At 35.8% G+C, this 144,179-nt stretch overlaps 2 protein-coding genes and 1 pseudogene across 2 annotated transcripts; all 3 read left to right on the top strand.

Moving 5' to 3' along the window:
• The first annotated feature begins 29,924 nt into the window (after positions 1 to 29,924).
• On the top strand, positions 29,925 to 31,010 carry LOC145676485 (uncharacterized). The gene has a single exon (XM_081747290.1). The coding sequence runs from the start codon at positions 29,925 to 29,927 to the stop codon at positions 31,008 to 31,010; it is 1,086 nt and encodes a 361-aa protein (XP_081603416.1).
• Positions 31,011 to 34,261: 3,251 nt separating this feature from the next.
• On the top strand, positions 34,262 to 67,199 carry LOC145676487 (uncharacterized). The gene is made up of 2 exons (XM_081747293.1): positions 34,262 to 34,859; positions 63,905 to 67,199. The coding sequence occupies exons 1-2, from the start codon at positions 34,507 to 34,509 to the stop codon at positions 65,241 to 65,243; spliced, it is 1,692 nt and encodes a 563-aa protein (XP_081603419.1). The 5' UTR covers positions 34,262 to 34,506; the 3' UTR covers positions 65,244 to 67,199.
• Positions 67,200 to 83,660: 16,461 nt separating this feature from the next.
• On the top strand, positions 83,661 to 84,634 carry LOC145676488 (uncharacterized; annotated as a pseudogene).
• Positions 84,635 to 144,179: the final 59,545 nt, after the last annotated feature.

Consider the following 144,179-nt stretch of genomic DNA (forward strand, 5'->3'; position numbering starts at 1 on the left):
TGAAGTTTATAGAATAAATTTCATTTTATGAATCAACTATTGTTACATAAAGATTAATATCCAGTATTATTCATCTGTTTCGATAATTTTAAACAAGTGACAATTGCTGGTAAATACAATAACGATCAATACAGTCTTCAGTTTCTCATTTGTACAGAGAATTTTGAGGGTGTGCCGGTAATTTTGTTTTCCTGAGTTGGCAACCTATTTAAGAGGTTTTGTTTCAACTCTGCTACGTAGTGGCTCCGTACTGACACTCCGCATGCAAATAAGTATGTAAGGCTACCATACGCCCCGGTTTCTTAAAATTTGTCCCTGTGTGCAGAAATTTTCCTTCTTGTCCTGTTTTTTTCTTTATTATTATTATTAATTACATATCAAAATTTCTGAAAAGATAATAAAATCGACTTATTCCTTTTGCTTTCAATTCCGACAATACTATAGGAACAATTTCATTCTAATCTTTATTATTATTGCAATCGCTGCTTTCCCGGATATAACATGCAATGTTTAAATCCTCCTAAGTATAACTCTTATCAGTAAAAGTAAGAATGTATACCCCGAGGTGGCAACAAATTCTTGTGACGTTGCAGACCAGCCCCGAAAACACATTGTTTTTCTGCTTCAGAAAAACAATTATGCAAATTGCTTTCTTTTAGTTCGCATTTTAGGTTAACAAAAATAAATCAGCCTATTGAAATTTTGAAACAACTTCATAAATCTGGATATTTTTCTTTATAGACATATAGAGCATGTAAAGGTGGTATGCGTAATAATATTGAAAATATAATTTTTGCCTAAATATTGTATGTTCACTGATTGCGTTTATATTGTATAACAGCTTCTAGCTTCTATAATAATTTTTAGCACTGTTGATTAAGTATGGTCAGTGGCGTATTTACGATTTTGTTTCGGGAGGGGCTTTGCTAACTTCCGGGGGTGCTTTGCCTGAAAATATGAAAATTCTGCAAGATATTTCATATACTTTACTATAGTAAGTAAGATTTCGGTGGGGGGCTTGAGCCCGGAAGCCCTCCCCCTAAATACGCCACTGAGTATGGACTATATTAATACATTATTTTAAGTTGTATAACTAGTGCGATACTGTAGTAAAATTCGAAAGATAAAATTAATACAAAATGCAATATTTACTACTAATTTGTAAGATGTCCCGTTTTTTCTGTTTTCAAAAAGTATGGTAGCCTTAAAGTATGCTAAACCATACAAAATAAATTGTACTGTAAATAGTACCCCTCTGATAGTGCTCTCAAACGGGTCGGGTTGTCGGGTCGGGTCAGTCGGGTTAGCTCGTGTCGAGTCACTCGGGTCGGGTCGTCACATTCTTCACTTATTTTCTATACGGGATACTATAAAGAGCTTTGTTGTGGAATTCAATTCGAAGTTGGTGAATGAATGATAAGTGTGACTAATTGAAGGTGAAATAGTAATAAAATTTTAATTTTACCCTATATTAACTAATTGGTATTGTAATTGTAATTAATATTACTACTGACTTTTTTCCTTTCTGCGTTTCTATGTCAAGTTAAATGTCACATTAAGTGAAATTGCAAGGAAATATCTAGTTAACGTCCCACGTTATGCACCAACGCTAAGAGAGACAGTGATGATGAGAAATAATTGAAGTGGTTGAATGAAGAAAGTGGGAGGAAATGGGAGAACACCGAGAAAACCCATGCACATGCGGTTTGTCCACCAGAAAACTTACTTGGTACGAGCTGGAATCAATACCCATGGACCTTCGGGTCAAACATCTGCCTTTGGGCAGGACACATTATTATTATTATTATTATTATTATTATTATTATTATTATTATTATTATTATTATTATTATTATTATTATTATTATAACTTTAAGAGTGCCCAAGAAAGTTCCGCCGCCTTTTCACCAACACCTTCGAACATTGGTATGTAACCTAAGACGTACCTGGAATATCAAAAATCGTCTCCATCAGCCTCGACGACCTTCTGAAAACGTTCTGGAAGGCCATGGATTCCATCGCAGTCGAACTTGGTGGGACGTGAAGTGAAGAAGGTATCAAGTGCATATTGAACCTCTTCTAGCTGTTTGAATTGGCGTTCTCTAAGGTGATTGTCCAAGGAATGGAACAGGTGATAATCGGACGGTACAATGTCCGTGGAGTATGGCGGATCCAATAGTGTTTTCCATCCAAGGCGTAGAATGATGTACTGGGTCATTTTAGCCACGTGGGGCTTAGCGTTGCCTTGTAACAAGAGGACCCCTTTGCGATTCAGAACTGCTGGATCCAGACAGTACACAGTGACAGTACACAGTTGCATTGATGATCTGACCAGCTGGTAGCAGTTCCCGATGGACGATGCCTCGAGCAGTCCACAAAATGCACAGGAGAACCTTATTCTGGCGTAGTGCTGGCTTGGGCTGTTTTTGAACCGGTTCATGGGATGCTAACCAACAATGACGGCGCCGTGGAGCTTCGTACAGGACCCACTTCCCATCACATGTCAACACCCTGTCCAGAAATTGCTCCTTCCTCAGACGAGACACCAAAGAAACACAGGTGTCTGCTCGCGTTGCTTTCTGGCTCCAAGTCAAATCATGTAGGACCTATCAACCCAACTTGCAGTGCTTCCCAAGTTGATGGTGGTGGTGCCGAATGGTTTCCCCACTTACACTGAAAGGTAGTACCAGTTCCTCACATGTCTGTCTTCGCCTCAATTGCTGCCTGAAGATCTTTATTTTGAACATCTGTTTGTCTTCCGGCACGTGGTGCGTCTTCGAGTGTTTCGTCACCGTCCTTAAACCGTCATACCACTGCACTCTCCGCGTAGTCACGACACCCTCACCAAAGGCCTGTCATATCTTCCGCCCCGCGGTGCAGCAATTTGAACTCGTACAGCAAACAAGCCCTTATGACGCTCTGTGAAGGCCCCATGTTCACTCAGTCCTTACGCACGTTCACGGTGTATCTGAACAGCCACAACCAAGTAGTATGTTGGATATACTTACTAGTGTTGCTCACGAGACCTGGTTTGGGGCATTCTCGTTTCGAAAATGTGTCGTGAAGGTAGTCTCGTCTGGAAAAGTGCATATGTTTCTATTGAAAGAGCTCTGTCTCATCTCGTACCCTTTCATGAAAATTCTGTCTCGTCTCGTCTCGTCCAACAACTGACCTTCACCTTATATCCATTCGCATTCAACTCACGGTGTGAGGGCCAATTGAACACAGACCTCCACAAAGAGACAGAACTTTCTTGGTCACCTTCAGATTATTATTATTATTATTATTATTATTATTATTATTATTATTATTGCTGGGGTAGTGATTTGACTTTCTCCGCAATAAAATACTTGCTAATTTTATATAACGTTGCAAATATCTTCTAGATAATTTAATCAAGAAAAAATAAAAGGTAATTCCCTACAGAATGATATTTCAGTGCAATTAGTTCCTTATGATTCTATCAGACAGCAACGCTGTTTTTAAATAGAAAAATCGGAATGTTAACGTGATGAAATTGTTGTTTGTTACACAGCAAAAAATATTAAAAGAAGTTCTATATACATTTCTTACTAGAAAATAATGTTGTCTTCAGAACTTTTATTCTTTTAGCCTTCAGAACTTGTCTTCAGAACTCAGTCAAATTTTATTTTGACTTTCGAACTTGATTGCCTAAATTTTAACCTTGGAAATTTGGATGTGGAGTAAAATAATGAAGGTTAGCAGGGTAGAGAGGAAAACGAATTAGGAAATGCTGAAAAAATGCAAGAGACGAGAGCAATATTAGACGATATAAGGAAGCGAAAAATGGACGGATCACAAGTTTTGATCTTGCTAAGGGATTGCATTCTGAGGGATGTAGTAAAGGGGGTGATATCAGGAGAGCGAGAGTGTTTAAGAAGGTTGGAATTGATAGATTGTAATAAGGAGGGTGGTACTTTATGTTGGGTTGCGAGGCGGATATTAGCGGGAAATCGCAAAAATGGAAGTTTCTTACCTAGTTCACGGAAACTGGCCTGTTTATTAATGGGAGAACACTGAGGAGGAGGAGAAGGATAATTATACTACAAGTAAAAAAAGCCGAAACAATGGTTTATGCATAAGAATTGGTCAGCATTTTTTTTTCTGGTGGCAGTTTTGTAAAGTTCTAGCTCTCTCAAACTGGTTAGATTGTAAGGTCAAGTCACTCGGGTCGGTTGTCGGGTTAAGTCACCTCGGGTTGGTTCACTCGGGTCACTTTGGGTCGGGCCAATCGGGTCAGCTCGGGTCGGGTTGTCGGGTCGGGTCAGTCAATTTGGGTCACGGGTGGTTTCGGGTCGGTCTTCAACACATATAATTTCCACGAAAATTACAATATACCACGGTTTATACCTCATTGGACTTCCAATAAAACGTTTTCAATGATGTGTACACCATGTCACCATTTTTGTATGAGGGAATGTCTAGAGGGATTTTGTGGGAATTTGATGGAGTGTAGATTCCTGTGTGTGTTTGTGTGTGTGTGTGTGTGTGTGTGTGTGTGTGTATGTATGTATATGTGTGATACCTTACAGGATACAAGATGTCGAGGAAGTGTGTAAATAAACCGGACAATTTCTGTTATGTATGTGGGGAGGTGATATTTAAATCACAACGTCGATGTTTTACTCCACTTGTGAGGAAGTGTTATCAGTTATATTTTGGTTGCTGTGTAGGAGACCAGGATAAGAACTGGGTTCCTCACTACATTTGTTGTACTTGCGTGAAACGTCTGACTGGGTGGGCAAATGGTGGACGAAACATGAACTTCGCAGTACCGATGATCTGGAGGGAACCAAAAGATCATTCTTCAGACTGCTACTTTTGTATGACACAGATAAAAGAAATAAGCAGTAAATCTAACCACACAGTACAGTACCCTAATTTGCATCAGCAATTAGGCCAGTTCCACACAGTGCAGAATTACCTGTACCGGTACCTCCTTCTCATCTTACGGTAAATGAGGATTACGTACTTGAGGCAACTATTGAAGTTCCAAATGAAGATGATGATCCTACTTATGTAGGAAGCACATCTACATTGGATTCCCATCTGATAACTCCGGGTGAACTAAATGACCTCATACGGGATTTAAAACTCTCCAATACACAGACAGAACTTCTTGATTCTAAACTTAAGGCTGGAATCTGCTCCATCGTGACACTAAAGTGTGTATTTTTCGAAACCTTCATACAGAGTTTCAAAACTACTATTCTCAAGAAAATGATTTAGTGTATTGTAATAATGTCTGTGCTGTGATGGATAGACTTGGACATGCACATATAAGTACAGAGTGGAGATTGCTTATTGACTCTTTGAAAACTAGTTTTAAGGCTGTCCTTTTGCACAATAGCAACAAATTTCCTTCAGTGCCTTTGGCTTATGCAACTAATATGAAGGAAACCTATGAAAACATCGAAATAGTGTTAGAAAAAATTCAGTATGAGAAATACAAGTGGACCGTTTGCTGTGATTTACAAGTCATTTCTTTGTTAATGGGTTTGCAGCTTAGTTATACGAAATAATGTTGTTTCCTCTGCGAATGGGACACCAGGAACAAAGCGGAACATTACATCAAGAAGGAATGGCCAACGCATGTATTAACTCCTGGACAGAAGAATGCTGTTTATTCCTCACTGGTGAGCCCTGATTAGATAATTCTACCTCCTCTTCACATAAAGTTGGGGCTCTTCAAAAACTTTGTTAGGACAATAGACAAAAGTAATGCAGGATCTTGTTACCTCAAGGAAAAAATTCCTCGGGTTAGTGACACTAGGGATTTTTGTAGACCCCCAAATAAGATGTTTGATTCGTGACCAAAAATTTGAGGATCTCTTAACTCTGGTTGAGAAAGCAGCTTGGTGTCCATTTAAATGTTTAACAGAGAATTTTTTAGGAAACAAGAAAGCCCCAAATTACCGTGAAATTGTGAGTGATTTCTGGCAATCATTCAATGAAATGTGTTGCAACATGTCCCTTAAAGTTCACTTTCTAGAATCCCACCTGCATTTCTTTCCTGAAAAGCTTGGTGTTGTTAGTGATGAGTATGGGGAACATTTTCATCAGGACATTTCCTCCATGGAGAAGAGGTACCAGTGACAGTGTAGTTCAAAAATGCTACCTGATTACTGTTGGACACTTAAAAGAGATGTTCCAGAAACCAAACACAGAAGAAAGTCGACAACTAAAACATATTAGTTGAGGTAAGTAAGTGCACATTTATTAAGAAGATACCACTCACTTCTTTTGTATTATTTATTAAGTAGATATAAAATGGTGACACGGTGTATACATCATTGAAAATATGTTTTATTTCAAATCCAATAAGATATAAACCGTGCTTATATTGTAATTTTCGTGGAAGTTATATGTGATTTTATCTGCACTAATGAATATTGTAAAATGAACAGTACACATAGCATATTTTTTATATAAATATGTTTATTTCTCTAGATAGAATAATGCTATTCTTATGAAACTTAGAGGGCTTACTAAGTATAAACCAGGCTAACATACAATATAATTTGTGCGTTTATATACCTAAGGTACCCAAGCTACAAGTATGAAAATGGTTTTAAAAAAAGAAAAAAAGAAAAAGAACAGAAATTTGAGGGGAAATTTTCCGAAAACATCTCTGTCACGGGAAAACTGAGGGTGATGGAGAAAAACTGATTGCAGATTCGAATTCTACGCGAAAAGTTCTATTAGAATCAGGCATTTTCTTCCGTGTGCCAGAGAAAAAGAATTTTTTTTTCAACTAGTGCAATAGGAACCATTTTCAAACTCGTCAACCGTTATTCAAACCGGTTAATGTTGATCGCAGATACTAAAAATACTCACATCCGTATATTATTTAATACAAACGAAAATTTTGCCTGTATATTTCTGTACAAACGATGTACAAACGATTGCGACAATTTGTGATTGAATTGAACATGGTGATTGGGCTATCACTTAGAAAGCCCCCACTTTGTTTTCGCCCTGGCGGCGCCCGTAATTATGTACAAACGAAAATTTTGCATGTACATTTCTGTACAAACGATGTACAAACGATTGCGACAATTTGTGATTGAATTGGACATGGTGGGGGGCTATCACTTAAACAGCCCCCCACTTTGTTTTCGTTCTGGTGGCGCCCTTAATTATGTACAAACAATAATTTAGCCTGCACATTTCTGTACAAACGATATAGAAACGATTGTGACAATTTGTGATTGAATTGGAAATGGGAGGGGCTACCATTGAGACAGCCCTCACATTGTTTTCGTTCTGGCGGCGCCCCTAATAGTGTACAAACGAAAATTTGGCCTGCACATTTCTGTACAAACAATGTACAAACGATTGCGATACTTTGTGATTCAATTGGACATCGTGGGGGGAGCTACCACTCAGACAGCTCCCCACTTTGTTTTCGTTCTGGCGGCGCCCCTAAGTTTGTTCAAACAAACATTTCGCCTGCACATTTCTGTACAAACGATGCACAAACGAATGCGACAACTTGTGATCGAATTGGACATGGTGGGGGCTACCACTTAGACAGCCCCCATTTTTTTTCTGTTCTGGCGGCGAGCTTAATTATGTACAAACGAAAATTTCGCGTGCACATTTCTGTACAAACGAAGTACAAACGATTGCGACAATTTGTGATTGAATAGGACATGGTCGGGGGCTACCACTTAGACAGCCCCCAATTTTTTTCTGTTCTGGCGGCGCCCCTAATTGTGTACAAACGAAAATTTCGCCTGCACATTTCTGTACAAACGAAGTACACACGATTGCGACAATTTGTGATTCAACTGGACATGGTGGGAGGGGCTACCACTTAGGCATCCCCGACTTTGTTTTCGTTCTGGCGGCGCCCCTAATTGTGTAAAACAAAAATTTCGCCTGCACATTTCTGTACAAACGATGTATAAAACGATTGCGACAATTTGTGATTGAAGTGGACATGGTGGGGGGGGGGCTACCATTTGAACAGCCCCCACTTTGGTTTCGTTCTGACGGCGCCCCTAATTGTGTACAAACGAAAATTTCGCCTTCACATTTCTGTAGAAACGATGTACAAATGATTGCGACAATTTGTGCTTGAATAGGACTTGTTGGTGGGGGGCTACCATTTAGACAGCCCCCACTTTGTTTTCGTTCTGACGGCGCCCTTAATTGTGTACAAACGAAAATTTCGCCTTCACATTTCTGTAGAAACGATGTACAAATGATTGCGACAATTTGTGCTTGAATAGGACATGTTGTTGGGGGGCTACCATTTAGACAGCCCCCACTTTGTTTTCGTTCTGGCGGCGCCCCTAATTGTGTACAAACGAAAATTTAGCCTGCACATTTGTGTACAAACGATTGAGACCATTTCCGATTAAGTCTGATAAGGGGGAGGGCTGTCTAAATGGACGTCTCCTTTTCACCTCTACTGTAATTAAATTCTTCCTCGAGAAAATCTGTAATCAACACTGTCAGTAGCTACGTCCTCGACTAATATACCTTAACAAGTACAGCTTTATTTTCGTATATTTTTCAACAGTTTACCAATTTAAAACTATCGCAAACAAGAATATGTAGTCAACTTCTTAAATACTTCGCTCGCCGAAACACGTTCAGCGCGTGCAACAAGCAAAAACAACATGTTTGGCGTCTCACAAATGGAAAAGGGGAAAAAAAGAGAAGGAAAAGCAGCACGGCAGTGCCTTATCGCAGTCAGAGCTGACAACATAGTTTCGGTCGTCACTAACGCGAATAGACCTACTAGCGGTGTACAAGAGTTATACAGTTACAATATACGTCGTGCCACAGTAGCGCTACAGGCGGAATGTGCACGAACTACAAATGAATATGTCCCCTTACAAGCATCAGTCACTGTTGCACCCTCTTTACATTCTACACATCCTTTTTTCTCCCACTTTTTGACCTTGACAAGCAGAAGTACCAGGCTTTCCGAGTTCACAACCATAAACTGTTTGTGTACAGAGTACGTTTTCAGTTCTTCGAATGACTGTGCGCGCGAAGAACAAGGGTGATGATCGGGCTACCGTATACGGAAGTCAGTAACACCCGGTTGCAATAATAAATGTAAAATACAAATATAGAGCCTTGACAATGCCGTGAGGATGAATATATATATATATATATATATATATATATATATATATATATATATATATATATATATATGTATATATATATGTATATATATATATATATATATATATATATATATATATATATGTGTGTGTGTGTGTGTGTGTGTGTACGGGTTAAAAAAATTCGGAGTGCCAAGTCTCCATGGTGTCCTTGCTGTTGAAAGTTGTGCTGTTGCCCATTCTGCAAATGGCGCCTGACGGCATGGATCATTCTCTGTGAGGAGCTGGTGAAACTGGATTTTTATATCTGTGCCACTTGTTAGTGGAAAGTACCCACCAAATGGATGTTCAACAAACTCCACATTCCTGGGATAAACGCCAGGCTCGTATTTAGGTAAGTGCTATTCTGTGCTCGAGCACAGAGCGGCAGAATTTAAGGGGCGGCAAAATTTTGAAATTCATTTTTAAGATTCACTAAAAAGTAATATTTAAAACTAGTTACCCGCAGAGACCGGAGCAAGTGCGAGAAAATATGTTAATGTATTTAATTCGCTCTAGTTACAGCAGTTACTTGATCATTTTCAAAAAGTCATCTTCTCTCATCCCAGGCTCGTACCCAGCCCAAAAATCTAGGGGCCACGCTAGAAGTTGGAGGGACGATCCAATCACATGTTAGTTCATCACCATATTATAGTTCATTTGGAAGCCTACCGTGAAAATTTTAGGGGGACCCGGCCCCTACTCCCCACGTGGATACAGGCATGCTTCCATCCCCACTCCTTGGGATGAGGATGAACTGAACATCATAAAAACTGTTACCGTTAAATCCAGGGACCTCAAAACTACGAATTCAACTGTAATATCTGTCGTTTTCGATTAGAAAAAATAATTTTTAAATCTTGTCCCTCCCCCACTGGCGAGTGGAGTATGAGATTGAAGTTGAATTGGATTTAAACTTCACTCTTCATCTCATCGTCCCCAAAAGCATGAATTCAACTCACATTTTAGTCATTTTCGGGGCGAAATTTTGTGAGAAAGCGGCAAATTATTTAGAGCACAGGGGCACACAATATATAAATACGGGCCTGATAAACGCCGTGTACTACGTTGGGGTATTTCTTACTGAAGGATCCGAGTACAGATACTGTGGTTTCCTGTCTCCCGAAATCTGTGAGTAAGTTTTGTCACACCATTGTGGGAATATGGGCTCCCTTTCGAGGTGTAGCGCATTAAACTCCGAGGCCACCGCTCGCGTTCAGCAATTTCCACACATCAGGATGATCTCAATACTTTCCTGGATCGTTAGCTGCATTCTCCAGTCACTGGAATCTGCAACGATAAAACAGACCATAATTCATCAACGTTTAGTGATATACAAAAATGGGCAGTAGCATTGCATTTCTGATCGAAAAACGGTCTTAAAACATGTGTCGCCTGCCTACCTTCCGATTTTAAAAAGTAGTGGTATTTAAAGTGACGAACTTTAAAATGGTGGTCACGTTGCTTTTTAGGCTCCCCCGTCCCTTGCTTGTCATCTATGACCAACATGGATCTCTAGCCCAACAGACTTTTCTGTTACAAGACGGTCACCTGACTTTTTGACCACTGTGTACATTACAAGTAATCACAGTTTTGTTTATACACATCGTCAATTGTCGCCTTCATTATTTTTATTTATTTACTTTTTATCCATTTACTTGTGAACACACACCAGGTAGCCTACATTCAGACGCCATTTTAAATTAGATAAGAAAGGGAACAAACAAAAACAAAGGGAAGGCATTTCGGACGGTATAGGCCAGGGCCTGTATGCTAAGTAGCATCCCGGTATTTGCCTAGTATACCTATGACTGACGGAAACCCTGAAAAACACTTAGGGTAGTCGGCCGCGAGACACGAACCCACGACGACCTCCCAAATACCAACCGAATGCGTTCCCAAGTCCACCACGAAGACAGTGCTTACCTTACTGTTCGAGATTTAAATCAGTTAGTTACGTTTCATATAACTCCCACATACCTTGCAGTAGGAAGATTTAATTTATCTGACATTTACAATATGATAGGGTCATCATGCATGCAAGTACGGAAGTTCGTACGAGCATCAGAATTGTGCTACAGTGTTGACAACTTCCGCATGTTTTTTGTTCTTTTTGCTTTTTTCACATTTTCATTGTTACATTACAACAAAAGTTATAGGTTTACTGTTTTGTTATTACCATGTTTTAAAGTCAGCATGGTGGTGTATCCAAGAACTGGTAGAGGTTCTGCCCGCCCACATTTTTTTCCCATTGAAACATGCAGAATTTTGTAACATTTTACCATTTCGTTATTTGTTCTGGTTTGAAATAAATGTCAGCTAGAATTGTTGCTGGAAATTCATCCTTCTGCTGTTAGTACAAACATCGTGTTTAATGCTGTAAATCCGGTAAATTTCACTTTGATGTCATTCATAATGAGGAAGTTGTTAGAATCTGAAAACGTCCCGCAGGAAACATTGCTCATTTCGGTTAATATTGGGCCTATGCATTGTGGTACATATTTTATAACTTTGGTTTTATTTACACGAATGCTTTTGAACTTGGTATTTTATCTCTTGATACTACCCAGCTTATGTGTACAACTTTTCATAAAAATCCATGTTGCTCACGGGGAGGGGGTGGTTGAACTGAGATGGAATGACTCCATGGCAGCTGGAAATACGAATCTGGCGCCTAACTAATTTGACTCCAAATCATGTATGCCTATGTACCAAATTTGCCACCAGGTTGGAATTTTCGATCGCCAGGTCGCCATTGCAGATAGACATTTTTGTAAATTATATCTTCCAATAAAACTCTATGACCTTGTTACTGGATTCAGACTTTAGGTTTCGTAGCGTGCCTATAATTAGCAAAGCAATATATAGAAGTCGTTACATATACCGGACTGAAAAGGTCAGAATTTTTGCGTTTGAAGCAGTATTTGAAACGGAAAATAAGAAGAGGCGATATGGTTCATTACGATTTTGACTCGACATACCGGCTATCTAAATGTTGAAATATAGTGATGGTATGTTGCCTAAAGCATGTATTCTATTTACATAATGACTCAAAACCATGGAAGAACTATTCGTAGTTACGGGTGGGGTGTGGAGACGCTTTGCCCCCGTCCCAACTATCTGTGAATAATAAAAAAAATATACATTATGTTGTATTATAGACAATTATACACGGAAATGGAATAAAATCAACTTGTTCATAATACAATTTTTAAACAATTTCCCGTAGGTAAACTCCGGAACTCCCCACCCGACTGAGAGGTATTCCGTACCCCCAGAAGGTTGTTACCTTATTATTGCAAAGAGGCAAAAATACGTCTTAATGGAGGCAAAAATACGTCTTATGTAATCTCTGGCAATTTAATCTTAACATCCCGCACAATAACTGAAGACTTAAGTAAAATATCAATTTTTTTCGATTGCGTTAACTATATTTTTCTCATAAATACCGGACTCAGTTATGTATTTTTATCATTGTTGACAACTAAAACAAAAGATAAGAATAATATAACCAAATCTTGGTGTTGTAAAATTAGAAATTATTTTTACATAAGTAATAAAATCTTTGACGTGTAGAGCAATTCGTCAATTACCGTGCATGAAAGTGGATTTATTAAACGTATATTAGAATCCACTTTCTAATGTCTTGATAACTGAAAATTCAGAGGCGGTATGTCTTCTTCACTGAAAAATCGGAGGTGGTATGGCATACCACCTCATACCGTCTCACTTCGATCACTGGTTTGAAAAGAATAACTGACCATGTACAGGGTCAAATCAAAACATTCTCGCACCAAGACTATACTTCAATCCCTCCCCCGTCCGTCAAAGAAAATATATTCATAGTCCTTTGTTGCAAATTGCAGTGATCAAATTGTCGGTGCAACGAATTATGCATTTAGTCGCTACTACAGAAAATTTCACCTTGAATGCACGTTTATAGGCCGGATCACTCTATAAGATAACAGTGAATTATAACGTAATACAGAAACGTCTACACAGGAAATTTCTAGTAAAATATATCAATGTATTTCGTAATGCAAAAGGCGAAGGGGAAGAAGTGATATATGGGGCTATAGGTTGGAGCCTAGGGCACAGATTAAGCCTGACCACTATCACACGTACTTATATGCACCATATGACTGGCTAGAGTAATATTATTTTTAGTTTTCTTTAGTTGCATGGCATTGAGAAACTCATGAAACGAGCAGGTAGAGCAAAGTTGTGAACTTCGTTTCGCTAGAGCCCGTAAAAATCTTTGGCCATCCTAATGGCGCTCTTTCTACTCAGTGATGCGTAATTAGCCAATCACCGCATAGACGCTATTATGTTTGTCTTCCTGGACTGGAGTTTTTAGTTCTTTATTCAAATAGCATCTCAATTCCCTCATTATACTGAATTAACACTGAATAATGTTAGTGCTAACACTAGAAGTAATGGACCTTTCACACCAAAGTAGCGCACACGAACAATTCGGCTAAACTCGAGCACAGCAATGTAACAAAAAAGTATACATTTAATTTTAACATGCTTTTTTTTGTTTAATGTTCTCTATTTGCCATCGAAGTTAATGAATTTAGATACATATGTCACAGAAAAAGAAATCGAAAAGATTGAAGGATACTGAATATAATAATTTGTAGAAATCTTATGAAGGGCTAAATACAGTGGTGTACTCAGCCGGTTCGCTAGATATTTCGAGTTCTCATAACCGTTTGTTATACCCGGAGAAAAAAGCACACAAACACACACATGCATGACCTAGCCATGAGTGAAAGAAAGAAGCCATCAAATTTGTGAAAACACCTCTGTGCTTTTCCCTCTCCCTCGCATTGTTATGGAAACAAGCAACTTCGAATTGTTTCAATTGAACGGGCAGTTAGAAAATTGAATATTAATTCCAGGATTTTGTCAAAACTCCTGTTTCACTCCATTTATGACATTATACGATATTTAATATCTTATTAGAACATTTCCGGCAGCTCCCCCTTCCCAGTGGGTGGGGGAGTGATCCCTGCACATCCTCGATAGAACTCCAATTTTTTTTTTAAGTCAAAATTCGATACAAACCGTGAAAAGCACTTACAACTTCCCAATTTTGACTTTATAAACCAAATTAAAATTCCTGGCGGAATCCCTGCTTAATTCTGTTAGAACTCACTGTAAAACCATTAAAGTAACACATGTATGACAAATTAGCGCAATCAAAATAAGGTTTGAGGTATACATTTAGAATAAAAAGATGGGAACTTCTGGAATTTGTTCGTGATCTCTTCGTCATTAACCTCCAGAATATCCCAAAAAATCCAGTTCCGGGGTTAACGCCATTTTGATTAGTCTGCCATCTTGGATTTCTCACATGCACTTAGTTTATGAAACATATCTTCTAAACTAATTAACGTAGAAGGATCATACTCTCTTTATTACACTTCTGATACTATAGGCAATGTAACAAGTGATTATCACTTTTCTCGAGTAACCATTTTTGTATAACTTTAGGATAAAGTGAAACATTGGGATCTGTATTAGGGGACATATTCTTTTTATTGCCTGAGGGGGCGGGGTGGCTCAGTGGTAAAGCGTTCACCTCCGGATCACTCGCCCACCCACTGGCTAGGGGAAGCTCTCGGAAACCTACTAATAAGATATTAAATATCGTAAAATGTCACAAATGGAGTGAAACGGGAGTTTGGACAAAATCCCGGAATTCATATTCAATTTTCTGACTGCCAGTTGAATTGAAACAATTCGAAGTTGCTTGTTTCCATAACAATGCGAGGGAGAGGGAAAAGCACAGAGGTGTTTTCACAAATTTGATGGCTTCTTTCTTTCTCTCCCGGCTAGGTCATGCGTGTGTGTGTGCCTTTATGTCCGGGTATAACAAATGGTTATGAGAACTTTAAATATCTAGCGAACCGACTGAGTACAACACTGTATTTAGCCCTTCATAAGATTTCAACACATTATTATATTTCGTGTCGTTCAATCTTTTCGATTCCTTTTTCTGTGACATATGTATTTAAATTCATTAACTTCGATGGCAAATAGATAGCATTAAACAAAAAAAAAAAAAAAAGTATGTTAAAATTAAATGTATACTTTTTCTTACATTGCTGAGTTCGAGCTTAGCCGAATTGTTTGTATGCGCTACTATTTCCTATTTACTATTCCTTCTTATTCATTATTCCATAAGGACATTATGATCTTTGCGATCCTAATCATTCTGTAAGGTGGGATGAAGGTACAACATATAACATATTAATCAGACATTAAATAATAATATGAATTAAAACAAATCAGCAATGCCAGAAAATGTGGAGAAAGAGAAAATTACAAAAAGTCTTAGAGATGGGAAAGACAAGTTCTTAGTTAATAAAGTATAATGAGAAATATAAAATAAAGACTGAATTATAATAGGCATGAGTAATGAGGTGAGGTGCAAAGCACGGCACAACACTTGGGAGAATTAAGTAAAACAAATGCAGTTATCTTCTGCCTAGGTGCGACGCTAGGCTGAAAAGGACATGGGGAGCCCTGTTAGTTACAAAGTTAGTCACTGTGCGCTATATGTTGGGAAAAGATGCGGAAGATTATCATGCAAATGATAGTCCTCGAGCAGGGTCAGATCAGGATGATCAGGGGGAAGTGTGTAACAGTATAGTGTAAAAAGGAGGTATAACGGTGTGTGATAATAACGTGAGCGACATGGATGGAGTGCGATGTAGCGCATAGTTTCAAAAAGAAGAGGCTGATGATTAGCGTAACGTCCAGCAATAAACTTGAGGCGGAGGGTTTCAAGGTGAAATTTGAGAATCGGGAAGGAGATGCGAGTGTACAGAGTAGGGCTAGGAAGATATATGCGGAAGGCAATACGGAATACATGTCATTACAGTAGTTTATATTAGGAGAGTGGAGCGGAGATCTACGCAGGAAAGCCATAAGTGAGTACTGGGCGAAGCAACGCTTTGTAAGTATTCAGTACAAGATGTGCAGATAGTCTCCGGGTACTACCGGTGAGGCGTTTCAACAGATTTAGTCTATTTGTGACTTTGGTCTTGAGAGATTTTACATGAGGTGTTCAAGTGAAATGATGATCGAAAACTATTCCAAGATATGTTACTGTTTTAGAAGGGTAAATGGGGGTATCGTTAACTGTTAATGAAAGCAAAGATGGATTTCGATTAAATTTAGATCGTTGTCGGGGCGGTATGAAAATTATACTTTGAGTTTTGCCTGCATTGATTGTCAGATTCCACTTGCGACACCAGCGTGTGAAGCGATTAATGGCTTCCTGAAGAGAGATATTAATATGTTGGATGGTTCGGCAGAGAGCAAGATAAGCTGTATTGTCTGCATACTGAAACAGGTGAATATTCTGAGGCAAGTCTGGAAAATCGGCTACGAAAGGAATATACAGCAGAGGCGATAAAGCTGACCCTTGTGGTACACTATACATTAGAAAATTAGGGTGAGAGAGTGCATCATTTATAGATACGTACGACAGAAGGAACGTGAGAAAATGGTAGATATGACGGATATATGTAACAGGGAGTTTCAGCTGGGTAAGTTTGTAGATTAGAGCTATATGCCAGATTTTATCAAAGGCTTTCTCTAGATCAAAGAGAATGAAACAAATGGGTAAACAGAGTTATAGTGGTTGGTAATGAGTGTAGTAAGACGAAGGAATTGGTCGTTTATGGAGTACGAAGGTCGGAATCCAGATTGATGTGTGGGGATTATGGTTTGAGAAGCTAAGTACGGGTGTAGGCATTTAACAATAATAACAAAGATCTTGCTGAAGGTGGATGTTAACTCTATTGGTCTTGTGGATGAAATATCAGACGGTGGTTTATTCGACTTAGGAGACATAAGAGTTTTGGAGACTTTGCAGTCTAACGGATAACAGCCAGTGCGGAGTATGAAGATGTAGATTAATGAAAGAAGAGTGAGTAATGAATGGGGACTTTCTTTTTCATGGCGATAAGTGATACCATCAAAACCTGGAGCGGTATTTCGTTTTCGCCGAACGACAGAAGTAATCTTCTCTACTGTAATGGGAGTGGTGAAAAAAATGAAATGAAATCTTTGAGTTTTACGTCCCACGGTTATGCCGGTTAGACTAAAGGAGACGGTGATAATGAGAGATGAGTGAAATGGTGGAATGAAGAAAGTGGGAGGAAACGGGAGTACCCCGAGAAAACCCACGAGCACGGTGTTTGTCCACCACAAAGTTCACTTGGCGGGGGATGGGATCGAACCCGGGACCCCAAGCACCAGAGGTGAACGCTCTACCACTGAGCCACCGCGCCCCCCAATGGGAGTGGTGAGTGCGTGGGTAGGTAGTGTATGAGTATCAGCTGGTTGGAGATGTGGAGTCTGAGTATTAACTTTATCGGCAGGATGAGTGCGAGTAGTAGGATCTGTTGCTGGTGGAGTAAAGATAGATTGAAAGTGAGCAGCGGGAGCGTTGACTTTGTCTTCATCAGAATGGGCATGCATATTATTGATAAGAATTGGATAAGGTGTCTTAGTGAATTTGCCACATAGAGCATTAAAACGTTTCCAGTATAATGTGGGATGTGCTGTGTCTGCAAGGTGATTCCATGTCTTTATCCATTCACGTTGCTTCTAGGCGGTAATGTAATTGTGAACGGTTCGTTGGAGTTGGTGATGAAGACGTGAGGTAGCTGGATTTCTAATGTGCAGATATTCCCTATAGCATTGACGCGAACGACGTACCATAGCAAGGTACTGAGGTGGTAATTTAGGCCGAAAGGGTATGGACTCAGGTTGTGGAATGTAGAGTGTGGAAGCCTGTTCAATAGGGGTGGTTATATCATCAACCTGGGTATTAAATTCGTCGGAATTGGTGGGAGAATGATATGATTCGATGGCGGAAGACAGGTAAGTGCGATAATTATCCCAGTTTGCTTTATCATAGCGTGGAGAAAAACTAGGTGATCGTGCGTATGTCGAGTGACCAAGACCAGCATGGTAAGTTAAATTGGAGCGTGATCACTTCAAAGCAAATCCAGGACTGTAATTGTGCAATGCGTAAGTATTGTATTTGAAGTATTTGCTACATTAGGTGTGGTAGTAGAAGCTGAGCAAGTTGGTGGAGCTAAGTCAAGTAGAACACCAGTAGTGTTAGTCAGTATGAAATTTTGGAAGTGTGTTTGTTGCTGATCAGTGCGACTGTGCATATTAATATTTGGGAGAATATTGAAATGCTTATAGGTGTTGGAGATATGAGAGAAGAAATCATATGGTATGGGTACGCCGGGCCGGATATAAAGAGTAGCAAGAGTGACAGCAACGGATTTAAACTAGAGAGTAGTAATAATATATTCTGGTATGTTTAATACAGGGCTAGTATGCTGTCTGAAAGGAAGATGATGCTGGAAACCTATGGCAGCTTCGTCGTTTGCCCGTAACGTAGGTAAAAGGTTATCATGTCGAAGTAAAGTGAAATTTGGAATTCTGCACTCTGTGGACGGAGTGAGGAAAGTTTCGTTCAAGAGAAATGCGGTTATATGTTCTTCCAGTAAAAGTGCTTGGAAAAGTACTTTGTTTTATGGAAGAGAACGGATATTCAAAAACAGAAAACCTAAATCTATGATTAGCAAACTGTTACACTGATAATACAAGTGGAGGAGTATGAATGCGAACACAATTGTTAGAATATGTGGCATAAAGAGCTACATTAAAAGTCGATTTGACGGCTAGAGTGAGCTGTTGAAGGATGTGCGGACGATGAAAAGGATAAATGTTTTGCAGTGCAAGAATGATAAATTCTAGCAATTTACCAATGATAACTGGATCATTGATAGTAGTCTCCATGTTTGTGGAAGTTGATTGGGTTCTTAACGGAACCACTAGTTCTGGATGCGCTTCGTCTGGTGAAGGTTTGCGTTTACATTTATAAGTGTAGGCAGGATGGCGCTCTGTGCAGGTGGAGCATTGAGGTGGAGCATTGAGGTGGAGCATTGAGGTATGTTTGGACAAACTCTAGTGAGACGTGATCCAAAGCAGTACCTACAAACTGTAGGGTTTTTGCAATTTACAGTTGCATGTCTGTTATAGGTCTGGCACTTTTCACAACGTAGTTGTAGAGGCGGAGAAGAGCGAGAAGGCTCAATTCTATATTTTCTCTTGTAAATGAATGCACCATTAGTGAGCAGGAAATCTATCGTATCTTGTTGAAGGGCTATAACAGTTTGACTTACCACCACAGAATCCGATGCCAAAATACGCAAGCAACCTCTTCATTACCCATAATCCCCAATTAAAATTGTATAAATCAAAGCAAGGAACTTGGTGTTGAGAAAATAAACCGAATAAATATTTACTAAAATTCTAAATATAACTGAATTTTAACATAATTAAAGTATATCAAACTAAGTGGAAGGGGATTTAAAATATTCTTTTAAATTCAGATTAGTGTTTAAAGCCAAAAATTTTACCCAATGGCGGATATATAATTTCAACTAGGAGTGAAACGGTACTACCCATAATTCTTTGTAATAAATGCGTTTTCTTCTAAAACTATCATATACTAATGTAAAATAAAAGTAATTTTCCCTCAAAATATAACTTCTACCGATTTGTAGTTTAAATAGATACTAATTTGGAGAATAATAATAATCAAATAACTAAAATATACCGACCGAAAAGTATAAAAAAAATTAGAGGTAAAAAGTGCGTTCCCTCCCAACAAAAATTCTGTACTATCAATGCTGTGACAGTAGGTCTTAACTATTTGCTTATAAACACGGCGTCCGGATGTATACTACAGTGCAAAAAATCAAACCAACCTATGCTAGGTAGCTGCTAAAATGTAGGAATCCTATCTCACTGAGTCAGGGCAAGGCGAAGGTATTGAGCCCGTGCGGGGTGCATCCGATGGAAGCAGGCGTATCAGTGATGATGGGTATGCGAGTGAGTAATGAAAACAGGTGGTTACTAGTTTCAATAGCACCACTTCATATTAGTAATCACTTAATTTCAATAGCTCCACTTAAAAAAACATTATACCGTACCTTTCATACAATTTCAACAACTGACGTTCGTTATTTTCGCATAATTCTATAAAACGCAAACACGATATGTTACAACCTTGACATACACACGTTATTTTCACACTGCCTTTTCCGACACTAAACCAGAAGTGTGTTTCTCTGCGAAATGGTCCCTTTCGCCTTCACATACAGTGTCCCTTACATCAAACACAGCCTACAGCAATCACTTTCTTAACTTCAACTATTCCCCTCGCCTCACATTCACTCACTCTTCTTCACAAATCAAAATAAATGATTCAATTTACCCGGTAAATTAAAAAAAAACGGTCCGGCGATACAACACTTACTCCTCTCACACCTTCACTTATTTGCTCTTCAATCTACCTCCTATTGAATTTTCGAAGTCCTTGCACAAGTACAAGGTACAGGGATTTAGTAAAATCAGAACAATTCTTTCTTTCACTTGTCTCCTATATTTTTAATGAATTCGATTGGTATGTTATCTATTCCGGTTGCCTTTCCATTTCTAATCTCGAATATAGCCTTTTCAAACTCATCACTAAGAATACTAAATCCTTTATCATCCTCGCCTACTTCATTTTCTACTTCAACATTTAGGCTACACGGTCTATCCCTACTCTCATATAAGTCTTCAACGTATTCTTTCCACCTTCCTATGACCTCATTTCTCTCGCTGACTACCTTCCCATTCTTATTTTCTACTGCCATCATAATACCCTCTTGATAAATGTAAGAATTCTTTATATTGGAGACGTGAAATTTCAAAATTAAACTCAATTAGAAACGAACCAATACATGTTTAGGTTTTCCGAAAATTCTGTCCTAAGATGAGAATGGAGAATAGTGTCTAACTATTAAAATTTCTGCATTTGCTTACGTTTGAGGTGTGAAATTTGGCTTTGATTTCTTAACTATAAATAATTGAACGTATTTTCCCGGAAATTTCCGTCTTAAAGATAGAGAAAAAACACGATTTCTATAATATAAAACTTACCGCTATTTATTCAGAAAATGTCATGAAATGTGAAATTCGCTTAAATTCGTAATGTGAAATTTCGTAAACCAACTCTGAACTAAAAAGAATGGAATAAGTATTTCAGAGTTTTCGAAATTCTCCTTTTAAGCAGAAGGAGGGAGGAATTAATTTACTTACTCTCGACATTCAAATCGGCGTTCGCTGTCTCATCATTATAGAATGTTCGAGGAGAATTACTGAACATATTTAGAACTACTCTAGGGCATGGTTTCATCATTTCACTTTCACTGAAATGCGTATCCTAAGGGGAGGGGTCAAGGTCTAAAATATTTGCTAAAAATACAGTATCTTTCAAATCTCTCATGTATGAAGATGAGATTTAATATAAAAACCAAGTAGACACGCAACCCAGCGTTCTAGGAAATTCCACTTCCGTCTCATCTCATGAAAAATGATTGAGAATTTTAGAACATAGTTAGCACTTGGCAGAAGCCATTTCTTAATCATGTCAGTTTTATTAAAATTTGTATCCTAAGAGGTGGAGGAGTTAATATATACGGCGAAAATTAAATATCTTCCAAGCCAAGGAGATGAAACTAGTTATATAACTTTTTGCTTAACGAGGTCATCATGTGGACATGCCCCAGCGTTTTCGAAAATTCTGCTTCCAAAAGAGGTTACAGTGTGGCAAAGTGTTTGAAACGTCTGAAATGAATTTTTAAACATATTTAGCATGTGGGACATTTCTATTTTATCAACTCACTTCGAAATAAAAGAATCGTAAAAGCTGAAGAGAATTTAGATTTCTTGCAAAGAATAAATACTGCATCGTATGAAACACATTTTTGAACATGGTCGAGTTAGGGGTTTTATTTCACTTTTGTTCAAATAAGTTACGTAATGGGGAAAGAGTGATCATATATAACTTTCAAATATTTCTCATAAACCTATTCTACCCGTACCAGTAGCGTAGTGTGGTATTCCGAAATGGGGATGCCAAAGTTAGTCACTTGTGCGATACAATACTACTAAAATCAGCAATACATAGCTATACCGATGGGAAATATAGGGTTATTAAAGAAATTAGGGGGGAGGCCCCCTAATTGGTGGCCTAGTGGGATATACAGAAGCAAATGCGTCGATTACGTTAGAAGCCAATAAGCAATTGTCTCAGCTCCTTCTTACCACTACCATGTGACAAGAAAACTCGGCCCAGCTGTTGTATGAACATTGTTTCCAGTATAGTTCCCTTTATTTCTTTCTCGTGGGCAGCTTCTTTCTCTGCATACCATACTTCAATCTCGTTCTTTGAAAAGTCGCCTCTAGAAATTTGTCTTCTTGAGTCCGGAACTCAGACGCCCATTCGTGAATATGCAGCTGAGTGTATACGTATATCATTTGAAGATGCAAATAGAAAGCACTTAAACAACTCAGGGGGCCTGTTTCTGTGTATGTATTTCGTTGTCAGATATCCAGATACTGAAGGCAGGGGCGCAAATCTGTCTTCAACATTCGGGGAACGGGTAAGACCGTTCCTATTTTTTTTAAAGCAATGTTCAAAATATTTATGAAGATGAAAAACAATGTTGTGAAGGATCAGAGGACCAGACCAGTAGTCTTCAACATTGGGAGGAGGGCAGATTTGAGGCTTATTCCGGGGGGAGGGGAGATGAGATTCATATTACGGTAGATGAATCTGATTTCTGAGGTGAATCTGTTGTATTTTATATACCAGGGGATGTAGATGAAATTGTGATACGTATCAGTACCGTGAACACATTCTGAAATCTGAATACATGCATATTTATAATTGATATGTTTCTATTTACGCATCCACAATGATCCACATTAAAATTTTAGGACACTTGTTTTGTAATAATATATATAATGACTTCCCCAAAACTATGAAAGAAAGTCAACTATGTATGGCGCAACAATACTCTTATTTGACCAAAATTATGATGATCACAATAGCATTATAGGAATCTTTACAGGAATTAAACAAGTAGCTGCAAATAGACTAACAATAATTAATGACAATGAAATATTAAAGAATACGATTCTTTTTTAAAAATAAAACAAGTCAAGGGACATCAATTTCATCTTGCTTTCCTTTGTAGCAGTTGGATACAAATCATCACAGTTTCAAATCGGATAGTTGGGGGGGACAGTCCCCCTGCTCCAAGATTGGAGGGGACATGTCCTCCTCATCTCCCCGGGATAGGTGCCAGTGACTGAAGGTCCCAAGCAATCCTTACGAGGGGCAAGGAGTACTGGCTTTCTTGGTCTACCAGATCGGTGACCGTGATTCTACAGAATTCTTTATATTTATGCTTGTGTGTGTGAGCTCCCTCAAAGAGTTTCTGGCCACGCCACTAAACATACTATGTATTTATGATGAAGATTAATAATTTGCCTTTAATTACAATTACAATTACAATTACGATGCATTTAATTACGATTAAAGCATAACTATTTTTATACTATTATTTACATATACATAACCGGCATGCTTCAAAAAGACATTCAATTAACCACTTTTGTTTTGTTCTATCTCCTTGATGTTAGCGCTCGTACGTTCTGTACAGAAACTATAACTTAGTTCAAGATATATAGAGTTGGAAATACTTGAATACGCCAGCGCATATCTAAAGCAAAATGTAGAGTTGCAAGGGATGAAGAGAGTAGTAGTTGGACATGCGCATTCGACAGAAAGCAGACCAAAACCACGTTGCTTGCAGTAGGCCTGGATGCCCAAGGAACATAGCATACGACAAGAGGAAAGAGAGAAAATGTGCACCTGAGTGATGCGCATGCGTAGGTTCCACCTGTCAAAGTAAGGCAAGAGAGGACATCCAGAAGATTGCAGTGGAAATAATTGTGATAATAATTACAAGCAAACAATTTATATAAAATGAAATACGTATTTTTTTGCTTATTAACAGGGGATGCCGGGCATACCGGCGTTCCCTTACGCTACGCCGCTGACCCGTACGAAGAACGGGCTTGCATATAATAATAGTAAATAATAATAGCCATATTCTCACAAATTTATATTTATTTCCAGCAAGATTCCTGCATAGCATTGTAGTGCAGTGGAATATTATATTTTACCAGTTTTGTCAATGAAACCACAGTTCTTACAGAATAGTTATTTCGTGTTTAAATATCTAATTTAATGTTTGTTACAACATTCGTAATATTTGTAATTTTAAATTTAGTTCTGTCAGAGACTCGCATCCTTAGATTAGAAGCCACTGCTCTAGGGACTGCCTAGAAACTTTGAATTTACACCTACATAGGATTTGTAACGTGGGGTACCACTAAGAAATTTTTTTGAAAATTCACAAAAAGAGGAGAAATTGTGGAGAGAGTTATTTTAATAAGATACCCTCATCTTCGAAACGTATAGGACTGGGAACTTAAAATTTGGTATTTGGATTTCCAATTTAAAATAATTTAACACGTGTTTCAGCACTTCTTTTATCTCTTAGTAATAAAGGGGAAGGAAAAGATGAGAATAGGAATTATTACTCATATAATAGCATATCGGTATCTCAGAATCTTTGAAAGTTACAAACATGAAATTTGGCTTTAGGACTTCTAATTTAAAACAAAATCACTTAAAGAGAGTAAACAGGACCACCCAATATTTTTCAATTAAAATTGAAACCAGAAGTTGTAGTAGATATCTACCACTTAGTGTTATTTACTAGTGATTATAGTGGAGATGGAAAATATTCTAGGGACGCTTAATCGAATACAAAAACGGTGCCTATCTATTGCCGTTTGTCATATACAGTCTTGTTCAAGAAAACTTTGCCACTCATCTCTCTTTGAAAAGGCCTGTGGTCTTACCTATAGTTAGAATTAAATCAAATAAATGTGAATTTTGTTTGGTCGATTAAGAAGTTTATTAAGAGCCCCAGCATTATAATTTCCTTTTGCGGGTGCAAGAATATCATCTTTCATACCAGGGTGAGTGGTCAAGATTTCTTGAAAAGACTGTACAACGATGAATGTTAAAACCGGAAGTGGTTGATTTCTAATAATTACGTTTGATTACAGGGTAAAAGAAGAGATGGTACCAATTTTAAGAACGCTAACTCATTTAAAAAACTCTTCTCGCTGTCTCTTATAGGTCATGTTCTATGTATATTACATTAAACCTGGAAGTCATTCTGGATTACCAGGGTGGCTATCGGTTACGAAAAGGATTAAAGAAAGTCACGAAATCAGAAAATGGTCATGAAAGTCAAGAAATTTTGCTTTTGGGTCACGATTCATTTTATCACGATTCATTTTTTATTCATTCACGATTCAAATATAAGTACATACTTGTAAATGTTGTTCTATAAAATGTCAAAATTCACCACCAAAAACGCATATGGTTTTAGACGCTACCAAATCACAAGTAAAGCACGCTTCTATCACGTGCGTGAAAATTGGCCCAAGTCGCACTCAAATTCGCTTTTGAGAATGTTACTAAATTTAATGGTTTGTTAAAGAAAAGGTCATGAAATTTCATTTTGGAATTTTAGTAGACACCCTGTCATTTCTGATTTTATTAGAGTGTTATGGAAAGACAAAATGTATTCTTGGGATGCTCCGTCGATTGTCAAAAACAGTTTCTCGCTATCTATTACAGCTTTTGCTCCACAGTAATGAAAAATAAACCGAAAATTCTTGATTTCTACCGCTACTAGTTTTATCAGTGTTAAGGATAGAAATGAAAGGTGTTCTTGGAATCTTTTAGTCGGTTTCCCAAAACTGCTTCTCGCTATATATTACCGTTTTTTCCCATTCAATGTTAAAGCGGGAACTTGTTTATTTCTGCCACTTTCTATTTCAATACAGTATTAAGGATGGAGTTGAAAGGTATTCTTAGGATGCTAAATCGACTGCCGGAAACCGTTTCTTGCTAACTATTACCCTTTTTGGTTTACAGGATCAACGTTAAAAGCAAAAATGGTTGATTTCTACCACTCCTGGTTTCTGATGCACAACCTCTACTAACGAACGCTTTCGAGATAATTACTTTAGCTATCAATTGCAAAAAACAGAAGTCAAATTCAGTTTCGTTCAAGAGTTTCGTGCGAAGTAACGGACGAGATGGACCAAAGTACTAACTGTACAATATTATTATAAATCTTGCTCTGTAATCCCAATAATTAGATACATATTTCAGCGTTTTTGATTGTGATGTAGAAAGGTAGAAAAGGGTTTGGAAGAGAATAGAGGTGGATATTACAATTATTATTATACTAAGATGTTTATATCTCGGGATCCCGTAAAGTTGAAGACATGAAGTCAACGCCTGTATTTGGAAGTCAACGCCTGTGGGAGTATCACCATTGATCTCAGCGACCGCGAAAACTATGGATTTGATACTAATATCGGTCATTTTGGGATATTTTTACATGCCTCGGTATCCACCCACCGCTGACTCCCGGACCGCATACTTCCAAGTCATCGATAATGGAAGTGTCACCATTGATTTCAGCGACCGCGAAAACTATGGATTTGACACTAATATCGGTCATTTTGAATTACTTAAATATGTCTTGGTATCTCACCCCCCTCCGGTGACCCCCGGCCCGGAGCCGAATAGCGTGAATTTGGAAATTAATGCGATTGGAGTTTCACCATTGATTTCAGCGACCGCGAAAATAAGAATTCGACACTAATAGTGTGGTAGAGCGTTGGCTTCGCATTCGGGAGGTTGTGGCTTCGAATCCCGCTGCCTACTATCCTGACTGAAGTTTTCCAGAGTTTCCCTCAGTCCTACCAGGCAAATGCAGAGATGGCACCTACTAAACTGGCCCTGGGCGATACCTTCCCAAATCCTTTCAATTGTTAATGTTGTTGGATATTCAATGCAAAATGGCCTCTGAGCTGTATCTGATGATTATTAAATAAATAAATAGTAAAATATCGGTCATTTTCTACTACCTTTACATGTCCCGGTAAACGCCTCCCTGAGACCCCCTGTTCGAATTTCGACAAAAACATTTACTCTGGTTTGGAGCCTTGACCAAGGTATTCGTGACTAAAATTTGGTAACGCTCGGTCAATTTGTCTGGTTCCCAAGCCTTTTCCGGTAAAAGACCCCTGAGACCTCACTGCTTCGAAATTTGAAAAAATCGCTGCGTCTTGATCTGGAGCCTGGGCCAAGGTACCCCTGACCAAAATTTGGTAACTCTCGTTCCACTCGTCTGGTTCCCAGGCCGCACACAGACAGACAGACATACACACGCACAAACAAACAAACTCTTTATTTTATTTATATTAAAAGATAGTTTACAAGACAGTATTCAGTATGTACTTTTTATAATAATTGAGGTCATAACGAAACGAAAATTGTTATATTTGAATAAACAGGAGAAGGACATAAATAGTGCAAAATCTTTTTCAATATTTTTTTTTATTTTGCTCGAAATGTCTTCATAGTTTGTTATCAAAATACTTGCCAACATATCCTCATTTTATTGTCCTAACAAACCAATATATATTGATAGTAAAATAGTTTAGATTGATCGAGGTACTGGGTCTTCAGAATTTCATGTCACTCCCCCTCACCGTTACGAAATGTTGGCTAAACGAACCAATATATGTTCCAGTAAAATAGATTAGAGTGATCGAGCCCCTTTTGTGATGACCACAGTATTTCATGTCACGGACTCCTTCCCCATTCACGTAATCCTGGCTACATGCCTGCAACACTGTCAGTAGCTACGTCCTCTACTAATATACATTTACAAGTACAGCTTTATTTTCGTATTTTTTTCAACAGTTAACCAATTTAAAATCGTATTATAATTCAAAGTACTTATCATATTTTTATCGCAAAACAAGAATATGTAGTTAACTTCTTAAATACTTCGCTCCGCAGGAACCCGTTCAGCGCGTGCAACAAGCAAAAACAACATGCTTGGCGTCTCACAAATGACAAAGGACAAAAAAGAAAAGCAAAAGCAGCACAGCAATGCCTTATCGCAGTCAGAGCTGACAACATAGTTTCGGTCTTCACATACGCCAATAGACCTACAAGCGGTGTTCACGAGTTATACAGTTACAATATACGTTGTGCCACAGTAGCGCTAAAGGCGGAATGTGCACGAACTACAAATGAATATGTTTCTTACAAGTATCAGTCACTGTTGAACCCTCTTTACATTCTACACATCCTTTTTTCTCCCACTTTTTGACCTTGACAAGCAGAAGTACCAGGATTTCCGAGTTCACAACCATAAACTGTTTGTGTACAGAGTACGTTTTCAGTTCTTCGAATGACTGCGCGCGAAGAACAAGGGTGATGATCGGGCTACCGAATACGGCAGCCAGAAATACCCGGTTGCGACTTTAAATGTAAAATACAAATATAGAGCCTTGACAATGTCGTGAGGGTGTATATATATAAACCTAAAATCAACAATGGCCCACTGTTGGAAAAAGGTTGGTTGAATACAACTATTATTCCAACGTAAAATGATGTTGGGCCAACACTGGGACTTGGTTGGTTGCTAGTAACGGCGTAAATAACACTGGACCAACGTTGCTTTTGTCACCAAAGATCAATGCAACCATATTTTAACGTTGGCCCAGCCATTTTGGTTGCATGGGCTATGACCATCCGACAGCAATCGAATTTAAACACCGTTTGCGGCTTTTGCTTATGGGGAAAAATATAAATGAAATCCCTCTTTCAAATGAAGTTCGTATCGCGCAAGAAGATGATGGAGATTTCTTGACATCGAAATTATTAGAAGGAATTGTACCAGATATGACACAACCCTTGTCAATGATTCAAGGCGAAACCGAAATCGAAAATATCTTTGTATCAGATGACAGAACACCTACCGAACCGCCGGCTATTGAACAACAGACAGATTGCTCAGTAGAAGGGTTTCGATTTCTTGCTGGATACATCGCTCATCAAGGAAGAAAATACGACACATCAATGGGTACACTATCTAGAGATGTACTTTCTTCCATACCCGGTACAGCATCTGAAGAGAGCTCTTCCGTGGCTAAGCGGTTAGCGTACGCGCCTTTGGCGTGGGAGAGTTGGGTTCGATTTCCCGCGGGAGCTCAGGTGGTTCGGATTCCACGTTAATCAGTAGGTCCACGTCTCATATAGCCTCGCTGCTGAACGGGACGTTAAACCCCAAATCAACAACAGCATCTGAAGGTTGGATCGAGTTTCTCTCGCGTGGTGGTCTCCTCGTTCCAGGATGGATGTCAAAAATGAAGGGTTTTGAACTTATTTTCAATGACATTAATGATACCAGCACTATGTCCGGTGAAAAAAACATTGTAAAAAGAGTAACCGCGAAAATAAGTGAAAAGTATCCTGATATGAATGAACATTTAATTAAGATATATGTAAGAACTAGGTCGTTCATTCGCACAAAATACATGAATAATAGAAATAAAATTCTAAAACCAACAAATGCCCATAAAAGAAAATCTCGAGTAGGCATGCCTCAGCCACAGTGAGGCCTACAACAAACTGTAATAGATGCAATAGTTGTCAATAGGTTCTGGTCACACTGACAGTGTGCATTATGATGATATAGCCTGTGACAGTACAGCAGATGTCATGTGATTTAATGTGTATTCACTGTAAAGTGAATTAGAAATTAATAATAAATACGTTCTAGTGTAATACACTTAAGTGTATTAATTAATTAACATAGCAAACGATACATGGCGCAGTCGGTTATCTTTTAACAGTGAGACTGTCATCTAGCAAAACAAAAAATGCAGTCAGCTAAAGTCCCGAAGGAACTTTGCCTTACCGGTAATTTGTGTGAGAATTGGAGAAAATTCAAACAAAATTTTGATATTTATATGACTGCAAGCGGCCAAGATTTAAAGCCCAGTGCCACCAAAGTTGCCATATTACTGAATGTAGTTGGTGAAGAAGCTGTAGAAATTTACAACACTTTTGAGATAAGTGATGAAGGCAAAAAGAAGTACGAGGTAGTTGTTCAAACTTTTGAAACTTACTTCAATCCCCAGAAAAACGTGGTCGTAGAACGTTATGTTTTTAACTCCCGTGTGCAAGATGAAGGAGAATCGTTTGACTCATTCGTTACTGATTTAAAGAAACTGGTTAAGACGTGTGAATTTGGTGATCAAACAGACAGTGTAATAAGAGATCGTATTGTGTTAGGAATACGTGATAAGGTATTACAGGAAAGAATGTTGCGTGCAGGAGAACTGTCACTAGATAAGGCTATTGAAATGGGACGTGCAGCGGAATTGAGCAGACAACAAGCAGATACCATACAGAACAAACAAGTTAGTGAAGTGCGAAGAAAAAGTTCAAGTGGAAAAAAGTTATCAGCTCCGCCAGGTTATGCATGGACAACAGGAGAGGACAAAAATAAGTGTAAAGAACAAAGTGCAAGGAACCCGCGTTTTCACAATAATGAGTACAAGTGTAAGAAGTGCAACACAGTACATAAGAAAGCGCAGTGCCCAGCGTTCGGTAAACAGTGCAGAAAGTGTCAACAGTTTAATCATTTTGCAGTGGGGTGCAAGGCTAAACAAGTCCAATGCATACAGGAAGAAGTAGCGGAAACAACGGACACAAGTGATGTACTGTATTTATCAGAAGTGTCAATATCTCACATTAATGCTGTAATGTCAGCAAGGCAAGAATGGGAAGAAACCATTCAGGTGGAAGATAAAAAGATCACATTTAAGTTGGACACAGGTGCAGAAGTCAACGTGCTTCCAATAAGAGAATTTAAACGTGTAAATCAACAATTTAAGGTTAGGCCTACCAAAATGTTGTTAGAAGTCTATGGTGGTCATAAAATTAAACCCGTAGGTTTGTAAACTTACATTGTGTCAAAAAACGCGGATGAATACTTAGATTTTGTAATAGTTGAAGGTGTAAGTAACGCAGCTAAGCCGTTATTAGGCCTAAGTGCATGCACAAAGTTACATTTAATACAAAGAGTACCTGTTGATATTGTAACAACAATGGCCAAGAGTAGTTTTATATCTCAAAATAAGGATGTATTTGAAGGTATTGGTAAGTACAAGGGGAAACTACACGTAGAAGTTGACAAAAACGCAAAACCTGTTGCAAAGCCACCAAGAAGGGTGCCGCTAAGTATACAGCCTAAACTTAAGCAAGCAATTGAAAAACTAGAAAAAGATGGAATTATTTGTAAAGAAGAAAATCCAACGGGTTGGGTAAGCAATCTAGTTATAGTTGAAAAACCTAATGGGTCCCTGAGATTGTGTTTGGATCCTAAAGATTTAAATAAAGCTCTTAAACGAAATTATGCAATAATCCCTACTGTGGAAGAGGTTAGTGCAAGGCTAAATAAAAAATCTGTGTAAAGTGTTTTAGATTGGAAAGATGGCTTCTATCACATTGAGCTTGATGAAGAGTCAAGTAGATTGTGTACGTTTAGCTCACCGTATGGGTGTTGGAGGTTTTTAAGGTTACCTTTTGGTCTAAGCATAGCTCCAGATGTGTTTCAGAAATTAAATGAAAAGTGTTTTGGAGATATTCCTGGTGTAGTCGTTTATTTTGATGTTCTTTTAATAGGGGCAGAATCTGAAAAAGAACACGATCAAATCATGAATGTAGTGCTAGAGAGAGCAAGAAACTTGAACATTAAGTTCCATCCTGAAAAACTACAATATAAGGTACACGAAGTTAAATACCTAGGGCATGTGTACAGTAGAGAGGGAATTAGACCTAATAGGGACATGGTAAAAGCTGTACTTGAGTTAAAAGAACCCAAAAATAAAAAGGAATTACAAAGAGTAATTGGCATGGTAAATTACGTAAATAGGTTCATTCCAAATTACTCTACAATCACTGCACCGTTAAGGGAATTGTTAAAATCAAATATTGAATGGCAGTGGTTACCGAAACATAGGGAGGCTTTTGAAACGTTAAAACAAAAACTTTCTAGTGCTCCTGTTTTAGCTAATTTTGATGTAAATAAGAAAATTATATTACAATGTGATTCTTCAAGTGAAGGGCTGGGTTGCTGTCTCAAACAAGATGGGCATCCTGTAGCTTACAGTTCTCGTAGCCTTACAGAAACTGAGAAATCATATGCACAGGTCGAAAAGGAGTTACTTAGTATTGTATATGCGGTGAAAAAGTTTCATTTGTACATCTATGGTAGGGAAGTAGAGGTAGAAACAGATCACAAGCCTCTAGTTTCTATAATGAATAAATATGTAGCAGATGTGCCTTCTAGTAGATTACAAAGAATGAAGCTCAAGTTACTGAATTATAATCTTAAACTGGTTTATGTACAAGGCAAAAATATGCACATTGCAGATCTGTTGTCAAGGTCATATCTTAATGAGGTTGAAGAAGACGACAGGTCACTTACTGAAGTAGTCTATAGTCTAACTTCTCACTTACAAGTTAGTGATGCACGTAAAGAGCAGTTCATTGAAGCAACTAAATTAGACCCCGTGTTAAGTAGAATTTTGGATCTGTATTACAAGGGTTGGCCAGATGATAAGAAGGAATTAGATGACAGTGTAAAATTTTATCATAAATTGAGACAGGATATTACTGTAGAAAATGGCCTAGTGTTTTTAGGTAAAAAAGTAATTGTACCGGTTAGTTTAAGGAAACAAGTGTTAAACCAGTTGCATGAAAGTCATTTTGGAGTGCAAAAAACTAAAGCAAAAGCAAGACAGATAGTGTATTGGCCAGGGTTAGCAACGGATATAGAAAATATGGTCCTTAAATGTACGACGTGTGAGAAGTACAGAATGTCAAATACCAAAGAACCGTTAATTTCCCATGACATACCAAATTTACCATTCGAAAAAATAGGTGTTGATATCTTAGACTTTGGGGGTAAGTCATTTCTAGTCATAATGGATTATTACTCGAAATAGCTTGAACTTTTACCACTGAAGTCAAAAACTTCTGTAGAAGTAAATGACAAACTTAAAAATGTATTTACAACACATGGTATACCTAAAATTGTGGTGACTGACAATGTACCATTTAGCTCAAGGGAATGCAGGGATTTTGCTAGAGAGTGGGATTTCACTATTGTAACTAGTAGTCCAAGGTATCCAAGGTCGAACAGATTGGCAGAGAAAGCGGTAGGAATTTCAAAAAGAATTTTAAAGAAAAGCCAAGAAGAAGGGAGAGACTACAGGTTAGGGTTACTTGAATATCGCAATTCTCCTGCATTAGGATCAGATATGTCACCGTCTCAAATGTTAATGAGTAGGAGGGTAAGAACTAAGTTGCCAGTACATGTAGAGCTGCTAAAACCAAAAGTTCAAGAAAATGTACACAAAATGTTACTAAAGAAGCAGCAGAAAAATAAAATGCTTTATGACAAAACAGCTAAAATAAGGCCTGAATTTAAACCAGGGGAAAATTGTGTTGCAAAAGGATAAGATATGGGTACCATGTAAAGTAATTAATGTTGAAAACACTCCGAGATCATATTTAGTAAAAGATACAAACAATCAGGTGTATCGCAGGAATAAAATACATTTAAGAAAGTCTCTAAACAAATTTGAATTTCAAAACTTGTGTGAGTATGATGATGTAACTAACAATAATGTACAGGGTGTGCAAGAAAATCAAGAACCCATAGAACAAGACAATGTAACGAGAAATCAAAATGTGACAGAAACTAGTGATGTCAATGTAAGGGGAGTTGTTGGTGATAAGCCACGTAGGTCCGAAAGAAAAGTAAAGAAGCCTTACTGGTTCAAAGATTATGTGTAAAAGGGGGAGATGTAATAGATGCAATAGTTGTCAATAGGTTCTGGTCACACTGACAGTGTGCATTATGATGATATAGCCTGTGACAGTACAGCAGATGTCATGTGATTTAATGTGTATTCACTGTAAAGTGAATTAGAAATTAATAATAAATACGTTCTAGTGTAATACACTTAAGTGTATTAATTAATTAACATAGCAAACGATACACAAACAACTAAGCAGAAAAAGGCATGTAGGTTTCTAATTTAAAATTATTTATTATTGTTTATTTCCTATGCAAACCTTGTCTTGTGTTGCTTGTGGCTGTGCGCTTCGCGTGTCTGCTTCTCTACACTTTCTCGCCATCGTAGCTGCTCCTTCAGTGACGTCATTTCACCAGCCAATCAGCGTCCCTTTACCGATATAACCCAACTTTATTCATTCTATTAACCTTGAATCACTTTACGAAAGAAATACGCAACCGCAGAAGAAGAAGATTGGAAAAATAAAGTTACTTTTCTGAAAGTTCTCGTAAATCATTTCATTAAAACACTGGCAAACAATATAAGGGAAGTATAAGAACAGTGTTAAATTCTTATATCATTTAAATTCACAATGGCTGGTGAGGCGTCTGTTAAGTTGGAATTGATGTGTAAAGAAGAAATTGTTTATGACTTACCTCAGGAAGATCCACTCGAAGGGAAAGGGTGGACATACGAACTGATGACTGACAACAAAGAGTTAATATTATCTACAACAGCAGGAGAGCAAACAATGGACAAGGATACAGCTTTGGATGTGAAAGTCACCGTTGGTATGCTGAAATCGGAATTTGCAGAATCAGATCCTGCCTTAGAAAGTAATATAGAAGCGCTAAGAAAAATAGTGGTTCAGGAGGCTTGCGCGTCGTACTCTAATGACTCCCAACAATTAACCACAAAAAATTTAAATTCAGTTCGGCCAGAAAGGTAATGTTCAATTTTTCACATACTAATTGGTTCAGATTGATAATACGGTTACATGGGTTTAAAAAATTGCTTAAAAGAAATGCTTCACAAGAAGTATTTAGGTATGGGAGATATCTCGAACGTAAGTTAATAAATCTACAATTTGGAAATGGCGTGCCACACATACACTAGCTGTATACCAAATAATAACAAGAAATCGATTTTTTGTCAAGATATAAAGGAATATATATTTTTTTCAAGATATAAACTACTACTCATACAAATCTTTTGTAGTTTATATCTTCATAAAATAAATTATTCTTTTATTATTGATTACACATTACTCACTAATTGTTGCACATAGGCTATTTAAAATATAGGTGCTCGACGATATTGTTTGATTTATATAGAGACTTTTATAAAATAAGAAATCGCGAGAATGATATTCATTCTAAAATTTTCCAAAATAAACGTCGAATGTATTATATTGGAACAAAAACTATGAACGTTTGTAATTTTACTCAGGATAAAGCTCAAATGGGTCTAGCCTCATTTCTCCGGAGGGCTTAGAACGACATTAGCAAAATACAAAATAAAGAATATTTTTACCAACAATGGATGTTCATTAATTGTAGAGGGCCATACACAAATCCATTTCATAGCTGCACTAATTTCTTTCAAGGAAGTCGACTTTTTATATTCTCAGCAATCATTTCTAGGGTATGGACCTCCATTTCTCAATATAGGATCACTTAGGGCTTAGTAAACGTACATGATATATGAATTATTGTACAAACAACTATAACGAGCATGCGCTAGATGGCCAGTAAATAGAAGATTGCTATGCAGATTAGGGCATTACGCAGAATGTTGATAAACGAGGATAGCGCAAAATACTATATTTAGGATAAACTTACACGTCTTGCGTGTTGAATGTGTACTTGAACGTTCCTAAGTTTTTTATAGGTAACATTCTGAAATGCTTTCTTTGCTTGCATATTTGTGTTCCGAAGTACCACAATACATTAGGGACGTAATTTCTCAATTATATGGATTCCTTCATTCCCAAACATTTTTCTAGTCCCGTGTCATGATTTGACACATTGAATTTTGATACTCCATTTCGTTTACAGTGGTTACTAGATACCGTAACACGGGGTTAGTTTGCACATCGGTCGTTAGTTTGCACGAAATATGAAAAGAGTTTCATAGTCCTCTGTCGGTACAACCATGAACTGTAAACCAGATACAGTAAGATAGAACATGTAACTGTATTTTGGCTATAATGTTGGGGTAAGCATCAGTTCTAATTACCAGGAGGGTTTGTTGTAGTGGTATGAAAAGCAGTTACTGTAAAAAATGCCTAAATTTAAAAGAATTTCCGTCAAAGTTAAGTGATTTTCGTAGAATACTAGTGCGTATAATTGGACTTTGATGTAATTCTTGAAACTGAAATGTGAAACGTTTCATACATGGGGTTCCTTTCAACAACATACAAAAAAGTATGTTGAACATACGTTACTGTGCAGTGTTTTCATTCAGTATTTAAACATTTGCTTAGAGTGCAGTTTATGCCGAACAAGTGATTTTGTCACAGAAAGTGGCATTGGAGAAACAGAATCACAGTCACTGGAACAGATACGGAATCGTTTTTATTCCTTTTGTTGAGAATGTTGTTTTGGTGTTTTAGCGCTCGGTGTCAGTGATATAGTGTCTTGTGCTGTGATTGGTTGGTTGTGTTGACGTCGCTGATTGGTTGTTATGTACTAATGAGTGATCATGCTTTATGTTTGAATTTGGTAGTTGAACATGTGTTACTTTGGTGAAGGAAAGAGAAAGTAGTGAAGTGTGCCAACTGAAGTTAATTTCGATGTCGGTTCGTTCTTGTAATATTGTCCAGGATTTGAACAGACCGTTTTGCGAGTTTGATTGTTCTGATATTATTTTTTTTTTGCTTAAACATGTTTGTGATACTGAAGTGAATTCATATCGTTTCGGAATATTGTGTGGATTGATTTAACATTGAAAAGAGTTTGTTCGGTAGACGCAAATTTAATGTCCGTCGAATGCGCTGTAGTCAAAGGTGGATAGTCGGTGATATATGCCGTGAAACTAATGATATATTTTTGAGTGAGTGTAGTGAGAACTCTCGCAGTGCTGATTCTTTTTTAAAAATTATTTCTAAGCATGTACAAATCCTGATTATTACTGATTGTTGGAAGGGGTACGTGGGTTTTTTTTTTTTCGTCATGCTGGATTGATTTATAATTGGTGGTGAGTGTTACTTTATTTTTTTGCTGTTAATTTTTCTGTATTACGTTAGATTTATAGTAGTGGTTTTATTATTCACCGGCTGTTAATTTTTCTGTATTACGTTAGATTTATAGTAGTGGTTTTATTATTCACCGTTTTACCTGAATTGATTTCTCGGAAGACTTCTCAAAGATATTGCCCTTGTACTTAGCTATTGAAGAGTAAATTCTTAATGAGTGTGGTAGATCATTTGGTTAGCAATCGTAATCTATTATCATTGTTATGATATATCTTAGTTTGCTGGTGAAGTTAGATTACGATTGCTTATTAGGTGGTCTGCAAAACTTCTGCAGAATTTACTTTTCGATTGCTTCGATTCATGGAATTATTTTTGGGAACTGATCTCTGAAGTGTTCCAAGGAATCGGTTCAGGTGAATCGGTTCCAATGAATGTTCGGCATAAAGTGCACTCTTACCAAACATTTTACACTCTACACAAAACTGCATGCATGCTATTAACATTGATATTATAATGATGGTATCGGTATCAGTACTTACTTTGAATTATCGATATTTGCAAAGGAAATTATGTATTTTCTGGTACCGACTCTGAAACCTCATTCTAATAGTTTAAAATATGTCCCACAAAAGTGCCAACTGACGAACAGAGAAAATAATGTTGTAAACTGATTTGATTTGGTTATTCCCTTTGTCCAAGAATATGATCCGAACACTAATCAGTTTAAGATTTACGGGGTTTGTAACTTTCAGGCTGAAACCCACCCAAAATTGCATGATTTGTTTGTTTTTTTTAACGGCAAGTCTGCAATTAGACTCAAACAGTGACTTTAATCGGTTTTTACAGGTTTAGTCACTTCCTGAAACTGTTTCTGCGTGAGTCACTTGTTGGAATTGTTCGTGCCTTTGGTGTGACGTCTTAGTTCAGAGATTGGTGGTAGTTCATATTTTTTCAACTAAGTGTCTCTGTACACTCATATGGCAGTTTGTTACTGTGACGTCACATGTTCTGTCTGCTTCTTTGCGTGTGCTGTTGCTGGTGGAATGCGGTGAGCGCGTAATTGAATCTTCGTTTCAAAGAATTTGAACTTATCGTTTATAAATAAGTTTGTATTAGATTCGGATACTAACTCATATCGCTATTCAACACTGTGGTTTAATTGAGTTAGAGAAAACTTGTGATGGCTGTGGTCGAACGCTGAAGATATTCCCGACGTATGGTAAAAGTGGGCGTTTATTGGTTAGTCTTGTTTGTAATAATAACAAGTTTGCTCGCTTAAATAAATCGACGTCTGTGCAGAAAGGTAATGTGTAGTTGAGTATTGCGCATGCGTTCCTGCCATTTTACTTTTTCGGGAATCAGAAACTATGAGTTCATTACTCATGAGTGTTCTGGTATGGCGAAACGGCGAGTGCTTTCGTTTTTTAATTGATATTATTTTTATTCTTGATTTGCTTTGCATTTGAGTATTTGGCAAAGTATTTGTTTTGCTGCTGGTTGTTCCATTATCTTGGTGAAATGTAATTTATTTTTCCTTGTCATGCTTCACTGATTTATAATTAGTGATGAGTGTTTTTTTTTTAAATTTTTGTCCTTCTTACGTTAGCTTTATAGTAGTGGTTTGACTAAATATTATTTTTTTGGATGTTTTTATGGTGCTTGAGTAGGGTGTGGGTGGGGTGGTAGTCCCCATATAGGTATCAATATTGATAGTCACCACTTCACCTGTATTGATTAAGAATGGTGTTTAGTAAAATTTTGGCCCTTGTCTTTATAAAATAATTCTTAACATTGGACATTATTTTGACTCAGACAGTAACTAACCAATTCAACTGATCCGGTTCCGGGAGCAAACTGGAGCATTTTCGGAATCCTAAACTGCTTCCGACACCGGATCAGATAAATCGCTGCAGCCACTGTTCAAGTCAAAGTAAAGATTTGCCTAAAAATCTATTGCTAGTGATTCCTACGTGTATAAGCTGCAAGCCCAGTCCCCAAAAGTCTAGTAATTTTTTTTAAAGTATTTTTAAATGAAGCGCCTCTCATATTACTTTTCTGGATCTGCCACTGTTCATTATTTGTTTTTTAACAAGCAATCCGTTCCAGCATCTACCTAAATAGGAAATTTACCTAAATTTAAAAGACAGGAGGCACCAGTGGTAATAATTTCCTGTCTAAGCGGTATTTTGCACTGATGCAAATTAACCCCTAGTAAAGGAAGTTAACCCCTTCTCCCAGTTTTACGTTTTTTATGACTTTATAACGTATCGCATTTCAATTTCAACTACTGCATCGAAGTCCCATTATACAGGGTAGTATTCTACGGAACTAATTTAACTTCGACGGAAATTCTTATAGATGATATCTGTTAAATTTTTTCATCCTTTACAGTGACTTTGCAGCCTTTACCTCTACTAGAACAAACTTTCCCGGTAATTTGAACTGAATTAACCGCAAACATTATAGCCGAAATACAGTTACATGTTCTATCTTACGGTGGCAATTGAAACTTCCTCTCTACTGTTCATGGTTTTACCGACAGAGTACTGTGAATCTCTTTTCAAATTTTGTGCAAATTAACCCCGTCTTATGGTACTTCAAAGTAGTTTTATGCAAGACATCATAGTTTTGATTAAACGGTAGGTTACATATCATTATTTGGTTTACCTTAACTTGGGAAAAGGAAGTGTTAAAGATGTTATTAACTTACTCTTTCCCTGTCATCACGTTAGGAGGATGAAGCTCGATTCGTATACTAATTTATAAGAGCTAGTTAATACACACTTATAACTAACATTATGGAGTAGGGTACTATAGACGTGAAAGACCCCAATATATAGGAAGAGTAGAGATGAGAAAATGATCAAATAGGGCCGCTATCAATATCGAATCCATAGTCTTCTAGCGCAGTAGGTGCTTCTCATTGGTATTTATTTTGTTTAATTTTTATAATAATAGTTATTATTACGATTATGATAAGGAATTAGAAATGTACCGGAAAAGACATTAAAATCGCAAGATTGTACTCCCCTTATTTATTCTTATCAGTTTCTTATTTCAAAATTTTTTGTATGCACATTTTTTGCCTGAACCTAGTGCTACTTAGCCTGGCGCATGGTAAAATACAAGTTTGTACAGTACTATAATATGAATTTTTACCTAATACTGCGGAAAAAATTCGCAACGTGTATGATTTGTTTAACATAACATAAAAAAGATATACCAAAAAATATATATTAATAATCATAACCTATTGACTAATCGTAGACAATACATAATGATTCCAGTTATGCATAAAAATATTTATAATAATCTTTAAAACATTCAACGCTCGAAATCGAAAATGACATCAATAAACACTACAGTTTGGAAACACGTCTCAAATAAATAAAAAAGTAAGAAATTGTTTGTGATCCATATCTAGGCCCATTCTTTCTGTAAGGCCCTCGAAAATTTTAGTCATTTCACTTATCTTTTAAATGGTGTGATTTCAAATTATAACCCCTATAATGAAAAGCAGAACGGACGCCATTAATAGTTCCAAATTCTAAACATGTTACAAATTAAACGATTGGGTATAATTGTATAGCTCTTACCTAGGATATTATTATCCCTTCCTAGATTGTAGAAAATGATAACTAATTATTTCACTCATCGGATAGCGATAACGTGATTTGAATTGAAACACCTCGACCTTAATTCCTCAGAGCGCGCAAATGAGAAGTTAAAATTTAGAGTAGGTAAAAAAATAGAAGAATTGGATAATTTTAGTTTCTTTTATCTACGGACATAATTGTATGTTTTCTATTGTATCATATAGCAACAAATGTGTTTCCGTCAGTTATTACGGATAAGACAATTTCAAACTATGTCCTTTGTGTTGAGAAGCGGAAAAACTATTATTATGAACCACAAGTTTGATAATGTTTCAAGAATATGGATTTGAAATATTTTCCCGACTTGTTTCGGATTTGTACCTTTTGTTTGCAGCTATTCTACAACCAACTTTACGGAATAAATAACTTATTTATTTTCATTTTTAGTAGTTAACTGTAACAAATTAGGAGTTTGTGCTTCTAGAATTTAGAAATCTGTAAGAATATCTTTAGCTGGAAACTACAAAGAAAATTCTATTTTTTGTATTGTATTTTTGAAAATTGTAATTTTTTTTTATACCAATTGGAGGTTTAATTGTGCAGTTGTGCTTTGAAAGTTCTCAAGAAAGAACTGTCCAATAAATATCGTTGTAAAGCATATTTACAAAGCTAGTCCCGAGAAATATGGTTGTATATTTTGAAATTTACTACACTGGCCAGATGTGATTTGTGCTTTGTAAGCCCGAATCAGGCCAGCGGGCTAATCATTTTATATATTAAGAAGAAGCTGTTCTAGTTTTTATTACTTTTACTTTAATGTTACTTAATTATGCACCAAGGCAGACGGTGATGACAGCAATGAATGAACGGTAGAGTGAAAAAAGTGGGAGTAAACGTCAGAATACCGCGAAAACCCAGGTACACGTTTTTGTTCTTCAACTAGAAAACCCGATTGACGGAAGCTAAGCGAACTAGCAGAGCTTTACCACTTAGCCACCGTGTCTCCAATAAAATCAAAATAGTACCACTTTACAGCTCTCCTACAATACATATGTTATACTGATATTAATTTATTTTGCAATTCAGAATTTAACTAAAATATGATATAATTAAGAACATGCTACTCGAAACTATTGGCATAATAGATTTTGTCTCTTTTTCCCTCTAACTTCTGAGCTGATGACGGGCAATTAATTAATGTAACTGATTGTAAAATTAATTTTCAGCACTTTTACGTCGGGAATCGAACTCGGGACCACGTGCACCAATGGCACGCGCTAGCAATTCGAACAACGGCGAAGGCTTTATCCAATGCACAAACTGTCCTATGACGAGAACATGACAAGACTAGTGATGCGCAAATTCTCGGGAAGATATTTTTCGGAAAGATTCCCAAAAATGGGAATTTTCTGGGAATTTTGAAAAATCACGAATAGAAATGCATTCTATTTCTATATATCAGTTCAAAGTTGAAATCGTTTTTATATCACAGTATATTATTACAGTTGTTCCCAGAGGAGTCTTTAAAATTTATATTCTGAACGATGTTATTTTATTAATATTTTATTATATTTAGAGAGTACGCATACATGGATATTTATTTACATTATGTTCTACGAAGTAAAATATGTTTCAAAAATGGTATAGTAAGTCCACATACTTTTAAACCGCTAAAAAGGTTAAATTTACATGTAAGTGGATTTTCTAAACTTGACTCTACTACTGATATAAACATATTAAATTTTACATGTTATAAACAAATTAGGTTGGGTAACTGCCAGAAGACACATGTCCGACAATTTTGTCAACATTTAGGCATAAATATGTATGTTCACAATATTTGCAAGAAAAATTCTTATCTTTATAATTTTGCATGTAATATTGCCACACGACCTTTCTTCCTGCCCGTTTCTTGAAATGTCATGCTTTAATTCAGTCCACATACTTTTAAACTGCTAAAAAGTTTAAATTTACATGTATGTGGATTTTCTAAACTTCACTCTACTACTGATATAAACATAATTAATTTTACATGTTATAAACAAATTAGGTTGGGAAGTCCGAGTACCTCTTCAAAAATTCAAGCCTGAGGCAGGAGACAGACCGACGTCTATTACTAACAGTGTTTCAGGGTTTATTAATAGTGCTACATCTCTATTTCTACGTAATTTTAAATTACTCAAAAAGGTTCTTTTCATCATTTGTAAATTAGTACGTTGCTATTTTGGCTATTGTTTATCTTTGGTGGACCATCATATGCGCCTAATTTTTGGGATATTTTATTCTGATGCGGTTGTTTTATGGCTTATATAAAAAAATATGCGGCAAGTGACCTGCCAATAAAGGCAGAATACCTATGATGATGATGATGTGAAATTATGTTACCAACATTAAATTCAGACGACATTGCCGAGCGAGCGTTAGCGAGTGAAGTCGGGATAGAGCCTCGCAGGGCTCTTTGTTTTCTGCCTTCGTTACCAGCAATTCACTTTCTTCTCTCACATAAATCACTTCCTCTTACACTTACTGTTTGTGCAAATCCCTTACCGCCCTAAAAAATTGTCTTCGATACTTTCTTGAGTACTTGAACATCACTATCAACTCTTTTGTTCCGTAAATTGTCCTACGTTTTGCTAGTTTTTTGCCCCTATACTAAACAATTACCTTACTTTTTAGTTCAAATAAAAATGGAACTTAAGAAAATCAGGTTATTAGTTATATAAAATACACTCAAATGATTTTAAATTTTTTAACGACCAAATTCTTTAAAACCTAGAAGTAAGTCATTATATATTAAAGTAATTAGTCATATTGTTCTTATAATTTGGAAGATAAAGTAAAGAAATGGAAATAAATTCCTTCCCGGGATTTTATAGGCCAGGAAGAAAACCCTGGAATATTCAGGGTCTGAAATAAAAAAGTAAGAAATTGTTTGATTCATATCTAGGCCCATTCTTTCTGTAAGGCTCTCGAAAATTTTAGTCATTTCACTTGTCTTTTATATGGTGTGATTTCAAATTATAACCCCTATGGTAAAAAGCAGAACGCACGCCATTAATAGATCCAAATTCTAAATATGTTACAAATAAAATGATTTGGTATAATTGTATAGCTCTTACCTAGGATAGCTCTTATCAGTTCCTAGATTATAGAAAATGATAACTAATTATTTCACTCATCGGGTAGCGATGTGATTTGAAGTGAAACAACTCCAACTTAGTTCCTCAGCGCGCGTAAATAAGAGTTCAAAATGTAGAGTATGTAAAAAAAAATAGAAGAAATGGATGATTTTAGTTTCTGTTATCTACAGACATAATTGTATGTTTTATATTGTATCATATAGTAGCAAATGTGTTTCCCTCAGTTATTCTGGATAAGACAATCTCAAATTATATCCTTTGTGTTGAGAAGCGGAAAAACTATTATTATGAACCACAAGTTTGATAATGTTTCAAGAATATGGATTTGAAATATTTTCCCGACTTGTTTCGGATTTGTACCTTTTGTTTGCAGCTATTCTACAACCAACTTTACGGAATAAATAATTTATTTTCATTTTTAGTAGTTAACTGTAACAAATTAGGAGTTTATGCTTTCTAAAATTTAGAAATTTGTAAGAATATCTTTAGCTGGAGACTAAAAAGAGAGTTTCAACTCGTTCTATTTCAAGCGCTTTCCAATTCGGTTTTTATTTTTTATTTATTTATTTTTTTTTTTGTGCTCTGAGCCTATTGTAGAGGTATATATTTGACATGCTGCTATTCCTAGTATAAGAGGCAGGTAACTCGTGAGTGTTTTTTTTTAAATGAAGAAGGATGTATTAATGTCCGTACTGACAAACAATGAAAGAAATTTTGATAGTAGCATTAAACTTGTTTCAAACTTGGTGATCAGAAGGGCTCCTACTCTGCGGATGGTATAATTTGAGACCGTTTCATTTTTTTTAGGCGAGTGAAATGAATTGAGATCTTATTCTAGAATATAGACCCAGAAGAATAACCCAGGTACAAACTTTGAAAAATTTCCCAACCATTCTATTTGAAACATATTGCGAAATTTAACAGCTATTGCCAGTAATTTTGCTTCTAATTGCAGAGAATGTAATTTAAGATCAAGATATTTCTTACTATTTGAGTAAAATAAATTTTGTTATTCTGCTTTTAGATTTTAGTCAAGTGAGAATGGCCCTAGATATTGTATTTTTATTTAAGAAAAGCTTTGGAATAGAAGATTAAGGATAGATTTATCATTACAAAATAACTATGCAAAGTATGTTTTTTGATAAAATAGAATTAATATTTCGTCATCACTTAGAGAAGCACTAGATTGATAGGATAAATTACATTCACGTTGAATTCTAAGAGATGAAAATTAATGCAAACAAAATGAATATAATAATGTGCATCATGCTGAGACAGAGAAAGGTGGACAGAACAACAAAATTTTAATTCTTAAGCATAGACAGTCTGGATTTTTCTCCTGCTCCATCTTTCTGTTTGGGTTTTTCTCTTCCCTTACGGAATAAATCGCTTTTAGAATCAATAGCGAACATAATTTACAATGCTTAATTCATTGAAAAACAAACTGTAGGCGAATGGAACGGAGAATATTTAGAATGAGTCTCACACGCTGTCAAATAGAGAAACAATCTAAGGCGTATGTTCAAAACAGCCATATAATTGCACATTGTCATATAGTTGCCCCCTGTTCCATGTCAGTTTTTAATTTTATTTACGGTTTTTAGATGTCTATGGCTAAACATGTGGTTTCAGAAAGAAAACCTTGGATCTGTAGATCAAGATCAGGCAAAAGTTAATCCACAATCTTCAGAACTTACTGTTGCGTCTACATATATGTAGGATTAATCGAGGACTTGCATTGAGAAAAGCTAATCTGTCTAAGATAGAAGCACTTCAAATTTGGTATTGGCGCACAATGTTGCGTATAACATGGACCGCAAAAAAATAAATGAGCAAGGACTAAGGGACGCTTATGAAGGACAACAGACCATGAATATAATAGTAAAAAAAAGAAAAAGCATGCTTGGCTACCTTATTCGGCACTCCGATTTTATCACCATGCTGATAGCTGGAAATGCAATGGGAATTCCAGGAAAACGAATACAAAGAATATAGTGTGTAGGCAGTTACGATGAAGAGACGTTATCAAATTTTAAAACTGATCTTCTATGGTAGAGAAAAAATTCATAATTTCCATGTTGCCCACATACTTATGGTTGGGGGTAACAGGAAGGAACCGATGAGTTGAAGAGTGATCTCCCAAATTTACAATATTTACACTGCTTCCTTAAGGATGATTAGAAAGTTGATTTCATAAATCTACGAAGCCAGTTCTACCTCTTGAAGGTGTCCTCACCAATAATCCTTGCGGGAACGACATTTCGTAGCTTTCTTAGGTAATGTTCGTGCAGTGTAAATAAAACTACGAAAATAATATGCGCAAGCTCTCGCAGGAATACATCGGAACTATGTCGTGTTATATTTTTTAAAATAACTCGCGTTCAAATATCGCCTGGTACAAGCTATATTTTACTCTCAAAACATATTGTTTTGTTATCAATAATTTGTTTTCTGCATTTCTTGTAGATATCTTAGTTTTATTTACCAGTGGTTAGTGGAGGCTAGTTTTGGTCAAAATATCTTTACACTTCTATTTCCTTATTTTGACTGCATGGGTTATTCCTGTGGCCGTGAAATCGTGTTTTTTGTCGTTGTTAAAACCTTGTAAATATAATCGTAACGCTCATATTCATTTTCACCTTCTCCCCAAAAGTTTTCACATCCTCTCTCTCTCTCTCTCTCTCTCTGTCACTTGTTTATTCCGTTTATCCCAGCTTTGCTACGGCAAATCACGATTTCTTCCGTACCTACGTTTTGTCATAAACCGAAGCTGGGGACAACGCTAGACTAAGCGTAGATATCGTAAAAATGGAAAAGTGAGCAAATGATCAAATTAAGGTCAGATATTAAAAAACTGAAATTATCTTGCGGTGCAAATCACAAAACCTGGTTAAACTATAGAAAATCTAATAATACTGAAGGTAATTCATACAAATTAAAAGAACATCAAACGGTTAAAAATGCACAAGTAGCTTTTACTGTATATGTTTACGGCCTTTTCGACTTCTTTAATTCCACCTTTATCTTATTTTTTTCTTTTAATACAGATGGCCGTGTGGCACAATTGATAAATTAAGATTTCACGTACTCACAATAATCTTCGACGGGTCAACTCCTTCAGGGGCGTTGCAGTTACAACAATCTCAGACGTTCCACGTCGCATAATCCCAAGGGTCCGCTGGAGTCCTTTGCTGATAGTAATAAGCGATCGTCCAAGCCGGCACAATTATTCCTTCCTTTTCAATGATTTGGAGCCAGAGTTTGTCACACAAAACTGAAATTACAAACGAATGTTAAGGTGCTATTGCGCTGCCAAAATGTCTTGAGCCGCGGCAAAAATGCGAACTAAAGCTCGTACCCCGACACACCCACGCATTGAGACAAAAGGGTTCAGCAGTTGCTAAGCGAGAGAGCCTTAGCGAAAGAGAGTGGAATTTCTTCACCCGGTAGCAGCGCTTGAAACGGAAGACTAGGTGTCAAGTCAATGTGGTATATCTATAACACATATGTACTAGTCACTTCACTACTGATTTCTGCACAATATTAGAAAAAATATTTTACACGAAGGAGTATGCAAATATCGTACAATGACTGATGATAAACTAAAAAAATCGGCTCTCACGTATACAAACGCCGATTTAGCTTGCGAAGCTCAATCCATACAAGGGAAGCACTCATAAGATTATAACGTGTGCTTACTTTAGAACAATGCACCCCACTCGCCTTCGTGTGTGCCCTTTCGAGCGACGACCAGGCGTTCGTGCAAAGCAGTCAGGGTTCTTTTAGCAAACCAAAGCTTGTATATGGTCAGCCGGGAAAATCCCGATTTTCACTCCTAGCATCGGCACCGGAAATTTCGTCCAATTAGCTTTTAGTTATAGCAGTGCGTAGGTGGAGGGTGATTGTCCCGAAAGTCAGATATAAAGAAACAGTCACCAGAAATGCAGCACTCACGTAATCAGTGTCCTCCTCCATATACGAGGCTTCGTTAATAAAGTTTAAAATTAACATATTCCAAACTGGTGTCGAATCAGGCGTAATATCACGACTATTTTTTTTTAACTGAATACATCTCAAATACGGAAGTAGTTCAAATTTACTATTACATCCAATTTCATTACTTAATTTATTAGAGGAAGAGTGCTAAAATCTATCACGTTGCAGTTCCTTGTAATCGATTCTGCATTCAAATAGTGTTCACTTTTTCCGTTGAAATTCAATTCCAACTGGACATGGTTAAAATTATCCGTCTCCGGTTTCAACTTTTATCGCTATAAAACGAAAATAATAACAGGTATGTAGCAGCTGTTGTTTTGTAAGTGATTAGTAATCCTGTTATTGGATTTTCATAGAGAAAAACTGTATAAGCTGTCGAGCAGCTCTTCTGCGATCGGGTCAGCGTCCGAACGATACGTTCTGTCTTCTTCCTTAGCTTTCTATTCAGAATAGAAGTGCTTCAAATTAACAAGTTTTTTCGACATTTATCTCTATAGAAATGAAAGAGTAACGGATAACTAGTAATAGATATTTGAGATAGATCTAGCGTCCAAGTAACAGATCCCTTCTTCGATTTTGTTAATATATGGGAACATATTGTTACAGATGTACTACCTCATGTTTGAATATAGAATTCGCATAATTTGGAAGTCGATTGTGAAACGATATTCACTTGTTTAATTTAGGTATTGTATAAAATGTTTAATCAACCCCACCAGGTTGATACTTTTAGCCATGCATAAAAAAGTTGTAGCAGCGTAACAGATAGTTGGCAGAAGTTACGTGAATGATTAATAAAAAATGTGCCACCTTCACACTTTCTTTTTTACTGGCATGAATTTTAACCTTTATCCTGATTTGAAATATTATTTTAGTACTAGGCACTGCTGTTATTTGTTCGTTTTCGAGCCAATATTTTATGTTTTAACCAGTACAAGATTTTACCATTCCGACATTTACGTTGGTTATTTCACACATTCCGCTAACACCGTATCAGTTGTTCATAAACGCAGATATTTTAAGAAGTTTGTAACATTTTGAACTTCTTCATTATACTTACCTTAGTGTAAACATAATGCTCGGCCGTTATTGTATATGTTGGTGATTCTACCTACCTGTACAATTGTGTAGGTCAGTGCAGAAAGAGTTAAAGAAGGTTATTAACAATCAGGAAAAAGACGTTAAATTTTGAATAACTTACGTAGCGTGAGATGAACGAAAAGAAATTTTACGTGCTATATATTTAGTTAACATTTACAATAAAAACATCACATTCTTACACAAATAATAAAATCGATATGTCTACGATAGCCGGGTCACGTCGCTTGCGTCACTAATATGCTTGTGAACTGTAAAACTTTTGTGAAATTTTGGTGTGTCAAAAGCGAAAAGATAATATTATAGGACATGATACTCTAAGAATGGGCTATAATGATCGAAGTTGGCATGGTTTAGTGTGGGATTATACCCAATCGAGAAGTTAAATTTATGAGGTATGGGACTTCGGGTTTGGTTAATCACTGGGTGAATGAGTTTCGTATATTCTTGAATGTATACTAAAATTAAAAGTGAAATATATATTTTACTTTTTAAGCTATTACTGCTAAAATTACACATTGAAAATTACTATGAAAACTTCAAATGAAGGTCACGTTTCTTGCAATTGAGTTACTCTTTCAGCCTTCATTCACAATTTTTCGAACGTATGTTCAGTATGTTGTACTTTCTTGTAAGCAGCGAAACAAACACCTGATCACGAGGGTGCTACCTCTGCAACAAAGTGTGAAGAAAACCAATGCTTAACTTCAACTTTGAAATTTCACAGATAGTACAGTAAATACAACCAGAACCAAGCTCATGCTTATTGTCCCTGGTTCAGGATTTGTGCAGGAACTTGATTTTAACTCGTACTTTATTGAGATGCGGACTAGTTTCAACACGCATTTATGCGAAGAAAACATATTTTGACTGGATTAGTATAAACAAAATGTATACTTTCTTCAAAATGCGATGGTAAAGTCGGGAAAAGATTTTCTTGAAAATTTATTTCATATGTTAATTATTATTATTATTTTGTTGTTTTTACGTTGTAAATGTTTATAAATGTCCAGTGTTCGTTACAACATTAGTCATATAGTATTACGTAATTCTATTCCTCCAGGTGTGTGTTTAAAGAAGGTATATTCTGTATGATGCCGTTAAAGGTACGTAGATATACTTAGTGAAGAGTGTCCGTAAGTGTTCTTCCCTGAGTATTGTATTGTAGTAACGCGGGAATAAAACAGGAAATATTACAGTGAATTATCGAGGAAAAAATAGTGATTCTTCGATATTTTTTCCCAAGAAGTAGGTAGATATACTTCTCCATATAAGTAAATTGCTCCATATAAGTAAAGAAGAACGTTCGGAAATGGTAAAGGCGTTGTGTGAATGAGAAATGATGAAAATACTTTCGCAGTAATTTTTTTAAGTCGTATACAACAAGCCTTTTTGCTGTTTTTGGCGTAGCTCTTGTTAAAACATCTAAAGAAGTTTATAAGTTGATTTGAAGTTTTCAGCCTAATTTCACAACATCCCCTTGAAAACGTAGTTTTTCTACATTTTTTTATGCTAGCAAAATTGTGATCACTTGAGTGCATCAGACAAAGCCTGATTAAGTTCTGTACATTGCATATTCATTTTATATCATATGGTAAATTTATGTATTATGAAATCTGCGAAAAATTGTCCTTTTTCATCTCGTAAGTCGTAGATAACATGCTCACTGGTATAGAGTAAAGATTTTTCATGATAAATTTCACCTCCCAAGCATAATCCACTCATCAGATACTCTGCTTTTACGTAAAATTTATAGCTTTTCTCTTATTCGTAGGATGTTCATTCTAGAGACAGTAACGTAAGAAAAGATGAAAAGTTTTCCTAATGAGATACATCATACATGTCTGGCTAATTCCAGACATGTAAAATTTAATTTCAATCGATTCAGTTATTTCTGTAGTTAATACCAGATTAGGTTGATGTCAATTTTTTTGTACTGAGGTATAATATGCAGATTGTTCGTCTTCTCACTCTTGAATGTTGTAATTCCGAGAACACTGCTGCTCCCGACACTTTTTTAAAAGTAAAAAAGCTATTGTGCCAACTGTCCTTTCTCTAACAGAAGAGACCACCTAGATTATAAGAGTTGACGTACGAATTTAATCCTCTTCCCTTCTTTATGATTCCCATTTGAATGAACGTAACGTAATAAAATGCCACTTAAATGTAGACGCTCAACATATTAAATTATTTATTTCAAACAGTTCAGCTGCCTGTATTTTGTAATGTGATGCATAACATATTTCTTCAATTTTTCGGTATTCAGAGTGTAGCATTTATCTTCGTACGCCCTATTTACTTTTAAAGTAAAAAACAATAACGACTAGAGTGTTTCACGATGCTAATAACACTCGAGAGGCATTGTTTGCAAAAACCCTGTAATAGCAAGATTCCAAACCCAATACATATTTCGATTTGTGCGAATGACATTACACCAGGTTATGATAAATTTAAATTCTATCTTTAGAGCACAAAGATAAAAGCACCAGTAATAATCTAGGAGTAACGAAGGTTTTAATGGTTGTCCACATTATCTTAACGTGGAATTCTGGAGTCGTTATATCATGTATTTCAAATAAATAGATAAAAATTACAAGAAATTGAAAAGTCTATGCTTCTCAAAAGTATTTATTTAATAAGAATGTATCAGATGTAACTACGTAGCTACATATCAATATACCCAAAATTTTACTATCTCAAGGTATCAGACTATATAAAATCGCAACTAGAAATTTGTATACTTACGGAAATCACGTATCTTGTGCAAAATTTTAAAAGTTTTTATATCGTCCCTTTCTTTCTTTGTAATCATAGCGACAGTTTTTTGTAGCTGCAATTGCAACAAGTTCTTCCGATTTTTAAATTTTCTGACACAAAAAGTAATGATATATAATTATTGTTAGTGACAACGGGTCTCTATTTTCACTTATAATAATGAAATGTTTATTCCACATAGCACAAAATAAGTATTTTGGTATGTACCAGCTTAACTCTGATATCGTATATATCGTGACGGACATAAGTCTTTGACCAGGTAATGGCGACTGCTTTGAAACAAATGCAGCTTATAATAATTAGGTCTTTCATATCTGTATTTTCATGTGCACAAGAAACATACTTCTGGGTCATGATCGCAGTGATTGATAGTGAGTGGTGGGTCGTAGTGTGTCATGGTGGTGGTGGGTCGCAGTGGGTGATATGCTGTTGACCCACGACCGACTGACCAGCCGATTCAATAAACAACTCCATCTGTGGCACTTCCCGGAATATCCGTACAGATTTTGGAAAAGTTCCAAACAATATGTAATGGTTACATTTTAGGTTAAGATATTGCTAGTCTACTGTTTCATCTTTGAATAGAATCGCGATTCGCCGTGTCTTTTTTCTACATATTTTTTCGTGAGGAACGTTAATGAGCAATATAAAATACAACTTTTTCGATTCGGATCGGTTTGGGTTAACAGCTTGAAAGTAAAATCCTTTAATGTCCAACGATTGTGCCTGTTAGGTAAAGGAAGACTATGATTAAAGCAAGTGAATTATGCTGGAGGAATTGGTGAAATGAGAAAGTGGGAGTATCCCGAGAAATCCCACGAGCACGATGTCAGTCTCAACCTTGCTTGCTTTGGGAACGAACCAGGCACCCCACACATCAGATGGTTTATTAGACGGGGTCTCACTTTCGATTCCCGATGGGAAAGCCTTTTAAATATTAAATGTCCTCGATGTATCTGTGTTCGTGTCCAGGTCGTTCAAGGTTATTGGAAACACCTGTAAAACAAGAATAACCGAATATAATAAAGATCAGTTACGGAGATACTTTGGGTCTTTTTTAAATATAATCTTGAATTCACTGGACTACGCTATGTTATCTTGACCAAAATCAGTGATTAATGGTTAATAAAAATTATGAATCGTAAACGTTTGCAATTCGCTACATAGCAACTCTTACACAAAAGAGCAATTCGCTACATAGCAACTCTTACATAAAAGAGCAATTCGCAACTCATTTAAAAGAGTGGTCATAGGGTAGTGGCTTGATCATTCGCTGAATGTTAATATTTCTGATGTATAATAAAATGAAGAATTGTCAATTTCTCTTGTTCTTACAAGTTAGAGTTGAAACGACTTCTTTCACAGGGAAAACTAATTACATGACGTCACAATCTCGATTTCTACTGTCTTAAAACATCGCTTATTTCGAAAACAATTCATGAATACAAATGGGTCATTCTTCAGGCCTATGAGTCATAAAATTGCCTGAATTGTTACTAACTGTTCTTCTACTCTTACTAGAAACAATAATAATGTTTCCCTTCTCTATTTTCAGCACGTTCCATATATTCGTTCAAAAAAATTGATTAATAGTAACTATTGTTTTTTGTATGTTTTGATGATATTTCAATATAATCGCAAACATAATCCAACGTCTTTTACTCAAATAAAGGGTGTTACTTCGAAAGGGTATCGTGATGGAGACAAATCCTACTTAGCTTCTGTTAAGGCATCCGAAGTTTCGAATTTCATATTGTCCAGTAGCTGACACCTTTTTCCTCTCTTTGCAAAGTATCTCTTATAACTCAATTCCTCCTTACAGAGTGTCCAAAGAATTTATTTTCATTTTCGTAATTTCAGTGTGCTTATTTGCATTGCAGTAGGACGCAATATTAAGGTACCAAATTTTCAGTAATAATAATAATGTAGATAAGAAATTCCGTACGAGGACACATTGTATTAAGCCTGTAGAATCGCCTGTAACGTTAGCCAGAAGTTACAATATAGTCGGGAGTAAAGAGAAGTGTCAGGACCATCAGGACATACCCTCTCCATACGTCCCTACAACTAGCTAAATGTTATAACGGAAAGCTTCAAGACAAATTTCGTGTAGAAAGTAGGGATTCTGAACTCACAAGAACCGTAAGAAAATTTGTTTTTAAGTAATGGTTATGCCGGCTAAGCTACAGAAGACGTCGATGATGAGAACGAAAGAAATATTCGAATAAGGAAAGTGGGAGGAAGCGGATCACGGAGAAAACCAAAACTGAACTGTGTTTGTTCAGCACGATACTCACTAGGCAGGAGTTCGGTGAAAAAGGTTGAACCATTAAATTTACACTTCAGTAATAATAATAATAATAATAATAATAATAATAATAAAAAATATTAATGGTATTAAAAGTTTTAAAGTTGCTCTAAAACTTGGCAAAACTTACTTAAACGTAGATGTTTCGGGGAAGGGGATCCGTACCTTCGTGAGACATTTCTACAGGTACTCAAATTTAATCGCAAATTTTCCGCTAAAGTTTCCTGTAGAGAATATTCTATTGCACACGTTGTCTCGAAAAGGTTTATCGCATTCTTTATTGGTGTTTTGAGGCAAAAATTTTCGAAGTCCAACTTCGGGTATCTTCGGAAAAAGTAAACCAGGTTCGAACCTCCAAGCCAGCCTTTGCAATCTGGAAAAAGTTTGCAGATGTGTTTTTCTTCTTTTAAATATAATAATACTTGTTACCAAGTGTAAAAAAAAGCAACATTGATTGAAATACTTAATGATACAATATTTCGAAACCTTGTATTAATGTCAGCACGTGCTTGTTTGTCATTTAGCTCTCCATACGTTATGGAACATTTAGATACGTAAAAAGAATCTTTCCATATGTAAAAGAATGCTCAAGGTTAAGACAGAATATAATTATCCCGTGAGTACTAAAATAAAAGTCAAATTACAACAGAAACAGCGTTTGTAGTGGATATGAATGTCATAATTATCTTGAACCTTTATACGTCGCTAGAAGCATGATTCTAGGAGTCCTTGTGGTAGCTCACTGGTAAGTTACCAGATTTCAAATCATACGGTTATGAGTTCAATTCCCATCTGGGTCAATGCTTTTTTAAAAATTATATTTTTCGCAATGCATGAAAAATTATATAAAATAATTACATTAAAATACATCAGATGTATATATATAACATAATCATTGCAGAACATAGTAATTATTATGTATAAATATAAAGTCTGAGATCATTTTCACAATAGGTCGGTATTATATATGAGAATGTTAAATGCAAGTTAGGAAAATCGTTTAATAGCAATAAATAAATTACGTAGTGTATTTATTTGCAGCTATTTGTCATACAGATGTAACTTCTCAATATTCTCAATACAGCATGGCATTTACATTCGTGAAATACAGTATATTCCTACGGATATAGAAAGTGTATAAACAGAGTATCCTAAGTCGGATCCTGCTTCAAGACACATAACTTTTCCCGGTCCCCTTAACGTCACGGGAAGAACACAAATTCTCTTTAGAACGGAATGTCGGAACTTAGAGTCTCATTCGAATACGCTGAATATGCTTTTGTATATTCATCTCTTGCTCTCTCGCTTTGTTTATGTGTGTGTATATGTTGCGGAATATCCCAAGTTGAATACAACATTTGCAAAGTATATGAGCATCAGTGTCATGGAGTACCGGAAATTGAAAGTCGTGTTTTTTGAGGTTCGATTTGCGTGTTTATGTTAGCTCACTGGTGCAGTAAGGGGCTTGTTAATGAGGTCGTCTTGAGTTCAAAGCCTGCAGAGAATTATCATTTTTTTGTTAGTAGAATTACACAGAAATCGGATATAAGGAGTGGTTTACTTCTAGTAATATTTTCAGAAGCGTTTTGGTTGCCCTAAAAAGGGTTGTTTTCGGGAGGTAATTCGGGGACATTAATATTGTGTCCAAGACCCTTCTGAATTTATTACACACCCCATTCTTCTGGGCATGGAATCTATTAAATGGATGGCAAATCTATCTCCTTCCCCTACCTCCAGCCATGCTCCGGAAACAAGATGCCACAGGTCATCCTGAGTTCTTTGTGGATCTGCCTCAGGCCAACTGTCCCTTAGACTACGCTTCACTTCTGCCCACATATTTTTTATGGGATTGAGATCTGCTCCACGAGGCGGCCAGTCAATTAAATCATCTCAGGCTGCCCTATGAACCATTCCTGAACCATACGAGAAGTATGTATTGGCGACTGGTCCTGCTGGAACTGAATTACACCTTCAGGCTGAAATACTCGTACAGATGGCACCATGATACTACTCATAATGTCTAAGTACTGAGTACTGTCCAGATGTCCTTCAATTCTGTGAAGCTGTCCTGCTCCGCGACTGGAAATCCAACCCCAACAGGAAATAGATACATGGCCACTGCAATAACAAGCAGCCACATAGCCAGGGTCATATCGGGTGCCTCTCGGACGATACACAAAACGGCGTCCCTCATTTGATGCTGTGAATATGGATTCATCTGAGAAAACTACGTTTTCCCAATTGCGACCCACATTCGCCTGTGCAAACGCACGACGGTAAATTTTGTGGTCGTCTGAGAGTTTTTCCTTCACGGCAGCAACACGGCCACGTAACCCAGCATGACGAAGCCTTCACAGAGCTGTATGCTTCCTACCAGGAAAAAGAGAAGCTTCCCTTAGCTGTCTAGACGTCCTTAGTGGGTCTAACCGAGATTCGTTTACTAATCTCGCATCTTCGGCTTCGGTCGACACATGCAAACGACCAGGAGATCGTAAATCACCAGTCTGACGTGTAGCACCATATTTCCGAATCCATCGCCTTCCTGTAGAGGCCGGAACACACTCGCCTGCTAGCTACAGTTGGAGAATAGCCTTCCAACTCTCATAAAGTAATTACTGCTGTACGTCCATCCATAGTTACCAATGCTCTGAGCTGTGAGCAGGAAGCAATAGGTAAAAGCTAGTACCTGACGTGTGATTGGTTACTTCCAAGACACGCCTATTGTGGGGAACGACTTGGTCAACGACTCGCGAAAGAAATCTGAAAATGGTGCGCCGTAATAATAATATTAAAAACAGTTTTTATAAACGAATATTAATACATACGAAAAGCTGTTTAAAGAATGAATTGTTATACTGACTTTACACGTATAAAAACATATACCATATACCAAACAGATTGAGCGATATGATAATAGCTGTATTCAGACGAACACTTTCGAAGTCCAACTTCGAGTATCTTCTGAAAACAGTAAACTAAAGCTGCTGGTTCGAACCTCCAAGCCAACCTTAGCAATCGGGAAAAAATGTACAGATATGTTTTTCCTTCTGTTAAATATAATATGACATGTTGAAATGGTATGTGTAGAAAAAAACGTGAAATTCATTGAAATACTTAATGATACAATATTTCAAAACTATATATTCACACTCTCGTTTCGTCATTGTGATTTCCATACGGAAAAGAGCATTTACGTATGAGCTCAGTTATATTTCAGAAGCAGCTTCCGAAAAGCGGTCATGTTAGTGGTACACCCCCGAGCGTTTAAATCGTGAGTTCGATACCCGTTCAGGTGAGATTCTTTTATGATATTCTACTTTCCTCAATGCATGAAAATTATGTAAAATAATTACATTACAATTCATCAGTTGTATATATCAGTTGAATATATCAGTTGAACATATATATTCATATCATTTCACGACACAAGCAATTCTTATCTTTAAAGTATAACATTTGAGATATTGACAGAACGTCGGTATGTTATATGTAAATATTAAATACAAATTAAGAAAATCGTGTAATAGCAATAAATAATTTATGTAATGTATTTATTTGCAGCTATTTTCATACGCTGGTAACTTCTCAATATTCGCATTACAGCATTTAGGTAGAGCATATCAAAAATCGGATCGTGGTTCAAGAGAAAAAGACTAGCTAACCCCAAACTGTCACGTAAGAAATTCACGAATCGCAAAAGTAAAGTGAAGGGATTGAGAACGGTAATACCTTAAACGCTCTCTCTGAACTCTCTCTTATCTGCATTTATACATATAAGAGTATGTATGTATGCTCCAACATAACTCATGTATGCCTAGAGCAGGGTCTCTCAACCTGGGAGTCGTGGCCCCTAGGGAGTCGCGAAGATAAGCGGAAGAGATAAATATAGTTAGAATCTCTAATACCGGAAACTAAATATTATTTTGAATTTTGTTCTGATAGGCATACTTTTATTTTTTATACATACTGTAAAGAACAATAAAAAATAAGTCTACTGAACATTTTCAAAGGGTGCAGAGTTGTTTAAAAATGAATTGAAATGAAAGAGGTATGATATGAAATTAATGAGAACTGTATATAGAAATACTAGAAAAATACACATGCAACAAAACCTGCACATTGAAATACAATTAAAATTGAAACCTAATGAGATACATAAGCATGGTGTAATTTCACTAGTTCAGCAATGCCCGGTTTAATCTTCATGACGAACATTATGAAGCCATTTTCAACTGATTTCTTGTCTTTGTTTTAATGTTTACCATAAAAAAAACTTTCGCATAAGTACGATGTAGCAAATAGAATTATTAATTTTAAAGCAGCAGATACCAGACCAGGATAATCTTCTCTCCTCATCAGGCAGAACTTGTCCAAGTCTTCCTTACAGAAAACGAGTTGCAAAGACTTGTAACATGATCATTCTATTCTTTGGTCAAGAAGTTGTGGGTTTAGATCAGATACGTTAATGGCCTCTTCAACGAAGGAGTTTAACATCCATCTTGAACCAGCACCTTCGTCGTTAGGAATATAGATATTACAGTTACTGTATCCACTGTCAATGCCGGGCGCCGAAAAAAGGGGGCACAAATTTCGGAGGAAGTGTGTTACTCATGTTAGGAAAGTGCATGTGCACATGTATAAAATAGAAGGAAAAACGTAATAAAATGTGCTCAAAATCAAGGAAAGGCAGGGTTTACTTTTGAAAATTTTATTGAGCTTCGTGCCAACCATGGTGGCGCTTCGCAGCTAGTCTTTCGACCTCACTCGTATGTACGGAGATCGTCGTATACTCTCGCCCCGAGCGCTGATTTTCCATGCCACGGCACTGTTCACTATAAACAAGAAATGGATTCTACTATTATAGAAATAGGTATGTTAAAAATTCCACACAAGCTTATTATAAAACAAATTATAAAAGGGTCGCTGGCAAGAGGATGTGATAAAAGGGGATCGTGATAGGAATTAGATTGAGAACCACTGGCCTAGAGTAATTTTAACCACATTTCTTTTAGTCTGAAAAAGAGTGCTGTCGAGTTACCTATGGTGAATGGGAGGGGGATATATATAAAAGATTGCTAGAAAATGATCGGTATTAGTGTCGAATTCATAGTTTTCGGGGTCGCTTAGATAAATAGTGTGACTTTCGATTTCGCTTAACTCCGATTAAGCTCTCAGTAGTAGGGATGGGCACGAGCGATTTTTCTTTGAAACTCGGCGCGAAAAATATCCTCCAACTCTACTCGGATTAGAGTCGAGTCGAACCAAAACGAGCCAAATCCTTTGTGTAGTCATACCTAGAAAATACATAGACAATATAATTATTCTATTATCAATTATACTACTATTGCTACAAATAATAATAATAATAATAATTATTATTATTATTATTATTACAACACCGTGTATAAACATGAACGATATATGGTTAGTAAAGGAATACTAAAAGCTATTTGACTGCCGACGTCGGTAGTCATGAAGTCTACAAGGCAAAGACATCGTTCATTACCCTAAGCTGTAAGCGTCGGTGGACTACAGATGGTCAACTATTGGTCTCTCGCCAAAAATTGGTGGCCCCGCAGCGACAAACCGCGGTGGCCCCAGTAACATTTTAAAAACTTTACTACCAGCGGCAGAGACGCGATGAAACGACAACGAACCACAAATTACTCTCTTAAAATACGTTAAAATGCCTATATGTGTGATTTGTTTATATTTAGGTGAGTCAAAAAGACAATACAAATACCCCGGGGTGGACGCAAACTATCAATATTATGATTACTAGGCACGTGTTCTTCTGTCTTCCCCACGGAAACGATCTTAAAAAGTTTCCTTGTTGAAGGATAAATCATTGAGGTCTTAATTTAGCCAGTCAGACAAAGCCCTACATCTCGAGTTCTAGGAGGTGATACCGTGAACCGTTTCAGATTTATTGCTTTCTGGTGGGGTACTATCTAAATTTGAGCATAATAGCCGACATGCATCTTCGGTGCCTCTTATCTTTTGTACAATTTTAACCAGAGATGGTGTGGATCAATGAAAATTTGATCCACGACCCACCATGGCCCACTATCACCCACCACCCAAATGACCCTTTGGCCCACTCTGACCCATCATCCATCGTGATCCACTCTGACCCACCACCAACTATGAACCATTCTGAACCTTTGCGTCCAACTCAGACTCACCAACACCCATCGACATCAACTCAGACCCATGATACACGTCCTCTTCTCCGTTGACTAAAGAGGTTACACTTATAATAAAACAAGACTGTGAAATTGTCACTTATCGGAGTTTGAATTTCTACCGTCAGTGGCTCAAGAACTTCTCTGTTACAATACTGGTGGATCTGACCTTTACGATATATAATGGCAAAGTGTTTCTCATCTTCCGAATTAAAATGAATTTAAATTTATCATATATGATTACGGTATATCTTTTTTTGCCTTACAGACACATTTCAGTAGAAAATGGGATGAAATTTGAAAGTCTCAAATCAAGGAAAAGTAGACCAACGTAAAAAAGAAAGAATAACTAATTTTCTACATAATTAAGCACCTGGAGTGCCACTTTTTATCTAATCCACCCCGAAAATTATGGATTCGACACTAATGTCGATCTTTTTTTTTAAAATAATTTTGATGTCAGCCCCTTTCATTTCTCCTAGGAGAGCAAACGGATACTGCCACCGTTAGGACTAAATTTGGTCTTAAATGACATTAAAATTTCTACTAATTAATTTAGCGGCCAGTGTTGCATTTAAAAGCTCGGCGCCCCTACGCATTTCTGCTCTCGGCGTCCCCAACAACTACATATTTTTCCGTCCTTTCATACCTAATTTAAAAATAAAACAATTCAAATATGCTTAATTAGTGAATTTATTACAGTTAAATACCACTCACTACACGCTACAGCTAGAACTACGTAACAAAAAATAACAAATGTGAAACATGTTCTGAATTATTTTTAGATTTCTTACGCTATTATTAAACATATTAGAATAGTAAAAGAGGATTGTTCATGAAATAGTATATTTGCTCTTGATTTTTAACTTTTTCATATGAAAAAATTAAAATATTATTCAAGTTTGAACTTTGCACTGTGGAAAATGTTGCCCTCTAGGCAATGTGGACTAATGTTGACTAATGGGAAATGTGGCACTGTTAGCGCCGCTGAAAACTTACGATTCGATTCTAATATCGGTTGATTTCGATATTTTTATGTCGCTACGTAACCACGCGGGGTGTTAATGGGAGCTTAATTGGACTTGTATTGAAAGTAAAACTATCACCTAAGCGACCACGAAGCTATGGATTCGATACTAATATCGACCCGTTTCTAGCATTTTTGATATGTATCCCGACAGTACTCTTTTCCAGACTGTAAGAAATAAAGTTAAATTTCCGCTAGATATATCAGAATTATGTTGAAACACACACATACATCCACTTTCATATTCTGTATAAATACAGAGTGAGCGAGCGAGCGAGAGAGAGCGACTCAAGACATCACCACTTCCACATTGCAAAAGCATATATCAGGAATTGAATTGAAAATCTATGTAAAGACTTTCTGCTGTGGCATGCTTCATAAGGACAACTCCAGTCTGCTCACGTGACCTTTGGGGTTCAGGAATTTCTTGCAAGTGTTGCGACTTTGTATTCTCTGTTTAAACCCTCGGTTTATGCATCGAATAATTTTTCAAGAACATAAATGACATGCTGTATAATGAATGTTGAGAATTACTCTCTATATGGCAAATAGCTGGAAATAAATAAATGCACTACATGATTTATATATTGCTATTGAACGAGTTTTTTAACTTGTATTTAACGTTCTCATATATATAATACCGACCTACTGTGAACACCTACCTATTTCAGATGTTATATTTTAAACATAATAATTACTATATTCTGCAATGATTATGTTATATATATACAACTGATGTATTTAATGTCATTATTTTATATAACTTTTCATGCATTGCGGAAAATATAATTTTTAAAAAAAGCATTGACCCAGATGTGAATCGAACTCACAACCTTATGATTTAAAATCCGACAGCTTACCAGCGAGCTACCACAAGGACTTCTAGAATCATGCTCCTAGCGATGTATAACGGTTCTCAAGAAAATTAGGACATTCAAATACACTACAAACGCTGTTTTTGTTCTAATTTGACTATTATTTTAATACTCAGGCGATAATTATATTCTATGTCTCAACTTTGAGCATTCTTTTTCATATGGAAAGATTCGTTTACATATCTAAATGTTCCATTACGTATGGAGAGCTAAATGACAAACAAGCATGTGCTGACATTAATACAAGGTTTCCAAATATTGTATCATTAAGTATTTCAATCAATGTTGCTTTTTTCAACACTTGATAACAAGTCTTATTATATTTAAAAGAAGAAAAACACATCTGCAAACTTTTTCCCGATTGCAAAGGCTGGCTTGGAGGTTCGAACTTGATTTACTATTTTCCGAAGATACCCGAAGTTGGACTTTGAAAATTTTTGTCTCAAAACACCAATAAAAAATGCGCTCAACCTTTTCGAGACAAGGTGTACGTTTTCAGGAAAATAACTGTAATAAAAAGAACTGAATATCATTGAACACTAACGGTTATAATAAACTAACATGTGCAGTTTGCAGATGTAATTCTATAAGCTTTGCTACAAAAATATATACACAGACCATAATTCAGTGAGCACTGAAATACAAGGTAACAAAATAATATATAAGATTCAGTCTACAGAGCAATTGTTACCTAAAGAGTAGCATATACTCTTTCGAGAATTGAGATGAGACGAGCAATGTTTACGATACTTTTCGTCTCGTCTCGATTCTCATCTCCAAAGCGTGACGATATTGTGAGTTAGCCTTGTCCCGTCTCGAATTAAAATGTTAAGCCTCATCCCGATTTTGTTCGGTATGTTTTAGAATCGAGATGAGAAATTCCCCTTTTACTGGGCAACATTAGACAAAACCGAAATTTTTTTTTGCCTAATGTCACGTTCTGCTTCTAATGGTATGACCCGTGCGATAATAAGTTTTTATTGTTTAAATATTTCACGAGATAATTATTATTATTACTAGTATTATTCCTGAAAATTTGATAGTTCAAGTATTGAAACAAACAAGTATTCAAATATTTGAATGTAATGAAATGTCTGTCATTGCCGATCAATCGCAATCAAAATTCCTAAAGTACAGAAAAAAAAGTTGCTCGACGTGTATTTGGTGGTAGAACCTCCAGATTACTGGTCAAGCTTCTAGACCACTGAACCAGGAACACTACGCTGTAAACGATTCGTCTTTAGTCTGGTTATGTTAAGTCTCTCTGCTTCAGCTTGTAAAGTTGTATGTTACTTTTTTCTTCGTTTCGAAACGTCTTTCGTTTCCCACTTATGATGATATAAGTGAATAATCTTCGGTACTGTTTATAATAATAAGTTTTTCTTAACGGTTTAAGAGTTTAAGAGTTTAAGAGTTTAAGAGTTTTTCTTAAACCTTTGGTTCACAACTTTGTTTTTTCTTCACACGAAACTACAGATATGACAGATTTAATTCTAATACTCTCCATTTGTTTCAAAGGAGTCGCCATTACATGGTCAAAGACTTATGACCGCCACGATATAAATGATTGTTCAATTTGATATAATGAAAAAACTACAGCCTCTTATTTTGAAAGTACAGAGATATGGAGACTTCTCATTGGTACTCCATTTCTTATTTCTACAATATTTCATGTAATAAAACAAATTAAGCGTAATTTTATCATGAAATAAAGCGAAAAATTACCTTTTTTTTTTTTTTGCTACTTAATCGTTATCTCCAATCACATTTCTTTGTTTGTTGAATATGTTACAGGCCCGATAACGTATTTGCTTCCCACGGAGAAGAGAATACGTTTATTATAAAGAAAGCCATTTCTCATTCAGATGAGGAACGTCATAGTTCGACGCAGTTTGGCAAAGGATTTCATCGATCACGTTTGTCAACACATACGCTGACACAGGAATGTGAAAAGCGTCAAACGTACCAAAACAGTGATAATCGCTTTAGTCAAAGTTCAACTTTGTCAAGCGGTAAGTTAGTTCATAAAGGTGAGAAATCCCACATCTGCGGAGTATGTGGAAAGGAATTTCGTGAATGCTCAAGTTTGGCTAAGCACATGTTAATCCACACAGGAGAAAAACATCACATTTACCAAGAGTGTGGTAAGGCATTTAATCAAAGTTCACATTTGGCTAGCCACATGTTAATCCACACAGGAGGAAAACATTACACATGCCAAGAGTGTGGTAAGGCATTTAATCGACGTTCACATTTGGCTAGACACATTTTAATCCACACAGGCGAAAAATCTTACATTTGCCAAGACTGTGGTAAGGCATTTAATCAAAATTCAACTTTGGCTAGACACATTTTAATCCACACAGGCAAAAAATCTTACACATGCCAAGAGTGTGGTGTGGCATTTAGTCTACGTTCAAATTTGGCTACACACATTTTAATCCACACAGGCGAAAAATCTTACACTTGCCAACACTGTGGTTTGGCATTTAATCGACGTTCACATTTGGCTAGACACATGTTAATCCACACAGGAGAAAAACATCACACTTGTCAAGAGTGTGGTAAGGCATTTATTCGACGTTCTAATTTGGCTAGACATATGTTAATCCACACAGGAGAAAAACATCACACTTGTCAAGAGTGTGGTAAGGCATTTATTCGACGTGCTGATTTGGCTAGACATATGTTAATCCACACAGGAGAAAAACATCACATATGCCAAGAATGTAGTAAGGCATTTAGTCGACGTTCAAATTTGGCTACACACATGCTAATCCACACAGGAGAAAAACAACACACTTGCCAAGAGTGTCGTAAGGCATTTAATCGACGTTCAAATTTGGTTAAACACATGTTAATCCATACAGGAGAAAAAAAACATTACATATGCCAAGAGTGTGGTAAGGCCTTTAATCAACGTTCAGATTTGACTAAACACATGTTAATCCACACAGGAGAAAAACATCACACTTGTCTAGATTGTGGTAAGGTATTTATTCGACGTTCTGATTTGGCTAGACATATGTTAATCCACACAGGAGAAAAACATTATACATGCCAAGAGTGTGCTAAGGCGTTTAGTCGACGTTCAAATTTGGTTAGACACATTTTAATTCACACAGGACAATAATCTCAAGTGCTTAGAGTGTAGGAAAGCATTTACTGGCAGTTCACATTTGGCAAATGGCAATATTAAAACACACATTTCAATAACCAAACACATGCAAATGGTGGTGAATAGGATTTAGTTTGGAATGAGCTTTGGCAAGACATGTAACAAGACATAGAATATAGAAAGGGATTTGACGCACTCACAAGATGTTAAGTCAAGTTTTGAAAAAAAAAGTTAAATTCACGATAAATATCCTACAAAGCAGGTCTGCAATAATATTAAATATTAATGGAAACAATAAGTCTTTCAAATGATATACCTCCCCTTTGTTAAGGAATGTGTTTTGGAAGACAAGTTTTAAGTTCGTAATTTGGGCGCAGATATTACGGCAAATTTGTTCCGCATCTACTCTACGATCTGCGCTTCTGCCTTCCCCTCACAGGAATTGCAGCATAGTGAAAAAGTGGCTGACGCCGAGGAAGATTCGAGTGACGATTCCTCAAGTGAATGTTTATCTGAAAATAATGACTCCAAATATACCCCTTCTTAAGTCTTCATATATGTATTGGAGTTAAGGGTAACATGTTTAAGCGACATCGATAATGAGGGGCACCTTCCTCATCAGCTACAAGTGTAGATCCAGCGGATAAACATGTTCCATGTCTATTCCAACACTAGGGCCTTCTGGACCGTCTGCGATTTGGCCGCATCTTGCTGGCCGATACATAGTTGCGCAGGTCCTTTTTCACCGCATATATTTATATTTCACAAGATTATTTTTTCATGCTCATTGACGGAAACTGGGCAAATTGAAGAAAAGTAGCGGTCAAAAATCAAGTCGTCCTCCCTTTCACATGAGTTAAATTGATCAGACGAACTTCACGCAAGAATCGCATTAAGATTGTATGTGTCAAAAGAAGACTCACTAATAATAGTGAACATGATTTCACTCCAGTTGTTACGTCTTTGATTTTAAAGCGACTTTAACGGCAGTCATATCTAAAGTGTTAGTGACATTAACGGAACTCATGGTGTATGTTCGGAAAGAGTTTGTGTACCAAAATTTCGGTACACAGTATCTTCCACTCTTTTTCGCTCACTGTCGTTTCTGAAGCGCGAGATGATGTAAAGTGAATGTGCATGTGGGTTGTTGAAAATAAAGTTCGTAGCTAAGTTTCGTATTCCTTACCTATTTTTTATTGTGTACTCAGAAGTTGTTGAGTATACTGACTTACCAACTTTTCACTCCTTTTATAAGAAAAGTTGTTAAATCAGGTTTTAAACTTTATTCTAAACCGTTGTTTACCTTATAAGTATCTGGTACTGTAAGACATCGCATTCCTGTCAAAACGAACCAGCACACAATTTTAGATCATTGAATTGATATATCGCTATTACAACATATTTCTATAAAATTTAAAGCGTGATCCTGTAAAATCTAGCAATAATGAGTTAGCAACTTCTGATTCTAGTGCGTCATTTGATTTGCGTTCAAACTTGGCAAGACAAATTTTAATATACACAAGTAGAAAACTACACATACGATGAGTTTAGAAAAGTATTTGGTGTATGTTCAAGTTTGGCAGGACATTTAATACAGAGATAAAAATCTCACACGCATGCCAACACACAGTATAGAATATATATATATATATATATATATATATATATATATATATATATGGAGCTCACATTTTGCAATACATATGTTAAAACACACAGGAGAAAACATTATTTAAAAAAAGTGTTCTAAGTGTGTAGAAATGACTTAATTAAAGTTTATATTTTGCAACAGATATATTAATACAGATGGGGAGGATCTGCTCGTGTGAAGACTATGAAGAATGGTGTAATCGAAGTTCAATTTTTGGGGAAACATGCTATCTCATACAGGTAAAAGATGGCTATGCATAATTGTGAAAACCGTTTACATGAAGTCCACATTTTGTTAGTAAAAAGATATTGTAAGATATGTGAAACAATTTACTGAAAAATAATGGTTGTACATAAAATTGTATTGTCAAGTTACACACGTGATATAATATACAAATGCGAAACATCTTAGTTGTCAAAAGTTCGCGATAAAATTCGTTAAATATCTCGTTCTTTACCTTGATCCGCTCACGTACTGCCAATTCACGTTTCCGCTCGCGACGACGTCAATTCGGCCGTCATCGATAAATCACATTTTTCAGCACTGTGCATGATGCAAAGTGTATGTTTTGGCGCATTTAGGTTTCTTAAATTAAGAGAAATCATTGTTGACCAAAAGTATACTTTTCATTTAAATTAAATTACAACACTGCTAAATATGAGTGAACACACTGAACAAAACACAAAAGAACAGAATACAACCTAATCAACATCCATGTCACTGAGCTAGCTGTGATAATGTTGATATTTATTGCAGGGAGCAGTAATCATTAAGTGCTTCTTGCACATGTGTTTCCACAATATGTAGATTAAACGCGGGTTCAAAGTTAATCAACATCCACGTCACTGCCCTCTTTCTGAGTTTGCTGGCATGTATTGCAAGTAGTACTAATTGTTGACTGCCTTCTGAACACGTTTTTCCCACAATCATTACATTCAAGGCAAGTTCTGTTTTCTCTTCATCCGGAGATGTAGCAAATATCTTTTTGGATTGGTTAGTCCGGTTCATCATCTGTAGTTTGATTTCTGTATAGTGCCAAGAACAGGAGGTTTTTTTTTTTTTAAATTGAGATTTCAGAACGAGCTTTCAGGTTTTCATTTATTAGTTCTAATGCTAACTCATAGATATGGTCTTCTTTTATTATTTTTGATGTTAGGGATGTTAAAAATGAAACAGCGACTGAGAAATAATGAAAGTTTTACTTACACTTTATGCAAATGGGAAACAAAAAAAATCCCGTTTTGGCTGTCTCTGACGGCAGATGGGCCATCCACCTTCCAATACCAACTTTAAGATTGTACTGAACCGGAAGTAATGTCTTTGATAATTTTCTCGTACAGAGTGATATAGTAGATAGCGAATCTCAGTTCTGGGCCAAAACTCAATGCTAACACATTTCATATATATTTTTAGTCAACACAGAAGGACCCAAGAAACTATACTAAGTTGCATAGCCCAAAGTGAGATCGCATAGGCTTTTATTACATTTAAAATCATAAAAACTTAAATCTAAAATATTATAATGGAATCCTACACAAAATATATTTATAGCATCTTAATCTCCAGTTTACAGTCTCTCATTTGACACTTGAATCATGAAAATCCGTTAATAATTAGCTTTATAAACTCAATGAAAAGGAATACATACAACTCCGGAACAGGTGATCTGTCACTGATTCATTTTGAACGATTTCAGTATTAACATTGGAACACCACAACACGAGATCATAAGAAATAGGTTAAATAAATATGTTTAAAAAATCAGAGTTTATTTCCGCAAAACTGACGTCGCAGAAATCCTAGGATCCATCTGAGAGGTCAGCGCTGATGTTGTTGTTGTTGTTTTCCCCCCGGATAGATCCTAGGATTTTTTGTTCAATTTCTATGTGCCTTTCTTCTTTCTTCCTTTCCTTCCTTCCTTTGTGGCCTGTAAGCGAACTTGTGGCGTTCCACCCAGCTTCAATATAGCTACCTATCTGAATACGAGTCACAACATTCACCCACACAGCTCACAATCTTATTGTATCCATCCCCTCCCATCCCTGGCGCCAGGTTCCCCTCCCTTCCCTTTTGCTGCGTGGGTGAATGTTGTGACTCGTATTCAGATAGGTAGCTATATTGGGAAAAGATAATATGTCAAAACGAAAAGATAATATTATAGGACATGATACTCTAAGAATGGGCTATAATGATCGAAGTTGGCATGGTTTAGTGTGGGATTATACCCAGTCGAGAAGTTAAATTTATGAGGTATGGGACTTCGGGTTTGGTTAATCACTGGGTGAATGAGTTTCGTATATTCTTGAATGTATACTAAAATTAAAAGTGAAATATATATTTTACTTTTTAAGCTATTACTGCTAAAATTACACATTGAAAATTACTATGAAAACTTCAAAAGAAGGTCACGTTTCTTGCAATTGAGTTACTCTTTCAGCCTTCATTCACAATTTTTCGAACGTATGTTCAGTATGTTGTACTTTCTTGTAAGCAGCGAAACAAACACCTGATCACGAGGGTTCTACCTCTGCAACAAAGTGTGAAGAAAACCAATGCTTAACTTCAACTTTGAAATTTCACAGATAGTACAGTAAATACAACCAGAACCAAGCTCATGCTTATTGTCCCTGGTTCAGGATTTGTGCAGGAACTTGATTTTAACTCGTACTTTATTGAGATGCGGACTAGTTTCAACACGCATTTATGCGAAGAAAACATATTTTAACTGAATTAGTATAAACAAAATGTATACTTTCTTCAAAATGCGATGGTAAAGTCGGGAAAAGATTTTCTTGAAAATTTATTTCATATGTTAATTATTATTATTATTTTGTTGTTTTTACGTTGTAAATGTTTATAAATGTCCAGTGTTCGTTACAACATTAGTCATATAGTATTAGGTAATTCTATTCCTCCAGGTGTGTGTTTAAAGAAGGTATATTCTGTATGATGCCGTTAAAGGTACGTAGATATACTTAGTGAAGAGTGTCCGTAAGTGTTCTTCCCTGAGTATTGTATTGTAGTAACGCGGGAATAAAACAGGAAATATTACTGTGAATTATCGAGGAAAAAATAGTGATTCTTCGATATTTTTTCCCAAGAAGTAGGTAGATATACTTCTCCATATAAGTAAATTGCTCCATATAAGTAAAGAAGAACGTTCGGAAATGGTAAAGGCGTTGTGTGAATGAGAAATGACGAAAATACTTTCGCAGTAATTTTTTTAAGTCGTATACAACAAGCCTTTTTGCTGTTTTTGGCGTAGCTCTTGTTAAAACATCTAAAGAAGTTTATAAGTTGATTTGAAGTTTTCAGCCTAATTTCACAACATCCCCTTGAAAACGTAGTTTTTCTACATTTTTTTATGCTAGCAAAATTGTGATCACTTGAGTGCATCAGACAAAGCCTGATTAAGTTCTGTACATTGCATATTCATTTTATATCATATGGTAAATTTATGTATTATGAAATCTGCGAAAAATTGTCCTTTTTCATCTCGTAAGTCGTAGATAACATGCTCACTGGTATAGAGTAAAGATTTTTCATGATAAATTTCACCTCCCAAGCATAATCCACTCATCAGATACTCTGCTTTTACGTAAAATTTATAGCTTTTCTCTTATTCGTAGGATGTTCATTCTAGAGACAGTAACGTAAGAAAAGATGAAAAGTTTTCCTAATGAGATACATCATACATGTCTGGCTAATTCCAGACATGTAAAATTTAATTTCAATCGATTCAGTTATTTCTGTAGTTAATACCAGATTAGGTTGATGTCAATTTTTTTGTACTGAGGTATAATATGCAGATTGTTCGTCTTCTCACTCTTGAATGTTGTAATTCCGAGAACACTGCTGCTCCCGACACTTTTTTAAAAGTAAAAAAGCTATTGTGCCAACTGTCCTTTCTCTAACAGAAGAGACCACCTAGATTATAAGAGTTGACGTACGAATTTAATCCTCTTCCCTTCTTTATGATTCCCATTTGAATGAACGTAACGTAATAAAATGCCACTTAAATGTAGACGCTCAACATATTAAATTATTTATTTCAAACAGTTCAGCTGCCTGTATTTTATAATGTGATGCATAACATATTTCTTCAATTTTTCGGTATTCAGAGTGTACCATTTATCTTCGTACGCCCTATTTACTTTTAAAGTAAAAAACAATAACGACTAGAGTGTTTCACGATGCTAATAACACTCGAGAGGCATTGTTTGCAAAAACCCTGTAATAGCAAGATTCCAAACCCAATACATATTTCGATTTGTGCGAATGACATTACACCAGGTTATGATAAATTTAAATTCTATCTTTAGAGCACAAAGATAAAAGCACCAGTAATAATCTAGGAGTAACGAAGGTTTTAATGGTTGTCCACATTATCTTAACGTGGAATTCTGGAGTCGTTATATCATGTATTTCAAATAAATAGATAAAAATTACAAGAAATTGAAAAGTCTATGCTTCTCAAAAGTATTTATTTAATAAGAATGTATCAGATGTAACTACGTAGCTACATATCAATATACGCAAAATTTTACTATCCCAAGGTATCAGACTATATAAAATCGCAACTAGAAATTTGTATACTTACGGAAGTCACGTATCTTGTGCAAAATTTTAAAAGTTTTTATATCGTCCCTTTCTTTCTTTGTAATCATAGCGACAGTTTTTTGTAGCTGCAATTGCAACAAGTTCTTCCGATTTTTAAATTTTCTGACACAAAAAGTAATGATATATAATTATTGTTAGTGACAACGGGTCTCTATTTTCACTTATAATAATGAAATGTTTATTCCACATAGCACAAAATAAGTATTTTGGTATGTACCAGCTTAACTCTGATATCGTATATATCGTGACGGACGTAAGTCTTTGACCAGGTAATGGCGACTGCTTTGAAACAAATGCAGCTTATAATAATTAGGTCTTTCATATCTGTATTTTCATGTGCACAAGAAACATACTTCTGGGTCGTGATCGCAGTGATTGATAGTGAGTGGTGGGTCGTAGTGTGTCATGGTGGTGGTGGGTCGCAGTGGGTGATATGCTGTTGACCCACGACCGACTGACCAGCCGATTCAATAAACAACTCCATCTGTGGCACTTCCCGGAATATCCGTACAGATTTTGGAAAAGTTCCAAACAATATGTAATGGTTACATTTTAGGTTAAGATATTGCTAGTCTACTGTTTCATCTTTGAATAGAATCGCGATTCGCCGTGTCTTTTTTCTACATATTTTTTCGTGAGGAACGTTAATGAGCAATATAAAATACAACTTTCTCGATTCGGATCGGTTTGGGTTAACAGCTTGAAAGTAAAATCCTTTAATGTCCAACGATTATGCCTGTTAGGTTAAGGAAGACTATGATTAAAGCAAGTGAATTATGCTGGAGGAATTGGTGAAATGAGAAAGTGGGAGTATCCCGAGAAATCCCACGAGCACGATGTCAGTCTCAACCTTGCTTGCTTTGGGAACGAACCAGGCACCCCAAACATCAGATGGTTTATTAGACGGGGTCTCACTTTCGATTCCCGATGGGAAAGCCTTTTAAATATTAAATGTCCTCGATGTATCTGTGTTCGTGTCCAGGTCGTTCAAGGTTATTGGAAACACCTGTAAAACAAGAATAACCGAATATAATAAAGATCAGTTACGGAGATACTTTGGGTCTTTTTTAAATATAATCTTGAATTCACTGGACTACGCTATGTTATCTTGACCAAAATCAGTGATTAATGGTTAATAAAAATTATGAATCGTAAACGTTTGCAATTCGCTACATAGCAACTCTTACACAAAAGAGCAATTCGCTACATAGCAACTCTTACATAAAAGAGCAATTAGCAACTCATTTAAAAGAGTGGTCATAGGGTAGTGGCTTGATCATTCGCTGAATGTTAATATTTCTGATGTATAATAAAATGAAGAATTGTCAATTTCTCTTGTTCTTACAAGTTAGAGTTGAAACGACTTCTTTCACAGGGAAAACTAATTACATGACGTCACAATCTCGATTTCTACTGTCTTAAAACATCGCTTATTTCGAAAACAATTCATGAATACAAATGGGTCATTCTTCAGGCCTATGAGTCATAAAATTGCCTGAATTGTTACTAACTGTTCTTCTACTCTTACTAGAAACAATAATAATGTTTCCCTTCTCTATTTTCAGCACGTTCCATATATTCGTTCAAAAAAATTGATTAATAGTAACTATTGTTTTTTGTATGTTTTGATGATATTTCAATATAATCGCAAACATAATCCAACGTCTTTTACTCAAATAAAGGGTGTTACTTCGAAAGGGTATCGTGATGGAGACAAATCCTACTTAGCTTCTGTTAAGGCATCCGAAGTTTCGAATTTCATATTGTCCAGTAGCTGACACCTTTTTCCTCTCTTTGCAAAGTATCTCTTATAACTCAATTCCTCCTTACAGAGTGTCCAAAGAATTTATTTTCATTTTCGTAATTTCAGTGTGCTTATTTGCATTGCAGTAGGACGCAATATTAAGGTACCAAATTTTCAGTAATAATAATAATGTAGATAAGAAATTCCGTACGAGGACACATTGTATTAAGCCTGTAGAATCGCCTGTAACGTTAGCCAGAAGTTACAATATAGTCGGGAGTAAAGAGAAGTGTCAGGACCATCAGGACATACCCTCTCCATACGTCCCTACAACTAGCTAAATGTTATAACGGAAAGCTTCAAGACAAATTTCGTGTAGAAAGTAGGGATTCTGAATTCACAAGAACCGTAAGAAAATTTGTTTTTAAGTAATGGTTATGCCGGTTAAGCTACAGAAGACGTCGATGATGAGAACGAAAGAAATATTCGAATAAGGAAAGTGGGAGGAAGCGGATCACGGAGAAAACCAAAACTGAACTGTGTTTGTTCAGCACAATACTCACTAGGCAGGAGTTGGGTGAAAAAGGTTGAACCATTAAATTTACACTTCAGTAATAATAATAATAATAATAATAATAATAATAATAAAAATATTAATGGTATTAAAAGTTTTAAAGTTGCTCTAAAACTTGGCAAAACTTACTTAAACGTAGATGTTTCGGGGAAGGGGATCCGTACCTTCGTGAGACATTTCTACAGGTACTCAAATTTAATCGCAAATTTTCCGCTAAAGTTTAGTGTAGAGAATATTCTATTGCACACGTTGTCTCGAAAAGGTTTATCGCATTCTTTATTGGTGTTTTGAGGCAAAAATTTTCGAAGTCCAACTTCGGGTATCTTCGGAAAAAGTAAACCAGGTTCGAACCTCCAAGCCAGCCTTTGCAATCTGGAAAAAGTTTGCAGATGTGTTTTTCTTCTTTTAAATATAATAAGACTTGTTACCAAGTGTAAAAAAGCAACATTGATTGAAATACTTAATGATACAATATTTCGAAACCTTGTATTAATGTCAGCACGTGCTTGTTTGTCATTTAGCTCTCCATACGTGATGGAACATTTAGATACGTAAAAGAATGTTTCCATATGTAAAAGAATGCTCAAGGTTAAGACATAGAATATAATTATCCCGTGAGTACTAAAATAAAAGTCAAATTACAACAGAAACAGCGTTTGTAGTGGATATGAATGTCATAATTATCTTGAACCTTTATACGTCGCTAGAAGCATGATTCTAGGAGTCCTTGTGGTAGCTCACTGGTAAGTTACCAGATTTCAAATCATACGGTTATGAGTTCAATTCCCATCTGGGTCAATGCTTTTTTAAAAATTATATTTTTCGCATTGCATGAAAAATTATATAAAATAATTACATTAAAATACATCAGATGTATATATATAACATAATCATTGCAGAACATAGTAATTATTATGTATAAATATAAAGTCTGAGATAATTTTCACAATAGGTCGGTATTATATATGAGAATGTTAAATGCAAGTTAGGAAAATCGTTTAATAGCAATAAATAAATTACGTAGTGTATTTATTTGCAGCTATTTGTCATACAGATGTAACTTCTCAATATTCTCAATACAGCATGGCATTTACATTCGTGAAATACAGTATATTCCTACGGATATAGAAAGTGTATAAACAGAGTATCCTAAGTCGGATCCTGCTTCAAGACACATAACTTTTCCCGGTCCCCTTAACGTCACGGGAAGAACACAAATTCTCTTTAGAACGGAATGTCGGAACTTAGAGTCTCATTCGAATACGCTGAATATGCTTTTGTATATTCATCTCTTGCTCTCTCGCTTTGTTTATGTGTGTGTATATGTTGCGGAATATCCCAAGTTGAATACAACATTTGCAAAGTATATGAGCATCAGTGTCATGGAGTACCGGAAATTGAAAGTCGTGTTTTTTGAGGTTCGATTTGCGTGTTTATGTTAGCTCACTGGTGCAGTAAGGGGCTTGTTAATGAGGTCGTCTTGAGTTCAAAGCCTGCAGAGAATTATCATTTTTTTGTTAGTAGAATTACACAGAAATCGGATATAAGGAGTGGTTTACTTCTAGTAATATTTTCAGAAGCGTTTTGGTTGCCCTAAAAAGGGTTGTTTTCGGGAGGTAATTCGGGGACATTAATATTGTGTCCAAGACCCTTCTGAATTTATTACACGCCCCATTCTTCTGGGCATGGAATCTATTAAATGGATGGCAAATCTATCTCCTTCCCCTACCTCCAGCCATGCTCCGGAAACAAGATGCCACAGGTCATCCTGAGTTCTTTGTGGATCTGCCTCAGGCCAACTGTCCCTTAGACTACGCTTCACTTCTGCCCACATATTTTTTATGGGATTGAGATCTGCTCCACGAGGCGGCCAGTCAATTAAATCATCTCAGGCTGCCCTATGAACCATTCCTGAACCATACGAGAAGTATGTATTGGCGACTGGTCCTGCTGGAACTGAATTACACCTTCAGGCTGAAATACTCGTACAGATGGCACCATGATACTACTCATAATGTCTAAGTACTGAGTACTGTCCAGATGTCCTTCAATTCTGTGAAGCTGTCCTGCTCCGCGACTGGAAATCCAACCCCAACAGGAAATAGATACATGGCCACTGCAAAAACAAGCAGCCACATAGCCAGGGTCATATCGGGTGCCTCTCGGACGATACACAAAACGGCGTCCCACATTTGATGCTGTGAATATGGATTCATCTGAGAAAACTACGTTTTCCCAATTGCGACCCACATTCGCCTGTGCAAACGCACGACGGTAAATTTTGTGGTCGTCTGAGAGTTTTTCCTTCACGGCAGCAACACGGCCACGTAACCCAGCATGACGAAGCCTTCACAGAGCTGTATGCTTCCTACCAGGAAAAAGAGAAGCTTCCCTTAGCTGTCTAGACATCCTTAGTGGGTCTAACCGAGATTCGTTTACTAATCTCGCATCTTCGGCTTCGGTCGACACATGCAAACGACCAGGAGATCGTAAATCACCAGTCTGACGTGTAGCACCATATTTCCGAATCCATCGCCTTCCTGTAGAGGCCGGAACACACTCGCCTGCTAGCTACAGTTGGAGAATAGCCTTCCAACTCTCATAAAGTAATTACTGCTGTACGTCCATCCATAGTTACCAATGCTCTGAGCTGTGAGCAGGAAGCAATAGGTAAAAGCTAGTACCTGACGTGTGATTGGTTACTTCCAAGACACGCCTATTGTGGGGAACGACTTGGTCAACGACTCGCGAAAGAAATCTGAAAATGGTGCGCCGTAATAATAATATTAAAAACAGTTTTTATAAACGAATATTAATACATACGAAAAGCTGTTTAAAGAATGAATTGTTATACTGACTTTACACGTATAAAAACATATACCATATACCAAACAGATTGAGCGATATGATAATAGCTGTATTCAGACGAACACTTTCGAAGTCCAACTTCGGGTATCTTCTGAAAACAGTAAACTAAAGCTGCTGGTTCGAACCTCCAAGCCAACCTTAGCAATCGGGAAAAAATGTACAGATATGTTTTTCCTTCTGTTAAATATAATATGACATGTTGAAATGGTATGTGTAGAAAAAAACGTGAAATTCATTGAAATACTTAATGATACAATATTTCAAAACTATATATTCACACTCTCGTTTCGTCATTGTGATTTCCATACGGAAAAGAGCATTTACGTATGAGCTCAGTTATATTTCAGAAGCAGCTTCCGAAAAGCGGTCATGTTAGCGGTACACCCCCGAGCGTTTAAATCGTGAGTTCGATACCCGTTCAGGTGAGATTCTTTTATGATATTCTACTTTCCTCAATGCATGAAAATTATGTAAAATAATTACATTACAATTCATCAGTTGTATATATCAGTTGAATATATCAGTTGAACATATATATTCATATCATTTCACGACACAAGCAATTCTTATCTTTAAAGTATAACATTTGAGATATTGACAGAACGTCGGTATGTTATATGTAAATATTAAATACAAATTAAGAAAATCGTGTAATAGCAATAAATAATTTATGTAATGTATTTATTTGCAGCTATTTCCATACGCAGGTAACTTCTCAATATTCGCATTACAGCATTTAGGTAGAGCATATCAAAAATCGGATCGTGGTTCAAGAGAAAAAGACTAGCTAACCCCAAACTGTCACGTAAGAAATTCACGAATCGCAAAAGTAAAGTGAAGGGATTGAGAACGGTAATACCTTAAACGCTCTCTCTGAACTCTCTCTTATCTGCATTTATACATATAAGAGTATGTATGTATGCTCCAACATAACTCATGTATGCCTAGAGCAGGGTCTCTCAACCTGGGAGTCGTGGCCCCTAGGGAGTCGCGAAGATAAGCGGAAGAGATAAATATAGTTAGAATCTCTAATACCGGAAACTAAATATTATTTTGAATTTTGTTCTGATAGGCATACTTTTATTTTTTATACATACTGTAAAGAACAATAAAAAATAAGTCTACTGAACATTTTCAAAGGGTGCAGAGTTGTTTAAAAATGAATTGAAATGAAAGAGGTATGATATGAAACTAATGAGAACTGTATATAGAAATACTAGAAAAATACACATGCAACAAAACCTGCACATTGAAATACAATTAAAATTGAAACCTAATGAGATACATAAGCATGGTGTAATTTCACTAGTTCAGCAATGCCCGGTTTAATCTTCATGACGAACATTATGAAGCCATTTTCAACTGATTTCTTGTCTTTGTTTTAATGTTTACCATAAAAAAAACTTTCGCATAAGTACGATGTAGCAAATAGAATTATTAATTTTAAAGCAGCAGATACCAGACCAGGATAATCTTCTCTCCTCATCAGGCAGAACTTGTCCAAGTCTTCCTTACAGAAAACGAGTTGCAAAGACTTGTAACATGATCATTCTATTCTTTGGTCAAGAAGTTGTGGGTTTAGATCAGATACGTTAATGGCCTCTTCAACGAAGGAGTTTAACATCCATCTTGAACCAGCACCTTCGTCGTTAGGAATATAGATATTACAGTTACTGTATCCACTGTCAATGCCGGGCGCCGAAAAAAGGGGGCACAAATTTCGGAGGAAGTGTGTTACTCATGTTAGGAAAGTGCATGTGCACATGTATAAAATAGAAGGAAAAACGTAATAAAATGTGCTCAAAATCAAGGAAAGGCAGGGTTTACTTTTGAAAATTTTATTGAGCTTCGTGCCAACCATGGTGGCGCTTCGCAGCTAGTCTTTCGACCTCACTCGTATGTACGGAGATCGTCGTATACTCTCGCCCCGAGCGCTGATTTTCCATGCCACGGCACTGTTCACTATAAACAAGAAATAGATTCTACTATTATAGAAATAGGTATGTTAAAAATTCCACACAAGCTTATTATAAAACAAATTATAAAAGGGTCGCTGGCAAGAGGATGTGATAAAAGGGGATCGTGATAGGAATTAGATTGAGAACCACTGGCCTAGAGTAATTTTAACCACATTTCTTTTAGTCTGAAAAAGAGTGCTGTCGAGTTACCTATGGTGAATGGGAGGGGGATATATATAAAAGATTGCTAGAAAATGATCGGTATTAGTGTCGAATTCATAGTTTTCGGGGTCGCTTAGATAAATAGTGTGACTTTCGATTTCGCTTAACTCCGATTAAGCTCTCAGTAGTAGGGATGGGCACGAGCGATTTTTCTTTGAAACTCGGCGCGAAAAATATCCTCCAACTCTACTCGGATTAGAGTCGAGTCGAACCAAAACGAGCCAAATCCTTTGTGTAGTCATACCTAGAAAATACATAGACAATATAATTATTCTATTATCAATTATACTACTATTGCTACAAATAATAATAATAATAATAATTATTATTATTATTATTATTACAACACCGTGTATAAACATGAACGATATATGGTTAGTAAAGGAATACTAAAAGCTATTTGACTGCCGACGTCGGTAGTCATGAAGTCTACAAGGCAAAGACATCGTTCATTACCCTAAGCTGTAAGCGTCGGTGGACTACAGATGGTCAACTATTGGTCTCTAGCCAAAAATTGGTGGCCCCGCAGCGACAAACCGCGGTGGCCCCAGTAACATTTTAAAAACTTTACTACCAGCGGCAGAGACGCGATGAAACGACAACGAACCACAAATTACTCTCTTAAAATACGTTAAAATGCCTATATGTGTGATTTGTTTATATTTAGGTGAGTCAAAAAGACACAATACAAATACCCCAGGGTGGACGCAAACTATCAATATTATGATTACTAGGCACGTGTTCTTCTGTCTTCCCCACGGAAACGATCTTAAAAAGTTTCCTTGTTGAAGGATAAATCATTGAGGTCTTAATTTAGCCAGTCAGACAAAGCCCTACATCTCGAGTTCTAGGAGGTGATACCGTGAACCGTTTCAGATTTATTGCTTTCTGGTGGGGTACTATCTAAATTTGAGCATAATAGCCGACATGCATCTTCGGTGCCTCTTATCTTTTGTACAATTTTAACCAGAGATGGTGTGGGTCAATGAAAATTTGATCCACGACCCACCATGGCCCACTATCACCCACCACCCAAATGACCCATTGGCCCACTCTGACCCATCATCCATCGTGATCCACTCTGACCCACCACCAACTATGAACCATTCTGAACCTTTGCGTCCAACTCAGACTCACCAACACCCATCGACATCAACTCTGACCCATGATACACGTCCTCTTCTCCGTTGACTAAAGAGGTTACACTTATAATAAAACAAGACTGTGAAATTGTCACTTATCGGAGTTTGAATTTCTACCGTCAATGGCTCAAGAACTTCTCTGTTACAATACTGGTGGATCTGACCTTTACGATATATAATGGCAAAGTGTTTCTCATCTTCCGAATTAAAATGAATTTAAATTTATCATATATGATTACGGTATATCTTTTTTTGCCTTACAGACACATTTCAGTAGAAAATGGGATGAAATTTGAAAGTCTCAAATCAAGGAAAAGTAGACCAACGTAAAAAAGAAAGAATAACTAATTTTCTACATAATTTAGCACCTGGAGTGCCACTTTTTATCTAATCCACCCCGAAAATTATGGATTCGACACTAATGTCGATCTTTTTTTTTTTTAATAATTTTGATGTCAGCCCCTTTCATTTCTCCTAGGAGAGCAAACGGATACTGCCACCGTAAGGACTAAATTTGGTCTTAAATGACATTAAAATTTCTACTAATTAATTTAGCGGCCAGTGTTGCATTTAAAAGCTCGGCGCCCCTACGCATTTCTGCTCTCGGCGTCCCCAACAACTACATATTTTTCCGTCCCTTCATACCTAATTTAAAAATAAAACAATTCAAATATGCTTAATTAGTGAATTTATTACAGTTAAATACCACTCACTACACGCTACAGCTAGAACTACGTAACAAAAAATGACAAATGTGAAACATGTTCTGAATTATTTTTAGATTTCTTACGCTATTATTAAATATATTAGAATAGTAAAAGAGGATTGTTCATGAAATAGTATATTTGCTCTTGATTTTTAACTTTTTCATATGAAAAAATTAAAATATTATTCAAGTTTGAACTTTGCACTGTGGAAAATGTTGCCCTCTAGGCAATGTGGACTAATGTTGACTAATGGGAAATGTGGCACTGTTAGCGCCGCTGAAAACTTACGATTCGATTCTAATATCGGTTGATTTCGATATTTTTATGTTGCTACGTAACCACGCGGGGTGTTAATGGGAGCTTAATTGGACTTGTATTGAAAGTAAAACTATTCACCTAAGCGACCACGAAGCTATGGATTCGATACTAATATCGACCCGTTTCTAGCATTTTTGATATGTATCCCGACAGTACTCTTTTCCAGACTGTAAGAAATAAAGTTAAATTTCCGCTAGATATATCAGAATTATGTTGAAACACACACATACATCCACTTTCATATTCTGTATAAATACAGAGTGAGCGAGCGAGCGAGAGAGAGCGACTCAAGACATCACCACTTCCACATTGCAAAAGAATATATCAGGAATTGAATTGAAAATCTATGTAAAGACTTTCTGCTGTGGCATGCTTCATAAGGACAACTCCAGTCTGCTCACGTGACCTTTGGGGTTCAGGAATTTCTTGCAAGTGTTGCGACTTTGTATTCTCTGTTTAAACCCTCGGTTTATGCATCGAATAATTTTTCAAGAACATAAATGACATGCTGTATAATGAATGTTGAGAATTACTCTCTATATGGCAAATAGCTGGAAATAAATAAATGCACTACATGATTTATATATTGCTATTGAACGAGTTTTTTAACTTGTATTTAACGTTCTCATATATATAATACCGACCTACTGTGAACACCTACCTATTTCAGATGTTATATTTTAAACATAATAATTACTATATTCTGCAATGATTATGTTATATATATACAACTGATGTATTTAATGTCATTATTTTATATAACTTTTCATGCATTGCGGAAAATATAATTTTTAAAAAAAGCATTGACCCAGATGTGAATCGAACTCACAACCTTATGATTTAAAATCCGACAGCTTACCAGCGAGCTACCACAAGGACTTCTAGAATCATGCTTCTAGCGATGTATAACAGTTCTCAAGAAAATTAGGACATTCAAATACACTACAAACGCTGTTTTTGTTCTAATTTGACTATTATTTTAATACTCAGGCGATAATTATATTCTATGTCTCAACTTTGAGCATTCTTTTACATATGGAAAGATTCGTTTACATATCTAAATGTTCCATTACGTATGGAGAGCTAAATGACAAACAAGCATGTGCTGACATTAATACAAGGTTTCCAAATATTGTATCATTAAGTATTTCAATCAATGTTGCTTTTTTCAACACTTGATAACAAGTCTTATTATATTTAAAAGAAGAAAAACACATCTGCAAACTTTTTCCCGATTGCAAAGGCTGGCTTGGAGGTTCGAACTTGATTTACTATTTTCCGAAGATACCCGAAGTTGGACTTTGAAAATTTTTGTCTCAAAACACCAATAAAAAATGCGCTCAACCTTTTTGAGACAAGGTGTACGTTTTCAGGAAAATAACTGTAATAAAAAGAACTGAATATCATTGAACACTAACGGTTATAATAAACTAACATGTGCAGTTTGCAGATGTAATTCTATAAGCTTTGCTACAAAAATATATACACAGACCTTAATTCAGTGAGCACTGAAATACAAGGTAACAAAATAATATATAAGATTCAGTCTACAGAGCAATTGTTACCTAAAGAGTAGCATATACTCTTTCGAGAATTGAGATGAGACGAGCAATGTTTACGATACTTTTCGTCTCGTCTCGATTCTCATCTCCAAAGCGTGACGATATTGTGAGTTAGCCTTGTCCCGTCTCGAATTAAAATGTTAAGCCTCATCCCGATTTTGTTCGGTATGTTTTAGAATCGAGATGAGAAATTCCCCTTTTACTGGGCAACATTAGACAAAACCGAAATTTTTTTTGCCTAATGTCACGTTCTGCTTCTAATGGTATGACCCGTGCGATAATAAGTTTTTATTGTTTAAATATTTCACGAGATAATTATTATTATTACTAGTATTATTCCTGAAAATTTGATAGTTCAAGTATTGAAACAAACAAGTATTCAAATATTTGAATGTAATGAAATGTCTGTCATTGCCGATCAATCGCAATCAAAATTCCTAAAGTACAGAAAAAAAAGTTGCTCGACGTGTATTTGGTGGTAGAACCTCCAGATTACTGGTCAAGCTTCTAGACCACTGAACCAGGAACACTACGCTGTAAACGATTCGTCTTTAGTCTGGTTATGTTAAGTCTCTCTGCTTCAGCTTGTAAAGTTGTATGTTACTTTTTTCTTCGTTTCGAAACGTCTTTCGTTTCCCACTTATGATGATATAAGTGAATAATCTTCGGTACTGTTTATAATAATAAGTTGAGTTTTTCTTAAACCTTTGGTTCACAACTTTGTTTTTTCTTCACACGAAACTACAGATATGACAGATTTAATTCTAATACTCTCCATTTGTTTCAAAGGAGTCGCCATTACATGGTCAAAGACTTATGACCGCCACGATATAAATGATTGTTCAATTTGATATAATGAAAAAACTACAGCCTCTTATTTTGAAAGTACAGAGATATGGAGACTTCTCATTGGTACTTCATTTCTTATTTCTACAATATTTCATGTAATAAAACAAATTAAGCGTAATTTTATCATGAAATAAAGCGAAAAATTACCTTTTTTTTTGCTACTTAATTGTTATCTCCAATCACATTTCTTTCTTTGTTGAATATGTTACAGGCCCGATAACGTATTTGCTTCCCACGGAGAAGAGAATACGTTTATTATAAAGAAAGCCATTTCTCATTCAGATGAGGAACGTCATAGTTCGATGCAGTTTGGCAAAGGATTTCATCGATCACGTTTGTCAACACATACGCTGACACAGGAAAGTGAAAAGCGTCAAACGTACCAAAACAGTGATAATCGCTTTAGTCAAAGTTCAACTTTGTCAAGCGGTAAGTTAGTTCATAAAGGTGAGAAATCCCACATCTGCGGAGTATGTGGAAAGGAATTTCGTGAATGCTCAAGTTTGGCTAAGCACATGTTAATCCACACAGGAGAAAAACATCACATTTGCCAAGAGTGCGGTAAGGCATTTAATCAAAGTTCACATTTGGCTAGCCACATGTTAATCCACACAGGAGGAAAACATTACACATGCCAAGAGTGTGGTAAGGCATTTAGTCTACGTTCAAATTTGGCTAGACACATTTTAATCCACACAGGCGAAAAATCTTACATTTGCCAAGACTGTGGTAAGGCATTTAATCAAAATTCAACTTTGGCTAGATACATTTTAATCCACACAGGCAAAAAATTTTACACATTCCAAGAGTGTGGTGTGGCATTTAGTCTACGTTCAAATTTGGCTACACACATTTTAATCCACACAGGCGAAAAATCTTAAACTTGCCCTCACTGTGGTTTGGCATTTAATCGACGTTCACATTTGGCTAGACACATGTTAATCCACACAGGAGAAAAGCATCACATATGCCAAGAATGTAGTAAGGCATTTAGTCGACGTTCAAATTTGGCTACACACATGCTAATCCACACAGGAGAAAAACATCATACTTGCCAAGAGTGTCGTAAGACATTTAATTGACGTTCAAATTTGGTTAAACACATGTTAATCCATACAGGAGAAAAAAACATTACATATGCGAAGAGTGTGGTAAGGCCTTTAATCAACGTTCAGATTTGGCTAAACACATGTTAATCCAGACAGGAGAAAAACATCACACTTGTCAAGAGTGTGGTAAGGCATTTATTCGACGTTCTGATTTGGCTAGACATATGTTAATCCACACAGGAGCAAAACATCACATTTGTCAAGAGTGTCGTGAGGCATTTATTCGACGTGCTGATTTGGCTAGACATATGTTAATCCACACAGGAGAAAAACATCACATATGCCAAGAATGTAGTAAGGCATTTAGTCGACGTACAAATTTGGCTACACACATGTTAATCCATACAGGCGAAAAAAAACATTACATATGCCAAGAGTGTGGTAAGGCCTTTAATCAACTTTCAGATTTGGCTAAACACATGTTAATCCACACAGGAGAAAAACATCACACTTGTCTAGATTGTGGTAAGGTATTTATTCGACGTTCTGATTTGGCTAGACATATGTTAATCCACACAGGAAAAAAACACCACACTTGTCAAGAGTGTGGTAAGTCGTTTAATCGACGTTCTGATTTGGTTAGACATATGTTAATCCACACAGGAGAAAAACATTATGCATGCCAAGAGTGTGCTAAGGCATTTAATCTACGTTCAAATTTGGTTAGACACATGTTAATTCACACAGGACAATAATCTCAAGTGCGGAGAGTGTAGGAAAGCATTTACTGGCAGTTCACATTTGGCAAATGGCAATATTAAAACACACATTTCAATAACCAAACACATGCAAATGGTGGTGAATAGGATTTAGTTTGGAATGAGCTTTGGCAAGACATGTAACTAGACATAGAATATAGAAAGGGATTTGACGCACTCACAAGATGTTAAGTCAAGTTTTGAAAAAAAAAAGTTAAATTCACGATAAATATCCTACAAAGCAGGTCTGCAATAATATTAAATATTAATGGAAACAATAAGTCTTTCAAATGATATACCTCCCCTTTGTTAAGGAATGTGTTTTGGAAGACAAGTTTTAAGTTCGTAATTTGGGCGCAGATATTACGGCAAATTTGTTCCGCATCTACTCTACGATCTGCGCTTCTGCCTTCCCCTCACAGGATTTGCAGCATAGTGAAAAAGTGGCTGACGCCGAGGAAGATTCGAGTGACGATTCCTCAAGTGAATGTTTATCTGAAAATAATGACTCCAAATATACCCCTTCTTAAGTCTTCATATATGTATTGGAGTTAAGGGTAACAAGTTTAAGCGACATCGATAATGAGGGGCACCTTCCTCATCAGCTACAAGTGTAGATCCAGCGGATAAACATGTTCCATGTCTATTCCAACTAGGGCCTTCTGGACCGTCTGCGATTTGGCCGCATCTTGCTGGCCGATACATAGTTGCGCAGGTCCTTTTTCACCGCATATATTTATATTTCACAAGATATTTTTTCATGCTCATTGACGGAAACTGGGCAAATTGAAGAAAAGTAGCGGTCAAAAATCAAGTCGTCCTCCCTTTCACATGAGTTAAATTGATCAGACGAACTTCACGCAAAAATCGCATTAAGATTGTATGTGTCAAAAGAAGACTCACTAATAATAGTGAACATGATTTCACTCCAGTTGTTACGTCTTTGATTTTAAAGCGACTTTAACGGCAGTCATATCTAAAGTGTTAGTGACGTTAACGGAACTCATGGTGTATGTTCGGAAAGAGTTTGTGTACCGAAACTTCGGTACACAGTATCTTCCACTCTTTTTCGCTCACTGTCGTTTCTGAAGCGCGAGATGATGTAAAGTGAATGTGCATGTGGGTTGTTGAAAATAAAGTTCGTAGCTAAGTTTCGTATTCCTTACCTATTTTTTATTGTGTACTCAGAAGTTGTTGAGTATACTGACTTACCAACTTTTCACTCCTTTTATAAGAAAAGTTGTTAAATCAGGTTTTAAACTTTATTCTAAACCGTTGTTTACCTTATAAGTATCTGGTACTGTAAGACATCGCATACCTGTCAAAACGAACCAGCACACAATTTTAGATCATTGAATTGATATATCGCTATTACAACATATTTCTATAAAATTTAAAGCGTGATCCTGTAAAATCTAGCAATAATGAGTTAGCAACTTCTGATTCTAGTGCGTCATTTGATTTGCGTTCAAAAATGGCAAGACAAATTTTAATATACACAAGTAGAAAACTACACATACGATGAGTTTAGAAAAGTATTTGGTGTATGTTCAAGTTTGGCAGGACATTTAATACAGAGATAAAAATCTCACACGCATGCCAACACACAGTATAGAATATATAAATATAATATATATATATATATATATATATATATTGAGCTCACATTTTGCAATACATATGTTAAAACACACAGGAGAAAACATTATTAAAAACAAAAGTGTTCTAAGTGTGTAGAAATGACTTAATTAAAGTTTATATTTTGCAACAGATATATTAATACAGATGGGGAGGATCTGCTCGTGTGAAGACTATGAAGAATGGTGTAATCGAAGTTCAATTTTTGGGGAAACATGCTATCTCTTTCAGGTAAAAGATGGCTATGCATAATTGTGAAAACCGTTTACATGAAGTCCACATTTTGTTAGTAAAAAGATATTGTAAGATATGTGAAACAATTTACTGAAAAATAATGTTTGTACATAAAATTGTATTGTCAAGTTACACACGTGATATAATATACAAATGCGAAACATCTTAGTTATCAAAAGTTCGCGATAAAATTCGTTAAATATCTCGTTCCTTACCTTGATCCGCTCACGTACTGCCAATTCACGTTTCCGCTCGCGACGACGTCAATTCGGCCGTCATCGATAAATCACATTTTTCAGCACTGTGCATGATGCAAAGTGTATGTTTTGGCGCATTTAGGTTTCTTAAATTAAGAGAAATCATTGTTGACCAAAAGTATACTTTTCATTTAAATTAAATTACAACACTGCTAAATATGAGTGAACACACTGAACAAAACACAAAAGAACAGAATACAACCTAATCAACATCCATGTCACTGAGCTAGCTGTGATAATGTTGATATTTATTGCAGGGAGCAGTAATCATTAAGTGCTTCTTGCACATGTGTTTCCACAATATGTAGATTAAACGCGGGTTCAAAGTTAATCAACATCCACGTCACTGCCCTCTTTCTGAGTTTGCTGGCATGTATTGCAAGTAGTACTAATTGTTGACTGCCTTCTGAACACGTTTTTCCCACAATCATTACATTCAAGGCAAGTTCTGTTTTCTCTTCATCCGGAGATGTAGCAAATATCTTTTCGGATTGGTTAGTCCGGTTCATCATCTGTAGTTTGATTTCTGTATAGTGCCAAGAACAGGAGGTTTTTTTTTTTTTAAATTGAGATTTCAGAACGAGCTTTCAGGTTTTCATTTATTAGTTCTAATGCTAACTCATAGATATGGTCTTCTTTTATTATTTTTGATGTTAGGGATGTTAAAAATGAAACAGCGACTGAGAAATAATGAAAGTTTTACTTACACTTTATGCAAATGGGAAACAAAAAAAAAATCCCGTTTTGGCTGTCTCTGACGGCAGATGGGCCATCCACCCTCCAATACCAACTTTAAGATTGTACTGAACCGGAAGTAATGTCTTTGATAATTTTCTCGTACAGAGTGATATAGTAGATAGCGAATCTCACTTCTGGGCCAAAACTCAATGCTAACACATTTCATATATATTTTTAGTCAACACAGAAGGACCCAAGAAACTATACTAAGTTGCATAGCCCAAAGTGAGATCGCATAGGCTTTTATGACATTTAAAATCATAAAAACTTAAATCTAAAATATTATAATGGAATCCTACACAAAATATATTTATTGCATCTTAATCTCCAGTTTACAGTCTCTCATTTGACACTTGAATCATGAAAATCCGTTAATAATTAGCTTTATAAACTCAATGAAAAGGAATACATACAACTCCGGAACAGGTGATCTGTCACTAATTCATTTTGAACGATTCCAGTATTAACATTGGAACACCACAACACGAGATCATAAGAAATAGGTTAAATAAATATGTTTAAAAAATCAGAGTTTATTTCCGTAAAACTGACGTCACAGAAATCCTAGGATCCATCTGAGAGGTCAGCGCTGATGTTGTTGTTGTTGTTTTCCCCCCGGATAGATCCTAGGATTTTTTGTTCAATTTCTATGTGCCTTTCTTCTTTCTTTCTTTCCTTCCTTCCTTTGTGGTCTGTAAGCGAACTTGTGGCGTTCCACCCAGCTTCAATATAGCTACCTATCTGAATACGAGTCACAACATTCACCCACACAGCTCACAATCTTATTGTATCCATCCCCTCCCATCCCTGGCGCCAGGTTCCCCTCCCTTCCCTTTTGCTGTCCCAAGTAACAGAGACGCCCAGCCTTATACCACACATGAGTCAGAGGTGAGAACACTGTAGCCATCTGTGATGAAAGACAGCTGTATAGCTCAATTCACTTTACAGTTCCTTGAGAAATTACAAATTTATACCCCGGCCGTAGATATAAATTTGGAATTCCATGGCGAGGATTCGAACCTACGTTATCAGTTTACGAACCACAAGCTTTATAGAACCGCGCACTAACCAATTGAGCTACTGGCTAGTGCTGTGGAATAAAGAAAAAATCGGTCCTTATATATGAACAAATACTTCTACAAGTAACGCCATCTATTAGCAAAGTGATAAACTACAAAATATGCAGCACTATCTACTGAGTAAGTGAGTAACTTCTTAAAATGCCCACCTAGATAGCAAATATAGCTAAAACATCAATGTTGAAAAAAAGAAAAAATGTCAGTGTTGCCAACCCACTTACCAAATATTATAGTGTTTACCCAAAATATTTTAATAGGGTAGCTTTACCCCTCCATAGTTATAATGTGCTAACTCATCAAATAAAAAAGTTGGCAAATTTCAGAAAAAAATTGAGTTGGTATACACTGAAAAAATAAAAATTCAGATATTTGAAAAATAAAAAATACTAGCATAATCTTCACAAAATTCTAAGGCTTTTTTAAAGAATAACATTTTTCCGAAAACTCAAAAATAAAGCGTCAAGAAATTCACGAAAATTTTGAATTTTTGTTAAAATTTGCTGTAACTTCACCGAATATTAACCGATTTTCAAAATTCAAACGACAATCGATAAAGACTTAAAAATACTATTTTTTTATTATTGGTTGCCTATCTTTAAGGATACGATTCTAATTTTTAATAATTTCACTAATTATTGTTACTTTTGAAAAATAAAAAATACTAGCATAATTTCCACAAAATCTAAGACTTCTTTAAAGAATAACATTTTCCCGGAAACTCAAAAATAAACCCGTAAAAAATTCCCGAAATTTCGAATTGGCTATAACTTCATCAAATATTAACCGATTTTCAAAATTCAAACAGCAATCAATAGACAAATAAATTTCCTATCTACCGAATGTCTTATAAATTGCATAACTCTAAGGATATAATTACAAAAACTCAAATAAATCCCTATATTTATACATGTATCTTTAAAATTCAAATGACATTGTGTTCTATATACCCAAAGGTCTTAGTTTTTATAGTCTTAATACTATAAAAACACTTATACACTTAAAACATACTTAAAATTACAAGTTCGGATACTGATAAGGGAATCTTCTGCTAACCTCGTTCTCAATAGGAAACAATGACTTCTTAAACTCTGTCCACTGATCATAATTCAAACTGAATAGACAGCCGTTAATATCAAAAACAACTTGAACTTCGGTTTGCACATTTTTCACAATTACATTGAAATTATTAGTAAGTATAAATTTCTTTTGAGGATCCATTCTATCCACTCCATTTTTTACTTCTGACGACATATTTTTGATCATTTTTGTTATTTTTTGGATTCACAAAACCGATCCTCATTTGAAATTTACATACAGAACTCAACAGTTGGATAATTATCTTCTAAACCAGTGTATTTGATTTTTATTCCATCTTTAACGATCTCATCAATCATTTTATCTATTAAGTGTTTTGTAAATCTAGGTGGAAGAAAGACCTTAAACTCCTCACACTCAACTAAAATGCTCTTTCCAAACTTAGTTTTAATCTTTTCCATTTTCACAATCTTATATTCTGTATTTAATTCTAATTCTCTTAATCCAATAACTTGTTTTTGCTCAACACTTCCAAGTTTATTTAAAAGTTCAATATGACTTGCCATCGTATTTATTATATAGAAAATCAGCGATCACTCTTCAATTTTTATCTTCACCAAATATTTTAATCATTTTTGTTAATTTCGTTTATGGAAAACTCCCATAAACATTACAAAAAATACATGTAACTATCTAAAACTCTTCTACTACTTTCTCATTCTTAGGATCATATGTAAAGTTCTTTTGTCCAATTAAATTCGCATAGCATATAGTATTAGCAGCCACAGCTTCTGCAAAGTCTACTACAATCTTTATGTTTGTTCTCTCATTTACCGATACATTCTTCCCCTTACTACAATTAATCACATACATTGGTCTATTATCTATAAACTCTTTAGGATCATAGTACATTTCCGTATTACCACATGTTATTCTCTTAAATGCAGTATAATCTTCGTACATCTTAAAATAATGCCTGTTAGCAATATCTAAGTTTCTTGATTCTTTTGGAAATACCTCATTCCTCCCATTCTTAAGATAGATATTCTTTACCTTACAATGATCGAACTTACTTGCATCTGCCGTTTGTTTGCTACTTCTATCAGTTTGGAACATTACAACTACGAAATCGGGCATATCAAATTGTCTAGAATTAAATTGAGTAGTAACATCGAACTCCAAGAAAGAACCTACAACAGTCTTCTGAACACATTGATAAGTATGGAATGAAAACATGATTTTAGGTTCTTTAAGAATATTCAACTTTAACTGGCTTTAATAATTTGATTCGTATTCAACAATAGGCATTCTTATCTCCATACTTTTTATTGTTATTTTTCCATCATGGGGAGCTGTTGCACCTGCTCCTGTTCCAACCCATTTGTACAAGACGTCGTTATTGTTGTTAGCTTTTGTAAATGTTATTCTCAATCCACCTTTTCACATAACCTCTTTATAATCACTTAAAAAGCCTGGAATTAATTTTAATGGGTATAAAACGCTAAAGTCCTTTCTTAGACCAAGTTTATTATCTGTTTCAAATCCTGCTTGTTTTAGATATTCAACTTCTGGTTTGGAAATCTTTAATGTCCCAATAGCTGTAGATGTTATTCCTGGTAGTTAAATCTTATCTATAACAACTCCATGCTTTCTAACCTCAATTTGAGAAAAGAAGAATGGTAAGAAGTTATCTACAAGTTTTATAGTATCGTTTGCACCAAATGTTCCTCTAATTGATGCACCAACAACTTCAAAAGTCATATGACAATCTGCTTTGTGTGGATGTATGAAGCCATCCCCCACATCGAAATCGAACTCAATATCTTTGTTAGCTTCATTCAAATTATTAAATGTTCTTGTGTTAGCTTTAAAACTCTGTAACTCGTAACTCTCAACATTATCCATTTATTATAAAGAAAATCTTGAAACAACGCTTTTATGGGATATGCCCATAAAAGAATCATACATAATAACAATTAAAACTTATAATCCCTATCCTAACTTAACCTTAGCATTCATAGCAGTACCAACCCCAAAAGCAGCTAATCGTTCACCAATTGATGCGTCACTACTAAATGCTATTTTCCATGCTTTACTTTCTAGTTCCTTATCTGCAATATGTCTTGATTCTGTATCTTTATTGTCTCTGTAGTATATATCGTTTTCTTTACAAGCCTCATCTAATGGATTAATACCTTTATCACCTCTTTCTAATCTTTCTTGAAGCTTAGTTCCCAGACCACAGTACGAAAATCCTGGAATATGTAATTCAAATGGGAGTTTATTAATCAAATCATTTACTAATCCTTTTCCAAGCTTCTCATCATTCCAGAATCGTGGTGGTAATGTATTTAAGATCTTAATCAAATACCCTATACCTTTTGGATCATTAGGAATAAATTGCGAAAGCTTATTATTAATCATACTCACTATACCCACCTTCTCATTATAAAAGTTATTATTACCAGCCTTTTCTTCTCCATCTATAACTATTAGCCGATCAATTAACATTCTCACATCATCCATCCATATATATTCTTTAGGTATCTCTGTATATTGTTTAATTCCTTCACCAGTCCTTTTAGGTGTCGTGTTCTTTTTTGTTGGTGTTGGAGGTAAAGATGGTTTAATATAATTATCCCAGATAGGTTGATAATATTAATGTACTTAGAACCTCTATTATATGCTACTTTTTTATCTCGATTATATTTTTGGAAAGCAGCATCTGATTCTATTATTATTTCCTTATACTGTTCAAAATCATCATCATCATAATCTTCAATGGTTTTATTAGTATTTATCGTTAACAATTCCCATAGACCTTCTGTTCCTTTATAAGTTTTACCATTAATTATCAAATCATCACCATCCACTTTAACTGCAGAATTTCCTATCTTATTTATTATTTTTCCATCTTCTTCTACAGCTCGTATTCCAAGTACACTATCATTTCTTTTACTATAATATTTCGTTGCAATCTTACCAAATGATTGTGCTGTTGTTAAAGGCTCTACTCCTTCCACTCTGTCTTTAATTTGTTTTCTAATTTGTTTTATTTCTCCTGTTATAGGCGTATCACTACTACTTGGGGAACTATCATAAGTTATCTTTTTAGGTGTTTCTAGTAGACTAGGATCTATTGAAGCCGTCTTATGTACAACTGGAACAAGTTCAGTTATTAGATTTTTATTTTGTTCTGCTACTTCTTTGATCTCACTTCCTAAATTTTGAAAAGCATCAATTACAGATTGTTCTTGTGTCTTAAATTTATCGTATATACCTACTCTTTCTTTCTTCCAAGATTTGAAGCCCTTTATCAAGAACTCCTTTAACGTAATATTCTTATGAATTTTTTTCTCATCCATTTATTATATAGAAAACGAACAAACATGAAAAAACGTCAAAGAACGTCAATAAACGTCAATAAACGTGAAAAACGTCAAACGTTAAAACGTAAAACGTGAAAAAACGTCAAACGTTTATAAAGTGTTTTATTTTGTTCCTATACTTACCATTGTTTACCTTCCTTGTCATATCAATTACTATAAAACCATAATCCTCTTGCCAACATTTTGAACATATTTCTTTAAATTTATCATAAAACATATCTCCTCCAACAAACTCATTATACACGTGTTTAAGATTAGTATCATCTTGTCTAAATACACATAGGAAGTTAACGTTATCTCTTATAAGCTGTTTAGGTACTTTTGAATATGTTTGTGCAAGATAGAAACAGTCTAAATGTCTATGCCTACTTCTCGTAAAGAAATTTCTAACAGTATCTTGATTCTCTAAAATGTAATCATCAAACACAACGACAGAGTATTCTTCACATTCATCAATAGGTACAATAGAGTCATTACTGCTTAAGAACGTTGCTATTTGCTTCTTAAACTTTAGTTCTGTATTCTCAAATCGATCTTTTAATTGCTCATACTTTGTCTGATTCATGCTTTTAGAATATATGTAGAGGTAATTATTGTTTAACCAACCTGGTTGTAACAAGAAGTTAAATAATAGAAATGTTTTACTACACCCAGATGGACCCACTATAAGACATCGAATATCATCAGGTATAAGTTCTCCATTTCTTTTCTTAACTGTTGTTTCTTTTATCATCTCTTTTACATCACAATTAATAGTTTTCTTACTCATTTATTATAGAGGATATAATCTCTTTTATGATCTTATATCTTTAAGTTGTTCTCTGATCTTAAGCAACTTTTATATATTCGTTATCCATTTCACCATTTAATGTTATTATCATCTCTAACTGTTCTTTAAATGAGATATTACAAGCGACAATGGTTTTATATTCATCTTTTCTTTTGCTTATGTTTAACTTAGAAGACATACCTGTTATTATAGCACTTCCAGTTGCAAGAGACGTTGTTAATATTGAGTAAATTGTTACAGGTATAAAAATGTTAATAAACCCAGTTGTTGCAGAAAGTATAAACGATAACGTGATCAAAGTGTAATATGCATATTTAACAATTCGTAGTTTTCTCTTTTTCTTCTTTAATCTGTATTGTAACTTTTGAATGATATCTTCTCTTAACTTGAATACTTTCTCTCTTGGAATATCTCTAGGTAAATCAAACTCATTCATTTATTATATAATAAATGGCTAAGGTATTTAAGTTAACGAGTGATACTTCTGTTTTAGAGAAGAAACTCCATTACGAATTAGACAACAGTAGTTACTATTTAAGTATAGGACTAGTTGGGTTTTATAGTACATATCTAACTCCAAACATAACAACAGAAAAAAACAGTTTCTCGTATGATGATAGACACGTTTTTATGCCAGAAGGGCAATATAATTTAAAATCACTTAATGAGTATTTAAAATCTCAATCCATCAACATAACATTATCAGCAGATCATTTAAGAAATAGAGTTAAAATAGAAACTGATAGTAATGATGTTACAATTGGGGGTATAGGTACTGTCCTCGGGTTTAATGTTCTTGAAGTTTTAGAAAAAAACAAAACACATATTGGAAGTAAGTTGCCAAAGTTTCATCCTTTTGATACAATTAATGTTCATTGCAATATAGCAGATGGTATGTTTGTTAAAGATACAGAACACACACATAGAGAAACAGGGATTATAGCATCATTTAAAACAGATGCCGAGTTTAAACATAGTATTATTTATGAGCCTATTTATCCATTATTTTTTCCTATATCCAAAGACAAGGTTGACAATTTTGAGATAAGGATAACAGATGAGAATGATTCCTTAATTGATTTTGGTGGAGCTACAACAACTGTATTTTTACAAACTAAGATTTTCTCTTAAATAAATAGGAAGATGTGTTCTATTAAAGGTTGTGTGTTTAGTGTTCCTCATAACGAACTAAAGGATTTAAATATTGATCATGTATTAACAAAGAAACAACTTAGTGATAAATCTAAGAAAATTAAAGAAGGTAAAGGAATGGATTTAACTTTAACTACTGCAAAAATGAAAAAGATTAAGAAAGAGCATATGGGTGGCTTTATCTTTACAATTCCGGCCATTTTAGCAGCTTTAGGAGCAGTTGGCTCATTAGCAGGTGGTGCAGCAGCGATTACTAAAACTGTACTTGATGCTAAGAAGAATAAACAAGAACTTGAAGAACAAAAAAGACACAATATGGCTATGGAAGAAAAGCAGGGAGCAGGTAAACTAAAGAAGTCAAAAAACTAAAACCATTGACCAACTTCGATATAGAGAGGTTGGTTAAAGAATTAAAGATAAAACGATTTAGAGGTGTATTTATGAGTGACGAACTTCCACAAAAACCCTATATAAATGAGTGTGGTGTAGTTAACCTCGATAAATCAGAAAACATTGGTACTCATTGGATATGCTATTGGAAAGATAACAACATAAAGTACGTGTTTGATTCTTATGGTGGTGTTCCTCCTAAATAGCTGGTACAATATCTTGGTACCAAAAACTTATTTTACAATGACGAACGAATACAAGACTTTAATTCAGTTATATGTGGTCATCTTTGTGTTAAGGTTTTAAATCTTTTAAATCAAGGGTATTTTTTAGTGATGTTATGTATATGATTAAAAAATGATTAAGTGCTTTTATGGCTTATAGCCATAAAAGTTTTGTTTTAATATAAATATGGAAGCTATACACAATAGATTTTTAGATTATTTTGAGAAGCATCAGGATGAACTAGATCCACTAGATAGTTATAATTTTTATCAGTATTTTGAGTATGTTAGCAAGATAGACTTAAAAGATAGAAACAACGTATATAATATTATTGATTTATGGAGAATGTTAATACCTAAATTTTTGTACACGGAAGAAGAGTTGGAAAATTTACGTCCAATAATTACCTTAAAGGAGTTGTTGTCAAATTATAGCTCTAGACCATTACAATGCAGTAATTGTGGTAGTAAGTCATTAACAAAAGGTATGAGTAGATACATTTGTGATGATTGTTCTGTAGAGAGTGGTTGGGTTTACAGTACTAAAGAAGAAATGAGAGCTGATTGTGTAAGAAAACCATGGTATGATACTACAAAAAGATTTAAGTTACAGTTATCTCGTTTGCAAGCTTTACAGGATAGCATTATTTCCGAAAATGTGCTCAAAGTGTTAAATGATGAATTTAGAGATACAGCAAAAAATTTAATATCAACAAAAGATGTTCTAGAAGTACTAAAGAAAAACAAATACACAAAATATTATGACGATGTCTATTTAATACACTATCACGTTACCAACCAAAAACCATTAAACTTACGACATATGGAAGAAACACTTATAAACGAGTTCGAAAACTTACACGAGACCTTTATAGAACTGTATCCGAAAAGAGTATTGTTTATTAACTTAAAATGTGTATTGTATTATCTGTTGAAAAAGCACGATGTTCATGTTGATATTGATTTTAAAGACTCATCTAAACAAATAGAGATGTTAAAGAAATGTTTTGAAAAATTAGGATGGGCATTTTCTGTATAATAAATGAGTATGGATATATTTGGTAATGTTAAAGATAGAAAAGGTGATGTTGATATTAGTGAAGAAAAATTAAAATTGTTGGAGAATTTAAATGGTGTTGTTAGCGTAAGTCAACTTAGATCAATAGAAGCCCAATTAGAGAACGATAGAAAATGATTTGAAGATGCATTAGAAACGTTACAAGATACTTACATAAAGAAAGGAGATTTTCAAAAGATTAGGATGGATACTACTAATTTGATCATGCAAAAAGAAACTATACCCTTTTTATGTCGATTTAGAGCTAAAAACATTAAGGAGCCAATCTTTAGAATATTTAATCTCTCTAATGGTTACAAATTTCTCTATAATGGGAAAATAATGCACATGGAATTAAGTTTGGATAAATACTTTCTAAAGGTATATTTGGGTGATACTTTGATTGAAAATTTACCTTTTACCTTTAACAAGAATGATATAATTACAATTAAACCAACTAAAAATTCAGCTATGGAAGAAGGTCAATTATTGTTTGTTGTAATGTACATAGGAAGAGAGCTTTCCTAAGGACATTTGCTATACAATAAATATGGATATTTTTGGTAATGTTAAAAGTATAATAGAAGAATCTAGAGAAGTTTTTACGTCAAATTACACATCCTGGGTTGATTTTAAGAACAAAAGATTGGTTAATGTATCTAATGCTATCGATAAACAAAATGTTGTAACATTAGAACAGCTTGAATCAGTAAAAGAAGAGTTTAATTTACTTACACGAAAAAAAATTGTTGAATTACCATGTCGATTGGCAAAAGATAATCTTGGGAAACCAGCCTTTTTTGTATATAATTTAGCTGCTGCCTACAAATTTCTTTATAGAGGTAGGTTAATGCATATAGAATCAAGTCTTAATAAACATCTTATAGATCTATTTTTAAATGAGACACTAGTTGAAAGTTTTCCATTACACTTTAATGTACATGATCAGTTAACGATTAGGCCATCTAAAGATTCTTAAAAGAAGGTAAGTTATTATTGATTATTATGTATATAGAAACAGAAGATGAAAACGAATGAAGTGATGATGATGATAATGTTAAAAGTATATCAAAAAGAATTCAAGAATCTGGGGTCCACCAGCACTGGACCCCTTTCAAACATACAACCTCATACAATTTTCATTAACGAGGCTGGTCTCTACTCATTCTTAACAAGCTCCAAAAAGCCTAAAACAGCCGCATTATAAGTTTACACCAGGACAAGCTACCAATCGATTAACTTTGTCCTTTCATTGTCCTTAACGTGCTTTATATAGACCTAGTCTCTCAAGCGCTTAATCAAACTACACTAAAAATAATCATTAAGCCCAAGACAACCTAAGACAGCCAATTACCATGAGTGTGTTTAAATTTCAAGACTAAGAGCTTCTAACTGTGATCGATGATGGCGGAGCAATATGGTTCAAGGGTAAGGACGTTGGGAACATTCTTGGATATCAAAACCCACAAGAAGCAATCAGAGATCATGTAAGAACAAAATATCAACGGGCATATAGAGATTTTAAAGGTGAGCAAAACGCTCACCTTACAGTTCATCCTCAAACTGTTTTCATTAACGAACCCGGTCTCGTAGACGAAGAAGATAAGAAAAAATTTTCAGAAGTTCGGAGCGACAATTCACCGCCCCATGTTAATGCACAACCACATACAATCTTCATCAACGAGTCTGGTCTGTAGTATTAGGTAATGATAAATTTTAATTTTTTTTTGTTGATTTTCTATACATTAATATGGAAAATGTATTGTGTTAAATGTAAGAAATTGACAGATACGGAGAAAGATACCATTAGGATAGAACAAACAAAGAATGGAAGGTATTTAAAGAAAGGTATTTGTTCTATATGTGGTGTTACTAAAACTCAATTCGTTAAAAAGAATGATTGACTATATGATGGTAAAGGTGTTAGAGAAGACATTATAGAAGAAATTCACAAATCATCTAGAAAAAACTTTGACAGATTAAGTGTAGTTATAAAAGGTATCGATGATCTTTGGCAAGCTGATCTTGTAGAAATGGATAGTGGAGTATTAAAAGGCGTTTTCAAAATCAATAAAGGCTATAAGTATTTGCTGACGATTATAGATGTGTTCTAGAAATATGCGTTTGCTGTTCCACTTAAAGATAAAAGTGGTAAAAATGTTACAGAAGCATTTGAATCCATATTAAGAGTGAGAAAACCTAGTAACTTACAAACTGATCAAGGTAAAGAGTTTTACAATAAAGAGTTTAAGAAGTTAATGGATGAAAATAAGATTAATCATTACTCAATCTATAGTGGTAAGAAAGCTTCTGTTGTTGAGAGATTCAATAGAACACTTAAACAAAACATGTGGAAAAGGTTCACAACACAAGGGAATTATAAATGGATAGAGATATTACCAACATTGGTTAGTGAGTATAATAATAGAGTACATAGAACAATTGGTTTAAAGCCTATAGAAGTTAACAAGAAGAATGAGCGAGCAATATTGAAGAAAGTGTATAAGAAAGAATATAGACATGTTAAACGTAAATACAAATTAGGCGATCATGTTCGTATAAATAAATCGAAAGGGTTATTTGAGAAAGGATATACGCCTAATTGGTCAACAGAAGTATTTGTTATTAGCGAAGTTATTCCATCTAATCCGCCAACATATAGAATTAAAGATTTACAAGAAGAAGATGTGCAAGGTAGATTTTACGAACCAGAACTATTAAAGACGAAACATAAAGATGAATACTTGGTGGAAAAGGTGTTAAGAAAGAAAGGTGATAAAGTATATGTTAAATGGCTAGGTTTTGATGATTCACATAATAGTTGGGTAAATAAGAGTAATGTTGTAATGTAAATATAAATGTTATCTTGTATGAGATAATAACCATAAAAGGCTAGTTTGACAAAATTCAAAGTCTGAAACTCAGGGACTTCAGAAACTCATCTTACACAGTAAAACTATGTGGTAACGAAATAAAGTTAAAAATAATGATTTTCTATATAATAAATATGAGTACTATGGATAGTTCTCTTAGTTTAAACGATATTTGCTATGAACAGATTAAAGACAATTATTGGTATGGTATTTTTGGTGATTTCAAGTTGATTATAGATAAGAGTACAGGATTCTTCAATGCTACTAAACTGTGTCAAAATGGTGGAAAAGAATTTAAACATTGGTTAGAAAATAAAGAATCTACAACAATAATAAAAAGATTAGAAGAAGAGCATCAATCTCAAAAAATATATTACGTGGTTAGTGGAGGAAGAATAACAATAATCAGGGGTACATATGTTCATCCAGACTTGTTCCAAGAAATAAAAAGATGGTCTCAATTGAAAAAAGATGATAAGTCAGGTTTTGTTTATATAGCAACTACCAAACAGCACCAAGAGAAGAGTATATATAAAGTGGGTTATACAAAAAACCTTGAACAACGCCTAGGTCAGTTTAATGAGTTTAGACTTGACTTCGAACTATTTTATTATGAAGAAACCTATAAGACAAATGATGCTAAAAAGTTAGTCACTTGTGCATAAACAATTAGATGAATTTAAATATAAAGGCGAATTTTTCAAGTGTGAACTCAACACGATCAAAGAAGTTATAGAAGAAATTCAAGATGAAGAAGTAATTGAAAAATAAAAAGGATTGGAATTAAAAGATGAATAGTTGTAAAAAGGTAAGGGTAATGAGTTTTGGACATCCCTATCAGAAGAAGAATTGATTAACAGTATAAATTCCTTGTATGATAGGTTAATATCTAATAATTAACGTTACGACTTTTATGATATAATAATCATAAAAGTAATTAGTTAAACATTAAACAATCCATCTGTTGTAACATCGAATGCTAAATTCAATATACTACCTAAATCAGGATTATTATGATATTTTCTTATTATAACTCTCCAATCTACGTAATGTCTAAATACATATATAAACTCTACAGAGAGGTGTTGATAAATTGAAATGTTATGCCAATGAACTCTGTCTTTGAACTCTGCAATAAATCCTTCTGTTAAATTTTGAAATATTGAAATTATTTCCCAATCTACTTTGTCAGTGTAATCTCTTATAAGGTTTTCTGATAATTGATGAGTTCCAGATAAGCGCCACCAAGAAACTTTATCTGCATGTTCTCGTATAAAGGCTTCAGAGAGTTTGCTTCCATAAGATATAGCATTAAAATCAACTTTGTCTATAAACTCATTAATAAACTCTTCAAATAGGTTTTGATTATGCGATAGTTCTTTCCAATCAACTCTATCTGCAAATTCTCTTATAAAGTCTTCTGATAAGTCTTGGCATCCTGAAATAATCTCCCAATCAACTTTATCAGCTAATTCTCTTATAAACTCTTCTGATAACTTTTTCCATAAACATATTTCACTCAAATTAACTTTCTGCAGATATTTGCGTATGAAATCTTCTGTAATGTGATCATAGTTATATTCCACCTCATAATCATCATAACCTATAGATAACCATTGTTCATCAGTCAGTGAATCTAATATTTCATCAGACAAATTCATAACGTTTGCATAGAGAATGTTTTGTATGAGAAATGAGTTCTTTTCTTTAGTGGCTTTCTTGAACAAATGATCTATCATACCTATGGACACGCTAAAATTTATTTTGTCTTCATCATTATAACCACCAATATCTAAATGTTTACATACACAATCAAATATAGGTTTGTAAGATAATATTTCCTTAGCACTAATCATGTTCGTTTTTATTCTTAGACTTTTTAAATTTATTTCATTTTTTGTTGGTTTTCTATATAATAAATATGGAGAAAGATTTTGATTTATTACATGATAGACTTAAACTAATTCATCATGATGTTAAACTCTTAGCAGCACTATTAGAGAAGAAAATACTGTTAAATGAAAAAGAATTATTAATAATGCAACAAAAAAACATCTGATTTGAGTAGTGATGATGAATATAAATATGGTAGCGATGATGATGATGATGATGAGTAAGTTTACAAAAATGATTTAATTTTAATATGTGTATATGTAACTTTGATGGGTTATTCACATGAAAGTCCAGTTCTAATATAACGCGTAATATGTAGACAATGGCAGGAGTGTACAATGTTAAGCGTTGTATTAGGATATATGAAAGTAAAAATAGTACAAAAATGAACTGAAATAATCCGGCGAAGATAAAAATTGAGTAATAGTAAGATTTTCTATATAATAAAAGATGAGTAATTATAATAGATTTACTGTAATAGAGTTAAGACATCAATGTAAAGAGAAGGGAATCAGAAGATATTCCAGATTAAGAAAAGCAGAACTGATTGACCTTCTTAAACAATATGATGATGAACAAAGCAGAAGACAAATTAAAAATATATTCCTATTTAAACAAGAAGTAATTGAAGAACCAAAGATCAAAGTTGAATCAATACCAATTGATGTAAAACGTCAGAACATTGCATTAAAATCAAGATTAGAAACATGGAGATTTACAACAAATTACAAACCACAAGATCCACTTGTTATTACTGCAAAATCTAAAGCCATATTAAACAGATTACAAATTAGCTTAAGTAAACATAGTTCATTGAAAGCTAATGTTTATATAAGTTGTACATATAAGAAAGGCGAAGAAACTCAAAACTTCTATTTTAACACTGAAAACCAAGAAATATATCAATCAAGTAATTTAAAAGAAGAAATAACTAAGATGAAACAAAGATTAAGAACAAAAATGGATGAGTTCCAAGCTAGAGGTTCTGGCTGGGCTCTTATAAACATTAACTTTTTACAACTAGCAATCGTCAAATATACACCATATAGAGGATCAATATACATAGAATTACCTAAACAAATTCAAAACAAAAAGGCAGTAATTAATGTAAAGAATGAAGATGAAAAACGTTTCTTATATTCATTATACAGAGCCTTATATCCTACAAATTCACATCCTGAGCGAGTACCAAAAAATAATGAACTTTTGTTAAACTTAGAATCTAAATTAAAAATATTCATTTTCCTGTAAAACTAAGCGATATTCCAAAAGCTGAAAAATTACTTGATATTTCTATAAATGTTTATGCATATGATAAAGACTATTCAATCTATATACTACATCACACACAAAACAAGCAAGAAAATCATGTCAATTTATTATATATAAAAGAACAAAATGAAGATCAAGTTAAAACACACTATTGTTGGATTAAGAATTTAAGCAGACTAGTATGTGCACAGTTAACCTAATGGAGAGCTCGAAAATATTTATGTGACAGATGTTTGTTATACTTTTACTCTCAAAACGCTTTAAATAAACATGAGCAAGATTGTTCGTTAAATGAGCCAGTAAAAATAATAATGCCTGAAGAAGGTAAATGCGTTGAATTTAAAAACTACCAATACATAATGAAAATGCCATTTGTGATTTATGCTGATTTTGAATGTTTGTTACATAAAGTTATGGGTTGTAAAGAATGTTATCCAGATAACGAGCCATATACGAAAAAATATCAACAACATAAACCATCTGGATTTTGTTATTATGTAGTAAAGAGCGATGGAAGTAAAACTAATCCTGTTTTGTATAGAGGTAAGAACGCTGCTACTAAATTTATAAGACTGTTAACAAAAGAAGCCAAACACATATCGAACATATACAAACAAAATAACGAATTACCATTAACAAAAAGTCAGAGAAAAGAGTTCAATGAATCTAAATGTTGTTATTACTGTAAGCAGGAGTATGCTAAAGTAAATCATAAAGTTAAGCATCACGATCATATAACAGGAAAATTTGTAGCACCTCTATGTAATAACTGCAATTTAAAAGTCAAAGTACCAAAGTTTGTACCAGTGATCATACATAACTTGACAGGATATGATTCTCACTTGTTTATAAAAGAGCTTGGATGTAATAAAGAAGAAATAGATCTAATACCCAATAATGAAGAAAGATACATATCATTCAGTAAAAAGGTTGGAACTATTAAATTGAAATTTGTAGATTCATTTAGATTTATGGCTTCTAGTTTAGACAAATTATCATCAATCTTGAAACCTGAGCAAATGATACATACACAACATTTTTGTCCTATTCAAGAACAGTTTCAACTTGTAATAAGAAAAGGTGTTTACCCATATGATTATGTTAACAATTGGGATAGGTTTAGAGAAAGAAAATTACCACTAAAGGAAGCATTCTTCAACAAGCTTATGAACACACATATAAGTGATGAAGATTATGAACATGCAAAGAAAGTATGGGAAACATTTAACATTAAGAATCTCGGACAATACCATGATTTATATTTAAAAACATATGTATTATTATTAGCAGATGTGTTTGAGAACTTTAGAGAAACATGTCTTAAAGCTTATGATCTTGATCCAGCTTGGTATATGACGGCACCAGGTTTAGCTTGGGATGCAATGTTAAAGATGACAAATATAAAATTAGAATTGTTGTGGGATTATGATATGGTATTAATGGAAGAGAAAGGTATAAGAGGTGGAATTAGTCAATGCGCAAAAAGATATGTAAAAGCAAACAATAAGTATATGGAAGATTATGATAAGAATAAAGAAGATTCTTACTTAATGTATCTAGATGCTAATAACTTGTATGGGTGGGCAATGAGTCAATATCTACCGTATAAGGGATTTAGATGGTTAAGTGAAGATGAGATTGAAGAAATAGATTTCACAAATATACCTGATAATTCTGATACTGGTTACATATTAGAAGTTGATCTTGAATATCCTAAAGAATTACATGACTATCACAAAGACTATCCATTAGCTCCTCAAAACATATGTCCGCCTGGTTCAAAACAATCAAAGCTATTAACAACCCTATATGACAAAGAAAAATATGTAATTCACTATCGAAACCTAAAACAATGTCTTTCACTTGGATTAAAACTTAACAAGATACATCGAGTAATAGAGTTCGAACAATCAGATTGGTTAAATAAATATATTGATTTAAACACACAGATGAGAATGAAAGCAACAAATGATTTTGAAAAAGACTTCTATAAGCTCATGAATAATTCAGTATTTGGGAAGACTATGGAAAATATTAGAAAGAGAGTTAATATCAAACTTGTAAGTGATGAGAAAAAATACGAGAAACTTGTAGCAAAACCGAATTATAAGAGTACTACAGTTTTTACGGAAAATTTAGTAGCAGTTCACATGAACAAGATTAAAGTGCAATTTAACAAACCGATTTATGTTGGTATGTCAATTCTAGATTTGTCAAAACATTTAATGTACGATTTCCATTATAATGTGATGAAACCAAAATATCAAGACAAAATAGAAGTATGTTATACAGATACCGATAGTTATATATACCATATCCAAACAGAAGATGTGTACGAGGACATGAAAAATTATATTGATTACTCCGATACGAGCGATTACTCTAAAGATAACAGATATAAGATACCACAGGATAATAAGAAAATACTTGGTAAGATGAAGGATGAGATTAAAGGTACAATCATAGAAGAGTTTGTGGGTTTAAGAAGTAAGATGTGAAGTATAAAAGCACCTCAAATAGATTTAACAGATAAAGACTTTAAAGGTAAGTTCGATAAATAAAAGTGTTGTAAAAAAGCTAAAGGTGTTAAGAAGAGTGTTGTGTATAAAGAACTTACATTTAATGAATATAAGGACTGTTTGATTAGCCAAAGAGAATATTATAAGAAGATGAATCTGATTAGAAGTTATAAGCACGATTTGTACAGTATACAAGTAAATAAGTTAGCTTTAAGTTGTGTGGATGATAAGAGATGTGTTTTAAAGGATGGGATCAATACCCTACCATGGGGCCATTATAAGTTAGAAGAGTTGTAGATATAAGTTAGTTTTTAGATGTAATTATATATAGTGTAGTTTTAGATGTAAGTTTTTATGATTTTAAATGTCATAAAAGCCTATGCGATCTCACTTTGGGCTATGCAACTTAGTATAGTTTCTTGGGTCCTTCTGTGTTGACTAAAATATATATGAAATGTGTTAGCTAGGAGTTTTGGCCCAGAAGTGAGGTTCGCTATCTACTTGATATGTTTCAGAGTAGCAAGATATTGCTTTAGGATGACACATAACTTTCTAATTCAGATTTATAAATGGGAGAAACGTGTTGTTTTCCAAGAACAGGAAAAACAGGTTTCCCTGAACATCTATAAAAATGAGCGAAAGTGGAAAAGAAATAACAGATGACGTCGAACGCAGAAAGGTTTAGCTTATATTGTCCTGGCCAGAGGTTCTCAGGCCGGAGAGAAAATAAAAGTAACTCATCCTCTGGAGGAGTGATAGATAAATGAGATAAAGTGGACGAGCAAGCGGATTGAACAGGGAAGTACGTTGACTATGCAGTTTAGAATTTATTACAAAATAATTCATTAAAATTTTCTGTTCTTCCCTCAACCTCTGCACCTGTTGCATCATTGTACATTACAAGAGGTATCCTACAAGTTTTAGACCTAAGACCAAAATTGTTTAATGTTGATGCTGGTGTCTGATTTTTTTAAAAAATATAGTCTAGGTATTTGCTGCATCTCAATATCTCTTTATATATAGTCCTATATCAGAAATTCTTTTAAAGATATGTGTTCATTTGGAAATGCATACCATAGCTCCCAAAGCTTTTTCTTATTTCGGAATGTGTGGCGACTCGTTTCGCCGTGCCTTGTTGGAAATTTCATTGTTTTTACTTTTTTGAACAGTACAAAGTATTTATTGTTGCATTAAAAACGTCGGCGAAAGAACCCACTGTCTCGTCTATTGTTCCATCTAGTAAAAGTGTCCACTGTAACACCATAGTACTTTACAAATTTCATCGAAAGGCGCCTACTTCAGGCAGGCACAAACTTTCTTTTTGAGTTGGATTGCTGGCTTCTGGGATTGGGAGTAAAACATGGAACGGGGAAATCGCGGTCTTTGAGAAGCAACTCTTTATATGAAATGACACATTCTGTCGGAAAAATAGAGATGACATAACCTAAGCTGTTATTTTTACGCGCGTTATGAACATTGTATTATCCCAAATCGATTCCTTGAATAGAATTGTCGACAAAGGGATGTAATTTGTGTCTGATGTTATCCCATGTTTACTGTCGATCAATATCTAAGCCCAAGTTATAGTCACCAAAATGAGCAACTGTGTCACCCTATGATGGCAACTGGAAGTGATTCGTGGCATGTTTCAAGTAAACTTTGAGGACTGTTTCCATATGGTCTGCAGAAACACCCGACGAAGTTGTGTTTTTGGACAGACTTACCTCAGCTCAAATAATTTCACACTTACGTACGAGATGATTCTGTGCTCTGCTGTCCCATTTATACTACGAACACTCCGCCCCTATGGTCTTGTGGTCGTTTATCTATTTAGAGAATTGGTTGAGAAACGGCATTCCACTGTTCCTTACCGATTCTTTCAAACATGTTTCACTCACCACTAAACATCCATATTCCGGCAACAAACTAATATTCATAGCACAGTCCGTAAAATTGTTTTTAACGCTTTGTGTATTTTGGTATTATACTTTAAACGTGGTTTTCTGTTCACTGCACTTTTGATAAGCATTCTTCTGTACATCACCACATTAAACAGAGAATATGGAGCACCTGATTTGGCACACTTCTCTAGCGTTCGATCACGTTGTCCAAGTCACTCTCACTCTTTCCTTGGCATCTGTGTTGAACATTGTAAATTATATTAATTGAGTGTTATGTAGCAATAAGAGTTAACGGTATTTCACTGCATTTCCAGCTGGAGATACTGTCAAACGCAGACTCTAGCCGGAAGCTTACTACTGGATTCACAATGGAAATGATAAAGCACAGAGAAAACACAAATATTTTTCCCGAAACAGGAGCACGAACCTCTACTTTTCTACAGTTTGATGCCATCTTTTTGAACTTTATTCACAGACGATCCTAAGTACATTCAAAGTTTTCTTAGTGCCGAACACAGATTTCCGGTGTGGATAGCCGCATCATCCAAAATCTATCAAAAACTTTTGATCCTCTAACCATAAGTTTTCCACATAGGTTTCCTTGTCCGATTACCTAGCCCCACTCTGGAGTTATACCAACGGATAACTTTCCCCATTTTACAGTACCATATCGAAAAAAATCTAACCTATATCAACAAACGCTTCCAAGCTCAGCATCCTTTATTCATGCAGTATCTAGTATCTCACTTTAGACCCCACACTAAATCGCTATCAGCATATCCCTTGTTCCTAATGTTTACGCTATGTCAGTACACTTTACCCTCCTGAGATTCATCGTTCTTAACCCTACAGTGGTAATATGAAAAAAAATTCATGAATGATAACATTTTGCCTCCTGGACCGAGAAACAGTTTTGCCTGATAAGATGTGAACTAGGATTTAAATTTTTATTATATTTACAATATTAAATACAAAATACACTAGACAGTGGATACACTTTAAGCGAAACTGTACATTCATTTCATTGAAGCAATATCTTTCTTGTTATAATAAGCTCGATAACTATGTGACTATTTTATTGCTTAAATACCGGCACTCAAAATAAAATATTTATTAACTAGAAAGAAGTAAACCAGTATTTCTCCTAATAGCGGTGTATTACTCATAGGGAAATTCACGTTTCAATTCTATAGCAGTCTCCACACATCATTTTTGCGTGCCTTAGGTAAATCCACTTACAACACTTTTGGCAAAAGTATCTGCTCTTACTGTGTTTACACATGTAACATCGTCGTCGTTTTCCTAGTTGAGAAGGTACAGGAGCATCTTCTTCTAGAATCAATCCAGAAAACCTTGCCTCCGATTTTCGAAGCTTTGTGGGATTTCATTTATTCAGTGCTCTCTGTTTCATCAAACTTTTCCCAGTTCCTTTAGGTATTTTCGCTCTTAGAATTTATTCGCTCTTTTCGCTGAATGTATAACTTTACCATTGATTGCTTTTACATTTAAGAAGTGATAAAATAACGCCATTGGGCATCGTCTAGTGTTTCTGTCTTCGTCATATTCAGTACGTATCTGGTCTATTGTGTCCACCCCACCTTTAGTTTCGTTGTAAAGTGTGACGATCTCTGGCTTCCCCTTATCTCCGGTACTCTCATCTAATTTGCTGTGATTATGCATACTTGAGATCAGCACTACACACCGATATTTCTTAGGTGCGTAGGGGACAATGGTGCAGTTCTAATGAAAACCGAACACACTCCTGTATTCTTTCCTTTTTTTTTTGGCATTCACAAAGATGGGGGCTACTCTTCCTTGTTTTTAGGATTTGTTCCTATAATTGTTAACTTATTGTCCCATTCCATTGATTTAACTAAATTGTAGCTTGTAAACCAATAATTGTCAAAGGTCACGTTGCGAGATGAACCATAAATCGGTTGTCATAATCTCTTCACTACTTCCTCAGGTTTGTTATCTATCTGGAACGAACCTTCTGGTTCTGTCCCCACATACGCTTCCATATTTGTTGTGTAGTATAATGTTTCCCCAACAAGACTAAACATTTTAATTCCATATTTTGCAAGTCTTTTGGCTATATAATACGAAATCCACATCTTCCCCGGAAACAGACAAGTGTCTCATCCAAAGTTGCTAAGATACCAATTAAGAAAACTGTTGTTGCAGTTGTTCAAAAATAATTAAAAGAAAAGTCACGAATTGGGGCTAATCTGGGGCTGGAGTTTATATCTGATTATTTTATTCATTAGCATCTTCCACTCTTTGATCCATCGTATCCTGCACAGTAATCACTTTCTACTCAGTTTGGTTTACCCGGTTCCCATAATCACATACTGTAAAGAGATGACCCTACGCAGAAGACACTTCGCACCTCCCCACATTCTCCATCCTCGCTATCACTTTACAAATTTTTCATTTTCTCTAGTTGTATTTTATTTATATCGAATTAATCTGTCTATATTAAGTTGTGTGTTATATATGTTTACTTTCTTTATAATGCTAAGGATCAAGTTGTTTTTCTTTTTGATTTTTGTTAGATGTTATACCGTATAATTGTAAAATTTCGATAGAACACAGACCAGCACTTACACTTTGCACGTAAATTCCTTTTCAGCACTCACGTTACAGAGGGCGTAACCTTCTCATAGGTTGCTAGCCATTTTGACTGGCCGGTGGAAAGTAGTGCATTCGCAAACTTTCTCAGCTGGATTACATGTAGTGAGGCGTAGTTGCCAAGTCTAGGCTGTGTTTATTGCACTCGTGTGGGTGCACAGTGATGCTGACACATTAACAGGCGAGAGGTTGCAAGAAATTGAGAGCTTTTACGAGCCGAAGGTAGCTGGAGTATACAAGTAGTATGATTTTTGAACACCATTATGACCATTTTCATTCTTATACTGATCTCATCTCATAGTTTTGGATATTGCTTCAGTTCGGTTATTTTATCCCATATGATAATTGAAGATGGATAGTCTTTTACGCATCCTTTGAAGATAAACGAGAAGCGGAGAAATCGACGAGACAGAGCATACACTGAACCAAGTTATGAAAGTTCTGATTTTCCAATCAGTGGCAACCACGAAGCATCATCAACGAGTTCACCACCATTTAAGAAGCATACAAATGCACATAGCATCTCGAGCTCTGACGCTCACTCCGACCGGCTTATCGTTCTCTGCACCATGTCTACAGCTTCCTACTGCAAAACTACAGTCCAAAGTACTTGAGTTCGAAGTTTTTACTTCTGTAACTTCTCCAGTATCGGCAACGCAAAGATATTTCGCAAATGGTAGAAACAAAAAAAAAATGGATTCATCATTAAATCACAGTCGGCTAACTTCGCAAAATAATTCGTGACAATAAAGTTTTGAAATGTTCAGAAAAACTGTAATTTTAACTTCTCTTAACAACATCCGACACTAGCAACCTTAGCCACATACCATGTCAATAGTAGTACGAGGGGTCCCTCCATCTATAACACATGACGATATATAACTGAACTACCTGAAGTGAGATGTAGCTTTAAAAATGCATCCGTATTCGGAACAATCAGAGACCAACGAACATAGTTCGAATTCTGAAAACATCACAGGATACTATCAACGACCGTTTGCATAAACAAATATTCGTTTTCAAGAAGAGACGCCGATTTGAACCATCCTGCTCATTACGACCACTTCCTCTCCGAGGTAAACGCTGTCAAGAATACAAAGAACATCCTATTAACAGGTGTATCCTATGAACTCTTTATCCTACTAAGAAGTACACACTTTTTCTCTTCCTATCAAAAGCTGTCCGAATCTCCAACCTACAACATTTGGTATCAATTCCCGCCTCCGACATACAGCTAGAAGTGTAAGCCTTGGCTTGCTCCAGAAGAATTGAAGCCGAAACTTGTAGTACCACTATTGACTCATTATGTTAAAATCGAAAAGGTAAGACTTCTCAAGAGACTAATCAATTTCTTTATATTCATAAACTACTAACATTTGTCACCGACACTCCTCAAACGTTCATCTTTTGTACAACCATTAATATTACAACACGTTCAACACACAGCTCGCAACATTCTTCACCTTGATCTTCATGCCACTTACAATGGTTCGTACGTGCACTTTCATGTATCTTCACTCGAAACAATTATTTTACCTCATAGTGATCATATACCTAGGTATTTTACTATGACTTTTATTTCTATTTCTCAACATTCTCTTGTACTTACCTCATATACTCATATTTGAACAACTAGTACACGAGGAACAATTTCACACATTACTTATCAGTAAAACGCATCTCACTCCTAAACTTAGTTAAAAATTTACCTGCTATCAACTCATTCGACACGATAAGAAGCTTCCGGGTTGACGCGATACCAGCGGCGTGGCATAGTATTTTATCCTTACACATGCTGTAGTATTGACTCCCCACCTAATATTCCAGAACATCTAATCATAACTATTTATTACAAATCTTTATGTGTCACAATGACAGTCATCTATGTTCGACCAGGTCGTCCTATTCGTCTCCCGTTCCAATATATGTCTAATAATTTCCGACATTGCTGATATCTTCTGATATTAACATCCATAGCCGCTCAGACCGAGAGAAACAGCTTTTAACAATTTTTTTACTGCCTCCACTACAGGCTTCATTCACCCATTACCAAAACCAATCCGTTCCTGATCTAACACTACTCCTAACATAATGATCACTTCATTTCTCGCCCACAGAATTCTCATCTACATCCTAGATCTCCTGGGTAGTGAACATGTGCCCATTACACTCACTCTAGAAGTTTTCACTACTTCCTCCTCTGTCTCACAACCCCCTTTTCTCATACTTCGCTACTAAACTTACTAAACTCATACACTCTCAGCGTCCTATCCCTCTTTTACTGAAAATGAATGTAACCCTTCGAATACCAAGACTGGGTCAATTTGGCCCAGATGTTCTTTTGTAAAGAAATGCTATAATATCAAAGAGAGGTAGTGGGCTAATATTTTAGGTATTCTTCCATTAAGAACCATTTTTACTTTTGGAAATCGAAAATCATATAAAAATAAACACAAAATACCCAAAAAATGACAGAAACGGTAGCTAGGTAGTTTTGACCTAGCCTTGGTGCCCTGTGGTACGGCACACAAAAATAACATATTTTATTATTATTATTATTATTATTATTATTATTATTATTATTATTATTATTATTATTATTATTATTATGCTTATTGAAACGGTATTTTTTCTTTTACCTGCAACAATCACTTCCCCGTTCTACAGAGCTTTGATTGGGGTGAGATTAGTAGAAAGTTTTATCAAATACTTTTTCCCACTCTTTCCCCCATCCCATCCGCACTACACATTTCTTTCTCAGCAATTGTTATATTTTTGTTCAGTTCCCTAAAATATCTGGTTTTATTTTTAGCAAGACACGTGATTCTTCACTCTTCAAAAGCATGTAAAATGTCACAAGCTTGTTTGCAAAGCGCATTGCACCAGCAAATCGCTCTGCACGGACTGTCAGGTGTAATTAAAATACAATGTGCGACAGAATTTATTCCTAATAAAGACAGTGTATTTTTATGTATACATTTCTAATGTTACAGTACTATAATTCAGGTATTGTTTGAAAGAATCACGAGCCGCTACTGACAGTGTATACAGCGTATGAAATTTACTGGAATATAAAGAACGATCAGGTACATTGCCCTTTTCATTGTACGTTAGAAATTTTAACTCCCTGAATGAAACTTGACATTTTTTTTTAACAAGAAGCAGGAATGGGTCAAAATTACTCACGCTTAGTACTTTACCTAACATTGTAGGCTTGGTACTCTAAGGGTTAATCGACGCTAATCTCTACCAGCAATCATTCAACTCGCAACCGAGCAGTTCATCCCTCAAACTGCATATATATCACCTCATCATCCTAAAATCCCTCCGCGCTAATTTTGTCTAGTTAAACACTCATCTCGAAACTATACAGAATATGTTTGCTCAGGTAACCGCGAAGCTCTTGAGCATCGTAGAGCCCTCCACCGAACAGTGTGTAATTATCTTAGAGTATACAAATTACGACAGTGGATTAAAACCTGAAACACAATTTCTGACATATCACTCCCTTCGCAATATTAGATGCGTTTCAACGCATTAAGTAGTAAACCTCTTATCCTCTCTTACACCACGATCACACATTGCACAGAGACCAAGGAAAACTAAAACATTTGCTTCCTAATTATAGAAGATTTTCACACCCCTATCATTCACTTAGCATTTTATTTATCTTCCTGTAGACCATTTCAACTTTAATTCACCACATATTCATCTTCAACCCAACATGGCGCACAACATATCTACTCACAAAGCACTCACTGCCTCCTTTTCTACCACACAAATCACTAATGTCATCTATCATAATCGTTATAATGCCCCTGGAATCAATAACATCTATCGACATGTAAGACAATCCACCAATACTGCTCAATCATCTTGGTCATATTTATTCCACGGAACAATTATGTACCAGCTCATTAGAAATAATCCAAATTTCTCTTGTTCCTTAAAATCAAGAACACAGTCCGATACAGCTCAACAGAGTCTTCACCAAAATCCTAGGAAAAAATATCGTCAAATGACTTCATGCTCATCTTTCTCATTACCATCTTTACCACACCATCAAGCAGGCTCCCGCCCACAAATTAGCATCAACGATCAGGTTCTGCGTCTCCTCAACTGCATCCGTAAGCAGTATAATACCACCTAGCTATCCTGTCTGGTACTCTTTGATTTAGAGAAGGCATTTAATGTGGTGTAGCGTTAGGGTTTGCTTCTAAAACTGCTACATTTTCGCCTTCTTATCGCATATATCCGTTTTATTTACAATTTCTTGTTTGGCCACCGTATTTACGAATACATTAATCAACAGTTATATCAAACTATATTTATGCACACAGGCGTATCTATGGCTCTTTACCATCACCCTTGTTATATCTACTTTATGTTGTTGACATGCCTCTTCCCCTACAAAATGTTCAGTTATTTCCATACGCTGATGATACAGCTTTTCTTGCAATTTGCCGTATTATACACTAAGTAAACAACGCCTTACAACCAACAATACACACTTTTGTTCTGCAGTGCAATAAACGGCGATTGAAATCCAATGCTGCCAAAACCCAAAACTACAGTATTTCTGCCTCCTAAGAAACGCTCCAGATTTCACTGTAATACACACTTACTTCCATCACTGTTAACGACAACCGTCTTAGAATCCCCAAAACCGATAATACTTACGACTCGCCATAGATAGACACCTACGATAGAAGACTAATGTCCAGGACATCAACAAAAAGGCATACGATCGACTCAATCTATTAAAACGAATTAGTGGTATAACCAGGAGTATTTATGCAAAGCTACTCTTAAACACTTATATAGTCTTCCTTCGACCTGTGCTTAGTTATGGCCATACCGTTTGGACTCGGCAGCTACCCCCTTTGATCAGAAACTTAAGATTCTCGAACATCACACATTCAGAATTCCATACCACATCAAACCCCCGAGCTCTGCTCCAAAGCTCTATGCTGGCGTGACTTTTCCGTACATTTGGTTCCATGTAGAAGAACTTTGCCGCAAATTCTTCCGGAACGCTCAATCCCCATCATCCACTCCTCTTCGATTCCATCAACGCCCATATCTACTTTTATATCGTTCACAGCATCAGTCATTCTGCCTCTTCCTCTTCTTTTCAATGCATCATTATTCCTTACCACCGAATCATCAAGATCTTCCGCTCATCAGAAAGTTTCTTCTCTATCACCCTCCACACAATATCATACATATTCTACACAATAATTCCTTTGTCACTAACAGAGCTTCCCATCCCTTTGAATAATGCTTGAAGCAGTCCCCAAGGGAGAAGAATAGCTTATATCCGTCACAATACAATATCCCATTTGTCTCGTCCAAATGCACCTCATCTCATAGATATTTCACTCATCAACGCAATATCATGAAATGTAAATCCAAATACTTTAATCATGATGTCTATAATTCATTGTACAATTTCTTTTCTCCACTGTCATTATGATTACGATTGTAAAGACCGTAATGTCCTATTTGCTTACGTTATTTATGACATAAAGTTATTATCAAATGTTGGAAATCCTTTAGACCATGTCTAACTCTTTTCTCGCACTACCCTTGACTTCTCTTTCCCCCATGGAGGGCATAACCCTCTAGCGGGTGGTTAGCTAAAACTAACATGCGACATACCTTTACGTTATAATTTCACTTATAGTGTTATTTCTAAAGGGTGTTTTATAGGTAATTTATGTCTTGAAGCAACGTAGAGATCTTTGTTTTATACCTTTATCAAAAGACTGAAGGCGCTGTGAGAACGAAAGTAAACTTTTGCCCAAATATGTACCCCATTGGCACTTTCAGATAATGAATTTTTAATAAAAGTCCGTATCAGGGAGCACACACAAATATAGGGAAAAAGTGTTAGGTTTGGGACAGTTGGAGATGTGGGACAGTGATATATCTCTATTGTGATTTGTGTTAAGCCATAGTGGTTGCTAGCAGATGTGGTGGCAACACTTAAAAAGCATTGCTACCAGGTTATGAATGTGCACAAGTTTTAAGAAGTAAAGTCAAATTTTCCTTCATCGCTGATAACTATCATGTGAGATTTATATTATAAAAATATTTGACAATATGAAGAGGTAGTAGAGGATTTAATATAAGAGTAGAGAGTTAGGTATTGAAAGTATATTTAGAACATTTTTGTATGATTCTAATACCAGAGTTCGTAGCTTTATAGTGACAGTAGTAAAAGTGAGTATACAGGGAGGATTACGACATGATGAATTGAGGAGGATTGGGACACTGCCCTACTCCTTTCTACTCACAAGTGTGAAAACATTAGGTAGCTTTATTATAATTCCTGTGTTTCCGCTTGGCTAACGCTATATTTATTTAGTATTTTTCACATCAGTGTTTCAGAAAAATGCCACGCAAGTGGAAGAAGACTACATACAAACAGCAAACAGTGATATTCTGCAAGCCGTATCACGTCACGGAATTGCGTCACTGCTTGTGATAAAAAATATGAACCAGGTAACCGGCAGCAGACACCAAGGTTTCTTGTTCGTTTCTGTTTTTTTTTTTTAATTATTATTGCCCAAAATATGGATGGTGTTCCCAGGATACGTGGAAATACATGGAACACGCAGAAAAATACGTATAGCATTTCCTAGTTCGAGATTTCAGTGTCCAATTGGCGACTATTCCCTTTACGTAGTTCGTAGGACTATTTCCACCGTCTCAAGTTATTCCACTTTGAGAAATGTCTGTCAATAGTAAGCAAGCGCTTCTTCTTTTGGTGCTCAAAAAGAATAAACGTAGAGGGAAAAAAGAATGTGTGTACTGTGCATCCTTATCCTATGTTATCAACGAGATTGAAAACTGGGCTGTATCATACTTTCTAATTATTTACTAATATTTTTGTGTATATTTTTTTATTACTTAGAGTTCAACTTCATTTCAACACCTACTCTACTAGGCTATATGGAAGTAGATCTACAAACAACAGTACCTGCCACCGGAAATCGAACCCGGCTCCTGCAAGAACAGCAAAGTTCTAAGCACTTAGCCACAAAGAGTCACACAATATATGTTTGATTTTGTCAACAACATATTTCCATCCTTTATTTCTTTGCTTAATGATTTAATAATAATAATAATAATAATAATAATAATAATAATAATAATAATAATAATAATAATAATAATAATAATAATAATAATAATAATAATAATAATAATTCATGTAAAGACAATAAAGAGGAGCACGCCAGCATTTTTTTTTCAAATTAATATGGAAACCAAAAATTTCAGTAGATTTATAGCACGTATGGTTTTAGTAAAGAGGTTCGAGTCGAGATGGTATATTATTCTCGGAACACAATTGATTACAGAAAATAGCTTCTTCCTATTTATTACCGTTTTTACCTGATAATGATCAACGTTTAAACCGGAAGTAATTGATTTATACCATTTCTGGTTTGAACAAAGTGTTAAGAGAGAATAAGTGAACTATTCTTAGAGCGCTAAGTCGAATCTAAGGAAATCGCTTCTCGCTTTTTTATCGATTTTCCTCTGTGTAGATTAATATTGAAACCGGAAGTCGTGCTGGAGTTTTACCACTTCCGGTTTTTATACAGTATTAAGGATGGACATGGAAATTACTCTTGGAACGCTTAATCGATTGAAGAAACCCTTTCTCGCTATCTATTACGGCTTTCACTCTATAATGGCAACGTTAAAACTGGAAATGGTTGATTTCTACCACGTTCCGTTCATCAATTGCCTGCAATAACTAACTTGGACCAGATAACATAATAGCTCAACATATCTGTTGCAAAAACAGAATATAAAAATTGGAATTTGTTCAGAATTTATCGTGGGAGTAACGGACGGACGTACTAATAGTACAATATTATAAGCTCCGGTACGTGATAATAATAATAATAATATTAATAATAATAATAATAATAATAATAAGAAGAAGAAGAATAGATCCGGAAATGATTCGTTTGGCATTAGAGGTCTGGCTGAAAACCTGATGATCAATATAAGTGACTAATATCAAAATAACAAAATATAATAAACGACTAGGCAATGCTGGGTTTACCACTAGACCCGGGATTGGGGCGCACTTTGAACGAAAATTTAATAAGCAAGACGAAGAAAAGTGCAAAAGTTGAATAATAATAATAACAATAATAATTGAAGTCAAATCAAACAGTCTCAAAATAATAATTGATTTAGTAAGTCTATTGGCTTCAATCATTGGTCGTCGAAGATAAATGGAATTTTAACGTTGTACTTACAGTAGACAGTATCGAAGAGTCGGTTGAGTATGGTGCACTGCACTTCCTCCGCACCCCTTCTACGGATGTGCCCCTCAACACCTTGTCATAATATCAGTCTAGATAAATTTCAACAATCCGATTATTTTATTCATCTTAATGAAGTTCTTAGTGTTTGAATTATAAACAATTACAGATGAAAATTCAGAACGAATTTATTTTATTATTGTAATAACGCATATTGTAAAACTCAAACTCATCATTCTCTGTAACTTTATTGTTACGGGATATGAAGTAAGGACAAGCTAGGACATCTTTATTTCATGTGGAAATTCAACCAGTCATCCATGGAAGCCAAGCAGCCTTCAAGAGTTCACTGCCTGATGTTATTAACACCAATATTCTGTTGTACGTCGCAATCTGACTTTACATCAAAAAATTAATTAACTATTGCTTTGCTGCTATTGATGAAGTCTTTGTACTTGTAATTTGTAATAAACAGTGGTAGCGACCTTCAAAACCTTAACCTTTAACAGTCTCACACGCGACGTTTTTAATTTGCTTTGTTAGATCAATTGCTTCTCTCAATTGGTTCGACCTCATTGGCCCCTCATAGTCAGGCTACTACAAGACATTGTCCGTTTCGTTCGTTTACCCACGACACGATGTTACAACAAGGAAGTAATGAATACAGAAGTAAGTACTTTGACTCAGGTGAGTCTCTTTTTGGTTCGTTTACCTGTCAACGTTAGCAATCTCAGGAGCAAGTTTGAGAACTTTGTGTTGAGTCGGCGACATGTAGAAACATGGACTTGGTCAATGTCAGTTTGGGTAATTGACCACGCTCAGGAAATCTTGAGGTGTCACCATCATCTCATTCTGACGTCAGAGGGACAGTCAGGTCAAAAGCAATTGAGAGAGCACGATCTTGGTCTTTGGATCTCAACCACGACGCGAGACACATCGGAGTCTTCCTGCCTTTGGGGTCCGGCATTCAATGCCATGGTTGATTGTCGGACAAGTATTCAACATGGACTTCATCAGGACAACCCAACCTGCAAGTTACTGGAACTTCGAGGACAGCGCCTAAACATCACCTATGAGTAAGAGGGAGAAGATTGAAACTATTTCGAAGTAGGGTGAGACTGTTCGAAATTAGTTGCTATTCCTTTGCTCTACCATCTATTCCTTAACGCCCTTATTGCTACCAATTCTCAATGAAAAATGCATTGGTTATTTTCAAATTATTTTAACACTAAATTCATATTCGTTACTCTGTCTAATTTTGCTCATGGTTCTAGTCGCCTAAGACTAGTGGTGGAGTCGCCCCCATTTAGCATGTGCTTTATTGCTATAAATTTGGTATTGTTATCCCACACCTCTTAAGTGCCTCTCGTTTCTATCCCGAAAGTTAAGTGGTGTCGGAACACTATTTAAAACAACAAAAAAGATCAAGAATTTGTAGAAATTGAAGTCTTCTTTCACAGCATATGCAAAATTAAAATTCATTAAAATTTATACAAATACGAAATAAAGGTATGCATAAAATAAGCTTCTCTTATCACTATTATTGTCTACTGTGTTAAAAATTTCCGCTTTTGGGGAGCGGTGAAAGACCCGCGACTAAATCAAGCGTACATGTTTCGTTTATATATATATATATTCACAATCCCTGCAGTGTCCCCATTCGAAAGCCACAATTTAAAGTAATGTTTTCCTCGAGTGATGGACACAGAATTGCTCAATATAGTTGCGCAAGAGCGGTCAGTGACGGCAACTGAAGTTGCTTCGTGGTGCTCCACAGCCACGTGCCACTCAGTGTCTTGGTGTGAAAATGACATTAGGGACACACCTGGTATAAGTTCGGTAAAGAAATTGACGTAAACCTACGAACAAAATCAATCAAAAACTAACTTGGACTGGTTCAGCTGTGAAGGTATTCTCCAACTAACCTAGAAGTCAGTATAGGGACGACTATTTCTCCAAAGGCCAGAGCACAACAAATTATTCACACTCAAATTTAACATTCACCTTCGAAATTTATTACTCTCCTCTCCAATTGGAATTCTGTTCTCCAAATTTATAACTTTGCCCCCTCACTAAATTTTCCTTTCTCCTCCAAATTTACCCAGATTTTGTAAATGAAAAACCGGGACACCAATCTCAGGCTATATATAAGGTCAGGGTTCCTACTCATTTGGTCAGAATCAATTAATTACCTGTGGTTTTCAGGTTACTCACAATTTTCCACTTCATTCTATACACAGTTAACACAAATGAAGCCAAACAAGGGATGTATAAAAATGTAAAAATAACATAAGAAGAGCTGCTTGTCGTCCCTTATTCCAAATTCCGATTTATTGTGTTTAACATGTCCTAAATATTGGGCCAATTACGATGCACCCTTCCATTTATGATTGAAGAGTGTTGTGTGATAGAATTTATTTGTTCAGAGAAAAAAATCAGCCTACGTATTGTGTGTATTTTAGACAAGTGATGCTATCATTAGTGTTTACTAGCTGGCTACCTTGTTTGTTGATTGAAGTAGTCGATGGTGCTGCCCTCTGCGATCTTTCGTGGTTGTGTAGCAAACATCCCCTCTTTAATTGGAAGAACCATGTAAGGAGCGAATGACTACATTTATATTTCTTAGTAGTCACTTTATCATATAGAGCATGCTATTATCAGATATTATTATTTTGTGCTTCGATACAAAGTTCGTATAGTGTGAAATTAAAGTGAAATGAAAATTGAAAGGAATTTGATTAATGAAGAACAACAGAAATTTTGAGGCGGTCAAACCAGTTGCACATCAAACCAGTTGCACAAGAAAAGCGTATATTTGAATTGGACTTCCTATTTGTTAAGTTAGCTGAACTTTGGTATGTATGTTTTTCGTTATTCTTTACATGGAGAAGAACACTGATATCACTTTTGGGTAAAATTTTTCTACAAATGAGAACATGCTCTAGTGACTTTAAAATTACCCATTATTATTATATTCTCGCGGATAGTTTGAAAGTGAAACTCAATCTATATTTTATTCTGTTATCAAAAACCAAAAGAAATTATTTGGTTAGAATTTATTGTTTTTCTGTTTCTGAAATATTTAAATAAAATTTGTTACTTTCGTTTAGTTGAAAGAAAAAATCACATGTTTGCTTTTGCAACTAGTCCTTGTGAGAATACATAACTAAACATCCTACCCAAACGGTTCTTTATAAAATTTCATAATAACCTGCAACAAGAGATACTTTTTTCTGTTGTGTCATCGCCTGAGTCAGAAACACTATCTTAAAAGAAATACAAATTTAATATTTAGCAACAAAGAAAATACATTTACGCTAAATTCAGAACGATAAACAAAAAGTGAATGTCTTTAAAGCTATACAGATGCTCTCCAAAAGTTTGGCAGAAATAAATCCAGTATCAAAATTAAACAAGGTACATACATTTATGTGTTTTCCTGGCATTTATTGTGCTAGAGTAAGTTGTTAAGGAACTTTAACCTCAAAATTACTGAAAATAAGACTTCACTCTACACCGAGAAAGAAATTCATTTCATTTCACTTGGAAAGGTATGTATACACTGGATAAACCGCTTGATTGTATATTTCATTAGAATACAGCATACAAGGCGAAATAGTTTAAATGTGGTTAACCCTGGATTACAAACCATTTCTAAATTTTATGAAACAACATGTCCAAAATTATTGAATTCGCTGAACCGCGAACGCGCGGCCGTTCTCCTCCCTAATACCTTTCTAGCTCTTACAGCAGAGGCTAGTTTTGCTTTCACAGCCGTGTCAGTCGGTTATATCATGCATATTTTCAAGATCTAGTCGTAATGTTTACGAAAGGTTTGTAACGACGTTCTTTTTTTTTTTTTTTTGAAATTTTGACCAATCTACTTTGTTGTTTTTAACATTAAATGGGTGTTTTTTTGGATTATAAAAAATGAAGAGTTGTATCATAGTATTATAACTATTTCTTGTCTTCGTTGGTGGAAAAACTATGGGAGACATTGAGGAAGAACGTGAAAATAATCAAATAAAAAGGTTGTTGGGTGAGATCTTCTGATGAAGACTCTAGTGATATTGCAAGGGCCACGGTGGCTCAGTGGTAGATCGTTCACTTCTGGTGCTTGGGGTGCCGGGTTCGATCCCAGCCCCTGCCAAGTGAACTTTGTGGTGAACAAACACCGTGTGCGTGGATTTTCTCGGAGTTCTCACGTTTCCTCCCACTTTCTTCATTCCACCATTTCATTCATTACTCATTATCACTGTCTCCTTTAGCCTATCCGGCATAATCATGGGATGTAAGACTCAAAGATTACATTTCATTCCATTTTCTAGTGATACTGCTAATGAGGCGCATTCACATCACTAACCCTATGTCAAACCCGCCACAAGAAATAAGAAAAACTTGCCTTTAGTGACCGTCAGGAAAAAGGAGAATGACAACACACGTGTGTAAGCACTGCAGGAAGACGATTTGTGCTGAAAGTAAAGCTGCGTGTTTCGTGGTAAGTGACGAGGAAAAATGAAAAAGTTTGGAATGACAACTTTCAGTTTGCACCTAATTACTTTTTTCGAAGTTGATATGGAAAGTGCTACGATTTTTAGTTGGATTGGTCCTTTTACTTTAGTTATCTAGTTTTTTCATGAAAACGGCAGACCGTATATTTAGAAGCAAAATAATATTGACCGTTTTTAGAAACAAATTTGGTACCGTATATTTTACGGTAATTTACCGTAATATTTAGGGGTCGTTTTTAAGCACAGGTGTGTTATTACCGTACAAGATTTAAGGTAATTAACACACCGATTCCCTATCTAGAGGTCCTTGCCGGTCCAGCATGCCCTCTTGATAGATCCAGTAAGAATTCTTGCTGGGCAATATACGTATATTGACCAAATTTTCATCGAATTGCTGGAAACTGTATCAGTACGCACACTGGCTAGCAATAATTTTTGCTGGATGGATGCAACTAGAGTGCACACTGGTCCACTGGTGCTAAAGACTACTTAACTAAAGAAAACACAAAAGTGAACGAAAGAAGCGTTGCACCTACGACGTGCATAATATCCATAAGAATAAAAGTTGAAATTAATTCTTAGTTCGTAATATCGAATTCTTGTTCTGCTATCATCTTGAACATACATTGCTTTTTCTTTTCAAAGTTACCAATTTTGTCATGTATTGAACAAAACACCAGAAGAGGATTCGATATTACATACCAAAAAAAAAAAAAAAACAACAACAACAACAACTACTACTACTACTTGAATTTTATAGCTGAGTTTTCGCATGCTTTGAAGATGTAGTTGGAACAAACACCCATGTCCTTTTAAGATATTCATAAATCGATATTCTGTTGGAGTATTAAGACAAGCTTTATTGCATGTATTTTCGCTATTAGGGATGCGCACGAGACAAGATTTGAGATTGTCTCGTCTCGAAAATGTGCTGTAAAAGTGATGTCTCGACTCGAAAAATATATATTTTTCTATTGGAAGAGCTGTGTCTCGCCTCTAATTTTGTCAGGAAAATTCTGTCTCGACTCGTCTCGTGCGCATCCCTATTCGCTATGAGTATCAGTAGACTAATAGACCTCAAATATTCTAATCAGCGATTCATTCGATTAGTCGCATTATTACGGTTTCAGATAACCACCAGGCACCCGACAACATAGCTTAGAATGACCAGAAGTACGACTAAACAAGTGTAAAAGCATGACTTCTCACAACACTGCCTACAGTATCCAGTATCCGGTATCCCAAATTAATAAATAGGTGTTTGCATAATTATGTAACAGTGGCATCAATGCTAAAAAAAAAAAAAGTCCCCAAACTTCCAGAGTATCGAACTTTTGCATATTACGCTCAAATGTATTAACAAGACACCAGAACAGATTACAGGTACTCAGAACAAACTTAAAGATAAAAACATTTACAGAAATATTATTCAAATCTAACAATTCATTTATCCAGAAAAAATAATGACAGCATGTGCGCCCGATGAAATTTTTATAGGGACTCATCTTTGGTTACTATTACATTACATTTGATATTTTTTATTTGTATTAAGAAATTTAATACGTTTTCATTAGTTAGGGGAGCGACCCCCTGCCCCTCCTTCGGGCACACATGAGTGACAGTATACTTTTATTTCTGTAACATGAACAATTCCAGTTGATGCAACACAATTTATGTAATGCTGTACTAAGTACTGTAAACTACGAAGCACTTTTCCTAAAAGTATTTTTTTCTTTTTTTTTTAAAAAGTATTTCAACATTGTGATTCTAATTCTAGCTTCACCACCACTCGTAGTTGGCTACATTATCATAAGACTAGTTTATACATCCAGCAGCTTCTTGGTTTCGAATCGTTGCACTTTGAAGCGATCTGCTTGCCACGGTAGCCAACTAAAGTTTTGTTTGTCACCGAACAAAGTTCAAATATTAACATGGTGGTTTCCCATACATTACCTTCCTTAATGTTGAATTTCCAGGATATCTTCAACAGTAGAGTATATCTACTGTATATATCACACCACAAAACTACACACTAAACAAACAAACAAACAAACAAACAAAAGAAAGAAACAAAACAAAACAAAGCACAACACATCCGAACCTACCCACCATCAATCCTCGCTTCGTCGAACATGTGCTTTTTCTCTCCAATGCGCATGCCCGACACAAGCATCTGACAGGAAAACGGTCTCCTATCATTATTTTAAAAAAACGGTAAACCGTATATTTTTCATGGTATTACCTGACCAGGATATTAGTGCGGTTTTTCGTGGAGGGCGCAAGTGTTGTGTTTACATCAGTTTCTAGGTAAGCGCGGTGGGACAGGGGAACGGGGAGCGTCACTCTGCAGTGTATCCAACGATTTTCAAAGGTTGCAGTTTACATGTTATAAGTAGCCTAATCTGTTTCGCTTAATAAAGAACTTCATAAATTATATACTTGTTATTGAATGCAGTAATGGTTATTCCTGCAGCAATGCAGATGTATTGTGGATAATGGCATATGCATGGAAATTAACAATTTAAGAACAAGATAGCACACAAGTGAATTTCTACCGTGTATTAAGCAGATTATATAAAAGAATGATTACGTTTTATTTGATTTCATTATAAAACAGTAGAAACCTGTAAAATTGATAAACAGTAATAAGATGTTAATGATTAAAAGATTGATTATGGGTTGGTAGCTTAGATACTTGCGCAATATCTTGTAACTGTAAGTTTAAATCAAGTTAAGGCTCGCGATGCTTGTATTTGTTTTAATGTAGGTCTATCGATTGACAACTAAATCATTTTCTTGAGTTGTAGCCAAGAAAGAATTCCGATCCGTTTCTACTCGAGAACTGTGGAAGTTCTCTTCGTTGGTCTATTGGCTAGCCCATGTGTCTTTGTTGTACGTGGTTCTGTGAGAGCCCAACAATTAATTTTACAATCTTTCACTTTCGTTAATCATCTGTCTCCTCTAGCATAAAGAGCATAATCATGGGACGTTAAACTAAAGAAATTTCATTTCATTTTTTCGATTTGGGGGAAAAGGAAGTGAAGAAGAAATTTTCCTTAATTTTTTAAAGGGCTACGGAATTGGATAGCTTGTCTTTCGGGATTGCCTTGTAAAACCTGATTACAATGCATTTTTCTTTTAGGATTATTATCGTAATCCAGCCTTTTGGTAAATGTGAAATAAAAGTATCGATAAAACATCAGCGTATGGGTAATGTAAGCATAAATATCGTTGGTTCAATACACAATAAATTCACAACTTTTATTTATGAGTATAAAACCCTTTGAACTCCCTCTGAATTTCTTTCGGACCCTAGGTCTCTTGTGACAAAGAATTAATTCTACTATCTGTTTTCATACACAATGTAATTTTAAAACTTGGGAGCCTAGTGTTGTCTTTGTGTCTGTAATACATAATCATTTGTCGATTGACTTCAGAAGACTGAGTTTAGCCCGTGAGCATAAGTTGCATATAGTTCAAACATATCAGATGTACGGTCTTGTTTAACAAATCCTGTGTGCACATATGAAATTCAAAGACAAAGGTAATCAATCGTCTTTAAACAGCTGTATTTTTATTTCAAGTGTAAGTACTAAAATGTGCTACGTATAGTTCCAAGAGGGATCCTTAAAAAAACAAAAACAAAAAAAACTGAACTTACGTACCTAACATTGGCACTCATCTTCTTCTTCATGATTTGATGTAAGAAGCGGCCGCATGATTTCCGGCCAATTGTTTCATCGCCGGTATCTTTGAGCAATGAGATGGAGTGGAAGATAAACTTCGTTCTTCTAACTTGATATTTTGAAAAACTTACGCAAGTGGTTTGGTTACTTAAATACATATCTATTCACTCTAATCAATTTCAAAAGTACCATTAACTTTATAATAACATAATGAATGTAAGAGTTACCATGAAAATGTATTTTGTATTTCTTTTTTAAGATGAAATTCATTTTTTTCTGAATTTCACTGGAGCTATAAGAAATCAATTGTCAGGCTCCCCACTTTAAATTTTAATCGCTCCCCTACCGCCCCCAATTGGGTTTATTTCTTTTAAATATTTTTTTTTCAAAATATTATAGAAATACTGGGTTTTTAAATTACCAAACCATACTAAATAATGACAGGTTAGATATCAGAGAAAGTTATCTTTATCTACTATCTTAATTAGGGCGGATCCAAATCTCCTTCGGAGGCGGTTAGATTATCAGTTTCTCTGTCACCAGTCTTTTGCAGCACATCCGAAAATGATCTCAATGCAAATTTGTTACTGAAGGTACTCTCAATCGATCGATCACATGGTCCAAATTGGTAGCAATTTCGAAGACGCCTTATCTCAAAACTACACAATAAAACTTGCTTTAAACAATGCAAGGGCAGTTGCCAAAGTATAACTTTGATTCACAAAGATGAACTTCGAGGTTTTGTTAACAGATGAAGTAGGAATTCCTTACACTCTAATGCTACATAGAGTTCCTTTGTACAACACTGGGATTAGTTTATTCGCAAGTTATTGCCAAATTAATATGGAGGGTGTATGTAATTTTTTTGCAGTCTCTTAAAATGTTCTGAAAATAACTTACATAACTTTTGAAATTGTGTTTGTCTTAACTTGAACATATGCGTGAAGTGGTTTATTATGAACAGGGCAAAAACAACCGTGTTAGATTAATTACAAGTAATCCGGTTAGAAGCACTGTTGTTTGTATTTTAGTTCCAAAACCGGCCGCCCGCACGGTTATTGTTTACAGTGTAGCAAGTTATATACATAACTTTTACATGTAGGCTTACTTGTTCAATAAAGTATTCCAAAGGAATCCAATATTATTGCCGATATAATTCTAACAACAAGCGCATTTTGAGGTTTAAAAATAACAATGTAGACAAAAATAATAAAAAAGACTAAAATTGAGTCGTAAAATTTACGAATGGTTTGTAACCACGTAGGCACAAAATAAGATTTGTAATCCAGGGTTAAAGTGCAGCGACTGAGAGCTGTATCGCTGTTGTTGATTAAAGTTCAAACAATGAAGCTGTTCTGCGCTGCCGATTGAAGTATAAAATAACTAGTAGCTAAAGCCAATCACCGGGGAAAAGACTTCCTTCTCCATTGAAAGTGATATTTAAGATATTGCTTAAACATACACCCCTTTTGAATATTTTTTAAAGTCATTTTTTCCCTCTGGAAATTTAAAAAAAATCATAAGACGAAGAGTAAATATGATTTTCAAACTCCTTGTTTGTTTCGTCAAATTAAATGGCTATACAAATCTTCCGAACACCTTACGTTTTTAGGTGAAACATAATAGTCCTTGCAGGTTGATTCTTTTTTTCTGAACTGAAGAACGAATACCGAGACATACAAACTTCACCAGTTTGATCGGTTAATTTCAATGAAAATACTATGTTCTCGAAAGTGTTTTCATTGACGTATTCAGTTCCCCAGAACGGACTGTTGGAACTCGTGATGATAACAATTTCATAGAATAAATAAGAACAATGTTATGGTTAGCAATGTTGAAAATAAAAATCTTCTACAGTTCACGTAGAGAACTTCCTCTTCGTATATGGGTGTAGTTAATAGAAGAAAATCTAAAATACCATTTAGAATGCCTTAGTAGACAGAGTGCATGGTCGACATTTAAATATTTGTAGACCTATAGTTTACATATTATACAAAATTTATCATAATTTTTTAGCAGTAAGTTTCTTGTAAAAGACGTATTTAAACAACTTAGTCAAACTAGACATATATGAAAACACTTATATCAGCTAAGTCTGAAATTTCAAATTTTCATTATGAAGAGAATGAAGTACTTGGATCGGGGTTCGAACAAGATGATACTCTTTCCTTCTTACTCTTTACCATAGGACTTTAGACGATAATGACCCCCACAAGGCCGATTTTGCTATATACCGTCCACCTCATCTTAGTCCATGCATTTATCCATCTCTGCACTAGTGTTTTCATCAATGTTGTTAGCAGCGGGCTTCATCTGTCATCATCAGCCCTGTGACGCCCCAGGGCAGAAGATAACCATTCATTTGTCTACACTAACCATATCCCTGAGTTTGTTGTGGCGTCTATCAGCACTTCACCTCATCTCTCATTTCACAACCATAGCCCGGCCTCCTAAATGCAATAGTGAATAATAAATGACCCTACGTATATTGATGCCTTCCTTATGGCAACTGATGCCTCCAAAGCCATTTTGAAGAAAGAAAAAAAATGAAATGATGACCACAAAAGAATAAAATAAATTAATGCTCCTCAAACTCTCAATGCCCAACTACCAATAAAAGTAAAACGCTATACCTAGTTTTTCCTCCTACCGAAGAAAGGGCGTAACCCTTTGATGGGGTTAACCTAAAAAAAAAATTATACTCTTCGATCTGTCGAAGGTGAAGTACATATACTCTAACGCGTACTTTTACCATACTAGAAATGTTTTCGATGATTATTTTTAGAGAAGCAAATTATGGGTGATTTATACCCTTGCTTCATTTTCCTAGTTTATATCAGTGATGGGAAATTTCGTTCTATTCTCGGAGTCCGTTCTTTTCATTCTATTGATCTGAATTATTGGTTAAAAAGAACGAATCTTTTCGAGCATTTCATTCCTGATCGATTTCTGTAGTTTGCTTCTTTCTTTCACCCATCTCATTCAATTTGCAATTCCATTCCGCGCATCGTTTTGTCTCGGAAATAGTCGTACTTCCTCGGGCTGTCCAACCATAAACATGCACCCATAGTTTTCTGTAATTTTTGTATGTGTTTGCGCATGTGAGAAAGACAAAAGTAGAGGATTATATTTCTCGTCACAAACATCTAGCATCCCTCCTCCTCCTATTCTTTCTTAATTTTTGCTTCGCGCGAAACAGAGATACGATGGGAAACATATATGTTCTTCATGTTTGAGAGATGATAAGCAGAAAATCGGTAGCTGAGCGGGGGTCACAGTCAGAAATGGACTAGAGAGGAAGGACGAAGGACTCACGTTTCATGTTCTTTCATTCGGAAATCAGTTATTTTTGTCATTCAGCATTTTCCACCATCTGGGTGACCTTCTGAAAATCGGTTCGCCTTCCACAGAACCAGTCTCGTTCCAGCCAAGTGAATCCAGTTGTCTTCTGAGGTCATTTCAGGAGGAAACTGCTTTGCTACTTTTTCTTTCGGAATACCGTAAATACAGCTTGATAATAAAAGATGCAATATAAATCTGAACTTCTCTCTCTCTCCTTCTTCTTTTTTTTTTTAAAAAAAAGAAAAATCTACTATTTCAGTTATCACAAATTTTACTAGTTGCACACTGATAATGGTATACATTTTTTATCATGATTGGTTTATTAATTTATTTACTTTTACTTATTTATTACTAAGCTACCCAGCAAAGATAACAACACTGAGATAGGAAGGACAAAGTAGACGACCACGACCTGTAGGTTAAGGTACCATCCCGGCATCTGCTTGGTCAAACTCAGGAAAACCCTGGAAAGTCTGATGAATATACCCTGATGGCCGAACTCCGGATTCGAACCCAAGACCTCCTGATTCAAAGCAAAAAGCGCTAACTACTAGACTAATTAACACAAAAAATATATTCACAACAATAAAAGAGAAGGTACACTTATTAATCCTAGCTGATATTTGTTTCTTTCTTGCCATAATAAATACATCATATTGTAAATGACGTTTCATGTGATTATTAATTTTATGAAGCCAGAGAAGATATGAAAGGAGGCAGCCCCAGCCAATATTTGAGGAACTATCTCGGTATTAACTTTATGAGATGAGGGAAGTTCCAGCGACGTGTATCTAATCCACCCAACCACGGGCGTCGTTAACGAGGGCGTCGGGGTGGTCATGATCCCTCATTTTCTTTTTAACAAATGTAGAGTATGTAAAGAAACTAAGACAAGAATATATAATAAAGGCTATAATAAGCTATTACTTCAACACGGATTCTTTTTAATTTGACGCGTGCATTACACTAACACTGGATCACAATAAATTGTGCATGGAATGGCTCTGAAAATATCTTGATGCGGGAAAGGGAGAATCAAATATGTGTTTTAGTGATCAGATTTTTTAAACCCATCTGACATCCCCAGAAATAAATAGCTAATGATGCTCGTGATCGTGACCCAACCTTTTACTTATTAAATACCGTATTTATTCATACTCAATGTTCGTATTGTTGTATTGAATCAATTATGGGGAATGTATTGACAACTAACTCGATCTCAAATTGTAGACAGTCTATTGAATGTAAGTCGAACTAAAATTGGAGTTTCATTTGTGATTATCATCCGAATGGAGGAAGTTTTAAGCACAAGACATACCATTTACGTAAGATCGGATCAGAACCATACTAGAGTTTATGAGCAGAGCAGTCAATGGCACTCCCACTACGGTATATAACATTTATATATATACCATTACATTATATATATATATATATATATATATATATATATATATATATATATATATATATATATATATACCATTACATTATACTCAGAGGCGGATTAAGGCTTTTGGGGCCCTGGAGCCGACTATTTTAAGGTGGTCCTATGTTACGAATAATTTCACCGCATAAATTTTCTTTGCTGCCTTCCATAGCCTCAAAGACGTATCAACACATCGAGAGCTATGCTGCAATATTTTAATGTCCTCCAAGTTTACAATAATTAGTTTAATTATATTCAGGCCGGTAGCCAGCCCAAAAATTTAGGGGGTCCCTGAAGAAGTTAGGGGGTAGCCCGATCCAACCATAATATAGTTCATCACCATATTATAGTTTATTTACAATTCTACCGTCAAAATTTTAGGGGGGGCAGTGAAAATTTAGGGAGGCCCGGCCCCCCTATACCCCCTGGATACGGACCTGATTATATTCATCACCTACGTCTCTACCCTGTGAAAGACTCTTTTTCTAAGGAAGGACAAATAATAACAAAAAGAAGAAGCCGGTTAATTTCAAATAAAGTTAGGTAGATCCTTTTTCTAAATTCAAATTTGTAAAACATTATAGCTTGTGCGTGATTTGCACATCGTAATTCTGTTAAACAATTGTCCCATTTTTATATATATATATTAGAAGAATGAAACGTATTTTTTATTTTTATGTAAAATCCACAAGACAATACTGGTCATTACGGCCTGTCATTTTACTCATTTCTAAGTATTTTTTTTCTAAAAGGTGTTAAAAGCAAAACAATGCGGAATGTTTCATTCATTGGGCATGATGCAGTGGCGAAGGGAAGGGGGGCCCGGAGGGGCCGGGCCCCCAAATAGGTCCGACAATGTACTTTGGTACTTTGATGTTTGTAATTTTTTATATATTTTTTTAATTGTAATTTTCCTATATGTACCTATAACAGCACTTGCCCCCCCCAAACACACATCCTGGCTACGCTACTGGCATGATGCATCACTGTAGTGATATTTCGCGACATCCGCCACTCCTGGAGCCTCGACCCCCAATAAGCCGGAAAAATGTCCAAACGGAGTTTGCAAGAGGACACTGAACAAAGGCTTACCGGCGGAAAACACATGAAGTGAGTACCATTTGCTATGCTTTCTTCTGGTTTATAGGCTACGCATGCCCGAAAATTTCCGTTTCTCATTCCATTCTATTGTTTGTGAAAACTCGATCTTTTCATTCCTTACCGAGCTCAACACTTTCAACTACGAATCGTTTGAGCCAAATCAATCAGTTCCTTTTTGAGATTCATTCATTTCGTTCACCTAAAAGATTCGATCTTTTGGATCGAATCATTCACGAACGACCCATCTCTATTTGCTATTAGGATATCCAAGCTTAAAATTTTACAAAGATTTATATCAAGTTTACGCATATGAAATATAGGAAAATCATGTATGGTGGAAAATGAAATGAAATCTTTGAGTTTTACGTACCACAATTATGCCGGCTAGGCTAAAGAGGACGATGAATGAAATGATGGAATGTAGAAACTGGGAGAAAACGGGAGAACTCCGAGGAAATCCACGCACACGGTGTTTGTCCACCACAAACTTCACTTGGCGGGAGCTGGGACTGAACCCAGGACACCATGCACCTGAGATGAACGCTCTACCAGCCACAGCGGCCATATGCATGGTGGAGTAGCCTCCTGGTTACAGATATAGTTTTTTGCGAAGTTGGTGGTACGTTTATGCTACCTGTAGCAGTAGTTCCAAGGTTCTCTATCGCTGAGCGCTCTATTACTCAGCTCATTCTCCCAATTCGCATGCAGTGGTCTATAGAAAGGGACTTTGTACCAACTCTGTGCTTTCTCGGGGACGCTGCAGTAGTCCCAAAATGCGATAGTCTTAAACTGCAGAATGAGGGTATGCTCCGCGCAGCACCACAAAAACTACAAAATTGATTAAATCGAAATTATGTATGTCCTCTATCTTTACGTACAGAATACAAAAAGATCCACAATACAGCACAAATATCAGTTCTCCTGTTGTAGCACAAAACCCGGTTCTATCTGGAAAAAGTTTGCGGCCACGGTTATGTAATTTCTGGTATGTTAAATAGGAATTAGAAAAATATGCCATAACCTTATAAAAGTCTCTACATAGAAGGCTGTAGGGACGTAATAGTTATAGTAATAGTTTGTTTTATAGACATGTTTTTTTAGTAATAGTCTCTTATAATTTTTGATATGTTGAATATGATCGTAGTCTCCTCCTGTGTATTCGGAACCGGAACTGACACTGGAATTGACTTTGGAACTGAACATACGTCACTAAGGACCTTGTTAAGCATGTGTGTGTGTGTGTGTGTGTGTGTGTGTGTCAACTAAAATGCAATTTTAAAGCTTTACGTCCCATAGTTATGCCGAATAAGCTAAATAAGAATGGTTTATCCACCACACGCGAGTTGAGAACGGCAACTCGCCTAAAAGGCAACTCGTTGCGTAGTCTGCTCCTGTGTTCAATCGGAACCGGAACTGACACATGAATCGAAACTGTATATATGACACTAACGAGAAAACAGTCTTAAGTGTAAACAACCGATTTGGCTGGGGTCCTCCTACTTTAGTCTCCCGTAACAAATATACGGACCACAGCCAAATCGGTTGTATACAAGTAACGTCTTTCGCTTCCTAGTTATAGCACGTACGGGCCACTTTGGGTCCCCGTATTTCGGAAATTTCTGCATATGGGCCCAAACGCCAAAATACGTGTCTCCTAGTTTGGTCTCCCGTAACACATATCCGGACCCCAGCCAAATCAGTTGTGTACAAGTAACGTCATTTGCTTCCTAGTTATAGCATGTAGTGTCACTTTGCGGCCCCGTATTTCGGAAATTTCTGCGTATGAGCCGAATCGCCAAAATTCGTGTCTCCTACATTAATCTTCCGTAACACATATCCTGACCCTAGCCAAATCAGTTGTGTACAAGTAACGTCATTCGCTTCCTAGTTATAGCATGTAAGGCCACTTTGGGGCCCCGTATTTCGGAAATTTCTGCATATGGGCCCAAACGCCAAAATACGTGTCTCCTACTTAGGTCTCCCGTAACACATATCCTGACCCCAGCCAAATCGGTTGAGTACAAGTAACGTCATTTGCTTTCTAGTTATAGCATGTAGTGTCACTTTGGGTCCCCGTATTTCGGAAATTTCTGCATATGGGCCCAAACGCCAAAATACGTGTCTCCTACTTTGGTCTCCCGTAACACATATCCTGACCCCAGCCAAATCGGTTGTGTACAAGTAACGTCATTTGCTCCGTAGTTATAGCATGTAGGGCCACTTTGGGGCCCCGTATTTCGGAAATTTCTGCGTATGAGCCCAAACGCCAAAATACGTGTCTCCTACTTTGGTCTCCCGTAACACATATCCGGACCCCAGCCAAAACGGTTGTGTACGAGTAACGCGTCATTCGCTTCCTAGTTATACCATGTAGGGCCAATTTGGGGCCCCGTATTTCGGAAATTTCTGCGTATGGGCCCAAACGCCAAAATACATGTCTCCTACTTTGGTCTCCCGTAACACATATCCCGACCCCAGCCAAATCGGTTGTTTACACACCGTTTCCTCGTAAGTGCTCTGTAAACCATATATGTGTGTGTGTGTGAGAGAGAGAGCAGAATAACCAGTTATAATGTTGTTGTTTTTTTAATAAGTGTGGCATAGTCTTTTTTCCACACCAAAAACGAGTAATACGGCGAGATATTGAATGTTATTTAGTGTCAACGCAGCTCTCTAGGGCAGCGTTTCCCAACCTTTTTCAACTTGCGGCACACTACGGGTGTAAATTGAATTCTCGCGGCACACTCATAGATATTATTATTATTATTAGTGGTAGTAAATAGAAAATACCGTCGTAATTGTTTCTGTGATTACTGACCTTCTCACAGAGAAAAAAGCTCGATCACTGGTCCCCCCCATCGTAAATCATTATTTTTATTTTTCATTCTAATTCAAAAATAGAAAACAATTCCAACGAAATATAGGACTCAGGCTTTTAAAAATACACTTTCTTTTTGAAGACTGTATCCAACCTTTCACTAAGGAAAATCACTAAATAACAAACGAACAAACAAATCTCTTGTACTTTTAAAACAGATGAAGGTAATTTGTATGAGTGTTTGCTTTGTCGAAAGGGTAGAATGAGATTTTAAAATTTCAAGTTACGAAATAACCTCTAACAATGAAGAAGAAATAATGGTCATAGCAATGATAATAACTACTTTTTTTAACATTAAAAATGTATAGACAAGTAACAGTGTGAAACATAATTTATTAACGGTTAATATACGTCACAATTTTTAAATATTAATAAAATTCTGTTTTCGAAATACAATATGTGTAGTAGTAATGTATGTATATACAATAATATATTACAATTACAGTATTTTTTTCCATCGTAGAGGTTCACAGTAATGTGAAATACAAATACACATTTTTCCTGTCTTGTAATTTGGTTTCTGTATAATTAATAATTTTGTTTTCATTTCGACGCGGCACACCAGCGGCCCATTCGCGGCACACCAGTGTGCCGCGGCACACCGGTTGGGAAACGCTGCTCTAGGGGATGCTGTTATGCCTTTCTTGTGTAAAGTCTATAATAGGTCATAGTCTTTTTATAACGGTTGAAGCGTTCTGGAGAGCCATGTATTAAATCGCAAAGATGGTATTTGAACTGGCGTTTCCAAGTAATAGAACAGATGCAATGGCCGGGGAGTATGGTGGATGCAATATTGTTTCCACGTGAGGCTTACGTGGGCCTCTTTGTAACAGGATGACAGGCTGCAGAGTTTTGACCAGCTGGTAGCAGTCCACCAAACACACAGATTGAACACGTACTATTATTTAGGGAATGAAAAATAGGTCATACAGGTACTTTACTTATATTTGAAAACTTTTCTTTCCCTTCTAGGTGCGAAGTTATCAATCAGAATCTCTATCATTACTACTATTACCAGTTTCACTTTATTTTATTTTATTTTTTTTTAGAGTGGTGGGTAGTAACAGTATTGAGTTGGAAGGTGGTGGGCATTAATTTAAGCAAAATATTTGTTGATTGCTGAAGAACTTGGAATCAATGGGTGTAAAGAAACGGCCACTAGAGGGTTTCGCCCTCTCTCTTGGCCAGGGGTGTGGGAGCATTATTCTTTATTAAACCAATAGCTGGTCAAGGAGCTGTGAAATAATCATTGTTATTATACACTAACAAAAAATAAAAAAATAAAGATATTAAACAACAATAACATTAATAATATATCAATAATAACAAACTAGTAATGAAAGTTGCACATGCAAAAAGATAACAAAAGGTGCGGAAAAAGCTCTGAAACTAATGAATAACGTAGAAAATTAAAAAATGGATAAATGATGATAAGTGAGGTGCTCGTAACGCCAACACAGCATATAGATGTTAGTACAAACGAATGTAGATTAATCTTCCGTCCTGGAGCGTCTCAGGACTGATGAGAAACATGGGGTAAGCCCAGATTAGTGTTGTAGAGAAACAAGTGCTATGATGGAAAAAGATGTGGAAGATGTTGACGGATGAGTTGGTGACGGAAGAAGGTGGCATGGTGGTGATCTGCTGGAAGAGTGCGGATGTATATGGAAAGCAAAACTCTGAGAGGTGTATAGCAGTACTTAAATTGAGATGCTTGTTGTAAATCAGTAAATATGGTGTCAAGAAAGATATCTTTACGATCATGGAGACTGGTAGTTATGAATTGTGCTTTGTGTTGAACAAGCGGAGGAAAGGTAATTTTGTCATACAAGTCATTATTATGATACGGAAGTTTGATCCTAAATGCAAGACGAATGGCATGTCTCTCTAGAATTTCAAGTCTACTGTAAAATTTCGGAGGCGCTGTCATGAAAATACAGAATACTTATTCCCTCATTTTACGCCTACAATATCTGTGCATAATTTCATTCACTTCGATCGACTTCTTCTTGCCTTTCGGGCGTCAAATTTCAAAACGTTGGATGGGGGATTTTGCCCTCTAAAACCATTGTTCCGCAGAAAGTTAAAAAAAGAAAAAAAACACGTATTCGTTCATGTGTAGTGTCTACCTTCTAAATTTTATCAAAATCGAGTGTTACACTTGGTAAGCGTTACATATAAGTCAATTGGTCTTCCTCCTCTAGAAAATTCCCAATAAAATATCTTCCTCTATAATAAACCATATGCGTTTTCAGATTCAGAACCCGGATTTACTTTCAAATTCAAACTCAGATGTTTCGCAGCGAAGTCGAGTATGCTAATAATTAAAAAAAAATCATTCGACATATTTGCTCCTTGGCCTTTTATTTGCTTTGAAACTTCTTCCCCTGTATATCCATTTATTACAATACATTAGAAAAATAATTTTAAAGATCCAATCACGATGCCCGATTCGAACCAATAACAGTCATTGCGTGTGTTCTTTATCCTAAATCTTATATCGGTACGGTTATATCACGATTTGAATTGAGTTGATTTTGAGTTTAACGACCCTTTCAGCAGCCAGGCTATTTATAAGAAGTGAAAAAATTAGAAGACCTGACTATCACTGATTGTTAGTATTGCGATTTAAATCCATATCGGGAAGAAGGAATATTGTATTTGGTAACATTTTGTAAATTGACAAAATTACGAATTACACAACTTTTAATGGAAAACACAAGCAGTATCTATGTGTGTGTGTCTTCATAGTCCCGGAAGGATAAATTATCTCCTGAAATATACAGATAAGGAAAACAGAAACAACACGTGTTACGTTGCGCGAGAATGAAATTAGGATCTCTGATTCCGCAGGCCAGTACGCTACCCCATGCCGTAAACGTCGCCAACAACTAGTGGCCCACTTGCCTGTAAATGGCGATCGTTCCTATAGCGATGCGTCGACGGACTGCCGTTAGTGTGTCACTTGCGGCAGGGTTACGTCGAGTCGAAAGAGATATCTAGAGTTGAGTATTGAAGTTACCACCGCGTAGCAGCTTGGATTTCATTTTGGTCCGCGCTTCTTCGATTTGGCGCGGAAAATCGCGAAGGAACCAACACGAACTATTGGCAGTCATGTGCATGCGGTTATTGTTGTACATTTTTTCTGACGAATTGTTCCTAAAGTGAGATACGGGGGTTAAGAATAACCCCTGACTCTACATCATGAAGCGAAAAATCTTGAAATGGGTGCGTATAATTGTATGAATTTAGATGACAACTGTAGCCGCGCATTTGAAAGTGAATATCGGAAAACCATTAAATAAAGTAAATAGACGCACGTCATTTTATTATAAAATTACATGGTGAACGGATTTTATCTTATCTCAAATGGTTATCGTCGAATATACGCGGTTACAGGAGCACTCTGATTAACTAAATTAGAAACACCTCAACGATTTACGACTCTACAAGCGACGTTTTCTCCATCGCTTCTCTGTCGGAAGAGCAACTGCATAGTAAACCAAAGGTTGGTAATTCGCGCCTACCCTGGTACACGTATTTTTTTTTAAGGTGGTTTTTAGACTCTCCTTAATGTAACAAATTACGCATATAGACGATTTAACATATTTGTGGGAGTAATTTTGTTGTTGATTGGCGTTTCGTCGCGTCTCTGACGCTACTGGGCCGCAAGATGGTATAATTTTCAAAACGGAAGTGGGGCCACCGCGAATCGTCGCTGCGGGGCCGCCAATTTTTGGCGAGGTATCTCTAGTTGCCCATGGGTGGTCCTCCGACGAATACGGCATGGAGTAACCGTATGACCACACAACACGGGGTTGCCAACCCAAATTTTCATAACTTTTTGGTCCCACTCTTTTGCTTGTGTAAGTTCTTAGTCCAAAGTTGTGCGTACCCGCTCCCGAAACAGAATTCTAAATACGCCACTGTATATTGATACCACTAGATATATTATGGTTACCATAGTCGTTGTGTAAAAAATCTTCTTTGCCTTCGTGTCTTTATCAGTGGACAGTGTGCGAATTAGAAGGGGATAAGGGAAAATTCCCTTTCGTAATGCTGGATGTATGCTATAACCAGGAGAGTCATTTCAGATGACAATAGCATGGGAAATTATGACAGTTGTAGCCAAGAGCGTCATTTAGGGGAGAAAGAGGGGACCCCCAAGAGTTTGAGGAGTACATATACTTTAATCAATTATCTATGAATATACTAGTAGAAAACGTGAAAGTCTTATGTCGTGATGCTCTTGCCCCATAATGCGAAGTCTCAAATGCTGTCTCTTTTTGTAGCATATATCCAGTATTACCAAAGGGAATTTCCACCTCATATCATTGTAGTTCGCACTGTCCACAGATATGGATATGAAGCGTCAAGAACAATCAATATATACTGGCGTATTTAGGAATTTGTTTCGGGGAGGGATCATGCACAACACGTGAATAAGCACTTACATTCTTCCTTTTCGGTGCCGACAAATTTTAGTGAAATTGTGCATATACGAAATTTATTTCGGGGGGCCTGAGCCCGATAGCCACCTCCTAAATACGCCACTGTCAATATATTTACGGATACAAATGATTTGAACATTTTTATTGTTCTATGCATTATACACATACGGTTAATTAACGTTTTACTTGTAGTTACGAGTGGCTACTTTATTGGTTACAACAAGAAAAATGACTCGAGCGTGATGTTTTGCGCGTAAGGTATAGCTACTCCTGACTCTGCCACTTGATAACTTAACGCGTTCTATCATATACGCGGAGAGTCAGAAACTTTAAGACGGGTTTTCTGGCTATTGCAGTTTGTAATATTGACACTTTAAATGTGCACTCTTACATCGCGAAAGGTAGCCCTGAAGTTCATTTACCAAAGTTTGCTTTACTCTTGTCAATAACTTATGTTTCTACTCAGTTATCCACGTTTTACAGATATTTCCATTAATCTTGAACGACAGGGACACGAACACAAACGCACTGAGAACGTTTAAAACTCTAAAAGTTCTCACACCGGGAATCCAACCCGAGACCCCATCCACCAAAGACACATGCTAGCCACTAGACCTCATAGATAAGTTATAAAGTCAGCGTGTTTTAATAGTTCTACTGGAAATGCTCGAGATATGCACTTGTAATACATTGAGTGAATTATTCGAGAGAGGCAAAGCATTTTACATTGAATCCTTTTCCTTGTTTCATTTTTGTGGTGTTTATTCTTTGTATTTCTCGTACAGCGTATGAAAAAAAAATTTTTTCGCTTCGGTGTCCTGAAATACTATATTAACTAATCATAAAACAGAAGTCTGTCTGTGAAGTAATACGGGGTAATATGTGTGGTATTCTATTTTTGTACCGAGTTCCTTCGTGGCTAACCGGTTAGCGTACGCACCTTTGACGTAAGAGACCCGGTTCGATTCCCAATGTGAGTTCATGAGGTTCGGATTCCACGCTAATCAGTAAGTAAACGTCTGGTGAAAGGGACGTTAAAGTCAACATCAACTCAATATTATTTTTATCCATCAATAGAAGCAAGGGGTAGACGATACTGTCCTGCTAAAAACAAGCATTTTCTTTGCAACATGTTACAAATTATTGGGCTATTTGCGACATTAATTACAAAAAGTTTTAAGAAAAAGAAGCTGTTCAATTCGCTTTATAAAACTCCAGATTGTGAATTACAATAACTTTTTACGTTGTAAGTAAAAATACAAGCATATATTGATATTTTTATCTCTCACATGCTCTCTCTCATATATATATATATATACTTTCTTTACATGAGCATTCTTTTCTTCTTTTGCGCGTGAGTTACAGATGCTACTGACCGTGCCACGCCGTCACTTAATGTACTTGCGCATTGTACGATATGTGCTGCGAGTCAAAAACTTTAAGACGCTTTTCCTTCGTTTGGTAAGGCTATTGCGATCTCTCAGTTTTTAATATGAACATATTAGATGTGCACTTTTCACATAGCAACAATTGGCCCCGAAATTCATTTAACAAAGTCTGCTTTCTCCTTGTGAGCTTTGGAACGTAACGAAACTAGTTGATTTTGTTTTTACAAGCACTTCAAAAGAGAACTTAGGAAATATTTCCATATATTAAAAAGAAAAAAACTTCCCGGACCTTCAGATTAGAGGTCGAGAGCCTTTACCACTGAACCACGATTACTACGCGTTAATTGATTCGTCTTGAGTTTGCAGTCGCGGTGTCTCAGTGGTTGAGCGTTCACCTCTCCTTCATGGGGTCCCGGGTTCAATCACTGCTCCCGCCAAGTGAACGTTGTGGTGGACAATCACCATGTGTATGGGTTTCCTTTGGATTCTGTCGTTTCCTCCCACTATCTTCATTCCACCATTTCTTCCGCTTCTCATCAGCACCTTCTCCTTTAGCCTAACCAGCATAATCGTGGGACGTAAAACTCAAAGATTTCATTTCATTGTACAGTTTAACGTCCCTTTCAGCAGCGAGGCTATATCAAACAGAAGCTACTGATTAACGTGGAATCCGAAATAATTGAGCTTCCGCCGGGAATGGAAGACCAACTGAGTACGTAACAAGTTGTGACTATTTTCATGAATACATGTATCATATAAAATATTTTCAAGTCTGATACTAAAATATTATTATTGTTATTATTATTTTTATTATGTTACATATTACTTCAGATGCGAACTATAATTGCAGTATCGTAGAAGGAATATTGCCTAACTGATTATGCTTATGAGAATTATTAGGTTTCTACAAGAGTGGATCTCTTCTTGGCACCCTAGGAAAGCAGTAATTACGTAAATTATTCTTCCACTCTACAAATAAAGCACTATTTGCATACAGCACTGAAAATGTATTAAATTTTAAACAGGAAATTAAAACTTTCCATATTGATTTTTTTCTGTAAAGCAGATGATTGTTTAGCTTTAGTGGATGAACGTTAAAAGTAAATAGAAACCGTAATGGAATGAATTAATTTCTTTATACGGCCCAAGACAAATAGCTGTCATCTTTAAAGAGAGCACAAACATAGCAAGTAAACATAAATCGAAACTTCTGCTGAGCTAATGCTCATAGACCAGCATGTTAACATTTTTATTTTGTCATACCTAGAGGCATTTACACGGTCATTTCAATATTGACTGTTAACGTGTAAAAATTGCCTGCAGGAAAGTGGAAGAGAATGCTATACAATTGTGCAGGGCTCACTTTAAGTTAAACAACAAACAAGGAAATAAGAAGTGGATTCTGACTGTTAGCAAATAAATAGTACTTTTTATGAGCTGTTGGAGCAACCAACTGCACATACTGATAGAAACAGTGGCTACTGCTTGAAATAGAAGAGATTTAAATGCTTCAGCAAAGTAAAAGTAAGCCTTGAAGCAATTGAATCCCGACTATGAAAAATTATGACCGCAGCGAGATTCGTACACGAAGTCCAAGGCTTCGTTAGTAGTCCATGACTTCACCGTCTAAGCAGCGACTATTCGATTGCTTTTGTCTGGTATATCAATGATTTTCGGTCACCACTTTGGAACGTGAACATTGAAGTGAAATAATTAGAATAATTTGAATGACAGTTTGAACTGTCCGCTATTGCAACCCTAGTTGGGCATTACAACATTACGCAAAGTATATTTTATATACAACCATTATTATACTTTCATTTTCATAAACTTACTCCTATGATAACACTACCAACATCCTAATTAAATTCAATGTATAGATAATTGATTAGTTGAGTTGATTTTAAGTTTAGAGTACTTTTCAGCAGCAAGGGTATATGAGACGAGACCTACTGAATAACATGGAATCCGAACTACATGAGCTCCCGCCGTAATCGAACTAGGGTCTCCAACACCAAAGGTATAGATAATTGTGTCTTATATTACAGCTAATGTCATCTTTGTGGTGGACAAACACCGTGCCCGTGGGTTTTTCGGGGTTCTCCCGTTTCCTCTCATTTTCTTCTTTCCACCATTATATTCACTTCTCATCATCACCGTCTCCTTTAGCGTAACCAGCATAAACGTGGGACGTAAAACTAAAGATTTCATTTCATGTTTCTTGCTATAAAGTATAAAATAATTAAACATTTGATGTAAATAAATGAGAAACCTAAGATATTGTAGATTACTGAAATTGCGATTTAATTCAATTCCAAGTATTATACATCTATATGATTTTTCAAGTTGCTATATAAAGATGCAGATTATGAATTATACTAATTTTTTCAATGAAATGAAATTAAATCTTTAAGTTAGACGTCCCATGCATATGTCGGTTAGGCAAAGGAAATTGTGATGATGAGGAATGAATGAAAATTGTCGAACGAAGAAAGTGAGAGGAAACAGGAGAACCCTGAGAATACCGAGGCACACACGGTCTTTCGCCACCACAAGTCTCACTTCGTGCAAGCTGACATCGAACCAAGGACCCCATGCACCAGAGATGAACGCCCTACCACTAAGCCACCGTGGTCCTATGAAAAACAGAACCATATTTATTCTCTCTCTCTCTCTCTCTCTCTCTCTATATATATATATATATATATATATATATATATATATATATATATATATATATCAGGAGCATGAATAATTTTCATTTTAGACGTATGGTTTCAAGT

Source organism: Thermobia domestica, unplaced genomic scaffold, assembly GCF_964235325.1.
Source record: "Thermobia domestica unplaced genomic scaffold, izTheDome1.hap1.1 HAP1_SCAFFOLD_165, whole genome shotgun sequence".
NCBI classification, from domain to species: Eukaryota; Metazoa; Arthropoda; class Insecta; order Zygentoma; family Lepismatidae; genus Thermobia; species Thermobia domestica.

Excerpts from the sequence above, each read along its gene's own strand:
- LOC145676487 (XM_081747293.1), top strand. The coding sequence starts at position 34,507 with ATGGCTGGTGAGGCGTCTGTTAAGTTGGAATTGATGTGTAAAGAAGAA. Across the intron at positions 34,860-63,904 it reads AATTCAGTTCGGCCAGAAAG|GCCCGATAACGTATTTGCTT; the intron begins GTAATGTTCAAT and ends AATATGTTACAG.
- LOC145676485 (XM_081747290.1), top strand. The coding sequence starts at position 29,925 with ATGCAGTCAGCTAAAGTCCCGAAGGAACTTTGCCTTACCGGTAATTTG.